The sequence below is a fragment of the Lepus europaeus genome, chromosome 3 (genome assembly GCF_033115175.1).
Source record: "Lepus europaeus isolate LE1 chromosome 3, mLepTim1.pri, whole genome shotgun sequence".
NCBI lineage: Eukaryota > Metazoa > Chordata > Mammalia > Lagomorpha > Leporidae > Lepus > Lepus europaeus.
This window is the reverse complement of record NC_084829.1, coordinates 152,387,420-152,496,503: the sequence shown is the minus strand read 5'-3', so window position 1 is coordinate 152,496,503 and position 109,084 is coordinate 152,387,420. Positions and strand designations below refer to the sequence as shown.

The 109,084-nt window shown below is 44.6% G+C and overlaps 3 protein-coding genes and 1 pseudogene across 12 annotated transcripts; 2 read left to right on the top strand and 2 right to left on the bottom strand.

The window, feature by feature from the left end:
• Positions 1-3,806: 3,806 nt before the first annotated feature.
• Positions 3,807-23,212, bottom strand: ARMT1 (acidic residue methyltransferase 1). Of its 3 annotated transcripts, none has more exons than XM_062186939.1 (5): positions 22,994-23,212; positions 18,256-18,361; positions 17,636-17,880; positions 10,306-10,471; positions 3,807-5,485 (listed from the first exon to the last, which is right to left on the bottom strand). In XM_062186939.1, exons 1-5 carry the CDS (start codon positions 23,032-23,034, stop codon positions 4,718-4,720), a joined length of 1,326 nt encoding a protein of 441 aa, XP_062042923.1. In that variant the 5' UTR covers positions 23,035-23,212; the 3' UTR covers positions 3,807-4,717. The 3 variants fall into 3 exon arrangements, with proteins under 3 accessions (XP_062042923.1, XP_062042924.1, XP_062042925.1); XM_062186940.1 differs by lacking the exon at positions 22,994-23,212 and adding an exon at positions 22,517-22,681; XM_062186941.1 differs by lacking the exon at positions 18,256-18,361 and having other exon boundaries at positions 22,994-23,209.
• On the bottom strand, positions 5,493-9,062 carry LOC133756263 (bifunctional phosphoribosylaminoimidazole carboxylase/phosphoribosylaminoimidazole succinocarboxamide synthetase-like; annotated as a pseudogene).
• A 214-nt stretch (positions 23,213-23,426) lies between the features above and the next one.
• RMND1 (required for meiotic nuclear division 1 homolog) lies at positions 23,427-68,812 on the top strand. 6 transcript variants are annotated; one of them, XM_062186937.1, is made up of 12 exons: positions 23,427-23,549; positions 27,759-27,844; positions 40,185-40,293; positions 44,455-44,530; positions 45,160-45,199; positions 47,191-47,291; positions 48,921-49,027; positions 49,854-49,918; positions 52,037-52,113; positions 54,618-54,738; positions 68,107-68,223; positions 68,609-68,812. In XM_062186937.1, the coding sequence occupies exons 3-12, from the start codon at positions 40,191-40,193 to the stop codon at positions 68,639-68,641; spliced, it is 840 nt and encodes a 279-aa protein (XP_062042921.1). In that variant the 5' UTR covers positions 23,427-23,549; positions 27,759-27,844; positions 40,185-40,190; the 3' UTR covers positions 68,642-68,812. The 6 variants fall into 6 exon arrangements, with proteins under 6 accessions (XP_062042921.1, XP_062042917.1, XP_062042922.1 ...); XM_062186933.1 differs by having other exon boundaries at positions 27,327-27,844; XM_062186934.1 differs by lacking the exon at positions 23,427-23,549 and adding an exon at positions 23,696-24,233 and having other exon boundaries at positions 27,327-27,844.
• Positions 68,813-84,018: 15,206 nt separating this feature from the next.
• Positions 84,019-105,226, top strand: ZBTB2 (zinc finger and BTB domain containing 2). Of its 3 annotated transcripts, none has more exons than XM_062186930.1 (3): positions 84,019-84,092; positions 97,722-97,906; positions 102,551-105,226. In XM_062186930.1, the coding sequence occupies exons 2-3, from the start codon at positions 97,734-97,736 to the stop codon at positions 103,920-103,922; spliced, it is 1,545 nt and encodes a 514-aa protein (XP_062042914.1). In that variant the 5' UTR covers positions 84,019-84,092; positions 97,722-97,733; the 3' UTR covers positions 103,923-105,226. The 3 variants fall into 3 exon arrangements, with proteins under 3 accessions (XP_062042914.1, XP_062042913.1, XP_062042915.1); XM_062186929.1 differs by lacking the exon at positions 84,019-84,092 and adding an exon at positions 84,577-84,656; XM_062186931.1 differs by lacking the exon at positions 84,019-84,092 and adding an exon at positions 99,929-100,139 and having other exon boundaries at positions 97,819-97,906.
• Positions 105,227-109,084: the final 3,858 nt, after the last annotated feature.

Here is a 109,084-nt window from a genome sequence, read left to right as displayed (position 1 = left end):
TGTTTTTTTCCCTTCTGGTTTATCTGTTTTCTACAAATTCAAGATATCATTTATTGCTTACCCTAAGTGTCAGGCCTTACATTAGCACTTTATCTAGGATATGACAGGCATGTTTAGAAGTGTTCAAAGTCTTCCCCACCCCTAATCTAGAAGGAGAAGGGGGAGGGGTAACGGGGAGTGGAGAGGAAGAGAGGGGAGAAGAAAAGTGTCATGGCAGGGAATATTCTGGAACAAAACAAACAAAAGTTTGTACAAAGAGAGCTGTATTAGAAGGGTGAACCTATGGCAAAAAGACCTTTCTCTCTGTCTCTCTCTCTCTCACTATCCACTCTGCCTGTCAAAAGAAAAAAGAAAAAGAAAAAGAAAAGAAAAATCAAATGTGTGGGAGAGGGAATGTTAAGCAGTACTGCTTTGGGGATAGGCTTTTTGCATAGCAGTTTAGTTGTGCTTGGGATGCCTGCATCCCCTAATCAGAGTGCCTGGGTTCTAGTCCTGCCTCCATTTTTGATTCTAGCTTCCTGCTGAGGCATACATACCCTGGAAGGCAGCAGGTGATGGCTCAATTCCTCGAGTCCCTGAAATCCATATGGGAGACCAGATTGAGTTCTGGTCTCCTGGCTTCCATTTGGTACAGCCCTAGCTGTTGGGTGGCATTTGAGCAGTGAATCAGTGGATGGATGATCTCTGTGTCTCTGAAGTAAATACAAAATAAATAAATAAATTTTTTCAATTATCACTCTGAATTGTATTTTCAGTCCACCCTGGGGTTTTCTTAAAAATGCAAGTAAAATTTGAACTATGTTGATGTTGTGTCTTGTGTGAATTTCTTTTATAAAAACAAACCCTGAGATTGAACAATGGCCAACTGTGGCTTTAGAAAGATTCAGAAACATCATCGCATTTTGCCAAACGCCAAGCATTGCCTCAAATCAGAGAGAAAAGCTGGATCATGCCCATAAATCTTGTCTGTTGCTGTTGAGTAAAATCCACCATCTTCTGCCTGTTTGCCTGCCCTTCACCCATGTTTCCATCCTAAGGAATCTGGGAAACTGAATCTCTGCCTTGATAAAAATCTATTGCATGAGATTTACAAGCTGCATTTACTTCATACCTAACTGTGTGTGTGGAATTATCAGTAATTGAAACAAGTTAATATGTTATTTTGGGAAAGTTTCTCAAGACCTCTCAGCTCCTCAGAGGAAAACCTGCCCACGTCTGATTCCAGAGCTCCAGCTCCCAGCCTGCCACCCATGCTACTCTGCACCTGTGCCAAACAAGCTAGTTCGTAGGCCACACTTGCTCACATGGAAAGGCCAGCGGGGAGCTGTAGGCAGAGCCCTGGCCATTGGGTTTCTTGGCCCCTCCCTTCGGCGGCCCTTTTAGAGATTTTTAGAAAGCATTTCAAACACCAGTTTTATAACAAAAGAAAAAATAAAGAGGACTTGTAAACATCACTCGACATGCCCATACCTCATAACCCAGTGACTGGGTTTCAGCTCCCACATCCCAGCCCCCAGTGCTCTGCTTCTGATCTCACTTCCTGCAAAGGCACACCCTGGGAGACAACAGCTGATGGCCCAAGTACTTAGGTCCCTGCCACCCACATGGCAGACCCAGATGGAGTTTCCAGGTTTGTGACTTTGGCCTGGCCCAACCTTGGTTGTTGTGGACATGTGGGGAATGAATCAGCAGATGGAAGGTCTCTGGTCTTCCCCTGTCTCTCTATTTTTCAAATAAAGTGAAAAATAAAAGTGATTCAATTAAAAAAAAAAAATGAAGACAGTGCGGTGAATGAGAGAAAATACTTGAAATTACCTATGTGGTAAGAGGTTTATGGACATGTTTTGAAGATCTTACAATAAAAACATATTTTAATTTTAAATGGGTAGAGAAGACATTTCCCCCAAAAAATATACAAATGGCAGGCCGGCGCCGCGGCTCACTAGGCTAATCCTCCGCCTTGCAGCGCCGGCACACCAGGTTCTAGTCCCGGTCGGGGCACCGATCCTGTCCCGGTTGCCCCTCTTCCAGGCCAGCTCTCTGCTGTGGCCAGGGAGTGCAGTGGAGGATGGCCCAAGTCCTTGGGCCCTGCACCCCATGGGAGACCAGGAGAAGCACCTGGCTCCTGCCATCGGATCAGCGCGGTGCGCCGGCCACAGCGCGCCTACCGCGGCGGCCATTGGAGGGTGAACCAACGGCAAAAGGAAGACCTTTCTCTCTATCTCTCTCTCACTGTCCACTCTGCCTGTCAAAAAAAATATATATATATATACAAATGGCAATGAGCACATGAAATTATGCTTGACATCACTATTCACTAGGGAAATGCAAATAATAACCACAAGGCAACACTTTCTATCCAGCAGCACAGCTACAATAAAAAAATCCAAAGACAGAAGGCAGATTAGTGACTACCAAGTGCTAAGGAAATGAAGAACAGGCAATGACTGCTAAGGGGTTTGGGGCTTCTTTTAGGGGTGAGAAAAAACGTTCTCAAACTGGCTTGTGGTAATGGTTGCACAGCCTTGTGAATATAAGAATTATATCAATAAAGTTGTTCTAACAACTCAACTCATGGGGTGGACATTTAGCCTAGCAGTTAAGATGGTGGCATCCCACATCAGAGTTCAATACCTTGCTCCAAGTCCTGACTCCAGCTTCCTGCTAATGCAGACCCTGGGAGGCAACAGGTGATGGCTCAAGTAAATGGATCCCTGCACTCAAATGGGAGACCTGAATTGACTTCTCAGCTTCTGGCTATGGCCCAGCTCAGTCATGGCCATTGCAGGCATTTGGGGAATGAACCAGCAAACGGAAGCTCTATCTCTGTCTCCCAATCAAAAACAAACATATAAATATATATATACACACACATTAAAATATACATATATATACATACATATATATATATACACACACACTAAAAATATATATATACATGTATATATATTATTTTAGTGTGTGTGTGTATATATATATATATTCAGGGACCCTGTTCCTCCTAATATTTTTTTAAAAATCCTCTCCCCCCTTTCTAAAGATTTACTTATTTATTTTAAATGCAGAGTTAGAGACAGACCTTCCATCTGCAGGTTCATTTCCCAAATGGCCACAATGGCGGGAGCTGGACCAGGCTGAAGCCAGGAACTTCTTCCAGGTCTCCTATGTGGATGCAGGGGCCCAAGCACTTGGGCAATCCTCTGCTGCTTTTCCCAGGCCATTAGCAGGGAGCTGAAAGTGGAGCAGCCAGAACCTGAACCAGTGACCATATTCATGCCAGTGTCACAAGTAGTAACTTAGCTCGCTACACCACGACACCAGCCCCTAAAACTCCCATCCTGAGTGGCATTGCCACCTTCCTTCCTCTTTCTTGGGAGATGGTGGTGAGTGACCTCCTAATATACTCACACACTAAAATGTCATGCTCTTAATAAACATAAGGGAAAAAACTGTACTCTGGGAAATGTAATATTACACAATAGCTCATGCTGTGACTATGGAAGTCAATCATTATTCAATTGTGTTCTAAATTATGTCAGTAGTAATTCTAATGGGATAGATGTTTTTAGTAAGTGTTTAAAACATGAACACTTGCAAATAAGGAAACAGAGTAAATTAAAAATGTGCACCTATATAAATAAAAAAAAATTAAGCATTTAGCTATCACCTCATTTGCTAGTCACATTATTTAGGAACTGTTTTTGGCAACATCTATGGTACACATTAAAGGTTCCTTTAGTATACAGATCTCATTATTATTATTTTCTTGATTTTTTTTTCCCATCGGAAAATAAAAAACAATGAGATTCTTAGTACAATTCACTTTATTATTCCAGTGCAAGAAAACATATCCAGGTTATTTTCCAATTTCAGTTTCAAAACAAATTGAAGATTTTTAGTCTTTAATATCTGCAATGATAACTAATAATAACATGTTTAAGGATATAAAAAAGAATTGATTCATTGTTGTTAATACTCCAAATGCGTAACAATCTTCTAAAATAGCAAACTAAAAAAATCTGTTCACTTATAACACTTATGGGGTAAAATAATAATTTTGATTGCTTACAGATATCATAAATAGAATGTAAAATATATTACATTTCTTCAAAAACCATCTGTTTCATTGTCCAATTTTGTGGTTTCCTAACACTTGTTCCACAGGTCAATAAACATTCATATACATGCGAATAAAATGGGCTAACTGAAATGAAATAGAATCCCAGAAGAACAAAGTTAGAATTAATTTATGAGGTAAGTTTTGCTTTTATGTGTTCAAACATGACAATGTAAGAAAAGCCTTGCTTTACAAAGAATCAAGTCAAATAAAATTCCATGCTTTTTAGAATATTAAACACAATGCAGTATATCATTTAAGAAAAAAAACGTTAACTTAAAAAGCAGAATACATTTCTGTTTTGCTTTCTACCCAATAAAGCTCATTAAAGCTACCTGAAATTATGCATTTAACTTGAAATGCCACTACAATTCCAACATATATGTAAAATCGGTAGTGAGCCTAAATCATCCAGCCCCAGACCAGTGAGGCGGGCCAAGACATCCCCAAGAAACACTACCGAGAGAGCATGGAAGGCGCACCCAGAAGCTAAGCTTCCCAGGGCTACTGCAGAGCAGCCAGGTGACTAAGTTCACTGCTTTTCTGGGGTGAAAAAGTGCTTGCCACATCTTCTACACAGCTGAGGGTTCCTTGACCACGTCAAAGTGGACCATCGAACTGAAATACGCCATACTTCCCACTGGTCAGCCAGCTGGGCTCAGCAGCTGTGAGCTGCTCCCCTTGCCCAGGCTGCAGACCGACCTGGATCTCAGCTTTTAACGTTCGGATGCTGCACAGAGGAGCAGGATGGAAGCCATTCAGAGCCTGATGGAACGGAACGGTGAACTCCCATTTTCTGTCGCCTGTCAGCTTCCTGTAATTCAAATCACCCTTGAATAAAATCAAATGTGCCTTTTGTAGTTCAGTATATAGGTCAGGAGCGACCTGAGCCATTGCACAGTATTCGTGGGGCAGAGTCCAAAATATATGATCGTGGTAAATCCATCTACCCATTTTAAGGTACTTTCCCCAGTCAGCCCCACACTTGGACATCCATTTATGGTTACAAGACTTGACCTGCTCAATCAGCCAATTGAAATCACGTATGGTAGTGTCAGAAACAAACCACGGAATAGTCTTTCCATGGAAATGAATCTCAGTGGCCAGCTTAGAGGACAAGAAGAAGTCGGCTAGCACTAAATCAGTGACGAGTTCAAACCCAGAATTGTCCAGAACAATGTCCACTCTAACGAGGGGGGTGGTTCCTCCTGCTTTCTTGTATTTGCTAAGCAGTGACCAAAGCTGTTCCAAGTCATTCACTAAAATGAAAGGTTTCAGGTCTTCCAAAGAATTTAACACGTCGGTCTTCTGAGAACTACTTTCCCCACCCGAGATAGAGAGATCACATTTATTTCCCCACAGCGAAACCTGCAAAAGAAAAGTACAAAGCATTCATCTGAAAGAACCAACCAAAACTCAGTTATGTAAGATGTGAGGGGAGGGTCACTAAGCATATTCATAAAATTTATTTCTGCAGAACTCTTAAAATGTTCATCAGGGTGGCGCTGTGGCACAGTAGGTTAATCCTCCACTTGTGGCGCCAGCACCCCATATGGGCGCCAGTTCTAGTCCCGGCTGCACCTCTTCTGATCCAGCTCTCTGCTATGGCCTGGGAAAGCAGTAGAAGACAGCCTAAGCACTTGGGCCCCTGTACCCACGTGGGAAGCCCGGAAGAAGATCTTGGATCCTGGCTTTGGATCAGCCCAGCTCCAGCCATTTGTGGTGTGAATCAGTGGATGGAAGACCTTTTTCTATGTCTCTCCCTCTCACTGTCTATAACTCTACCTCTCAAATAAATAAATAAAATCTTTAAAAATAAATAAACAGTCCATCAAGTATTTTCTCTAATAATGCAAAGACTGTGTTTACATGATGCTATATGAAGTAAAACAGTGACATTTTAAAGTAGTATATACATAAAACATTTTTTAAAAACTGGCTTGAATGACTTAAGAATCCACACTGTTGGGGCCAGTGCTGTGGTGCAGCAGGTTAATGCCCTGGCCTGAAGTGCCGGCATCCCATATGGGCACCGGTTTGAGACCTGGCTGCTCCACTTCCAATCCAGCTCTTGGCCATGGCCCGGGAAAGCAGTAGAAGACGGCCCAAGTCCTTGGGCCCCTGCATCCACGTGGAGACCTGGAAGAAGCTCCTGGCTCCTGGCTTCAGATCAGTGCAGCTCTGGCTGTTGCAGCCAATTGGAGACTGAACCAGTGGATGGGAAGACCTCTCTCTCTCTTTGCCTCTCCTCTCTCTGTGTAACTCTGACTTTCAAATAAATAAATAAATCTTTAAAAAAAAAAAAAAAGAATCCACACTGTTTATTCAGAATGAAAATGTATGCACCTTGGAGATATCAGGACATCATCAGACACTATGCAGAGGGAGGCTCAGTGAAACAGAGAAACAAAACTGTTCTTTCTTCCTTCTCAAACCTCCACTAAAACTGCCTGGTTTCTTCTTCTAATTGTAATTGTAGGAATAAAACTTTAGGCCGCCTCTCTGAGATTTAGTGCTCTCATGTGTAAAATAAACAAATGGGACAAGATGATGTCTAAAGACCCAATTCTTCAGATAAGGTGATGCCAGTTAAAGAACTACTGTAATCAATGATCTATTATTTGGCTTATATTAAAGTAATACTCAAATAGCATGTAGCCCTGTTTTTTTAAGCTATACAATTACATATTCAGGACTGCAGACTTCAGAGACACACCTGGGTTAAAATCCTATCATGGTCAACTAAGATCTCTAAGGCTCAGATTCTGCAACTGAAAAATGAGACACTACTTACCCCAGAGAATTAACTGACATAATACATGCCAATAATAAACCAAATATCCTGGATATATAAGTATTCAGTAAATATTGGGCAATACAGAGTCAACTCATTTGTGATTTAAGGTGAGAAAAATTCATGTTCTAAACAAGAATATTATTTTAAAAAAGAAAGAAAAGAACACATTTTTAAAATGCATAAGGCTTGGCCAGCGCCGTGGCTTAACAGGCTAATCCTCCACCTTGCGGTGCCGGCACACAGGGTTCTGGTCCCGGTTGGGGCGCCGGATTCTATCCCAGTTGCCCCTCTTCCAGGCCAGCTCTCTGCTATGGCCCGGGAGGGCATTGGAGGATGGCCCAAGTTCTTCAGCCCTGCACCCGCATGGGAGACCAGGAGAAGCACCTGGCTCCTGGCTTCGGATCAGCGAGATGTGCCGGCCGCAGCGGCCATTGGAGGGTGAACCAACGGCAAAAAGGAAGCCCTTTCTCTCTGTCTCTCTCTCTCACTATCCACTCTGTCAAAAAAAAAAAAAAAAAATGCATAAGGCTTAAACAATAACTGAAGTGTCTAACTAAGGCTGCACTTTTGTATGATCTGTTGGGGAAACACACACCATGGCACCACTAGCTAAACTAAGGTTGTCTGCTGGCCTCCTGCACTTTTCCTTCACACCATCTCCCAGTTTGTAATCACACAGCTATCTGAGCCAATACTGAACGGTCTGTATTCCCTCAAGATTACAAATTCTATGACAGCAAAGGATCTGCTGGGTTTGGTTTTTTTTTTTTTTTTTCCCTAATCCATGAATCTAAAGAAGCATTTATTCACTAGTAAATTTTGTGTTTTTTTTTTTTTCCAGCTAAACTAGAAATATATAGTTTTTCTCCTAAAAAATGCAGTGGTGTCCTTTCTTATGAATAAATTCTCTGATTTTCTTGTCAGCCTGCTTCAAGGAAATGCACGGGTTGAATATGCTTGCTTGCATTTTGGCCCATAAATGGTTATTTAATCCAATTCTGAGCAGCAAACTGAGCTGATCCTTCCAGACAAAGAATGTTTGAACAGATGACAGCACTGGGTAATAGAAGAGAAGACCACTCATCCCGGGTCCCCAGTCTGAGGTGAGCAGGACACAGCCAAGAACTGGAAACACAGTCTTACCAGACACTACTGGGCCCAAACCATTGTTCTGCCCACCACTGCCACGAACACAGCAGGAATGCCAGCCCTTCTTCCTACTGAGCTTTTATCCTCAGGGCTTCATCCGGTCCTTTATGGGCAGATGTTACCGGAGTTCTCATGGGATTCCAAAAGCTTCACAAGCCTTCTTGATTTGTGCACAGTGATTGAGATCGGAAGTCGAGCCCATCAACACTACAACCCTGCCTTCACTTTCTGATTTCAGAAGCAACTCCACTCTCTCTGCAACCCACTCAAAGTTTTTCTTTATCATCTGGAGCCCTTCGGGAGTCACTTCTTTGAGGTCGCTGTTAAGACTGTTGTTTCTGATGGCTTCTATCTGATGGCCAGAATCTCCAGGAATCATTATCAGTAACAATGACAAGAACAAGTCCTTTGGTGGTTACATCAACACCAAACTCAGTCTTTTTATCCACCAGTGTAAGTTCTGGGTGGACCGGGACTTCTCCAGTATTTGGAAAACAGCCTGCATGGTGTGACTCATCACGTCCACCCAGTCTGACCCGTAAGGCCAGCAAAGCACAACCCGGCAGTGACGATCTGCTCCTCAGACCACTGTGGATCCTTATTGGCATCAACCTTGACAAACATCTCCACTCTAGGAGGGTAAAACCTGATCCTTCCTGGACACAAAGATTTCTTCTGAGAAAACAGCCAGTTGCTATCCCTCTGCAAACCCACTCAGTGGGCATCATTTCACACTGGGCTGCGATGAAAGCCATCTCCCCATATTTTCTGGTGAAAGCAGTTCTGATACCTTCTTGTAATAACTGAAAAATACAACTGGCAATTATATCGAGACCAAAGCTTTTCCTTCCAGATAGAGGATTGTTTCTGACCACATTTCCTGCTGTAATGTGGTCCGTGGACTGCAGAACTTTTCCCGGATTACCTATCAACTCAGGCTTCTTTTGTGTTGTCCTTGTAGAGTTTCCGACCAGTCTTCAGTACCTCAGCTGTCGCCATTATCCCAAGTGCGATCTGCTTGCTCTTTCCACTGCCACCTGCCCAAGGCCTAGAACAACGTTAGACCCAACAGGCCCGTAAATACTCCTCTGCACAGCTGTAGGTGCGATGAGCTCTGGGAACGATCATTGCTCCCTGCATACTAAATGTCTTCAGGCTTCTCTTGGGATGTTACCATGAGACTCACTGCACACTCACTCACAAAAGAAAGGCAACTTTTGCGTTTACTTGGGAGCATGGGCAGTGTGGACCAGGAGGCCAAACTGCATGGCAGAAAATAGATGAGCAGTCATTGTTCTTCACAACTTATTACACTGATGGGATAAAGAATACATTCTAGGGGCCAGCATTGTGACGTAGCGGGTAAAGCCACCTGCTGTGACACTGGCAGCCCATACGGGCACCAGTTCGTGTCCCAGCTGCTTTACTTCCAATCCAGCTCTCTCTCTGCTAATGCACCTGAGAAAGCAGCAGAATATGGCTGGGTGCCTGGGCCCCTGACACCCACACAGGAGACCGAGATGAAGCTCCTGGCTCCTGGCTTCTGCCTAGCCTAACACCATCATCTGGGAATTGAACTAGCAGATGGAAGATCTCCCTCTGTCTCCCCCTCTCTCTAACTCTTTCAAAATACATAAATCCTTTTTTTTAAATATTTTATTTATTTATTTGAGAGGTAGAGTTACAGACAGTGAGAGGGAGAGGCAGAGAAAAAGGACTTCCTTCCATTGGTTTACTCCCCAAGAATGGCCGCAACGGCCGGAGCTGTGCCGATCCAAAGCCAGGAGCCAGGAGCTTCTTCCCAGTCTCCCATGTGGGTGCAGGGGCTCATGGCCTTGGGCCATCTTCTACTGCTTTCTCAGGCCATAGTGGAGAGCTGGATTGGAAGAGGGGCAGCCAGGACTAGAACCAGTGCCCATATGGGATGCCGGCACTGCAGGCGGAGGATTAACCTACTGTACCTCAGAACTGGCCCCTACATAAATCTTTATAAAAAATAAAAAATGAAACATGGCAGTATCAAATCTATTAAAAAAAAAAAAAAGAAAGAAAATATTCAAAGCAAACTAATCCCTGAATGTATGGGCTACCCAGGAACCAAGAGCTGGCATGCTAGGTTTTTTTCCTTTTCAGTTCCAAGCTAAGCCTAAAGCATAATTCAGAGAAAAAACAAAAACAAATCTAGGTTTAAGAAACTGGTAATAGGCTTCACAGAACTGAATACAAAAGATACTCATATTACCTGCAGAAGTTTAAAAAACTCATTTTTCAGCTGATTTTCTTCTAGGTCATCAATACTTCTTGTCAACTGTTGCAGGTGAGTACATAAAGCAATAACAGATTCCCGTGACTCGAAAAAATTCTGGTCTTTGGATTCTTTAAATACATCAAAGTCATCAATTGGTGGACTAAAGAAGGAGGAAAACATAAGAGATCCATTTATATAAGTTTCTATTTTTAGAAAAATATTTTTGGTAATTTTAAAACAAAGAGAACAGCACCACTGAGTCTCAATAATGAGTGGTAACAGATACTATACCCCATGTTGACAACAAAGTTACACAAAAGTAGATACTCCACACTCATTTTAAGTAACTATTAAAAGTTTCCAGATCAACTTTCTTAGCAGAAGTATTATTAAATAATTATAATTTACTAGCAGGAATTCCAAGGTAAAAGAAGAAGAAAAATAAAATATCAAGATAATTGCTTTACTTCAACAAAACCTTTTTGAATACCCAACGTAGCAGGATCCAAGTAACAATTACACAGTTACAAACAGAGTATGTGAATACAAATGTAGCTATCACAGAGTCAAATGCAGAATAATGTGACACACAATGTAAACGTGAGACAAATCAGACTTCATACCACTGTAAATCTCACTAGAATAAATCACTTATAAATAGATATTTACTGATCAACTTTTATGCCCAGGTTGATTTCTACCAAAGGTGATGTATGTGCCACGGCTGTTTCGTCATGCCATCCTATGAAAGACACCTAACTAAGACACAACCTGTACAGGGTGAATATCCTTTATCTGAAATGCTTGGGAACAGAAATATTTCAGATGTCAGTGTTTTCATAGTTTGGAATATTTGCATGGACTTTTTGATTAAGTATCCTTAGCTTGAAAATCTGAAATCCAAAATGCTCCAAAATCTAAAACTTTTGAGCATCAATATGATGCTAGTGTTTGTTCCATAGGTTATGATGCAGCTTGGAATCCACGCATCCCATACCACAGCACTTGGTTTGAATACCAGCTCTGCTTCTGATCAAGCTTCCTGATAAAGTGCACCCTGGGAGGTAACAAGTGAAGGTTCAAGTACTAGGAGCCTACTGCATGGGAGATCCAGATGGAGTTCCAGGCTCCTGGTTTCGGCTTCACCCTGGCCTAGCTCCAGCTGTTGAAGGTATCTGGGGAATAAGCCAGTGAATGGAAGATCTCTCTCCCTCCCGCTCTCTGCCTTTCAAGTAAAGTGAAGATAAATAAATGTTTTAAAAGATGCGATTTTTTTTTAAAAAGTTTCTACTTTGGAGCATTTCAGATTTTCAGATTAAAGATCCTCAAACTATAACAGTTTTATAGAATTGAGCAGAAAAGACACTCATATTATCTGATCTAAATTAGCTACTTTTCTTGTGAGCCATTCATAGTAGAGTAAAAACAATTTAAGACCGACATAAGGGGATTGATTTCTTAAAACAACATACCAGGCTTTATACACCAAATGCTGGCTGGCTCCTCCTGGCCAGAGGTAACCTATGCCAAGGATGCTGCCACTGCTCAAAGTACTTCTGGAATTCCTCTTTGGGGATTTTCTGTATCAATTTTTAAACATCTTGTCAATCACCACACGGCTTCATCTTTTGCACTCCATTTGTTTTTGGAAATAGCCAAAAGTCACTCAGAGCCATTTAAGGAGAATGAGGTATAGAATCAAATTGAATACAAACATTTTTGGTTAGAAAAGAGGAGTAACTGGGGCCGGCGCCATGGCTCACTTGGTTAATCCTCTGCCTGTGGTGCTGGCATCCCATATGGGTGCCAGGTTCTGGTCCCAGTTGCTTCTCTTCTAGTCCAGCTCTCTGCTGTGGCCCGAGAGTGAAGTGGAGGATGGCCCAGGTGCTTGGGCCCCTGCACCTGCATGGGAGACCAGGAGGAGGCACCTGGCTCCTGGCTTAGGATAGGCACAGTGCCGGCCATGATGGCCATTTGGGGAGTGAACCAATGGAGGGAGGACCTTTCTCTCTGTCTCTCTCTCTCATTGTCTACAACTCTACCTGTCAAATAAAAAAAAAAATTAAAAAAAAAATTAGAAAAGAGGAATAACTAAAAAATAATGAGTTTTCTTTTTGAGGCTTTTAAACTGGCACTGAAGAGCTTCCACAGAATTCAAAGATGTTTGTAGCAATGGCAGCATTAATGGGATCAGTCTCTATAGGGGCCTTGCAGGGATAAAAACTATTTAACAGATGCATAGGTTGAAAGGTAGGGGTCCTTACACCAGAGCTCACAGACCCAATTTGCCCTACTACCTGATCTGTAGGATACAAGCTAAGGATGGTTCTCATATTTCTGAATGGTTGAAAACAATGCAAAAATAAAATATTTTGTGACACATGAAATTCAAATTTCAAGGTCACAAATAAAAGTTTTACTGGTACACCAGCCAACCTTGTTCACTTACTCCTTGTCTATGGCACTTCCACACAATGGCAGAGCTGAACAGCTGCAACAGAGAATACAGATCCACAAAGCCAAAATACTACTGGCCCTTCATAGGAAAAAATTGCCCATCTATGTTCCAATGTTTTACTGACAAATAATTCATTAGTTTCAAGTCACAACTCATGTTAAGAATGAGCCCTGTGTCTTATATTTAAGAGTATAAACTCACATATACATAATTGGTTTTAAAATGTTTGCTATTTTAATAAGACTACTAAAGCTGTACATGTGCATATACTACAAGCCAGTAATAAAATCCTAGATATATATCCAACAGAAAATCACACATATGTTCATCAAGAACAGAGTGGCTGGTGCTGTGGTGTAGAAGGTAAAGCCTTCATCTGCAGTGCCAGCATCCTATATGGGTGCCAGTTCAAGTCCTGGCTGCTCCACTTCCAATCCAGCTCCCTGCTAATGGCCTGGGGAAGCAGTAGAAGATGGCCGAAACTCACTTGGCACTCACGTTACAGTTAAGACTCTCAGGGCCAGGCCGGCGCCGCGGCTCACTAGGCTAATCCTCCGCCTTGCAGCGCTGGCACACCGGGTTCTAGTCCCGGTCGGGGCACCGATCCTGTCCCGGTTGCCCCTCTTCCAGGCCAGCTCTCTGCTGTGGCCAGGGAGTGCAGTGGAGGATGGCCCACGTGCTTGGGCCCTGCACCCCCTGGGAGAGCAGGATAAGCACCTGGCTCCTACCATCGGATCAGCGCGGTGTGCCGGCCGCAGCGTGCCTACCGCGGCGGCCATTGGAGGGTGAACCAACGGCAAAAGGAAGACCTTTCTCTCTGTCTCTCTCTCACTGTCCACTCTGCCTGTAAAAAATAAAAAATAAATAAAAATTAAAAAAATTTAAAAAAAAGACTCTCAGGGCCAACTCTGACCCTTGGAATATGGAAGTCAGTGGACAAATGCTTTTCTCTGGCTCTACAGACTGTTGATTATACAGTCCCTCCACTTCTTCTCCTTTGAGACACCTCAGCGATTAAGAAATCTGCTTGCTGCTAAGCTCACTAAAGCACTTCTTTATATAACCTAAAAAAAAAAAAGAAGAAGGAAGAAGAGGAGGAGGAGGAAGGAGAAGAGGAGGAGGAGGAAGAAGGAGAAGAAGAGGAGGAGGAGGAAGGAGAAGAAGAGGAGGAGGAAGGAGAAGAAGAGGAGGAGGAGGAAGAAGGAGAAGAGGAGGAGGAGGAAAAAGGAGAAGAGGAGGAGGAGGAGGAGGAGGAAGAAGGAGAAGAAGAAAGCTCAAGTGCTTAGGCCTCTGGGAGACCTAGAAGAAGCTCCTGGCAACCAGATTCAGATTGGCCCAGTTCTGGCCGTTGTGCCCATCTGGGGAGTGAACCAGCGGACAGAAGATCTCTCTCTGTGTCTGAAACTCTGCTTCTCAAATAAATAAATCTTAAAAAGAAAAAAAAAATTGTCATAATGTTTACAGCACCATTCTTCATAATAATGCCAAACTGGAAACTACTCAAACTACTACGCAATACAATAATAGATTATAACACACTCATATAGTGCTCACATGATGGAATCCTATACAGAAATGAGAATGCACAACAATATGGATGAATCCCACCTACATCATCATGAGTGAAAGGAGCCAGGCACAAAACCATATACAATATAATTTCTTCAAACTCAAGATTATAAACAGGCTAAATTGGGGCAGGCACTGTAGTACAGCAGGTTGTTACCACATTCTGAGTGCTTGTCTAGTCCCAGCTACTTTGCTTCTAATCCAGCCTCCTGTTAATGTACCTGAGAGGGAGCAGACGACAGCTCAACAGCTTGGGTCCTGGCCACATGGGAGCCCTGGGTGGAGTTCCTGGCTCCTGTGTTTGGCCTTGCCCAGCCCTGGCTGTTGCAGTCATTTGGGGGAGTGAACAAGAAGATGGAAGATCTTTCTCTTTCTCTGTCTCCCTCTCTTTCTCTCTGTTGCATTGCCTTTCAAGAAGATGAAAATAATGAGTAAACAGTTTTTTGAAAACAGGCAAAATTAACACAGGCCAGGAAAATGGTTATCCACTACAGGTGATGCTGGCAGTGACCGGCTCCTGAGGGACTAGCAAGGGTCTGTCTGCCTCTTGATGTGTGCACTGGGTGCATGGACATATTCCAGAGTATTTAACGCATGTACATTTCTCTATATGTACATTATACCTTAATAAAAAGTATTAAAATGTCAATTTTCTCTGTACTTTCATGTTTCTATATCTGATGTACATTTGCTTAATATTCTTACATTTCACATATGGCCAAAACATTGAATCTTGGGGCTGGTGCTGAGGCATACTGGGTAAAGCAATGGCTTACAGTACTGGCATCCCATATGGACCCCAGTTCAAGACCTGGCTGTTCTCTTCCGATCCAGCTCTCTGCTCTGGCCTGGGAAAGCAGAGGAAGATGACCCAAGTGCTTGGGCCCTGCACCCACGTGGGAGACCAGAAAGAAGCTCCTGGCTCCTGGCTTCAGGTCAGCCCAGCTCCGGCCTTTGCAGCCATTTGGGGAGTGAACCAGTGGATGGAAGATCTCTCTGTCTCTGTCTCTGCTTCTGCCTCTCTCTAACTCTGCCTTTCAAATAAATATATTTAAAAAAAAAATTAAATCTTAATTCAGACTTGCAGGCTATTTGATAAAAACCAAACATTTTGGGGGCCAGCACTGTGGTACAGTAGGCTAAGCCTCTGCCTGTGGCGTCAGCATCCCATATGGGCACCTGTTCATTTCCTGGCTGCTCCTCTTCTGATCCAGCTCTCTGCTATGGCCTGGGAAAGCAGTGAAAGATGGTCCAAGTGCTCGGGTCCCTGCACCCATGTGGGAGACCCAAAGGAAGCTCCTGGATCTTGGCTTCAGGTCAGCCCAGCTATGGCCATTGCAGCCATATGGAGAGTGAACCAGCGGATAGAAGATCTCTTGCTCGCTCGCTCGCTCGTTCTCTCTCTCTCTCTCTCTCTGTCTCTCCCTCTCTGTTACTCTCCCTCTCAAATAAATAAAATCTTAAAAAAAATTTTTTTTAAATCAAATATTTTGGCAAAGAAAACTACAAGTATGTTTCAGGATGAAGGAGAAAACCAACATAAACACGCTGTGAAATGACTGTGTGCTTTAGGATCCTGCAAAAATCACCTTGGAGTTGCCACTGACACAGACAGCAGTCCCCCTACAAGAACCTCACAGACTGGACATTTAGGAACCACTTCAGAGGTGGACAGCTCTTTGTCACACTGTCTCAATGTCGAGTTCCTGCACAAAATAACATGGATCCCCAGGCCTTCAAACACCTGCCATAAAAGCCACTTTGAGGGAGCTCCATACCCAAGGTTAATATTCCAGTTTCCTGAACTTAAAGCAAAATCCTCCCTCCATCCTTTTTACAGGATGTCTACTGGACTGGTGCCAGAAACCCCATATCCCTGACAGGCCCCCAGAAAAGCAGACACCCAGACCCCACCTCAGAAAAATTAAACCATCAGCGTTAATGGCTTAAAAATCTGCTTTTTTTAAAACTACTTTTCTTTTCCCCAATTGGGTTGTGCATGTGCAGCCAGGTCTGGCAAAGCCTGCCCTAGATGTTTGTTCTCCAACCCTGACCCCCTGCTAAATCACACACAGAAACGAAATTCTTTTTGCTTCCAACTCTACTAACCCTGCTCACACACCATCTAGTCTTTCAACACTTTGTCCCCTTTGGCTCACAGCACAGATATTTTCAAAATTAGGAAACCATCACCCGCAATTTCGGACTAACCTTAGTCCTCATCAGGCAATCAAACCTACTACCTGGAAAAGACGGTCTGATGAGGCGGCTCATCTAGTTTATGCCCACTGGGCTCCACCTCTGGCCCTTCCCCTCACTGACCAGGTAACCTGGAGGAAGTTAAACCGCTCTGCGCCTCAGCTTCCACACCTGTAAAATGGAAACCATAACAGCTGCACTTCACTGGGTTGCACAGTGACCGGCACGTAGCTAGGGTTCCACGTGTGACAGCACCTGTTGGGGGACCTTGTGTTCACTAGGCAATGTGGCAGAAATTTAATCTTGCATTTTGCTTTCAGAGCAGTTTTAAACATACCTATTCAGCACAAATAAACTGTGATTTTGTAACATCATTTATAAAGGACAGAAAAACTAACGAATACTAAGCAGTATGTTTCCCAAAATAATTTTATTTTACAAGTTGTGCTGGTTGGTCAGCTGCTTTAAATCTTCCTATGATTTAGGAACAGAAACTAAAAGAGTCCTCTTACTCAGCAAACCTCTATTTTTGGAACTTGTAAACTAAGAGGGGCAATCTACGCTACCTCTTTTGCACTATAAAACAATTCTGTATCAGAATTTTCCTAAGGGAAATGAAAAAGTATAAATAAGCCTACAAAAGTTATTTTGAAATGTGTTTCAAAGTGTGTAAAACAATAGTGACTTAACACTATGATGGCACCTTACACTACAAAAGTTCTGACATACTATTTTTGTGAAGAAAATACATGTTTACTTTGTCCCATCTTGATCTGTCATCATACATATGATTACAAATTAACATATTTTGCTCAATAAGCATTATTTGTTTAATTCTAGGAGAAGTCTTTCTGAGAATATTATTTAGTTCATACTTCACATTTTCAATCTTAACTGTAGGCAAGTGGGTTCCAATATCCAAGAATATATTTAATCAGTATCACTTGTGGAAACGTCCACCGGTAAGTACCATTAACATTTGCTGAGCTCAGCTGAATACAAGCTTCCACAGGTGTTTATTTCCAAACTTACCCTCTTACAACTTCAAGAGAAGCACAAAGTATCTAAACGTTTGCTATTTGATGGTTATGTACTTACCTCTGGATAATTGCTTCATGAATTCTGCGGTACATGTAGCATTCTACAAACAACCACGGCGAGTGGAACCAGCTTGGTTTCCCATTACTTTCATTTAGAAGACTCTGCTGATATTCTAGGTACTGATTCCATATGTCGGTATCAGCAAATTTCTCAACAAAGGGGACAATTGGTTTATCTGTTTGCAATTCATTCCGTAACTTAGAAAGAAGAGAAATAGCTTTCTTCTCAGCTTCCATACCTTCCTGTGCGGGAAAAAAAGAAATTTAATGTATTTCTGTGTGTGTGTAATTCCTTCTAGAGTAATACATTTCTATGGATCTAAACTTAAGGAAAGGAAAAATACCAAATTTCCAAACTACATTTTGTCTTTCATAAACTACTGTAAATATTCAAATTTAGAATGCTTTTAAGCTGAAAAATCAAAGACTACACATAGATATCACACCAACATAATTATGCCTTACCTGTCCTACCTTTTTCTTCTTAAAGTTCTGGCCTTGATTCTATTTCACATGTATGAAAACCAGATACACCTTTACATTTTACATGAAAACTGAAACTTTCAATACCTGCTAGTGTTCCTGTTAACTAGAAATTAAAGTTAAAACAATTCTTACCTCCCCATGTTTCTCAAAAAATTCACTTTTATGTCGATGCAATGTATCAATGACCTTTGTTAATATCTGTGGTATTCTATCCTTAATTGTAAGGTACGCAAATGATCTAGAAGAGAGTCACATACAAAATATTACTCAGTAGCACTGACACTAGAAGGTTGGCCATCTTCTAGTTTCTGTAACACTTCCTTTAAATTAAACCTCCAGGGCCGATGCTGTGGTATAGCAGGTAAAGCTTCCACCTGCAGCCCTGGCATCTCATATAGGCATCGGTTGGAGTCCCAGCTGCTCCACTTTTGATCCAGCCCCCTGCTAATATGCCTGGGAAACCAGTAGAAGACAGCCCAAATGCTTGGCCCCTGCACCCTGTAGAAGACCCGGAAGAAGCTCCTGGCTTCTGCCTTCGGAACAGCCCAGCTCTGGCCATCGTGGCCATTTGGGGAGTGAACCAGCAGATGGAAGACCTCTTTCTCTGCCTCTCAAATAAATCTTTAAAAAAGAAATTAAAATTCCTTTTCACACAACTATTAGAAGGTAAACCAGAGAGAGTCATTATTTTCTTAGAATTGTATCTTACGAACTATGGTGAATCTACTAAAAGTTAAAAATAAATTAATTACAAAGAAGGTATAGAAATGGTCTTTCTGAAGTGCTGCAAAAAAAGACTTCCAACTGAGAATTGTATATTATGCAAATATTATACCAATGAAAGTGGGGTTTAAGGTGAGAAATAAAATAAGACTTACGAAGAATATTTCATTATGATAAAAGTGTCAGCTCAACAAGCTATTACAATTCTAATTTCATTAAGTGTCATGGCAGGTCCAAAACTATAATGGCCTTTTTTCTTGGATAAATCCATAGTTACCAAAATTCCAATCAATTGAATTTATACTACACTAGTGTGAATAAATGAATATACCAAAAGGGAGGGGGAGGTAAACTAGTATTGTCTATTATATTGATACAGGAATGTTTTTGGGAAAAGTGTGACATGGAAGCTAAGTAGTTTGGTGCTTTAAATGCTGGGGTCTCTCTGAAGTCTGTCTATTCTTCTCATTTTCCTGAATCAGAAATTAGTTTAACAGTGTAAAATATCTGTGTTTCCAAGAAAAAAAATTGGATATTTGTGTATATACATATATAAAAGTCTACATATGAAGTAAATGTGGCAAACTGCTAAAATTTGTTAATTTGTTAAAGATTTATTGATTTATTTGAAAGTCAGAGCTACAGAGAGAGAGGGAGAGACACAGAGGGAGAGATCTTCCATCCACTGGTTCATGCCCCAGATGGCTACAATGGCCAGGGCTGGGTCAGGCCAAAGCCAGGAGCTTCATCCAGGTCTCCCACGTGTGTGGCAGTGCCCCAAGCACTTGCACTATCTTCCACCTCTTTTCCCAGGCCATTAACAGAGAGCTGGATCAGAATTGGAACAGCTGGACATGAACTGGCATCACAGGCAGTGGCTTTACCTGCTGTGTCACAATGCCAGCCCCTGAAATTCAAATTCTTTTTTTTTTTTCTTTTTTTTTTCTTTTTTTTTTTTTATTTTTGACAGGCAGAGTGGACAGTGAGAGAGAGAGACAGAGAGAAAGGTCTTCCTTTGCCGTTGGTTCACCCTCTAATGGCCGCCGCGGTAGCGCGCTGCGGCCGGCGCACCGCGCTGTTCCGAGGGCAGGAGCCAGGTGCTTATCCTGGTCTCCCATGGGGTGCAGAGCCCAAACACTTGGGCCATCCTCCACTGCACTCCCTGGCCACAGCAGAGAGCTGGCCTGGAAGAGGGGCAACCGGGACAGGATCGGTGCCCCGACCGGGACTAGAACCCTGAAATTCAAATTCTAAAACTTAAAAATAAACTTATTTTTAAAACTGTGACAGGACAGGAAAAGATGACTCTAGAAATCTGTAAGGCTAATCTCCCAATTCTTCACATGGTTAGAAAGATGAATGAGGTAACTGATATAAAATTATCTTTGCCTTAAAACCCTTAAATATGCTTGAAGAACACAGAAAACTAAAGATATTTAAGAACCCAATTCTCTCTCTTCTCTGTCTATATTTTTAGCCATTCTAATCCTTTTCAAAGCTCTCCCTTCCTGCACAGTAGACTCTTCTATGCAGATCTGCTCCTAAAACAATTAAGGCACCCTACTGTCTTGTTCTCCCAGGCAAAAATCTAAGAGATTTTCTCAAAGTGTCCAAGAATGAAGTTGGAGGTAAAAAGATACTTGCATTGAAAAATCAAAAGGGAGGAGCCAGCAATGTGGCGCAGTGGGTTAAAGCCCTGGCCTGAACCACTGGCATCCCATATGGGCGCCGGTTCTAGTCCCAGCTGCTCCTCTTCCCATCCAGCTCTCTGCTGTGGCCCAAATTCTTGGGCCCCTGCACCCAGGTGGGAGACCTGGAAGAAGCTCCTGGCTCCTGGCTTCGCATCGGCACAACTCCGGCTGCTACGGCCACCTGGGGAGTGAACCAGCGGATGGAAGACCTCTCTGTCTCTACGTCTCTCTCTAATGCTTTCAAATAAATAAAAGTAAAATCTTTTTTTAAAAAAATCAAAAGAGGCCAGCATTGTGGCTTACTCGGTAAAGCTACCACCTGCAAAGCTGGCATTCCACATGGGAGCCAGTTTTGAGTTCTGACTGTTCCACTTCTGACCCAGCTCCCTGCTAATGGCATGGGAAAGGCAGAGGAAGATCGTCCAAGTGCTTGGAACCCTGCCACCCAGCTGGGAGACCTAGGATTTGTAACTTCAGGTCATCAGAGACAAAGTAACAATAAAAATGTTCACAAGATACTCTTTAAAAAAAAAAATAAAAACAACAACAACAACAAAAAGTCAGGGCCAGCACTGTGAAGTAGTGGGTAAAGCCGCCACCTACAGTGCCAGCATCCCATATGGGCGCTGGTTCAAGTCCCGGCTGCTCCACTTCCAATCCAGCTCTCTGCTATGGTCTGGAAAAGCAGTAGAAGATGGCCCAAGTCCTTGGGCCTGTGCACCTGTGTGGGAAGACCCGGAAGAAGCTCCTGGCTCCTGGCTTCTAGGTTCAGATCGGCACAGATCCGGCCATTGCAGCCAGTTGGGGAATGAACTAGCAGATAGAAGACCTCTCTCAGCCTCTCCTTCTCTCTCTGTGTAACTCTGACTTTCAAATAAGTAAATAAATCTAAAAAAAAAAAAAAAGTCTCTACCCAAATCATCTATTTACAAGTTCAATCTGAGATCATCACACTTCTGAAAACTCATTTATTTCAATTTTAAAATTGTTTGTGCTTTCCTCAAAAGGATTCCTGAAAAGACAACTATAAAACTTGAAGAAAGGCCGGCTCAATAGGCTAATCCTCCGCCTTGCGGCGCCGGCACACCGGGTTCTAGTCCCGGTCGGGGCACTGGATTCTGTCCCGGTTGCCCCTCTTCCAGTCCAGCTCTCTGCTGTGGCCAGGGAGTGCAGTGGAGGATGGCCCAAGTGCTTGGGCCCTGTACCCCATGGGGGTCCAGGAGAAGCACCTGGCTCCTGCCATCGGATTAGCGCGGTGCGCTGGCCGCAGGGCACCGGCAGCGGCAGCAGCAGCCATTGGAGGGTGAACCAACGGCAAAGGAAGACCTTTCTCTCTCTCTGTCACTGTCCACTCTGCCTGTCAAAAAAAAAAAAAAACCACTTGAAGAAAAAAAAATTGCCAAAACAAGCATATTCTCGTTCTGTGGTGCTCTGAGTATCCTAAACTGGTAACTGGGTTTAGCATGCATAGTAATTACTCTGATTGGAACTTGTTTTGTAAATCACTAATACTTTGGAGAGAAGCAACATTTCCTTAAGCCAGGTGACACTGGAATAACCCAAGAGGGTAGGGACAAAAACAGACATCCTCCCTTGAGATCTCACTTCAGTGGTGAACAATCAGCGCTCTCCTGCTTACCCCTTCCTCAGACACAGGCCAGCACCAGGGGGCGGCCAGCGGCACCCAGGAAGGCACTCACACCGCCCGCAGGGTCCTGGGGGTGACAGGCAGCTCCCCTCCCGGCCAGGCAGGCTGTGTCGGCCGCAGTACTCTGAGGGACCTATTTCAAACATGGACCGGGCCGTTCCGTCCACGCACACAGACCTGCCACTCGTCTGCCTTCGTCCATGGTTCTGTCTAGAATCTGTAAGGCCACGCGCCCGAAAAAGTCGGAAACTACAGCAGCCCCTCCCGCCCCGCTGTCCTTGGACTGCGGTCTAAAAAATACCAATCGGAAAATTCCAAAAGTAAGCCGTACACCTAGGTCTTCATTCAATAGCGTTCCCACCGCACGCTGCGCCCCACGCGCATCGATTGGTAGCCTCTTCCTGAGCCTGAGCGTCACCCGGGTCTGTAGGATCCACAGGGTCTCCTCGGCTTCGGCCACCCACTGGGGCCGCGGGACGTTTACGGGGTGCGGGGGTACGGACATTTCTGTGAGGTTAAGATCAGCTTTTCCACGGACCTGGGAGTCCAGATTTCCCCCGGAAAATTCTAACGCCCCCACCCCACCCCGCCAAGCCGAGTTCACCAAAACGGACGGAAGCCGCCGCCACGGAAGGGCCCGCAGAGCCCGGTCCGAGGCCCGCAGGGCGCCCCGCGGCCGCCGGCGAAAGCCAAGCAGGCGCCCCGGGGAAGCGGAGCCGGCGGCGGGCGCCCACCGCTGGTCCCCCACAGGCTCCCCTCGAGGCCGGCTTAGCCCCGCAGAAGTGAGGCGAACGAAAAGGTGACGAACCCCACGTCCTGGCCGGAGAGAGACGCCGGAGGTCCCGCCATCACGTCCCACGACACCGGCGGCAGGGGCAGCAGAGCCGCGACCGCCGCAAAGGAACCCAGAAAGAGAGCGAGGTGGCTTTAAAAAAAAAAAAGTGATTTTGAATGGAGAAACTTTATTGGTGGCCGTACAAACAAGCAGCGGGTGACTCTCGGACAGGGAAATCTTCCGGGGACGAAGGCGGGACAACGGGAGGAGACGTGAGGAGCGGAATAGGAAGCGGGCGGAAGGCGGAAGCAGGCAAGGACCGGGAGGGACCAGGAACCAGGGACCGGAAGAAGCCGGCGCCGCGCGGGTCACGTGGTGGGGCAGTCACGTGGCGCCGGCAGCTCGCGCTGCCCGGGCCTGGAGTTCTCTGCGCCTGCGCGGTGCCGGGCGCTGGGAGGGTGTTCCCTACAGGGAGGGGGTTGGCTGTGGGAACCGGAGCTGAGTGGCCGCCGCGTGGGCGCTCTTCCAGTGCAGTGCATCCGCGGAGCTCTGCGCCCCAGGCGCTTCCTTCTTCCTTGGCGGCGGAGAGGTTAGTGCGCCGCCTGCCCCTCGCAGCCTGTGTGGTCCCGCGCAGAGGCAGGGCCTCGGCTTCCGCGCCCCGCCCCCCTCTGGCTTTGCAGGTTTCGCGGGCGCCGTGAGCGAGCTTTGGCCTACCTGGCTGGCCGTGGAGGGCGCTCAGCCAGTGCACGTTGGCTAAGCTCCGTTTTAGATGAGTCGGGTACTTGGGAGCTGCAGGAACCGGGAGGCAGGCTGCAAAGCTGAGCGCCGCTTCTCCGTTGAATGGCGGCGGAGCTGGAGTCGTTGTCCTGGTTGCTGTCGTGGCTCTCAGAAAGCTGAGATGTGCCCAAGAGCTGAGTAGCTGTCTTGTGTTTAAAAAAAAAAAATCAGTTTATGCCAATGCACTGGGCGCTAATGTCCCAGAAATACGGTGTGATCATATACAGAACTCTCCCTCTGGGAGGCGCTCACGTTCTAGAAGGGAGAGAGGAAAATCTGTCCTCCCACTGCTATTTTGTTTCGTCCGCATTGTCCCTGATGCGTGATTTGCCACGCTTACTGTCTGCAACTCCCAATGTAAGCCCAAGATCAACAAATAGGAAGTTTTGGTCCATTTTCTTTAAAGCTGCATTATCAGCGAACTAGCACCGTGCCCTGCACGTGGTAAGAGCCCAGTCCCTGCCTGTTGAATGAATTGGCAAGCTGAAAATTAAAGGTATGCAGGTGATGTTAAGTGTAATGGGGAAATAGGAAGCGGAGGAAGATAGAGAACGGGTGCTGGTTGTGCCTGTTAAGCGCTTGGGTTAAGCCTCATTGAGTCAGAGCCGTGAGAGCAAAGATTGAGAGAAGGGGTGGAGTACACCAGGTGGGCCCCTGGGAGGAGAGCACAGGGAGAGGGAGTACAAAGATCAGAGGCCAGAGTGATTGGGGCAGAATGAGCAAAGGAGAGAGCTGTGGGCGATGTCAAACATTTTAGGGCCACACACGCCATTTCAAGGGCTTTGGCTTTTATTGTAAGCGAAGTGTGAGGCCCTCTTCAAATTTTGCTCCAAGGAAAAAGAACATCCAACGTAAGTTTTCAGAGGGTGGCTTTGGATGCTGTGTTGAGAAGAACCTATTGAAGACAGAGAAGCGGGGAGAGCAGTGAAGAGGCAGCTGGAAGAACCCATGGGGAAGACAGGCACTGATTGTGAGAACGGTACCGAATAAGGCGTGTCATGGGGAATGAAGGCACGAGCCGAGGTGGACTCCAGGGTTTTGGCCTTAGCAAATATGAGTGTGATTGTTATTTATGGGGAGATTTCAGAAATGCAGTTTTGAGCTCGTTGCATCATTGATGCTTCTCGGATGGGTTTAGAGATAAGTGTTTGATATTCGTCAACATATATCAGTGTTCTGTAAAAACAGAAGAAGCAGAGCAGCTGGGACTCTAACCATTGCTCAGATATCGGGCGCTGGTGTCACAAGTGGTGAGACCCTGCTGTGTGACAATACCAGTCCTAAAAGTTCTTATAATTACGTTCTTGAAAACCCACGTTTGGGGCCAGCACAGTGGTATAGCAGGTTAAGCCACACCGCCTGCAATGCCAGCATCCCGTATAGGCACTGGTTCAAGTCCCGGCTACTCCACTTCCAATCCAGCTCCCTGCTAATGCACCTGGGAAAGCAGCAAAAGATGGCCCTAGTGCTTGGGCCCCTGCACCCACGTGGGAGACACGGAAGAATCCCTGGCTCCAGTCTGGCCTAGCCTTGGCCATTGCAATCATTTAAGGAGTGAACCAGCAGATGGAAGATCCCTCTCTCAGTATCTCCCTTTCCTCTAACTCTACCTTTCAAATAAATTAAATCTTAATTTAAAAAAATAAATAACCCACTGGTTCAAGTGATGAGGCATAGTACTAATTAGAGATGAACTACAAGCACTAATTGAACTAAGACAGAACACCAGCTTCTGAAGATAATTGTGAAAGCGGCCTGGAGCATGTTCTACTTAAATTCACCATGACTCATATTTTTCCTTACCCTTGAAAACAAAAAGTATATTTATTTAAACATCAGAGTGACAGTTTCCAACCACTGGTTAACTTCCAACGGCTGCAGCAGCTAGGGCTGGGCTGGACCAAAGCCAGGAGCCTGGAACTCTGTTTGAGTTTCCCACATGGGTGGCAGGAGTCCAAGGACTTGGGCCATCACCTGCTGCTTTTCCGGGCTTATCAGCAGTGAGCTGGATTTGAAGTGGAGCAGCCTGGACTTGAACTGGCACTCAGATATGAGACGCAGGCAGTCCAGCTGACAACTACAATACTTGCCCTATGCTTGTCCTTTCTTAAAAGATTGTTTGAAAGGCAGAGTTACAGAGAAAGAATCTTCATCTGCTAGTTCGCTCCCCAAATGGCCACAGCAGCCAGGGCTGGGCCACATCAGAATGGGGATCTGAACTCCATCCTAGTCTCCCACATGGCTGGCAGGGACCCAAGTACTTGAACCATCCTCTGCTGCTTTCTCAGGTGCATTGGCAGACAGCAGGATCAGAAGAGCAATGAGGACTTGAACCATTGCTCATATAGGATGCCAGTTTGCCGTGGCCTAACCTGATCGGCCACAATGCTGGTTCCAGGGCTTAGTTAACATCTGTCTTACCCTGTAAATTTTTGGGGGTGGTATGCCTCTGTGACTTGCCCCAGCCTGAAAAGCATTTCCCCTTAAAGAAACAGTGTGGTCTTTCCGGTACTTTCCGCCTCTCCTGTAGAGTCAGGTACATTTCCTGTGTTTCCTCAGCCTCATTCCTGTTTTAGCTGTCTTCAGTCGAAGTATAGCGCGCAGATGCAAATGCGGTCTCCTTAAGGAGGTCTTCGTGCCACGGTAGCAGGGAAGCCTGCCCTGCCTTCAGCTGCTGCTTAGCTCGTTGTAAAAGCTGGATCAGTAGACTCAGTATGGGAAAAGCACAGATTTGATAAAGGTCGATATGCTGACGAAGGAAATGAAGGGTCCCACTTCATGTCAGTGGCTTTACAGTCTTGTCCTCCAGGAAGAAGGCCAGAACTGCATGAAAAGTGCTGTATTTTTAAGATGTATTTTATTTATTTGAAAGAGTCACAGAGAAAGGTAGAGACAGAGAGGTCTTCCATCCGCTGGTTCACTCCCCAGATGACCACAACGACCGGAGCTGCGCCGATCCAAAGCCAGGAGCCAGGAGCTTCTCCTGGGTCTCCCACATGGATGCAGGGGCCCAAGGACTTGGGCCATCTTCTACTGCCTTCCCAGGCCATAGCAGAGAGCTGGATGGGAAGAGGAGCAGCCAGGACTAGAACCCGGCACCCATATGGGATGCTGGCACCGCAGACGGAGGATTAACCAAGTGAGCCACAGCACTGGTCCCATATATTTATTTTTTTAACCTTGTTCTTTTACTAGAATTAGGTGAAGATGTATCTGTTCTACAAAAATTTTTAAGAGAAATATGCCTTTATCTGGGGAAATACAAATATATGTATATATATTTTAAAGGCTGGTGGTGTTTGACGCTGTTGTTAAGGTGCCACTTGGGACCCCTGCATGCTGTACCAAAGTGCCTGGGTTCAAGTCCCAGCTCTGCTTCTGATTCTGTAGTGTGCACCCTGGCAGGCCCGTAGGTGCTTGAGTTCCTGCCATCCACGTGGGAGACCCAGGTTCAGTTACCAGCTTCCATCTTGGAGTGAACCAGTGGATGCGAGAGCTCTCTGTGTGTCCTTGGCTGCCTTTCAGATAAGTGAAAATCAAAATCAACAAAACCAAAAACTCTTCGAACTTTGAATTGTTTTTCTTTTAGCTTGGGATGTAGTGATGCCTGCCAGACTTCTCCGAGCCCTGGCCGGATCTCACAGTCTATTACCCAAAGTGCATCAGTGCCGAAGACCAACGCATTGGATGCTAAATCCACTTAAGGAACTTGAAACTACAACATGCAACACCCTGACAATACGTCAAAACTTGGATTTGTTCTTTCCTGATGCATCAACTGGTGGTTTGAATAAGTTTCAGATGCTGGGAATGAATGAGAAAATATTAAATACAAGCCTGTTCTCTCCACTAAATATTGCACATTGCCAGGGTGGAAGAGTGCAGCTTCCAACCCTGAAGTCATTGGATACTTGCAGAAAAGTGACCCACAAACCAAACTTCTTGGGTTCTAAGTGGTTTATAAAAATATTAAGGAGGAATTACTCATCTGTATCAACTGAAACCTTTGTTCCCAAACAAGACGTTCCGCAAATCAAGAGACCACTGAAGGCTTCCAGGACCAGGCAACCATCCAGGACCAACCTCCCAGTGCTGTCTGTGAATGAGGTAAGGTGGGTGCATTAGTGATTGTCACTCACACTGTGAACTAGTGTGCTTGTGCCACGGCCTCACTGCTAACCTAAGAGAGCTAGCAACCCACTCAGTGTTTGTCATCAAGGTCTTTGAGTCAGTCCTAACATATCCAAGAGGAATCAGAATGTTAATTTTTGAGAATAGATGAGAGCTGGCGTGGCACAGCAGGTTAAGCCTCTGCTTGTGATACCTGCATATTGGAGCACTGGTTTGAGGCCTGGCTACTCTGTTTCTGATCCAGCTTCCCACTAACGCACCTGGGAAGGCAGCGGATGATGGCCCAAGTGCTTGGGTCCCTCATACCAATGAGGGAAACCCAGATGGAGTTCTTGCCTCCTGGCTTTGGCATGGCCTGGTCCCAGCTGTTGCAGCCATTTGTGGGGGGAGCCATTGGATGAAAGAGCTCTCTATCTCTCTTTCTGTCTCTCCTTCCTCTCCCTCTGATTCTGTGCCTTTCAAATAAATAAATCTTCTTTTTTTTTCTTTTTCTTTTTTGACAGGCAGAGTGGACAGTGAGAGAGAGAGAGAGAGAAAGGTCTTCCTTTACTGTTGGTTCACCCTCCAATGGCCGCTGTGGACGGCGCACTGCGCTGATCTGAAGCCAGGAGCCAGGTGCTTCTCCTGGTCTCCCATGCAGGTGCAGGGCCCAAGGACTTGCACCATCCTCCACTGCACTCCTGGGTCACAGCAGAGAGCTGGCCTAGAAGAGAGGCAACTAGAACAGAATCCGGTGCCCTGACCGGGACTAGAACCTGGGGTGCCGGCGCCGCAGTCGGAGGATTAGCCTATTGAGCCGCGGTGCCGGCCAATAAATCTTAAAAGAAGAATATGTGAAACATTAAAGCAAAATATAAGCAATAAGATATATAAAAGTACAGTTTATGAAATATTGGCCAAAAGTAGCTGAAGAAAGAGGATTGTATTAAGTCCAATCTAGGAATGGAGCTGCAAGAAAAAAAAAACGTTTTTAGAAAATCAAGCTAGAAGGCTTGCATCGTGGCTCAACAGGCTTATCTTCCGCCTTGCGGCGCCAGCACACCGGGTTCTAGTCCCAGTTGGGGCACCAGATTCTATCCCAGTTCCCCTTCTTCCAGGCCAGCTCTCTGCTATGGCCCGGAAAGGCAGTGGAGGATGGCCCAAGTCCTTGGGCCCTGCACCCGCATGGGAGACCAGGAGAAGCACCTGGCTCCTGGCTTCAGATCAGTGAGATGCACCAGCCGCAGCGGCCATTGGAGGGTGAACCAACGGCAAAAAGGAAGACCTTTCTCACCTTCCTCTCTGTCTCTCTCTCTCTCACTATCCACTCTGCCTGTCAAAAAAAAAAAAAAGAAAGAAAGAAAGAAAGAAAGAAAGAAAGAAAGAAAGAAAGAAAGAAAGAAAGAAAATCAAGCTAGAAATTCTTCATCAAATTAAAAAACTAGCCATGCAAACAGGCAGCATTCATTAGCTGCTCACTGTGCGCTGGTGGCAAGTTGACTTGGCAAGGTAGAATCAAAAATCGGCAACAAGGTGTTTGTGTTTTCATCCTCTTTAGCTCCAGGGGGGGTAGTTTTTACTCACCAGTAAGAGGCTTTCAGGAATTTTTAGCTACAGTTTGGCACTTCTCTCATAAGAGATGAGCTAATTAAGGGTCGAGATCAAGCCCTTGTTATCCTTTGTGTCCTGTAGGATGCCTAGAATTGTGCCTTATAGCTAATAAATGCTTATTACATTGGGAAGGTTGGAAAAGAGGCAAAGGGATCTTTAGTGTCTGTCGTCACCAGTACCCAGTATTAGAAACAGGAGCGCAGATATCTAAAACTTGACTAGGCCTTCTGAGGAAGCCAGAATAATGCCTTCCTTTGCATCTCGATTTTTTTTAGGTTTTTTTTTTTTTTTTTTAAATTTATTTGAGAGGTAGAATTACAGAGAGAGGGAGAGACAGAGAAAGGCCTGTTCATCTGTTGCTTCACTCTCCAAATGGCCACAATGGCTGGAGCTGAGCTGATCTGAAGCCAGGAGCCTCTTCCAGGTCTCCCACATGGGTGCAGGGGCCCAAGCACTTGGGCCATCTTCCGCTGCTTTCCCAGGCCATGGCAGAGAGCTGGATCAGGAGAGCAGCAGCCAGGATAGAACTGGCACCACAGGTGATGCCGGCACCACAGGCAGAGGCTTAGCCTACCGCACTACAGTGCTGGCCCTGCATCTTGATTCTGAGAAGCAGAACTGAGCATGTCTGGTTTTGGTTGTTTGTTTTCCTGTGAGGACAACAGCCTTTGATCAAGTCCACAACTTATTACCGATCCTCAGGTTGTGAAATCAGGGGTCAACGAATGCTTGTTATGAAGTCTCACGTTTTGCCTGGATTTTCTGCACTCAGACGTAAGGGGTGGCAGTGCTGGTGTGGGTGCTGCGCTCATGACTGCCTCTTTCCAGGAGCCTGGTTCCCAGGGCCTTGGGTAGGCTGGGAAATTTTCTGTTAAGCAGAAAAAACTGCCTTGGAGGCAGATCTGGAAAAGAGAAGGATCAGCTTGTTTTTTCCTTTGTTAAATCTAGCAGCACAGTGTGTCAAGTTTCTTAGGGAGGAGGTGATACAAAGAAGATACTTTTTTTTATAGTTATTAAGTGAGAGCTATCTAAAGAAACTTTGCGTTATTTCTTTGGGGTGGCCCTAAACTTGGAGGCAATTCTCCTGAGTTCGATTTTCATTAGGATTTTTTTTTCTGCTTGCTTTTAGGAGAGAATTTGAAATAGATTTTTAAAATTCAATGAGGTTCCATGTGAAATAATAAAGTCATTTAAATTTAGCAGAGCAAACAGTTGATGTGAACAGAGAAAGAATTGTTATCATGTACCTGGTGTGAGTAATCTAGTTGAACACAGAGTATTAAGAAGCTTAGTATTTAAAGGAAGGAAGAAAGGGAATCTCCACGGGTTATGTGTCTCTTGTCTGGGTGGGATGTGGGGAGTGTCAGAGAAAAACATAAAAAATGTCTTTTTAGAAAACAGTTTGTTTCATTTATTAGAAAGGAGCAGACAGAAAGATCTTGCATCTCTAGCTTACTTCCCAAATGCCCTCCGCAGGTGGGATTAAGCCAGACTTAGTCCAGCCACATGGCTGCAGGGACTCATCTACCTGAGCCCCTGTCTGCTGCCTCCCAGGGTGCACATTAGCAGCAAGCTGGATTGGAACCAGAGCCAGGCCTCAGACCCAGGCACTCTGATGGGGGTACAGGCATCCGAAGTGGCATCTCAACTCCTGCACCCCATAAAAATTGTCTTAAGGGAGTTGACTTTCTCCGGCACTGAAGTTAAGAAGTCATTTATTTTATTTCATGAGTCCTTTTATTATAGGAGTTAGTAACAGACAATGACTGCAGCTGCAGTTTTGGGAAAACAAGAGATGTTATCCTCCAAAAAGCACCAAAAAATAGTGGGAAATCTTACTTCTCTGAAGTAATCTGAGGTGATATAATTTCAGAACGATGTTTTCTGAAGGTTTTACTCTTCATGGGAGAAATCAGTCCTGACATGTGGCTGTGTAGGTGCTTCAAAAAGTTTGTGGAATGAAATGAAAAGATGAGCTTACCTTGGTGCTGAGAGTTTTGAAATCCATGCATAACTTTTTCATAATACACTTCTCCCATGAACTCTTTGAAGACCCCTCGTAGTTTCCCAGGACTGAAGACAGACTTCTCTCTGTCCCCAACAGAGGGTCACTCCACTTTCATGTGGGTGTGGTAGGGCTGGGAATCCTTGTAACCAGATGATCCTTTTTACCACCCTTGAATGGGACAAGGGAGGGCCTCTGCTTAAGGGCTGTTGTTTGTCCTTTCCCACTCCTGCTCCTGAGCCAGCATTGGAAATTGAGTGGGTTTCACTCATCCTGCTTTGGAATTAACCCTTTACCTGGTCACATTCGCAGAGACCATAACCTACTGATGTATTCGCTCCCCCATCCCATGGGCATGAGAGCAATGGTAGTGCTCCTTGTTGTTCATGTCCCACACTTTAGAAGAATGCTGGAGGATGAAAATCCTCTGAGCAGCAGGGAGCCCAGCAGCAGGAGTGAGAGGATGCCCATTAGTGATTTCCAGTCTTAGCGTCACAGTGTGCTGTAACAGTAGCTACTGAGCGGTCAGTCTTTAAAAAAATAGATAATATCTAAGTGCACTGCTCCTAATGAAGCTAATGACTTATATATGGCTTATATATGGCAGTCACTGGTGTGTGTGCATAGATGGGTGTGCAACATGACTTCTCATCATAGGGTGTAGTCAATAAAGCCTACAGGCAAAGCATTATACAGTAGTCCTCCTTTATCCATGGGGAATCCGTCCCAAGATACCACTCCCTGCTCCATGGATGCATGAAACTGCAGATGCCTTTTCCATCTTTTAAAAAAATATTTCTGGGGCCGGCGCTGTGGTACAGTGGGTTAAAGCCCCAGCCTGCAGTGCCAGCATCCCATGTGAGTCTCGGCTGCTCCTCTTCCTATCCAGCTCTCTGCTATGGCCTGGGAAAGCAGTGGAAGATGGCCCAAGTGCTTGGGCCCCTGCACCCACATGGGAGACTGGAAGAAGCTCCTGGCGTCTGTCTTCAGATCAGCACAACTTCGGCTGTTGCGGCCAATTGGGAAGTGAACAAGTGGAAAGAAGACCTTTCTCTCTGTCTCTCCCTCTCACTGTTTGTAACTCTGCCTCTCAAATAAATAAAATCTTTTAAAATATTTCTTTTAAATATCTATTTATATTATTTGAAGGTAGAGAGAGAGGGCTTCCATCTACTGGTTTACTCCCTAAATGGCTGCAATGGCTGGAGCTGGGCCAGTCTGGAGCCATGAGCTTCTTTCAGGTCTCCCACATGGGTGCAGGGGCCCAGATACTTGGACCATAGTCCACTACTTACCCTGTCACATTAGCAGGGACCTGGATCAGAAGTGGAGCAGCTGGGATGTGAATTGGCACCCATTTGGGATGCTGGTGGCACATTGTGGTGCCACAGCACCAACCCCTCCCCCAAAAATTATTTCTTTTTATTTTGGAAAGACACACACACACACAAATTTCCATCCACTGGTTTACTCTCCAAATGCCTGCAACAGTGAGGGCTCAGCCAGGCAGAAACCAGGAGCCCAGAATTCAGTCTGGGTCTCCCATAAAGGTAGCAGAGACCCAAGCACTTGAACCATCACTGTGGCCTTCCAGAGTGCACATTAGCGGGAAGTTGGAGTCGGAAGTGGAACCAGGTCTTGAACCAGGCAATCTGACATGGGATCCCAAGTAGTGTGTTAACAGATGTGCCACATATCTGCCCTGCCTTTTCCATTTTAACTATGTGCATAGGATAGGCACTGTGGCTATAACTTTGGTGGTTTGAGGTGTCTCAGCAAAACTAGCACAGATTCTTGTCCCTCCTTCACAATTTCAAAAATAGAAGATTGATTCTGGGGCTGGCATCCCATACCACAGTGCCAGTTCAAGTCCCAACTGCTCCACTTCTGATCCAGCTCCCTGCCAATGTACCTGGGAAAGTGGTGGAAGATATCCCAAGTACTTCAGCCCTTATTCCAAATGTGGGAGAGCTGGGTAGAATTCCTGGTTCTGGCTTTGGCTTGGCCCAGTTGAGGCCATTTGAGGAGTGAACCAGCAGATGGAAGATCTCTCTCTCTGGCTCTCCCTGTCTCTCTGTAACTCTGCCTTTTAAATAAATAAATTTTAAAAAACGATTCGTTCTTATTGTAGACCTTAGCAACTTCAGCATGATTTTTTTTTTCTTTTAGTTGGGAACTTTCACTTTTTCATTTAAAGGAAGCACATTATAGCTCTTCTTTGTTGTATCCAAATTGCCAGCCTCACTAGTCATGCACTTTGGGGCCACTGTTAAGTAAAATAAGGATAGTTTGAACATGAGCACTGCACCACTTCAACAGTCGATCAGATAACCAAGACAGCTTCTAAATGACTAACAGGCAGTGTATGCTACGTGCCTGTGCTGAACAGAGGGATGAGTCATGTCCCAGGCATGGTGGAGTAGGATGGTGCGAGATTGCATTGGTCACTCAGATTGGTACATAATTAAAAACTTAGAAATTTGTTATTTAAAAATATTTATTAGGCCGGTGTCACGGCTCAATAGGCTAATCCTCCGCCTTGTGGAGCCGGCACACTGGATTCTAGTCCTGGTTGGGGCGCCGGATTCTGTCCCAGTTGCTCCCTCTTCCAGGCCAGCTCTCCGCTGTGGGCAGGGAGTGCAGTGGAGGATGGCCCAAGTGCTTGGGCCCTGCACCCCATGGGAGACCAGGAGAAGCACCTAGCTCCTGCCTTTGGATCAGCACAGTGCGCCGGCCGTGGCAGCCATTGGAGGATGAACCAACGGCAAAAGGAAGACCTTTCTCTCTGTCTCTCTCTCTCTCTCACTATCCACTCTGCCTGTCAAAAAGAAAAAAAAATAAAATAAAAAGATTTATTTATTTGAGAGTTAGAGTTATAGACAATGGGAGAGACATAGAGTTCTTTGATCTGCCGGTTCACACCCCAGATGGCTGCAACAGCTGGAGCTGAGCTGAGCTGACTGGAAGACAGGATTCAGGAGCTTCTTCTGGGTCTCCCACATAGGTGCAGGGGCCCAAACACTTGGGTCATGTTCCACTGCTTTCCCAGGCCATAGCAGAGAGCTGGATGGGAAAAGGAGCAGCTGGGACACAAACCAGCACCCATATGGGATGCCAGTGCCACAGACAGAGGCCTAGCCTACCTACTACACCACAGTACCAACCCCCTGGAATTTTTTTTTTTTTTAAAGATTTATTTATTTGAAAGGCAGAGAGAGGGAGAGGTCTTCCATCTGCTGGTTCACTCCCCAAATGGCTACAACGGCCAGAGTTGCACTAATCCAAAGCCAGGAGCCAGGAGCTTCTTCCGGGTCTCCCATGCAGGTGCAGGGATCCAAGCACTTGGTCCATCCTCTGCTGCTTTCCCAGGCCACAGCAGAGAGTTGGATCAGAAGTGGATTAACCGCCATTCAAACCGGCACCCATAAGGGATGCCAGCACTGCAGATAGCGGCCTTACCCACTAAGCCACAGCACCAGCCCCTGGAATTTTTAGCATTTCAGATTGACCATGGGTAAGTAAAACCATGGTTTCAGGGCTGGGGGAGGGGGAAGTAGGGACTATCATCCCAGTAATGTAAAATGTATCCATGTTTTATAACTTCCATCTTCAATCAGTGTATAGCAGAAAAGTAGGCATCTTCCTTTTGGTAAGTACAACCTGTTTCTACTCACTGTACTCTTGACAGATGTGGAGTTTTCTCAACCCCCTCACCAACCTCTTGTCCACCTCTCCAGCAACAGCTCAGTGCAGTTCTGACAGTGACTAAAGAGTTAGTTTGGACACTGCAGGATACTTTCAGGTCCACGAGACTACCCCTCACATCAGACACGCGATTCAAGTTCCAGGTTGACTCCTTTACCATGTACTACTACTACTACTACTACTACTACTACTTTTTTTTTTTTCTTTTAAGATTTGTGTATATATTTTTTAAAGGCACAGTTAGAGGGAGAGACACAGAAAACAAGAGATCTTCCCTCCGCTTGTTCACTCTCCAAATAGCCACAGTGGCCAGGGCTGGGCCAGACTAAACCCTGGAGCTTCTTTCAGGTCTCCCATGTGGGTACGGGGCCCAACCACTTGGGCCATCCTTTGCTGCTCTCCCAGGTGCATTAGCAGGGAGCTGGATCAGAAGTGGAACAGCCAGGACTCGAACCAGTGCCCAGATGGGATTCCAGCATTGAAGGCAGCAGCTTTACCTATTACGCCACAACACCTTCCCTACCCTGTACTTCTAACAACCAGCTGTCATTCGGGGTCTCTGTAATGCCATCCTCTGGTTTGATGATTTGCTAGAATGGTTCACAGAGCTCAGGGAAACATTTACTGGTTTCTATAAATGTGATTATAAAGGATAGAGATGAGCAGCCAGAGTCAGAGGCATATCAGGCAAAGTCTAGAAGTGCCCAGGACACAGAGCCTGTGTTCCTGGGGGGTTGGGGTTTGCCCCCCACCCTCTACACAGAGGCACATTCTCCGATATGGACCAAACTTCTTGAGGTGTTTACATCACATAGACATGGTCAACTGTGGGCTCAATGCAGCCCTTCTCCCTTTCCCAGGGATGGGCTGGGGGCTGAAAGTTCCAGGGTTCTCATCAAAGGCTGGTGTTCTGGCAGGTGGCCCCTATCCTGCCGCCTTCCAGGAGCCCAGCAAGAGTGACCTTGCTTGAACAGACATTCCTGGTGCTCATGGAGTGACCAGGGTGTTGGAGCTCTGTGCCAAAAACCACGGACAAAACCCAAACATAAACTCACTGTTAGAACATGGCCATGTAACAGCAACATGGCCATAATATACTAATTTTCTTCAAGAAAATTAGCAATGCTACTAGAACACAAATTGTACATTGATTTATGGCCCCATCTGCTGGAGCTTTGTCTTCTATACCAGAAAAACAAAACACAACCGAAATAAAGTGGTTTGGGCTGCTTTTGTATTTTAAAACTGGAAGTCCTAAGTTTAGGCCCTAAATGCAGTGACTATTTTAGGTTGGTTGGTTGTTGATCTCCATCCTGAAACCTGAAATTTGTTTTACCTATATGTGCAATTAGTGCTAAATATAAATTCGCTATAAAAACCCAGAAAAACCATTTCTGAAAATGAAAGCTTTTCACAGAGTGACAGCATCCTTGGTTCATGGGGGTAAGTGGAAAGAAAAGACATTCTGTGGTGCTCTGTCCCTTCACTCATCAGACCTTAATAAAAACTTAAAAAGCACAGGAAACAAGATGACAAAAAAGCCAATTATTAAAACGTGTGAATTTTTTAATAATAGAACAAGCCCACAACTTAAACAGAGACTCATATCCAAGAAGTTGAAAGAATTCAGGGAGAGCAGGGTGGCAGCCATGTCAGCAATGCCACTGGGTAGAAATTCGAGCCAAATGAATCCGAGATACTGCAGGAAGGTAATAAGGTAACAGTCTTCAAAAAATGGAACAGGGATCCTCGGAACAGTTGAATGAAGACAAGTTGTTTTTATTTTATTTACTTATTACATTTTAGGCTTTTATTCAGTGAGAGAAATCATAGGGATGTGAGAGCTTTATCTAAGAGAGGTAAATCTGGGTTCATACCAAGCACCAGGAACCAGCCACATGGAGGAGCATCTAGGCCAGGAAGCCTAGGGCAGGTGGCCCAAAGGCCATGTGCCCTGGAGGTGCAGGGCTACAGCAAGCCCCCTCCTGGCAAGAGGCCAGGGAAAGGAAGAGAGGCGCAGGACACACCGTGTCCCAGGCTTTTAACCCACTTTCAAAGGGGAGTGGTTAATTAAACAAGTTGTTTTTAAAGATGTATTTGTCATCTATTTGGACCTAAGAATCTATTTTCTCATAAACATGGTGATTGAATACTTCACCTTGTCTCATCCTTGAGAGCTCAGAATTATGTGTATTATAGCATGGGTGGACCTGGCCAGTAACAAACTATAGTGAAACCAGCAAGAGACAACGGGGAGGAAGGGGCTGCGTGGGCTGGAGACCTTGTGCCGCCTACTCTAGTTCCACTGGGTCAGAAGATGGTGGGAATCCAGATTTTATGCACAGTGTCTCCACTTGTTGTTGACAATTAGCTCAAACTTTAGAAATGCTATGTAGGTCAACTCTTGCGTCAGATGTTTCTTTGAGCTGCAGGTTTACAACCCTGATTCTAAAGACACAGGCTCCACAATTTTCAGTACAGTTATGGGAAAATAGCTCCACTGGACCCACTCTTGACCTTTTTAATCCCCTGTCCTCCTCTGGTGCCTCCTACTTCTCCCACTTCAGCCCAGACGGAGTGCGTCAGCTGCAGCAGTCACGGAAGTAATTCTGAGGTCCACCCTCATAGTCTGCAGTTTTGCCTAGCGAGGGTCAGTCTGTTAGTTGTCACAGGCAGGCTCTGCCTGCGCTGGCCGTACCAGATGCCTTTTAACAGGACTCCTCCATTCCGCCAGCTTAATCGCTGGGCTCACATCACATCTGCTCTTTTCACTGCTCAGGGCCATGAAAAAATAGCCAGCACTCGTAACCCTTCAGCACCCATGTGGTTCCCAGACTCCCGTCACCACGACTTCTTCCGCTCTCTTCCACGATCCACGTGTATGTGACTGTGTCCATGTGCTCCTCCCTTCCTACACAACCCTGGAAACTAACCCATCCATTCTCTGTGAAAACAGGGCAGTACGTCCATGCGTGCCCACTTATCTAGAGACAGAGTTCGTCTGACTTTGCAGTTTTTCTGATTGAGCTGCACTGATCTTGTTCCTGAGAGGGTATGGTATTGAGTTTAGACTTTCCCATTTGTGTGGATCCTCAGACCCGCTATGTTCATTCATCTCCTTTTGAGTGTAGACAGATTGAGGACAGAGCAAAGCAGGGTTAGGCAGCAAGAGAATGAGAGGACCATGGACTAGGTCTCTAAAATCTTACCCTGGGAATGCACCAGAGCAGCCAGGGATCTAGAAGCAAGAAGGGTAGGTCCTGAGAATAACTCAGAGCTTTTTTTAAAAGATTGACTTATTTTTTGGAAGTCAGAGTTACATAGAGAAGGAGAGGCAGAGAGAGAGGTCTTCCATCCGCTGGTTCACTCCCCAATTGGCCACAATGGCCCGAGCTGCACCAATCCAGAGCCAGGAGCTTCCTCAGGGTCTTTCCATGAGGGTGCAGGGTCCCAAAGACTTGGGCCATCTTTTTTTTTTTTTTTTTTTTAAGATTTTTATGTGCTTATTTGACAGGTAGAGTTATAGAGAGAAAGGTCTTCCTTCCGTTGGTTCACCACCGAAATGGTTGCTACGGCTGGCGTGCTGCGCCGATCCAAGCCAGGAGCCAGGTGCTTCCTCCTGGTCTCCCATGGGGTGCAGGGCCCAAGCACTTGGGCCATCCTCCACTGCCTTCCCGGGCCACAGCAGAGAGCTCACTGGAAGAGGAGCAACCAGGACCACAACCCAGTGTGCCAGCACCACAGGCAGAGGATTAGCCAAGTGAGCCGCGGCGCTAGCCTCCTTTTTGCTTTTTAAAGCTGACTTAAACCAACTAAATTGATAACAGAAATCACTAATGGAGTGTGTCCTGCAGTTTGAAAAAACATAGCCATGGGCCATATTGCTTACTGTGTGTGTTACTGGTTGTGAAGGGGAGGACGGTTTCCGGAGCAAGTCTCATGGACTCTCTTCCTCAGCTTAGTATTGAAATAAAGAGCCAGGAAACAATTTGCAAAGAGGCAGAAACTTTTCAGTTGGCAAGTGATAGGGAAAGCGTCTGGTCTGAGAGGAGACCAGGCGGGGTGCTCAAGTGGAACACTGGCTTTGAGGAAGTGTCCAGGTTTTTAAGTCATTATTGTTTTTTTTCAGTGGGTCATTCTGTGGGAGCGCCCACTGGATGGGGGTTTTACATAGGTATGTTGATTGGCTTGGGGCTTGGAGATGGGGGGAGGGCAGGTCTCCTGGAGACTGTCTCCTCAGGGGCTCAGCCCCCTCCTCTGCTAGCTCTAGGTGGAAGATTGCAACTAACTTGAAGAAATGGTTTAAAACTGCGAGGTCACACAAGATAGCCAGGGCCTCTTGGAGCCAGTCTAACTCTCCCCAGGTGCTCAGCCCCTTCCCCTGCCAGCTCTGAGTGAAAGATTGCACCCACCCTGAAGGTGTGATTTAAAGCCACAAGGTCACCATGCAGCACAAGAAGCTATTGTGGGGGAGATGCCAGTTGGCCTGGAGACAGGCTTTCCAGCCACAGCGGGCAGCCTTCTCGTGAAGGACATTCTACATAGGTCTGAAGAGGCCCACAGACTCCCAGCCCCACTGGCTGGCCTCAGTATGTATGCCGTACAGACACACACAACATGATAACTGTATGAAAGCACAGTACAGGAACCAAAGCCCTAACCAAACGAGGTGGCATTTCCAGTTTTACAGGCAAAAATTTTGAAATCCCTGCATAGTTTTTTCATAACATTTTTGCATTTTTGGAGCTTCCTCATTTGATGAGGAGTTGTATCTTTCATTCCATCTTTTTTTGGCTTGCAGGGGCAAGATCTTTGGTAGTAGAATGAGCTGAAATTTGTCTCCAGGCCCCTGACTCTTCATCCTTGTCACATCCTTTGTGTGAAACCTTTGAGGTTTCTGAATACAGTTCTGCAGCACCACCTTTGCAGCTGGAGTCCCGTAAGGTGACACAGCTGCTGTCACACAGGTGTGTCAGCCTCTTGGTGAACTGTGTTGTGCTCCTCTCTCTGCAACAGGACCTGATGCACTGCACAGCATTCGCAACAGCAGACGAGTACCACCTGGGAAGTCTGTCCCAAGAGCTCACCTCCCACGGATACGTTGAAGTAACAAGCTTGCCTAGAGGTACTTCTGCTTGAACCTGGGGCCAAGTATGTTAAAATGCATTAGAAAATCATTTTCCTGTTATGTTGTCTGTTTGCCCTTCATTGTCTATTGAAAGGATTTATCATTAAAGTGGCATTGAATCTCTTTATACAAATAACATATAAAGAAAAGAAATTGTATTTACAGAGAACTTAGTTCTCAGATTAAAGTCAGTATGTTTTTATTAAGCTTCATTTTAGGATCACTCTTCCTTGAGATGATCAAAAGCCAAACAACTTCCTGTCAGGTCAGGAAGTTATTTTACTACTGTAGAATGCTAAAATTGCTACAAATAGGAAGAGCTTTTTTAAAAAATCACAAAATAGACAATAAACACAATGAATATAAGAAGAAATCTTTTGAGGATTTTAGGTTAGTCTCAGGAAGGATTCTCGAGAAAGTAGTGATTTAATTAAAAAAATAGAGAACTTAGGACATTTTGATGGAAGAAGATTTTATAGTGAAACTCAGATATCTCCATAGCAACAAAATTTATGAATTTAGCCCATAGTAGCAAAAATAGCAGGTTGGAAATCTCCCTGCTAGAGGAAAATCCTTTTTTTTTTTTTTTTTTTTTTTTTTTTTGACAGAGTTAGACAGTGATAGAGAGAGGTCTTCCTTCCATTGGTTCACCCCCCAAAACGGCCACTACGGCCAGCGCGCTGCACCAATCCGAAGCCAGGAGCAGGTGCTTCCTCCTGGTCTCCCATGTGGGTGCAGGGCCCAAGCGCTTGGGCCATCCACCACTGCCTTCCCAGGCCACTGCAGAGAGCTGGACTGGAAGTGGAGCAACCAGGACAGAACTGGCACCCCAACCGGGACTAGAACCCGGTGTGCCAGCACTGCAAGCGGGGGATTAGCCAAGTGAGCCATGGCATGGGCCCCACAGAGGAAAATCTTAAAGAGAGTCATTGAGCCCATATAAAAACAGCTATGGGGGCCGGCGCCATGGCTCACTTGGTTAATCCTCTACCCGCAGCGCTGGCATCCCATATGGGTGCTGGGTTCTAGTCCCGGTTGCTCCTCTTCCAATCCAGCTCTTTGCTGTGGCCCAGGAGGGCAGTGGAGGATGGCCCAAGTGTTTGGGCTCCTGCATCCACATGGGAGACCAGGAGGAAGCACCTGGCTCCTGGCTTCAGATCAGCGCAGCACTGGCCGTGGCGGCCATTTGGAGAGTGAACCAGTGGAAGGAGGACCTTTCTCTCTCTCCCTCTCTCACTGTCTATAACTCTACCTGTCAAATTAAAAAAAAGGAAAACAGCTATGATGTCCTTGTGTTTTTTTCCAACCTTGACCATTTGAACAGATGATCTGTTCCATTTGATAACAAAAACAAGTTGTAGCTAATTTAGAAAACCAGCTGTAGAGGCCAGTGCTATGGCATACTGGGTAAAAGCCAATGCCTGCAGTGCCGGCATCCCATATGGGCGTCGCTGGTTCGAGACCCAGCTGCTCCATTTCTGGTCCAACTCTCTGCTATGTTCTGGGCAAGCAGTGGAAGATGGTCCAAGTCTTGGGCTCTTGCACCCATGTGGGAGACCCGCAAGAAGCTCCTGGCTTCAGATCAGCTCAGCTCTGGCCATTGCAGCCATCTGGGGAATGAACCAACAGATGGAAAACCTGTTTCTCTGCCTCTCTCTCTGTAACTCTGTCTTTCAAATAAATAAATAAACCTAAAAAAAAATCTGTCCAGAGCCCCTAAGATGAAAACTTGCCCAGGTACATCCCTGGCTAACCCCAAAAGGTGCCAGCAGCATGGCTCAGTGCCTTGCAGCCTGGGGGTCTCCATGCCTGGGTCTCTTCTGTTTAATTTGTGTTGCTCTGGCTACATAGAAAACCTCTGACCTGTACAGGATGTAGTTCCATGGGAAGTTAGAGTTCATCAAAAGAGGTGCTGTAAGACTTGGGCTCTGTCTGAAGAACCTATCCCCTAACTTCATCCAGGAATTCTGAAATTTTGAAGACAGTAATTTATATTTAGAAATATATGTTTTGCAAGTTAATATATTTTTGGTATGCTAACATGTATAATGTGCATTATAGACTATGTGTGTATAATAAATATTATTACCTTAATATGCAAAGCAACTACTCTTGATAAATTTTGGTGTACTAATCTGTTTAATAATACTGATTATTTGAATGTGAAAATTTAAAAATAACTACAGATGATTTTAATGGTAGCTTTCATAATTAACTTTGAAATCAGATATGTTTAGAAATGTTCAGTATCGGCCGGCGCCGTGGCTCAACAGGCTAATCCTCCGCCTTGCGGCGCCGGCACACCGGGTTCTAGTCCTGGTTGGGGCACCGATCCTGTCCCGATTGCCCCTCTTCCAGGCCAGCTCTCTGCTGTGGCCAGGGAGTGCAGTGGAGGATGGCCCAAGTGCTTGGGCCCTGCACCCCATGGGAGACCAGGATAAGCACCTGGTTCCTGCCATCGGAACAGCGCGGTGCGCCGGCCGCAGCGCACTACCGCGGCGGCCATTGGAGGGTGAACCAACGGCAAAAGGAAGATCTTTCTCTCTGTCTCTCTCTCACTGTCCACTCTGCCTGTCAAAAAAAAAAAAAAAAAAGAAATGTTCAGTATCGGCTGGCATCTCGGCTCACTAGGCTAATTCTCCGCCTGAGGCACTAGCACCCTGGGTTCTAGTCCCGGTTGGGGCACCGGATTCTGTCCCGGTTGCTCCTCTTCTAGTCCAGTTCTCTGCTGTGGCCTGGGAGTGCAGTGGAGGATGGCCCAAGTACTTGGGTCCCTGTGCCCGCATGGGAGAATAGGAGGAAACACCTGGCTCCTGGCTTCGGATCGGCATGGTGCGCCGGCCGCAGTGCACTGGCCGTAGTGGCCGTTTGGGGGGTGAACCAACAGAAGCAGACCTCTCTCTCTCTCTCTCTCTCTCTCTCTATCACTGTCTAACGCTGTCAAAAAGAAAAGAAAAAGAAAAGAAATGTTCAGTATCTTTTATTTCTGTATATTTTCTGTTGGGCCACACTTCATACAACAGAATTTAAAAATCATCAGAGCCTGGGAAGAGTGTGGGGAAGGGAAGGATGGAAGGAGGATGGTTAATGGGTTGCAGGGCTGCAGTTCAGTAGGAGGGATAACATTTAATGTTTTGTAGCTCGGTACGGTGAATGCAATTGACAATAATTAATTGGATATTTCAAATAGCTAGTAGAGAAGATTTTGAATGTTGCCAACATAAAGATATGATACATGTTTGGGATGTTAAAAATGCCAGTTACGCTGAAGCAGTCATCACACACCGTATACATGCATTGAAATGTCATACCGTACCCCATAGATATGGTATAATTATGTGTCAATTAAAAATAAAAAGATAATTGTTAAGTTCAGCAGAATGATTAATTTGAGAATATTCAAATTACATTATTGATGAAATGGTATTTAAAGGAAGAGTTTATATTAATACTTCAGATTTTAGTTTAATTTCATAAAAAGCTTAATTTTTTAAAGATTTATTTATTTTACTTGAAAGGCAGAGTTACAGAGAGGCAGAGAAAGAGAGAGATCTTCCATCCTCTGGTTCAGTCCCCAAATGGCCAGGACAGCTGAAGTTGGGCTGGTCCAAAGCCAGGAGCCAGGAGCTTCTTCCTGGTCTCCCACATGAGTGGAGGGGCCCAAGCACTTGAGCCGTCTTCTACTGCTTTCACAGGCCACAGCAGAGAGCTGGATCGGAAGAGGAGCAGCCGGGACTTAAACCAGTGTCTATCTGAAATGCAGTGCTGTAAACCCACTATACCACAGCGCCAGCCCTGAAGCTTAATTCTTGAACCTTAGTTGTATTGAACCTAGCACTTTAATAATTGGTAGTTGGACTGATTACTTAATCAAAAAGGGTGTGGGTGAGCAGTTTTAAAATGTATTAACAATAATAGCAAAGTAATTTAATATGAAAATAGTTTATTTCAAAATAATATGGGAGTCATTTCTAACAGTCTTTTTATTTAATATATTAAAGCCTATCAAACTTTAGTAGAAAGAGAGATTGAGTTATGGGCATATCATGGTAGATAAAGAAATGATCTTAAGTACTTTATGAAAATATTGATAAGTGACTCTTAAACTTTATGTCACCCTGTGAAATAGCTTTTCATTCACTGATTTTTAAACCACAGATGCAGCAAATATTTTGGTGATGGGTGTGGGAAGTTCTGCAAAAGAAGGTGATCCTGGAACAGTGTTCTTCTTCAGGTGAGACAGGAAAGAAACCTCAGTGGGAAACGGGGCCATGGGCAGGGAATGGTGGCCTCCTAAGGTGCAGGTATACTTCTTTAACAAAGATCTGTTCAAAAATGTGTATGTGATTGAAAATCAGCATTTGGTTCTTGTTTTAGCTCGGACAGTTCATCAGTGTTAGGAATCCTCTGATAAATCCTGTTTTAAAATAGAGTTTTGAAACTAGTAATCTTCCCCTGCTTTGTCTGTAAATGTGGGTTTTCATTGACTGCTGATGTAGACACCACTCCCGTTGTATTCAGTGCTGTCAGCCTTGGCCCGTGCCCTGTTTCCTGCTGTCTTTACGTCCTCGCCATTCTCTTTCTGCCCTGCTGTAGTTTCTCAGCTAAAGTTTTAACCCATCTTACTTCTCCAGAGACTTCAGCTGGTGACACCTCATGTGCGAGTACACCTTAAACTCTCTCCAGGCTCTTATGTTAGCAGGTCTGTCTAGGGACTATATTGTCAAATCAGTAAGTGAATCATATTTTTTAAAAATTTCATTCTGGAAACATTCTAGAAGTTACCTGAACATGGCCTTATTATGACCCTAAAGAATGTGTTCTACCTTTAACTTAGTTGACTACTTTGTTCTTTTAAATCAGGGAAGGAGCTGCTGTGTTTTGGAACGTGAAAGACAAGACTGTAAGTATAAGTAAAATAAAGAAGTATAAAAAGCCTCTAAGAGTACAAATCTTTAATTAACCCTCACTAATTTAAAATATTGGATGGAAAGTCAGAACCATCCTAGCTACACAACAGACAGAAGTGTCATTAGCATAATGTATAATGTATAAAATGTATAAAATGAATAATGTATATAGTTACTTGCAAGTAATACATTTTCTAAGCTATATCATTCATGGGAAATGATTTCTTCAGTAGCCAAATCGGGATTTGTTTAGTATGTACACAGCCTTTTTAGAAGCAGTTTGGTGGCCAGGGTGAGTTAAGCCACAGCCTGCAGCGCTAGAATCTGATCTAGGCACTGGTTCAAGTCTCAACTGCTCCATTTCCTATCCAGCTCCCTGCTAATGCACCTTGGAAAGCAGTGGTGCGTACCCTAGTGCTTGGGCCCCTGCTCCCATGTAGGAGACCTGGAAGAATCTGCTTCTAACTTTTCCCTGGCCCAGCCCTGACTGCTGCGCCATTTGTTGAATGAACCAGCAGATGGAAGACTCCCCTTCTCTGTCAAATAAATAAAGCTTTACCCCCCCCCCCAAAAAAAAAGCAGCCACAGTTTGGTAATAAACATCAAGGTTTTATATTTAACTCAGTAGTTTTATACTCAAGAAGTTATCCAGAGGAAATAATCACAGTTAATGCATGATGAATTATGAACAGAAATTTTCATCAAAGCATTATTTATAATAGCAAATATTAGAAATAGATAAAATATGCAATAATGGGAAGCTTGTTAGATATCCATAGGATGAAATATACTACAACTCTGAAGAATCATATTCCTAGGAAACTGCCTAGGTATATGGTATAGTTAAACTCAGCGAGCAGATTACAAAATATAACCAACATAATATCAGATCTTATTTAGAAATAAGCTTCATAGAATCACAGTTTAGGAAATATACCCTCATGTGATAGGGAGAGGGAAGATAGTCAATAAATAGGCATTTGTATAAAAATACAAATGTTTGAGTTCTAAAATTGGAAAAGCCGTTTTGGACAGCAGTTTAGCAATATTTATCAGATTTATAAGTGTGTATGTCTTTTGAGCTAATAGTTCCTAAAGAAATACTACCACAAGGCCATGAAGATAGATGCATAAATAAAGATGGTGTCTTGAGGCATTATCAGAGTAAGGAGTAAAAATAATCTCCCGACCAGCGCCGCGGCTCAATAGGCTAATCCTCCGCCTTGCGGCGCCGGCACACCGGGTTCTAGTCCCAGTCGGGGCACCAATCCTGTCCCAGTTGCCCCTCTTCTAGGCCAGCTCTCTGCTGTGGCCAGGGAGTGCAGTGGAGGATAGCCCAAGTCCTTGGGCCCTGCACCCCATGGGAGACCAGGATAAGCACCTGGTTCCTGCCATCGGATCAGCGCGGTGCGCCAGCCGCAGCACGCCTACCGCGGCGGCCATTGGAGGGTGAACCAATGGCAAAAGGAAGACCTTTCTCTCTGTCTCTCTCTCACTGTTCACTCTGCCTGTCAAAAAATTTAAAAAAAAAAAATTCTTATAAAAATAGTAAAATGAATAAAAAGTATGGGAGGAAATTCAACATGTCTAATCATGATTGCCTCTAGGGACTAGGATTTCACACCAGAGAAAGTCGTTCACTTTCTACTTTTCGAAGATTAGATTTTACAAGTATGTTGGCCTTTGCTTTTTCTTTAGAGATTTACCAAACTGTGTTACTGCTGGTTTCCTTTGGGTTGTGGGATATTGACAATTTTTTTTACTCCTTTATGCTTACTTGTTTTTCCCAAACGTTAAAAAGAAAAAAAAAGGTCAACGTGATTGGTATAATGTCACAGTGAACTTGCCTTTTCCTTAAAAACTAAGCAATAGAAAACACACTGTTAAATGTAATGGGAAAAAAATGTTATAATCATTAACATTGTGACATTCGCACTGCGGGAATCAGTTTTTAATTTCAGTTTTAACCTTCCTTTTCTTCTAGCGGAAACATGTGATGCAAGTTCTAGAAAAACATGAAATTCAGCCCTATGAAATTGCATTGGTACACTGGGAAAATGAAGAGCTTAACTACATAAAAGTAGAGTAAGTAATTTTAATCAAACTTATTAAAAGGACGCTTGAAATAAACCAGGTGAAACAGTGGAGGAGATAAACATGAATATGGGAGACTTAAAGTTTTGTAGGCAGCCTACGTCAATAAAATTGTATACCTTCATCAGAATGAACTGATCATGTTATTTCAGAAGAGTTTTCTCTCTAGTAAATCCACATCGTTTTGCTGATTTGGGATATGTAAAGGAAGTGTAATGAGGGCTGGGTATGAGAACCCTTGGAGAATGTGAGCCTGCGGGGCCGTTCCCAGGTCGGGTGAGTGGATGTCGTTGGGCCAGCGGATTTCCTTCTCAGCTAGGTGGGGTAGGTGGAGAGAGCAGTGAGGGCGGCAGAAGGCAATGTGCAAGAGACAGAAAGGTCTTTTTCCTTGTGGAGCTGCTGTCCAGTGAAATAGGAGAAATCGTTGCTGTGGATTAAGAAAGGAAGTGTAGAAAGCAGAGCTTGGAACATTCCAGAGACTCAGCAGCTACAGAAAGACCATGAGAGAAGACAGCCGATGACAAGAATTACAGTTTCCAAGCGTTCTTCCGTGTCATCTCCAGTCTGACAAACCCCTACCATGACAGTTACCTGGCTTTCAGATGGGGCTCAGTGAGGCTCCTGCCTACGGCTCCTGACTGGTGACTGAGGACCTAGGCCCAGGGGGCTGCCGGGAACTGAGGGTGTGAACCTAAGAGACAACAAATGAAGAGCTGATGGGATTGTATTAATTACTAAACCCTTGGCCCTGTGGCCAGGGTTCCATGCATTCTCCTCCTTCACTCTACTTCTAGATCACACTGTTGCTTGCTGGGCACTCAGTTGTGCAAGCATGTGCATGTACACGCATGCACACACACACGCACACTGTGTTACAGGTGCTGGAGGAGCGAAACCTTCTGCCCTGCTCTTTGGATCCCAGGTTCCTGCTGGCTCCAGTAAAGCATCTTGTCAGCTCTGCTCTAGGTCTTCATTCCCTTCCGTCCGGTGTTGTCAGGGCAGACTCTGCCTCTGGCGGGCCCTGTGTCCACCTCCCTGGTCTCGGCTTCCTGGGTGGACGTTTACCTGTCCCCTTCATATTACTCATGATGTTCATGCTCACCAGTTCCTTCCCCCACTGTCCCAAGTCCCTACCGGAGCCCTTCAGGCACTCCCTGAGTTCTCACAACTCCCCTGTTTCACTCCCTTCCCGGCCAGGTCGGTGTGATTTTTAGATTGCACTGTGTGTATAGTTTTATATTCGGAATCATTACCATAGCAATTTATTGTGAATGTTTTCCCTGTCTATTAAATATACTTCTAAATACACTTCTTAATTTTTGTTCTTAGAAAGTTAACTATTGTTGAAGCATTGTCCTACTGAATATTTAGTTTCTTTTATAATTTTTTACTGTTTTTTACTTTTTACTTTTAGACATAAAAAGGTATATTCACAAAGTGTTCTTTGCATCTTCGAATGTTTTCCTAGGATAAATTCCTAGAAGTGGAATTATTTGTATCAAAGCATATGAGAACATTTATAAGACTGATAGAAACTGTCAAGATGACCTCTAGAAAAGTGGCTTTTTCCAAAGAAAACTGAAAGTGTTTTCACATTTAGATCCCCTTTTCTTTGTGCAGGGGGCAGTCAAAACTTCACAGAGGGGAAATCAAGTTAAACTCAGAGCTGGATTTAGACGATGCCATTCTGGAGAAATTCGCTTTCTCCAATGCTCTTTGCCTTTCAGGTGAGTGAGTGCTGTTGACTGTTGCCACTTTATCAAGGGAAGATTAGACCTTTAGTAAAAATTCTGACTTGTTTTCAAAGAACATTCAACAAAACCTTAGCATTCCTTTTCCTCCCTCGATAGTAGTTACTATCAAAGACAGTATCTAGCATCTGTGTTGATCAAGCCTACCATCTCCAGAAGTATTTTAGCCGTGCTTTTTACTGCCTTTGTTTTCCTCTGCTTGTGTCGCTGTGTGACTGTTACACTTAGGTAGCGCGTAACCCACACTGAGAGCCCAGGCCTGTGTGTGGAAAACCACCCTCTGGTGTTTTCACAAGAAAGGGGCAGAGTGTCACAGCAGCTCTGAGTGCTGTGGAAGATCCGTGCTCCTGAGTAAACTGTCTCAGTGCCCTGAGCCCGGCTTTGGCTGCTGCTGCAGCGTATCTGTACCTTCCTGGGAAGTTCAGAGCTTTCTAAGCTTCATGGAGAGCTCCCACAAGTGTCCCTCCTTCCCCATCTGCAAAGCTGCCATAGCGTCAGGGTGTCCTTTACCCCACCTGGGTTTCCGAGGATGTAGAATCAGAAATTAGAAAGTCGGGAATTGACATATGCACCTGTGTTCTGCAAACAGGGCTTGGAAACCTGTTCAGTTTCCTGGATCTTGTTCCACTTCAGTTCTGTCCTCTACAGTAATAACTATTCTTAAATTTCACTGTCAGATTTTAACTCATTTGCTTCTTAAACTGTCATTGAAATGACAGCAAAGGTACTGTGTAATTATGCATTTCGTGTACACATGAATATGATGATAAAGAAATGTTCCATTGTTAATTTTTTTTCCCAGTGAAACTGGCTATTTGGGAAGCAACACTGGATAAGTTTATTGAGTCTATTCAGTCAATTCCAGAGGTAATTATATCAATTTTATGCTTGCTTTCAAGGATTGAATTCTAGTTAGAGAAAATATAAAATTCCCCAGTACAACAACACATGTTAACAACAACAAAAATAGTCACAACAATGATAAAGCTATACTGAATTTTAGCACAAAAAAAAGCTTCCCAGTTACATATAAAATGAGGAAATACATTTTATATTGATTATTTTCAACTTTTTAAAACTTGAAATTGCTTTCTTGTGACAAAGCAATTTTTTTTGATAAATTTTATTTTTTTAAGAGGCAGAGAGAAGGAGCAAACTCCCATCTGTTTCACTCACCAAACGGTTGCAATGGCTGGAGCTGGGGCCCCAAAGGTGGGGGCTGAGAACTTAATCCATGACACCCACGTGGGTAGCAGAAACTCAATAACTTGGCCGGCGCCGCGGCTCACTAGGCTAATCCTCCGCCTTGTGGCGCCGGCACACTGGGTTCTAGTCCCAGTCGGGGCACCGATCCTGTCCCGGTTGCCCCTCTTCCAGGCCAGCTCTCTGCTGTGGCCAGGGAGTGCAGTGGAGGATGGCCCAAGTCCTTGGGCCCTGCACCCCATGGGAGACCAGGATAAGCACCTGGCTCCTGCCGTCGGATCAGCGCGGTGTGCCGGCCGCAGCACGCCTACCGCGGCGGCCATTGGAGGGTGAACCAACGGCAAAAAAAGGAAGACCTTTCTCTCTGTCTCTCTCTCACTGTCCACTCTGCCTGTCAAAAAAAAAAAAAAGAAAGAAAGAAACTCAATAACTTGAGCCATCTTGACTGCCAGGTTCTACGTCAGCAGGAAACTGGAGTCAGGAGCCGGTGCTGGGTATCAGACACGGGTACTCCAGTGTGGATGCAAGCAGGCATCTGAACTGCCAGGCTACATGCCCACTCGTTGAAATATTTTTAATGCAACTGAATTAAAGTACAAGAAAATAAATCTTTCTTAAGAAAGAAGACTGTTACCACTTGTTCTTGATGAAAAAAATATTTAGCTAAATTATGAAAGAAATAATGTCATGAATAATAATTACAGTCAAATATTTTAGTATGTAGTTATAGATATATTGTAATATTAAATTTTCAATATGTTAAAATTATTTTTTATAATTAATTTTGTTCTTACTGGAACAGGTTAAGGTAATTATACTTAGGAAAAGAGACCCTGCCTTTCCAATAAGAGTTTAGGACTGTATAAAGATATGGAAATGCTGCTGAGGGAGGAAACTTAAATATAAAATATAAAGCTTCTACTTAATAAGATTGGGGGAAGGTGACCTTGTGACACAGCAAATTAAGCTGCCACTTGCAACCCCAGCACGCCATATTGGCATGCCTGTTTGAGTTCCAGCTACCCTGCTTCCGATCCAGCTCCCTACTAATGTACTAGGAAAGCAGCGGAAGGTGGTCCAAATGGTTGGGCCCCTGCCACCCACAGGGGAAACCCAGATGGGGTTCCTGGCATCTGGCTTCTGGTCAGCCCTGGGTGTTGCAGCTATCTGGGGAGTGAACCAGCAGATGGAAGATCTCTTTCTCTCTCTCATTCTGCCTTTCAAATGAAAATAAATCATTTCCCAAAAAAAAAAAAGTTGGATATATTTCAGGATGAATTAAAACATGCATCTGGGAGACAGTCATCCACAAGATGTTTGTATAGTATCAGAATGATGCTTCTTCACAGTTTGCTTTATGGACCTAATACTTATCAAAAATATATACGTGTGTGTGTGTGTGTCTGTATACACACATATGTACATACATACAGTCATGTCTCAGAATATGTAGGGGATTAGACCCCCTAAGGACACCAGAATCTGTGGATGCTCAAGTCTCTTGTAGAAAATGTTGTAGTATTTACATATAACCTATGCATATCCTGTTGTATGCTGTGAGTCATCTCTAGGTAATTTTTAGCAGTACAATGTGTGCACCTTATAAAAGTTGTTACATTGTGTTGTCTAGGGTATAATGACAAGAAAAAGAAATCTATACAATACAGATGCCTTTTTGTTTTTTTAATTTTCTACCCAGGTTGATTGAATCCATGGATGCAGAACCTCTGGATACAAGGGGCTGGCTATTTATGTGGGCTTTTTTCCTTCTCTCCCAAACAGGCTTTAAAAGCTGGGAAGAAAGTGAAACTATCTCACAAAGAAGTTATGCAGAAAATGGGTGAACTATTTTCCCTAAGGTAAAATTTGTGTTGTAAATAATATACTTCATACATTTCACAATCTCAAGAAAACATTCTAATAATTCTGGAAGGATAGTAAAGAGCAAACATTTATACCTTTATAGGAATTACAGCTATTTTCATTTCATTGATTATAAGCAGGAAAACCATTACCCATGAGAAGCAGTTGAACTGTGTTAGGAATACACTGGAAGAAATTTTGCATGTGCAGGAAATCATAATTTACATGAAACCCATCTTAAAGAGCATAGTAGCTATACTTTGAGGGAAGAAACATTCTGGAGTTTTGGTTAATGGGAATTTTCAATACAAATATATCACTGCATCGTGTATGCTAAATAGACATAATTTGCTACAAGAAAGTTTATGTATTATATTTTATTGAATCTGAGACATGATACAATGTCACAGGCCATGCAAAATGCTACTAGTTAAACTATGATGGTGTGTTTTATCACAGAATTTAAATCTTAGACTTACTGAAATGGCATCTTACTTGGATATAGATTCTGTCACATTCCCTCTTGGGCATACCTTAAAAGGAAAGCATAAAGGAAGTGTTTATTTCATTTATTTTTTTGAAAGGCAGAGTTACAGAGAAAGAGAAGAAAGGAGGGATATCTTCATGCACTGACTCTCCCCAAATGTTTGCCAGCACTGGGCCTGGCCAAAGCCAGGAGCCAGGAACTCCATCCTCGTCTTTCACATGAGTAGCAGGGCCCCAGTTACCTGACCCGTCATCTGCTGATTATGGTTCCTTGGTACATTAGTAAAAAGCTGGATCAGAAGTAGAGGCAGGACTTGATCCCATGCACTCCAGAATGGGATGCAGGTATCCCAAGTGGTAGAAAGTTAGGATTAAATATACTGAGGTTTGTGAATAGTTTCTATAATGGCTTACTTTTTTTTTACCCCCAGTTTTCTTATCTTTACAATAAAAGTGCTATATGTAGTTAGAAGGAATGTAATATATCTGTGAAAACAAATCTAGAAAGTTAGGTGAAAAATTCAGTCACAGATCATTTAATGGTACTTCAAAAAACTCATGAGAATTGCACATTAATTCAATTTTCTCGAACTTTATTTTTAAAGATTGATATATTTATTGAAAAGCAGTTACAGAGAAAGAGAAATCATTGATCTTCTGTTTGCTGGTTCACTACCTTAATGGCTGCCAACAGCCAAGGCTAGACCAAGCTGAAGCTAGAAGCCAAGAACTCTGTCAGGGTTTCCTCTGTGGGTGGAAGGGGTCCAAGCACTTCCAGTGCTTTCCCGGGTACATGGGAAAGGAACAGGGAGCTGGATCAGAAGTGGAGCAGCTGGGATTCAAAGCAACACCTCAGTCAACTGTGCTACAGTACCAGCCCTTTTCATGAACTCTGAAATACCGTTATATATGGTATCCCCTTTGTGTCAGCAAACAAAAATACATTTCATATTTATCTTGATATATATATATATATATATATATATGTACACACGTGTGCTTGCGCATACTCCTATGCGTGGAAGAACAAGAAGACCTCATTACAATGTTTGGAGGATCTGTCCATGGAAAAGAAAGGGTTTGAGTTTGTAGTTGGGTGGTAAGAGGAACTACCACTGTTTTTCTCAATTCTTCAAGGGTATTTTTATACCTGAGAACTATTTATACCTTACTTTTACATCTTAAATTTTCATTTAATTAAAAAATTTAAAGTAAGCTTAGATCTCTTGTTTAAAAAGGATAGGGTAGGTGTGGGCACAGCAATTCAGTCACTGCTTGGGATGCCCGCATCCCATATTCAAGTCCCTGGGTGAATTCCTAGCTCCTCAGATCCAGTGTCCTGGTAATGTGCACCCTAGGAGGCAGCACATAATGGCCCAGGAACTTAGGTCCCTGCCACCCACATGGGAAACCTGGATTGAGTTCCAGGTTCCTGGCTTTGGCCTTATCTAATCCTGGCTGTTAAGAGCATTTAGGGAATGAGCTAGCAGACAGAATGTCTGTATGTATCTCTCAAATAAAATGACAGTAAAATTATTTTTTTAAAAAATTGCTTAAATGGTAGAAAAAAGAGAGAGTGTATATATGTTTGTATATATGTATTTGCTTATCCAGCGTTTCCATGTACATGGAGGGGTACTGAGGAAACTGACAGTTACCCACAGGGAGTCGGGGAAGAGGGAAGATGTGTATTTTTGATGTTTGAGCTATGTCCCAAAAAAGTGTGTGTATATTGTAACTTTCCTAATGAAATAAAACAAGCTTAGAAATTGAAAACAAAATGAGAGATTTCTTTCTCTCTATCCACTTCGTAAGTAATATTGGTATTAAAGATTAGATTAATTTGGGTGAAAATTTTGAAATTCTTAAGTGTTTTAGCTTGCATGTTTCTCAGAAGTATTTTGCAAATGTCAGCATTAAAAATTTTTTCTTGACGCATCATGTAAATATGGAATTCATAGAAACAATGATTTTTACAAAATAGCTTTAAAAATTATAATTTCCCTTTTTTAAGGCATCGTATAAACTTAAGTTCAGACTTCTTGATCACTCCTGACTTCTACTGGGACAGAGAAAACCTGGAAGAGCTCTATGATAAAACCTGTCAATTCCTTAGCATTGCTCGAAGAGTTAAGGTATGTGTTTTATACTTTCACTGAGAGACACACATAATTTGCCCATAATTTATGTGATTGTGTGAAAAGAAATTTTAAACTAAATAAGTTTGACTCCTTGCTGACAAATATTTTGTTTGATTTCTTTAGGTCTCTTAGATTTCCCCTTCTTCTTGTCCTCTGCACAGTCACTTTTGAACTTTTTGTGTCAAAAGATCTTCTGGTATTTGCTCTGTAAGCTAGATAAGACCTGGGAGCTTGTAGCCTCTGTTAAGTTTCAAGCAAGAGTTTATGAGGTCCTGAACTATAATGGTAACATTGTGAACAGAATGGATTTAAGAAAGGATCTTGTAAGACAGATGGCGTGACAGCCAGCTATTGAACTATGCTATCACATAAAGATCTCCTTCATGCTGTCCCTTTATCATCACACCTGCTCTCTTCCCTCCACCACCCTGAACCCTGTCAGAGAGTAATATATCCCCATCTCTTTACTGAGAATGTTCTATAGAATCATATAGACTGTGACTTTTAAAAACTGGCTCTTTTCACTGAGTGTAATGCTCTTGAATCCATCTGAGCTGTTGGGTCTATCAATTCCTGCCTTCCTGGGGTTACCTGAACATCTTGTGGAACCCCATTATGATTTAGGTATATTATTTTTGAGGTTATCTGTTTGCACAAATAGGTAGTGGTTGCGGTAGTGGTTGCTGTAGGCATTACATTATACATGAATAAGTTACAATAGTCTCCTGGTTTCAACACCTTATTATATCAAATCATGCATAGAAACTATTTTTTTCCATTACCCTCCATATTTTTAACTGTTACTTAACTATTCTTCTGCAGACACACTGTATCAGATAATGCTAGAATTTTTGCTTCAATCACCAAATAGAATTTAGAAAAGAGGGGAAGGAAAATCTGTTCTAATTACCCATATCTTTATTGTTAATGTGTTTCTTGTTTCCTTCTGATGTTCAACAGCTTCTTTTATTGTTTCCTTTCTGTTCAGGAGCTTTGTTTGGCTTTTCTTAGCTAAGTCTGCTGAGACAGATTTTCAGTGTTCCTCCATTGGGGAATTTCTTGATTTCCCCTTTCATGCCTGAAGGGTACTTCCACTAACTGTGGGGTTCCTGGGCTGGCAGGTTTTTTTCTTTCAGCACCTGAAAAATGCTATGCTACTTCTGACTTCCTGGTTCCTGGTAGCAAATCTCTGTCTTCTAATGACATGGGACATCTGACCATGATTGCATTCATACAAGTCTTTGAAGCACTGTTCATTTTTTTTTTCCCACCAGCATCTTTTCTCTGTACTGTTCAGATTGGGCAATTTCCATTATTCCATCTTCAGTCACCTTCATCATACTACCCAGGATAAAAGAAAATTAGGCCTAGAAGGTGTAAAAGAGGAGTATTACAAGCTTCACAGTGATGAGTTACTGCCTGTGGTTGGATTAATTAGCTGTTGCTATGTAGCAAATTACCCCAAAAGTTAGTGCCGTAAAATACTTTTTATTGAATGCCTTCTCTGCAGCTACTGAGATAATCATATGGGTTTTGTTCTTCAATTTGTTAATATGATGTATCATATTGATTGATTTGCGAATGTTGAACCATCCTTGCATACCAGGGATAAATCCCACTTGGTCAGGGTGAATGATCTTTCTGGTGTGTTGTTGGATTCAAAGGCTAGTATTTTGTTGAGGATTTTGCATCTGTGTTCATCAGGGATATTGGTCTGTAGTTCTTTTTCTATGTTATATGTTTTTCAGGTTTAGGAATTAATGTGATGCTGGCTTCATAGATGGAATTTGGGGAGATTTCCTGCCTTCCAGGTGCTTTGAATAGCTAGAGAAGAATTGGAGTTAGTTCTCTGAATGTCTGGTAGAATTCAGCAGTAAAGCCATCTAGTCCTGGGCTTTTCTTTGTGAGGAGGGTCTTTATTACTGATTCTATTTCTGTCTTGCTTGTTGGTCCGTTTAGGTTTTCTGTGCCTTCATGACTCAGTTTTAGGTAGTTTGTTTGTGTCCAGGAATCTGTCCATTTCTTCTAGATTTCCCAGTTTGTTGGCATACAGCACTTTGTAGTAATTTCTGATGATAATTTTTATTTCTACGGTGTCTGTTGTTACATTTCCTTTGTCATCCCTAATTTTATTGATTTGTATCTTCTTCTTCCTTTTCTTGATTAGTTGGGCCAGTGGTGTGTCAATTTTATTTATTTACTTATTTTTCAAAAAACCAGCTCTTCATTTCACTGATCTTTCATATTTTTTTGTTTCAGTTTTGTTGATTTCTTCTCTAATTTTAATTATTTCTTTACTCCTACTAGTTTTGGGTTTGGTTTGCTGTTGTTTTTCTAGGTCCTTGAGATGCATGGATAGCTCATTTATTTCTGCCTTTCCAAAGTCTTGATGTAGGCACCAACTACTATAAACTTTCCTCTTAACACTGCTTTTTCTGTATCCCATAAGTTTTGATGTGTTGCATTGTCATCTTCATTTGTTTCCAGAAATTTTTTGATTTCTCTTTTGATTTCTTCTGTCACCTACTGTTCATTCAGGAGAACATTGTTCAGTATCCATGTGTTTGCATATGTTCTAGAGATTCTTGAGTTGTTGATTTCCAGCTTCATTCCATTGTGGTCAGAGACGATACATGGTATGATTTCAATTTTTTGAATTTGCTGAGACTTGCTTTATGGCCTGGCCTGTGGTCTATCTTAGAAAAAGTTCCATGCACTGGTGAAAAGAGTGTGTATTCTGGAACTGTAGGATGAAAAATCCTGTAGATATGTTAGTTCCATTTGGTCTGTAGTGTCAATTAAATCTGTTGTTTGCTGATTTTCTGTCTTCTTGATCTGTCCATTGCTGAAAGTGGGGTAATGAAGTCCCCTGTTACTATTGTATTGGAGTCTATGTCTCCCTTTAGATCCATTAACATTTCTTTTAAATAGCCAGGTTCCCTGTAATCAGGTGCATATATGTTTATAATAGTCACATCTTCCTGAAAACAGCGCTTGTTATCTCATGGTTCTGCTGGCCAGGCATCTGAGTGCAGCTTCGCTGGATCCCGTGGCTCTGCATCTATCACACAGCTGCAGTCATCTCAGACTGGCCGGGAAGGACTCACCTCCTTGTTTACTCATGTGGTTGTTGACAAGATTCAGTTCCTCTCAGACTGTGAGGTTGAGGCTTCAGTTCCTCGTGAGGTTTTGGCCAGGGACATCCCCCCAGTTCCTTGCCAGAGCTTCCTCCATAGAGCCTCTGAAACACAGCAGCTGGTGGTGTCAGAGCGAGCACCTACAGGATCCAGAAAGACTGTCCACTAGAGAGAGCGCTGGCAAGAGAGGAGGCACAATCCTTGTAATGCCATCACGGCAGTGATGTTCCAACACTGTTGTATTCTGTTTGCTAAAGACAACTCAGTAGACCCAGCCCACACCCCAGTAAACACACACACATACACACCCGAGAACAACAGGAGGTGGAGAATCTTTGCTGGCATCTTAGATATCTGCCTACCAAAGGGTTTTGAAAAAGATGGAGGAAATTTTAGAGGTCTGCTTTGTGAACACTGAGCCACGTCATCCTCACACTGCCAGTTAACTTTGATAATGATAGGCCACCTAAGACGCTGGACCACTGCTTATCTTGTGTTCAGAACCACGTGACACTGCATAGACTAGAAAGTTGATGCCAAAAGCAGTGATGTTCTAGTTTTTGGCCTTGGTGGAAATTTTTAAAGATAAGAAAGACCTGTGCCCTAAAAACTGCAAAATATGGCTGAGAAACTAAAGTTCTGAATGAATGAAATGTACTTATATGTGTATCATGTTTGTGACATAGATGTTACTTCTGCCAAGTGATTTGTAGATTGAATTCAATTCCAATCCAACAGGCATGCACTTTTTTTTAGAACTTGTAGGCTGATTTTATTTTATTTTTAAAATTTTTATCTGCTTATTTATTTTTATTTGAAAAGTAGAGAGAGAAAAAGAGAAAGATCTTCATCTACTGCTTCATTCCCCAAATGCCCAAAGCAGCTGGGGCTGTGCCAGGCCAAAGCCAGGGGCTGAGAACTCAGTTTGGGTATCCCATGTGAATGAGAGACACAGCTACTGCCTCTCAGAGTGCACATTAGTGGGAAGCTGAAATGAAGAATGGGGCACAGCTCAAACCCAGGCAACTCTGAAATGCGATGTGAGTGTCCCGAGTGGTAGCTTTTCCATTCTACAGATGCCTGTACCTCAAAACTGTTTTCCACCAAAATAAACTTGACCTTTTAATTCCATTTTCACAAACATTTTGAAGTAGCAACATATAAAATTTTTTATCTACATCCATTTATTTATTTAAAGATTTATTCATTTGAATGACAAAGTTACAGAGGAAGAGAGAGAAAGATACCTTCCATCCTCTGGTTTACTCCCCAAATGGCTGTAACAGGCCAGGCTGGGCCAGGCTGGAGCCAGGAGCCAGCAGCGTCTTCAGGCTCTCCCATATGAGTAGCAGGGGCTCAAGCACTTGGGCCATCTTCCACTGCTTTCCCAGGCTGTCAGCAGGGAGATGGATTGGAAATGGAGCAGCTAGGACAGGAACCAGTGCCCAAATGGGATGCCGGCATCATGAGAGGTGGCTTTGCTCGCTATACCACAATGCCAGCCCCTTCTCTATTTTTTTGTTTTGTTTTGTTTTGTTTTTTCATTTATTTTAGAGAGTTCCCATCCACTGATTTAAGTCCCTAAATGCTTGCCAACACCAGGGGTTGGGCCAGGGTGGAAGAAGGCAGCCAGAAACACCCTCCGGGGTTCTCTGGGTGGCAGGAGCCCAATTACTTGAGCCATCACAACTTCCTCCAAGGATCTGTATTAGGAGGAAGCTGGATTCAGGAGCCAGAGCTGAGTATCAATCCCAGGTATTTGTTTAACCCATGTCTTAACCATTTAACACACACCTGCAAGCTAATTTTGAAATGAAAATGCCAAGGGCCTGGAGGCCTAGACTGGCTAAAGCAATTTTATAAAAAGGACAAAGCTGAAGAATTTTATTGCCTGATTTATAAAACTCACTTCAAAGCTACAGTAACCAAAAACAGTTAAATACTGGCATAAGACTAGACATACATATCGGTGGAACAGAAGAGAGTCCAGAAATAGACCCAAACACTTATGAGCAGTTATTTTTAACAAAGATGGCAAGTTCAATAGCAAAGGGATAGTCTTCTCAACAAATGATGCTAGAACAACATGTAAAAAATAAACATATCCCATACTTGATACTGTTTTGAATTTGATCAGAACTAAATATAAAATTATGAAACTTCAGTAGAAAAATAGAGAGGCCGGCACCGTGGCTTAACAGGCTAATCCTCCGCCTTGCGGCTCCGGCACACCAGGTTCTAGTCCCGGTTGGGGCGCCGGACTCTATCCCAGTTGCCCCTCTTCCAGACCAGCTCTCTGCTATGGCCCGGAAAGGCAGTGGAGGATGGCCCAAGTCCTTGGGCCCTGCACCCGCATGCGAGACCAGGAGAAGCACCTGGCTCCTGGCTTCGGATCAGCGAGATGCGCCGGCTGCAGAGGCCATTGGAGGGTGAACCAACGGCAAAGGAAGACCTTTCCTCCCTGTTTCTCTCTCTCTCACTATCCACTCTGCCTGTAAAAAAAAAAAAAAAAATAGAAGAGAAAAACCTCATGATCTTCAAACAAGATCTCTTAGGATTGATTGATTAAAAAAAAAAAAAAAGCACAAGCCATGAGAAGGAAAAAAACTTGAAAGTTGAACTTTATAAGAATTAAAAACTTCTCTTTAAAAGACTAAGACTATGAAAAGGCAAGCCACAGACTCAAAAGAAACATTCTCAATAAATAACATGACAACAGACTTGTTCAGAACATACAAAGCACTGTTTCTACATAAAGACAGCCCAGTTATTTAAATGGAAATGAAGATTTGAACAGACTGCAAAAAGATATACAAATGACCATATTAAAAGATGTTCCAAGTCATTATTTGTCAGTGATTCAAATTAAACCTCAGAGACTTTTTAACCCATTAAAGCTGCTAAAATTTATTTTAATTTGAGAGGCAGAGTGCTATCGTCCACTGGTTCACTCCCCAAATGCCCACAGTGGTTGAGGCTGGGCGAGGCCAAAGCTGGGAGCCAGAAGCTCAATCCAGATCTCCCTAGTGGTAGCAGGGAGCCAATTACTTGAGTCATAACCACTGCGTCCCAGGATATGCACTAGCAGGAAGTGGAATCTGGATCAGAGCCTGGACTTGAACCCAGGCACTCGGACATGGCATTAAGAGTGCCCCAGTCAGTATCTTAAGTGCTAGGTCAAACTTCTAGTCCAAAATGGCCAAAACTTTAAAAACTGACAACACTGAGTGTTGGTGAGGATGTAGAGTGATTGAACTTTCATGCATTACTTGTACAATACAATTTGGTACAACCACTTTGCAAAAGAAGTTGGCAGTTTCTCATAAAGTTAATTATAAACTTACCATATGACCCAGCAATTCCATTCTGTTTACTCATGAGAAATTAAAACATGTCCTCACACAGATTTGTACCTGTGTATAGGAGCATTATTTATAATAGTCAAAAGCTACAAACAGGAATGCATTATCAAGAATCCCCAAGTCGTAGATCTAGAATGGGTACATTTTATTGTATGTAAATTATGTCTCAAGAAAATTAATTTGAAAATACAGTCTTCTGTGAGAATTCTTTAGAGACAGCTATATCACATGATTGGAAGTATTTGGCACTAAATGTTCCTGAGTATCTCTCCTTTTTCTCTGGGGATAGACACTTCTGGAGGAGTCATCATGAGATACAGGATCATTGCCACCAAGCAGATGCAGACCTCTCTCCCTCTTCTGATAACCAGCCTGCTCTGCTTAATTAAGGCAGTAAAAGTGACTGAGCAATAGCCAAGCTGCTTGGAGAGGTTGAGCTCAGGCACCCTGGGGCCTCCTCAGATCCCAGTACTGTTTGACATTGGTGCCTCTGGGATAATTCACGCGTGCCTCCAGGACAGAAGTATAGGAAAGAGAACACAATGACAGTCCCCAGTCATGGTTTGAGTAGAGGAGATACTGAATACATGCCTAGACAAAAGAGAAGTATAAAGATAAAGATATCTTTCTAGAACTTACTCAAATCCCTTAGGTTCACCATGGCAGCCACAGTAAAAGATAAGAAATGTCAAAAGGTCAATGAAAAGGAAAGTGCGTGAATAAGCAACAAGTTGGGTAAAAATTAAACTTCCAAGAAGGAGAAAACCTGGAGAAAGTACCACTGCCTTGTTGCCCTGTTAACCCAGATGCCAGGAAGGGTACCCTGGACTTGTCTGGGGACAGACTTGTCTGAATGTAAGGGCTCCTCTGTACCACTGGGCAGTCTCCCAAGCAGCCCAGAAAGCAGGTAGAGCAGGTATCATTCAGTCCAGCTGGAAGGTTCTTTTGACAGCTCAATTCTCTGGCAGAGATTTCTTTTTTTAAAGATTCATTTATGTATTTTGAAAGAGTTACAGAGGGAGAAACAGATCTTCCATCCACTGGTTCACGCCCCAGATGGAAGACTTCATGATACTCTTCAGGCTCAGCAAGTCACAGATGACATATGGCAGTAATTTCATGACTATCTCTAGGACTGTCTTCCTGGGGAAGTCCTGTGTCTTTAGGGTCTCCAGGATATCCGAGCACACAGCAGGCTTCATGCATGAATGAAAGCTTCTGTGAAAAGCTTCAGCCAAAGAATAGGAACATAGAGAAAAATGCTTTCCCTTCCTGTTTCTCAGAGGTCTCTACCAGCAGAGGTCTCAGACGTCTCAGGCAGCTGAAATGCCTATTTTATTATCTCCACCACTCGCATGCCAATTGTTCTTTTTTTCCTTCAGCGGTCTTACTCTGAGACATAGCTTTGGTGTTAAGACATGTTTTATTTGAAAGGCAGAGAGAGAGAGAGATCTACTCATTCTACTAGTTCACTGCCTGAATGGCCACAGTGGCCTGCACTGGACCAGACCAAAGCAAAGCCAGGAGACAGGAACTCCGTGTCTCCTACATGGATGGCAGGGGCTGAAGTCTTCTATTGCCTTCCCAGGCCCGTTAGTAGGAAGCTGGATTGGAAGCAAGATAACTGGGACTAGAACCAGTGTTCCCATATGGGGTGCAGGCATCACAAATGCAGCTTAACCCATTGTGCCACAACACAGCCCCCACATGAGTTATGAGGCACACCTAAATTTTCTCAAACTGTATCTCTCAGAGTACCTTCCTGGTGTCCCAAATGCAGTTAAGACTAGTTGGCTTATGTGATGATTATTCAGAGGGGATCAGTTTACCCTCCCTCATTGTGGTTAATGTGGTGTTGGCAGGATGGGTTCTAAAAGGTAAGCCCTAGCACTGACCTTCAGCAAGCAAGCATGGAGGTAGTGTGAGGAGAAAGTCATTCTATGTTCTTTCCTCAAAAGATAGAGCAGGGGCGGGCACTGTGGGGTAACTGATGAGGCCGCTGCTTGCAGTGCTGGCATCCTATTATGGGTGCCGGTTCGAGTCCCTCTTCCAATCCAGCTCTCTGCTATGGCCTGGGGAAGCAGTAGAAGATGGCCCAAGTCCCTGGGCCCCTGCACCTGTGTGGGAGATCCAGAAGAGGCTCCTGGCTCCTGGCTTTGGATCTGCACAGTTCTAGCCATTGCAGCCATCTGGGAGTGAACCAGCAGATGAAAGATTGATCTCTCTCTCTCTCTCTTCCTCTTCCTTTCTTTCTCTGCCTCACTGTAACTCTGCCTTTCAAACAAATAAATCTTAAAAAAAAAAAAAAAAGCAAGGAGTTTTGGGAAAATAGGAGTGATTGGGCATAGGCCATGCTGAAAAGAAGCCAAAGGTAAAATCATTTTTATTTGGTAATTATGTCATGGGAAAACATTAAGATAGCAGTTACAGAAGTGTTGAAAGGAAAGCAGCCAGTTTGTGCCACATTTTCTCAAGCTGGTTCCCCGAGGTTGTCACTGATTCTTTTTTTTTTTTTAAGATTCATTTTGTTATTTGAAAGAGTTACAGAGAGAGAATCTTCAGTCTACTGGTTCACTCTCCAAATGGCCGCAATGGCCAGGGCTGGGCCAGACCAAAGCCAGGAGCCAGGAGCATCATCTGGGTCTCCAATGTAGGTGGCAGGGCCCCAAACACTTGGGCCATGTTCTGCTGCTTTTCCCAGGGCATTAGCAGGGAGCTTGGTTGGAAGTGGAGCAGCAATGAGACATGAACTGGTGCCCATCGGGGATGCCAGTGATGCAGGTGGCAGCTTCGCCCACCACACCACACTAGTCCCCACTGGTTCTAACTCATGCATTTGTTCTCATGAGTCCTCCCTTTTCTTCCTTGTAGTTTTCGGATGTGTGCCTTGAGCCCCAAATATTTCATAGATCTTCCACATTTAGGTATGGCTTCTTTTTTAGAATTATGTGATTCCTCACTAGAATGTAAGCTTTATGAGATCAAGATCAGAGACCATGATTATATTTTTTCATTAAGAATATAATAACATAGGGAGCCTGGAACACCCACATCCCAAATTAGAGTACTGGGGTTCTATCTTTGGCTCTGGCCCCTTACCCCAACTCCCTGCTAATGTGCACCCTGGAAGGCAGGAGCTGATGGCTCAAGTAGTTTTTGATGGCTCAAGTAGTTTCCCTGCCACTTACATGGTAGACCTAGACTGAGTTCCTAGCTCACAGCTTTGGTCTGGATCAGCCCTGGCCACTGCAGATATTTGGGGGACTGAACCAGCAATGAAAAAAATTAAAAGAATACTCTTGGCAAAGACTTTACATACAGTATCTACTTGAAAAGTATTTATATGGTTAATCAGTGATTAAGATTTCACAATGGGGGTCCAGCATTGTACAGCAGGTTAAGCCACCGCCTATGACACCAGCATCACATATGAACATAGGTTCAAGTCCCAACTGCTCCGCCTCTGACCCAGCTCCCCACTAATACACCTAGGAAAGCAGTGGAAGTTGGCCCAAGGAATCAGGCCCCTGCCACCCATGTGAGAGATCCAGATTAAGTTTCAGATTCCTATAATTGGCCTGTCCCAGCCCCAGGTGTTGGGACCATTTGAGAAGTGGCCAGGCAGATGGAAACTTTCTTTCCCTCTCTGTAACACTACCTTAAAATTTTTTAAATGTGGAGCCTTCTCTGTTGTTTCAGCTAATGGCAGGACCACCTAGCCTCATCTGTGTAGTTGGTCATCCACAGACTTAAGTCACCTGGGTGTCCTCTCAGCCACATCCAGTCGTTTTCATTTTATCCATTCCTATATTGATTTCTCTCAAAATATCATTCACTCGTTGGCAAATATTTGTGGCAAGTTTGTGCAGTAGACCCTGGGCTGGTGAGTGGTGCCATACTGACCCCTGCCTTCAAGCTTGCAGGCAGGCAGTATGAGTGTGCACCCCCTGGCACTCACCTGGACTGGCCACATACCCACTTCCCTGCCTCCAAGGCTCCCCACAGGCCCTTTCCAGGCTGTCTGCATCTGCTGACCTGAAGGCAAAGAGGTGGTATCTTACCTATTGGTCAATCTCCTCTGCCCAGGGTTGAACAAAGGACCTGCAGAGTAAATTCAGACCCTAGAGCACTGCATATTTGTTTTCTATTGCTGCTATAAAAAGTTGCAAGCCTAGCAGCTGAACACAAATGTGTCATCTCACAGTTCTGGAGGTCACAAGTCAGCACTGGGTGTTACTAGGACAAAAATCAAACTGTTCCCCAGGCTGCATTTTTTGTAGGCTGGAGCCACTTCCTTGCCTTTTCTGGCTCCTAGGGGTCACCCACATTCCTTGGTTTGAAGCCCCTTCCTCCATCTAGCACAGGTTAGTTGGGCCCTCACCGCATCATTCTGAATTCTGCCTCCTACTTCCAGTCCTATTACGTTGTACTCTCCTGGATAACCTAGGGATTTTGCAATCTTTTTACAGTCTCCTTTGCCATATTTTACTCATAGGCACATCCTAACTCCTGGAATCTATATGGGGTAGGAGGAGCTTTATTTCTGCCTGTGCTACATGGGGTATGCAACACCTCAGTTTGGTACTTACCTCCTTAACCTCACTTCCACGTGCTTCTTTCCACGTTGTCTAGGTCTGGTTGTGTTTGAAAAGCTTCCCTTCTTCCCCCACCTCTACACTTGGCTTCCTAGGAACTGCCTACTTACAGCCTGACCCAACCTGAGCGTGTCTGTGATGGTTTTTCCTGCTTCCTCTTCCACATGCAAGTAGGATGCATGCCTAGCTAGCTAGCTGAAAGAGGAAGCACATAGTAGCAGCAGGGACTCGTGTGGACCCATTGCACTGTATAGTCCAATGCTTGGGTTAACTGAACACTGGAACTAATAAAAGTTATCAGATTTAATAATTAGGAGTTTCAAGGTTTTGGTAATAATACAAATAATACAAATTGCAAAAGATAGGAAGAGGAAGAAAAGGTTCTTTGGTCAGAGTTAAAGTTAAATGGAAGAAGACTGGGTCAGTAGTTTGAGAAGAGAAGCAAATGCACACCATGGTCAAGCAGCTCCTAGAAATGAAAAAAGATGAAAGAGATGGGGGAGGAATATTCTGAACATTTACTCAGATTAGAAACCACAGGACCCTATGAGTCCCTAATAAGAGCAAATCATCTCAGAGTGTCAATATGTTAACTCATTAGTAAAGGCAGTTTCATGTTGTGTAAGAATCATAAAAATGAGTAGAATACACTATCAATACCTGCACTTGCAGTAATGGTGACTGGTCTCCTGATTTTCACTTACCAAACCTGCACCCTCCCCAAACCCCATGAGACTACTAAATAGTCCTTTTTCTTTTTTTGGACTTATTTATTTTACTTGAAAGTCATAGTTACAGAGAGAGAGGAGAGGCAGAGAGAGAGGTCGGTCTTCCGTCCGCTGGTTCACTCCCCCAGATGGCTGCAACGGCCAGAGCTATGCCGATCCAAAGCCAGAAGCCAAGAGCTTCTTCTGGGTCTCCCACGCCAGTGCAGGGGCCTAAGGAATTGGGCCATCTTCTACTGCTTTCCCAGGCCATAGCAGAGAGCTGGATCAGAAGTAGAGCAGCCAGGACTTGAACCAGCACCCACATGGGATGCTAGGACTGCAGGCAGAGGATTAACCTACTGTGCCACAGCACCAGCCCCAAATAGTCTTAAAAAGTTTATTAGCAGACTTCTCAATTGCCATAGGAAAGTGAGAAATATTGAGTAGGGGGCCCAGCACTGGCGTAGCAGGTAAAGCTGCCGCCCATGGTACTGGCATCCCATGTGGGTGCCGGTTCGAGTCTGGCTGCACCACTTCTGATTCAGCTCTCTGCTATGGCCTGGACAAGCATTGCAAGATGGCTCAAGTCCTTGGGCCCCTGTGCCCATATGGGAGACCTGGAAGAAGCTCCTGGCTCTGGATCGGCATGTTGTGGCTATTTGAGGAGTGAGCCAGTGGATGGAAGACACCTTTCCCTCTCCTGCTCTCTCTCCCTCTCTGTAACTCTGCCTTTCAAATAAATATTTTTTAAAAAACTGAGTAGGTATATAGGTTGCCAAGTCAAGTTCAGGCCTAAAAATCAAGGTTTATTTTCTGTGAGCTGCAATATGTTAATGAAGCATCCTAAAACAGAACCTTTGCATTTCAAAGTAGTGCCATCTGGTGGTGAGTGTGCAGCAGGTCAGGTGTTAAGTATTTGGGGTTTTTCAGATGATAATCGCTGTTTTTGTGACCTTTAGGCCATGCTAGTTTCAAGGCTGCTTTGTTTAAAATTTGAGAGGCTTCTGCTGGTTCACTTCCCAAATGCCTGCAACAACCAGTGCCAGGCTGGAGTGAAGTCAGCTCCTGCATGGGTGGCAGGACTCCAATTACTTGAGCCATCACTACTGCCTCCAAGGTTTGCATTACCAGGAAGCTGGAGTCAAGAACAGAAGATAGGCATCAAAACCATCTACTCTAATAATGGGATAAGGATGCCTTACCTAGCATTTTAACTGCTACACCAAATACCTGCCCCAAGGATGCCTTTTTAAATTGCTAAATATCTAAGATCAGCTACCAAAACTAGGACTTTTCAGAAACATTCTTAGGTCTTTTACCAGTATCTCACAAATAGAGAAGTTTTGGTATGCAAAGTATTTCTTGCAGTTGTCTGCTTACAGGATGTCTCCCAGATGGAATCAACAAGAAACAGGTAACAATGGCTGGCTGTCCTTGGCTGGGTGACTGGGGACCAACAGTGGAAGGGATGATTTCCACAGTGTACCTGCAGAATTCTGCAGCACAAAACCAAAATAATTTTCCTAAACTTGAACTCTTGACTATACTTTTAAAAATACAGGTCATGAATGAAAAACTTCAGCACTGCATGGAACTGACAGATCTGATGCGGAACCACCTTAACGAAAAGAGGGCCCTGCGACTTGAATGGATGATTGTTATCCTCATCACCATAGAGGTGAGCAGAGCCCTCCTGGCCCACACCCACCATCTCTGCACAAAGACAGGGCTAAGAAAGAATTATAGCATGAAAGAGGAATGGCCTTGTTCTAATTACTGATTCTACTTAGAAGTGAGGCAAGTTCTCAGTGATTGTAGTATTTTGCAGCTGCATTCAATGTAATATTTTGAAGATTCCACATTTGTGAAGGTAGCATCTGGGAAAAGTTGTAGCTGCTTCAAACAACCCAACACCAGGAATCCGTCTCTCACTGGCAGCTTGCCCTGTAAGGAAGGCAAATATTCACTCTAACATTTTTAATTAATCAGTCTTGGAAAAGTCATTTTGGTTTGCTCTGATAATTTACCTACCAGGAAGTAATTTTTACTTTTTTCATCCTAAGGTAATGTTTGAGCTGGGACGAGTATTTTTCTGATCAAGTGTAACCAAAGTGTCATTGCCAAGATGCTTAAGTTCTACAATCAAAAGTGAAGTTCAACATTGGGTGATCTCATTTAATAGGTTATTTTTAAAAATAAAATCGTAATAATGGGCTGTTTTCGCTCCCAAATACATTGCTGCTTGAATAAAAATTATGAAGAACTGGTATGTGGCTCTCTATCACTAGCAGTTCAAAAAGGAAAAGTTTATTTCACCTTAAAGAACTTTGAGAACTCTTAAAAAAAACCTAGAAGATTCTTGTCAGTTTTAACATTTGGAATCATTCCTTAACCTGTCCCTGAATCCCAGTCATTGTAATGAGAGCCACAGAACTCACGAGTGTTGAAATCAGTGTATGCAACAAAATAGGCCTTGGATGGCAGAAATGGATTTTGTACAACTACCTCAGTGATGTAATTTGTGTTACTATTCACTGGCACTTCAACCTTGTATTAATACTTTGTCTTTTTACCACTCAAAAGAGTTTTAAAGATTATATATTTGAAAAGCGGATAGAAATTGGGCCTCTGGATGGTGGGTGATAGACTATGAATCTTGCATCTGCTAGTCTGGTCTCCAAATGGCTGCAACAGCCAGGGCCAAGCCAGGCTGAAGCCAGGAGCCCAGAACTTCATCCACGTCTCCCACCTGGGTGGCAGGGGGCCAAGTTCTGGGGACCTCATCATCTGCTGCTCTCCCAGGCACATCAGCACTGAGCTGGTTTAGAAGCAGAGGAGCAGGCACTCCACACAGTGCTCCAAAATGGGATGCTGACATAACTTGCTTTTCTGCAACACTGGCCCAGTCACGTCTGGGTTCCCAGAGACCTTTAACTTTGCATATACTTTGGCAAAATTAAAAGATACTGAGCACAATTAACAACCTGAGTTGATTTTTTTTTTTTTTTAAATCTTCAGTAACGTATTTTTACACACAATCCCACGGGATTAAATTTTTCTTTTAAGATTTGAAAGAGTAATATACTGGTTCACTTCCCAAATGGCAACTGACTGGGGCTAGACCAAGAACTCCATCCAGGTCTACATAGGTGGCAGAGGCCCAAGCACTTGAGCCATCTGCTGCCTTCCTAGGCACAATAGCAGGGACCTGGATCTAAAGTGGAGCAGCCCTAACTCAAACTGGCACTCACATGAAATGTCTGTGTCACAGGCAGTGGTTTAACAATGCAGACCCTACTGGGTGAATTTAATGTTCCCTTTATCTTATGCACAATGGTTAAGTTAGTAAGACAAGCCCACAATTTTTTAATTACCACTAACTTTTTAAAGACCCCTCCTATGCATTTCCATGATCAGTCATTTTGCAACTTAATTGCTTCAGTGCCCCATCAACATAAGACATTCATCACCTTATTAGTGGCCATTTACTTGCCAAGTGCCAGAGTGAACATCTGGTGGCATTTTGAGGTGTGCATATCCCAAAGGTATCCAATAACTTTCCAAAGGGATGTAGGCTTGGATAGTTGGAAGAGAATTTTCTTTAAACCAAATTACAGCATGGCTCTAAAAACTCAACATGCCTATGTACACATCTGCAATCAATGTACCAAGCCTATTCTTTCCCATCTTCTCTTCTAACAGAAGGAGCTTTCTCCCATCCTGAATTATCTGGCCCTTTATACTTAAAATCTTGACATCTATTTACCCTATTTGTTAAAACCTTTGTGAAGCTGCAAGACAAAAATATCAAAGACTTGTCAATAAAACTCTTTTATTTCCCCTATCTATGAAGAGGTACACTTCCAGTAATATTTCACTCTCAAGTATCAATGTGTACAACTTGCTGTTTGTGTTAATCAATTATAACAACTTTATATTTTAAAGATTTATTTATTTGAAAGGCAGAGTTACACAGAGAGAAAGGTCTTCCATCCGCTGGTTCACTCCCTAATTGGCTGCAACAACCAGAGGGAGCTGTGCTGATCCAAAGCCAGGAGCCAGTAGCTTCTGGGTCTCCCACATGGATGATATGGGCCATCTTCTACTGCTTTCCCAAGCTATAGCAGAGAGCTGGTTCGGAAGTGGAGCAGCCGGGTCTCGAAGTGGCGGCCACATGAGATGCTGGCACTGCAGGCAGCTGCCCCAATTATAACAACTCAATAAGCCAGAAAAATCATCAACATTTGGTGCCTTTTAGTCAGAGCATACTGAAATTTAACAATTTGTCAGAGTAAAAGGATAAACCAAAAACTTTCATAAACATTAAAATAATGTGGGGGAAATGCAACACATACAGTATTAAGAAAAATAGAACAGTATTAAATTTGAATAAAACACTTGTGTAAATGGATCATGGTAGAAATCAATTCAGTTATGGTAATATATCCCACTAAATATAGTCTTTAAAAGGTGCTGTAATAGCTTTATTTTGAAATGTCAATATTTGATACTTTAAAAATAATCTTTTTCAACTATTTAAATTTTATCTGAAAGGCACAGTTAGAGAAGAGAAAGGGAAGGAAAGAGTATCCCAAAGGTATCCAATTTTGGATACTTCCATCCACTAGTTCACTCTGCAAATGGCCAAAATGGCTGGGGCTATGCCAGCAAAGCCACGAGCCTAGAACTCCTGCCATCCCATGTGGATGGTAGGGGCCTGGAAATCCTTGGGCCATCTTCCCCTGCTTTCCCAGGCCCGTTAGCGGGGAGTGGAGCAGCCAGAACGCAAATCAGCACATCACAGGCAGCAGCTTCACCTCCTGAGTCACAATGCTGTCTCCTAACTTTAATGATGACTAAAAACTTCAACTTAAGTTGCAGAAGAGTTCTGAAAATCTGTTACAACACAACAAAAGAAAATGACCAAACAAAAACTATACCTGAATTGAGGGCATAAAGGAAGTATATTCACCATCAGCTTTCGGCACAGTTCTCAAGTGGTATGGGATTTCTACCACCACTGTGGGTTTGGTCTGAAAGGCTGAGTTAGCAAGAGAGGGAGAAAGGTATCTTCCACCCACTGATCACTCCCCAGATGGCCTCAAGTCAGGGCTGGGTCAGGCTAAAGTCAAGAGCTCCATCTGGGGCTCCCACATGGGTGCAGGGGCCGAAGGACTTAGATCATTTTCAGCTGTTTTCCCAAGCGCATTATCGGGGAGCTGGATCAAAGTGGAGCAGCCAGGATGCCAGCATCACAGGCAGCAGCGTGACTCACTGCCGCAAGAGTACCCCCGGATTTGAATTCTTGCTTCATCACTACTTACTGCCTATTTAAGAGTGTGTCACCCTGGCGCAGTGCAACTCCTAATGCTGGCATCTCCTATCAGCGCTGGAACAAGTCACAGCTGCTCAACTTCCAATCCACCTTCCTGCTAATGCACCTGGGAAGTAAGTGCAAGGATGCTTCAGGTGCTTGGATCCCTGCAGCCCACATGGGAGACCCAGAAGGGCTCCCTGGCTGATTTTTGGTTTGCCCCAGCCCTGGCTGTTGTCATCTTTTGGGGAGTAAGCCAGCAGATGCAACTCACTCTTCCTTCGGCACTTTTTTCTTAACTTATTTGACAGAGTTATAGACAGAGAGACAGTGAGAAAGGTCTGCCTTCTGTCGGTTCACTCCCCAAATGGCTGCTATGGCCAGCACTGCACTGATCCGAAGCCAGGAGCCAGGTGCTTCTTCCAGGTCTCCCATGCCGGTGCAGGGGCCCAAATACTTGGGCCATCCTCCACTGCCCTCCCAGGCCATAGCAGAGAGGTGGACTGGAAGAAGAGCAACCAGAACTAGAACCCGGCACCCATATGCGATGCCAGCACCGCAGAGGATTAGCCAAGTGAGCCACGGTGCCAGCCCCTCCCCGGCACTCTTTCAAATAACTAAATCTTAAAAAAAAAAAAAAAAGTGTATCACTTTGGGCAACTCATCATCTCTTTGGGCCCCCTTTCCTCATCTTTCAGTTGGTTTTAACAGTACTATCTGGTTGGGGTGCTGTGAGGATTAATGGACTATATATGAAGCAGTGACATAGTTAATTATTACAGTCATCTTATGTGTGCATACTTCAAAAAGTTTGTGGAAAATGGAATTGAAAGATGTTTATTTTGGTGCAAAAAAGATTTTGAGCAGACAGTGTGTCAGAGTGCCCAAGTTCAAGTTCCAACTCCATTCTCCATTCCAGCTTCCTGCTAATGTGCGCTGGAAGCGAGAAGGTGATGGCTTCACTAGTTGGGGTCCCCACCACCCAAATGGAAGACTCAAGCTTAAGTTCTCAGCTCCTGGCTTTGATGTGGCCCAGCTCTGGCTATTGCAAACATTTGGGGGGTCAACCAGCAGACAGGAGACCACTGTTTCTATCTTAAATTAAAACAAAAAAATCCTTTGGAATGCATGCATTTGAGGGGCCTTCAAGAAGTTCATGAGATGTATATTATGAAAAAGTACACATGAATTTTCCCACATATGGTTCCAAAAGTAAATGGAGGCCAAATGAGAATTTCCAGGGTTTCCTCTGAATCTTTATGTTTTGAGATTTAAAGGAGAGATGTTACTGAATTCTGCCTGAGAATGGAGTGGCTCACCTAAACAGTATTCCCACTGTTTAAAATGGGCTGGCTCTTCAATACAAGTCCAAACAATCTTTTTTAGATTCTACACATTTTGCATAAACCAGGTGGCTGCCAACAAATAGTCTGGGGCACTTTCTTGAATAGCCACAGCAGTTAGCAGCAAAGATTTTTTAAATATACAAAAATCAATATTTCCAGTTTCATAATTTAACTACACCACAAGTACCTATTTTAAATTACTGTGCACCACTTAAAGCATTTTCCAAAATACTGTCCTCACACAAAATGCATCAGTACACCACCAAGCTGTCCCGCAACGTTACAGATGTCTCAGTGCCACACCACAGTTACTAAACAAGAACCTCTGGGATTGCAGCCAGGAAATGAGTTTCCTACAACTCCCTGCAACATTCTTATGTTCACTAAACTCTGAGAACCATTAACTTAGGAGCTATCTATTGATATGTACCAAGGTTATATAGATTTAAATAATTCATTAGCACTCATGCTTACTAAGTACCAAATCCCAAGTGACTTAGTTTTCTTTCCCCAACCTAACCTCATATCCCACTCTTGCTGCTGTTAAAAAAATGTGCACGTTGGAAAGTGATGATGAGTAGAAAATTTTCAAATTCCATCAATCCAAATCCATTTACACTTTCCCCACAGGTTCTGAATTACTATTTTTAAAGCTTTAAGGTCATTATTCTAAATTCCCTTTCCCTAGAGCATTAACAACAAAAATTTAAGAACACATTTTCACTACCCCTGTACAACCTGAAATAAAACATAGATTTAAATGATTCTTCAGTCCATACAGCAGACTCATAGAATGACAATCACTTTAAGTAGACTCTGACCTCAGAGTCAGCCCTTAAGGCATTCTGGTCTGGCATGGAAAGCCAAGATACTGTGGCAAAAAATGTCCTACATGAAGAAGGACCTCAGTGGGTGAGACCCCAGTGCAAAAGAGGTACTTTTCTCTGAAGGGAAGCGAGAACTTCCACTTTGCTTGTGGCCTTGTCTAAATACTGACTTGTGAACTTGTGCATTCAAAAAGATTTCATAGACTAGGCAGCTCATGTCAAGAACCTTGGGTGATCACTGACGTCATATGTAAGAGTGTTAATTGTTAAATTAACAACAGGAGTCACTGTGCACTAACTTCCCATGCAGTATCTCCTCAAAGATTTATGAGTTAACAATAAAACTTGTTCTCAAAAATTTGTTTCAAAATTTTAGTCTATTAAGTGAAGGTTATTCTTATGTCTCATAAGCTATAGTTATGTCTAGTGCTCGCAAAAGATGGATCATTATTGGCTGCTGCTTTAAGGTCAAGTTTCTCAAAAAAAAAAAAGTGAAATTAACTTTGAGATGCAATGACTATGAACAGCCCTTATCTCGACTGTTGAGGAACAATTTTATTTTTTCCATGCAAACTGTTGAATTCTTTACTTTGTACAGAATTGATCCTCTGTGTATAAAGTTAACTGAAAATGAATCTTAGTAGAGAATGGAACTGGGAATGGGAGAGGGAGGAGGTGGGGTGGGAGTGGGGGTGGGAGGGCAGGTATGGTGGGAAGAATCACTATATTCCTAAAGTTGTATGAAGTTTGTATTTTTTAAATAGGTCTCTGAAAAAAAGTAAATAAATATATTAGAAAATTAATTTAAAAATAAATAAATGCTTCCTTAAAAACAAAATGCTTCAACATCCCCTACCCTATTGTAATAAAATAATCTGGAAAGCATGCAGCATTGTAAAGCCTATTCATTGACACAGGCATTGCAGCACAGGGGGTTAAAGTCACTGTCTATGATGCTGGCATCCCATATGGGCACTGGTTCAAGTCTCAGCTGCTGCACTTCTACTACTACTACTTCTTCTTCTTCTTCTTCTTCTTCTTCTTTTTTTTTTTTTTTTTTGACAGGCAGAGTTAGTGAGAGAAAGGTCTTCCTTCCACTGGTTCACCCCCCAAATGGCCAACACAGCCGCTGCGCCAATCCAAAGCCAGGAGCCAGGTGCTTCCTCCTAGTCTCCCATCTGGGTGCAGGGCCCAAGCACTTGGGCCATCCTCCACTGCCTTCCCGGGCCACAGCAGAGAGCTGGACTGGAAGAGGAGCAACCGGGACAGAACCAGCGCCCCAACCGGGACTAGAACCCAGGGTGCCGGTGTCACAGGCAGAGGATTAGCCTAGTGAGTGGCAGCTATGACCAACTTCTGATCAGTTCCCTGCTAATGTACCTGGGAAAGCAGTGGAGGAGGGCCCAAGTCTTTAGGCCCCTGCCACCCATGTAGGGGTAAACCAGCAGATGGGAAAATCTCTGTATGTGTAACTTTTTCAAATAAAATAAATAAATCTTTAAAAAAAAAAAAAAACTACTTATTGCTAATCATCCTTTCAACCAATTCACTAAATATCAGAAATTGCAATGTGCTAGTGTAGGCTCCAAGAACAGTGGTAACCATGACAGATCATGGCTCTTGCTTTCATAAAGATTACATTCTAAAGAAGTCAGCAGAAAACAAGCAAATGACAGTAATCTTCTTACAGACACTCTATAAAAAAGTCTATAGAAGACGTACAGGGGTGGTATGAAAAGTCAGGAAAGGGAACAGACTAAACTAAAGAACTTAAAATTTATTTGAGGTTTTAAACATCACCATCTGAATTTTAAAACTCAACTCTGGTTAAGTATAAACTCTACTCTATACATGAACCTTGGGGATCTGCTTACCATAACAATTTTTCAAAATACTGCTGGTATAAAAAGATGAGTACCTCTGGAACTCACCAAATGAAGACGTACAAAAGGCAGAAAACTAACAAAAATTAATGATGTTACTTCCAATCAAATCTACATCTCTAGCCACCTTAAATTCAAGGCATTGATCTTAAAAGTCTCATGTGGCATGGATTCTGGTTACCTGAGATTAATTTTGATTAAGGACCTTGATTGCAATTAATTAGTTGAAATGCATGTACATGGTTCATTGTTGAAACCTGATGAACTGGAATCCTTTAATTTTCTTTCCATCTCCCTTTTTAGGTGGAGTGACCAACCATCCTGGGTTTTCTGGAACACAGGGGTTTCCTGGGAGCAGCGAGACTTTCAGTGCTAAGATAGCAAGTCCTAAACAAACGAGGACTGGTTACCAGACCTTCAGAGCACATTATAGAAATGAATGAGGTTTAAATAGCCATGCTTTTTCAATTCAGGACTTTGCTGCAACTCTATAGATCTCTAATGTGGATCAACTACTAAAAATAAGGACCTTCATACCAATGATCAATCATTTTCATAAAAATGTGCTGATACCATACACAGGCCCACAATTACTCATCAAGGAAATCAAGATGCTCCTCAACTCATGATGGGGTCACACCCGAATGAATCTCTGGTGTGAATGCCCTTAATGCTCCTAACTACACACAGCACACTGCAGGGCTGACTGGGAGTTGTGGCTGCTCTAGGAAGATCCAAACTCAAAATTCAAAGTACAGTTGCTCCCATACCTGTAACCTTCGCACTACTGCAATAAATAAATAAATAATTTTTTAAAAATCTTAAACTGAACCACTAAGTCAGGGGCTATATGCAGCAACTCTTCCCTCTGAATTTCATTATTTACCTCATTTTTAAACATGAAAAACTCAAGTCAAACAACCTGAAGTCTGTAAGAATTCAGATCCACTGAATTTAAAAATGAGGTATGAATTACTGATGCTTGTAACAACTTGGAAGAATCTCTCAATTTGGCCAGTCTGAAAAGGCTGTATATGCATAATCCCACTTACATAACATGCTAGAACAGACAAAACTGGGGAAGGAGAACAGATCTGTGACCACTGGGGTCAGGAGTGGGAGAAGGCTAACCCTATAAAATAGCAACAGGGAATTTTCTGCAGACAGACCTGCCCTGTATCCTGGTAGTGGTGCAGATGTACACAACGTTGGAATTCACAGAACTATACAACTAAAGGAAAAAAGTCAATTGTACTGTATAAAATCTATTTTTTTTAAAAAAGTGGTTACTTTGAAACAGAATTAATTTACTGAGGTACTGTGCTAAGACCCTTTACATAGGTAATTTAGACTCACAAACCTCTGACATAAATATGTATTATCCCTGCTTAAGTAAAACAAAAAACTGGCTAGGAAGTAAACATCCAAAGCCAAAAAGCTTGTAAGGGATGGAGAATGACTCCAACCCAGATCTGACCCTAAAGCCTATATTCACAGCCTCTGCAACATACTATACCCACTTCCCTCCACTCATAAATACCAACCACTGTCTCTCCGAATGATACAGTCAGTAGGACATTAAGTTTATTCTATTCTGAACAAAACACACTATATACACACAGTGAAAAAACAATTCTATAACCCCATTGTCCAGAACTTCCTGCAACAGTAAAGTTCTACAAACCACACCGTCCAGTACAGTAGCCTCTAGCCACATGTGACTGTTGAGCACATGGCTAGTGTGTCATTAATTTGTAAGCCACATGTATCTAAGTAGCTACTGAACTGGACAGCACAGTTTTAGAGAAATGACACACAAATGGGGGCCAGTGTGGTGCATCAGGTTAACCCTTGGCTTGAGACAATGTTATCCCATACTGGAGTGCTAGTTTGAGTCTCAACTGCTGTTTCTGACTCAGCACCCAGCTAATATACCTGGGAAGGCAGAAGAGGGCCCAGCCACTTGCACTCCTGCTGCCCACATGGGAGACCAGGATGAAGTTCCTGGGCCCTGGTGTTGGCCTGGTGCAGACCTGGCCATTTGAGGAGTTTGAGGCCATTTGAGGAGTGAATCATCAGGTGGAAGATCTCCCTCCCTCTCTCTCTCTTGACACTTTGCCTTTCAAATCATTAATCAATTTTTTAAAATAAAGAAGGATATACATGCCACAGAATGAAGAAACTTGTTAAATTATGATGGTAACTCGCCAACAATAAGAGGAAAACAATTCAAGTTACATGTAACAAATGCATTATGCGCAAACACATCACAAAAGCATGTCTACCTTTTGAACACCTGCTTACCACTTCAAGATTCAGCTTAAATACCAACTGTATCTGCACTACCACAGCACTGGGTACCTCTGCAGAGCAGAACAAACTGTACATTAAGTGTCTGAGTGTTTCTCCCCACCCACTGAGCGTGTGAGCACATTCAGCAGGAACAGTTGTTCACATATATCCCACCAGCACCTACCAACTATACCCAGAGGTTCTCCGTAGCAATAAACACTTTTTCACTCAGTTCTAGTGGGAGAAATGATCAGCTTAGGTCCTGGAGTTTTTGAGAACCAGCAGTATACATAAAAGGAAGCCCCTGCCCTCAAGGCACTTACAGTGGGGGGTGAGGGGATAGAAGTGGAAAGACAGTAGACAAATAACAAGAATAATTAAAATAAGTGTGTACAGAGCTATAAATCAGAACAGGAACTGTCAGAAACCAAGATGGGAAGAGAAACTGGAAAATGGTTTAAGAAAAAAGGTAGCCAGTATCCTGCTGTGTGTTTAGCAAAAGCATAATGTAACTTAACTGTATTATCTCCAGTACTACTCAGAAAAACCTAATGAATTAAAAAAGAAACAAAACCAGGGATGGCCTCAAAGTTTATCCTGGTTTCATCCACACTACCATCATCAAAGTCTCATCCTATTCTTTGTACCACTAAACCAAAACCAATCTTAGGGCCAGCGCCAGGGCTCAACAGGCTAATCCTCTGCCTTACGGCATCGGCACACCGGGTTCTAGTCCCGGTCAGGGCACCGGATTCTGTCCCGGTTGCCCCTCTTCCAGGCCAGCTCTCTGCTATGGCCAGGGAGTGCAGTGGAGGATGGCCCAAGTCCTTGGGCCCTGTACCACATGGGAGACCAGGAGAAGCACCTGGCTCCTGCCATCGGATCAGCGCAGTGCGCCAGCTGCAACGCGCCAGCCGCGGTGGCCATTGGAGGGTGAACCAACAGCAAAGGAAGACCTTTCTGTCTCTCTCACTGTCCACTCTGCCTGTAAAAAAAAATAAATAAATAAAAAATAAAGACAAAACCAGTCTTAGAACAAAAGATTCTATGAAGATTTCATAGCATAAAGAAGCAGTGAAGTAACTGTTTTTACACTTGTCTTGATACTAACTCAAGATAGTTTGAATTCACTTAATGTATTTTCCGTTTCCTTTAAAAGTTAATAGGGTGAGAGGAGTATTAACATGAGGAACTGACAAATCCAGATACATGGAATCTGTAGTTTAAATATCACATAGGAACCTGCAAGCTGGAACAGAGGACTAGAACAGTTCTAACACTATAACTTTTTTCAAAAAGACTTCTAAAGTTTACCAGCCAAATTTCTCATTTTTATCAGCCCACAGATTGTTCATGACAAAGGTCAGAGAAAATTTGTTAAGTTTTCCTAGACTTAATGGCCTTGGGCAACTTAATTACTTAACTTCTTGGAGTTGCTGCCTTAAAATTGAGAATGGAGTCAGACTAGATGCCCTCAGAGACAAAAATGACTTCATTAAAATAATTACTTACAGACTGACTTCAGCAAGGTTTTTGGTTGAATCCTAACTTATCCATAAACTGGAAAAATATAGAACTGCAGCAGTTATTAAATCATGTTCATGAACTCTTTGTATTCCTTAAAAAGGAGGAGCTTAATTCTCCCCCTTAAATTCAGGCTGGACTTAGCGACTTGTTGCTGATAGAATATGGCAGAAGTGATGATATGTGGCTTCCTCTTGCTCTTGCTCGGATCAGCTGCTGCAGGGACAGCCAACCACTACCATGTTGTAAGCATACTCAAACAGCGCAATGGAGAAGACCTCAGACCTGCTGCAGTCAGCCAGCACTAACTTGCCAGAGCATGAGACACTCTGAAAGCAATTCCTCCAGCCCCTGTCAACAACGGGACTGTAAACTCATGGCAGACTGACCCAGGACCACCTACCTTAGCTACTCCGAGATTTCTGACTCACAGAAACTGTATGAGATAAAAACATGCTTATTGTTCTAAGCCACTAAATTTTGAGTTAATTTATAACAAGAGAACTAATACACCAGCAGTGTTTTTCAGACTATGGGACCTGCCCCATTTGTGGTTGATGAAATCAATTTAGTGCAGCACAATTAATTTTTTTTAATGAAATCGAAGATAGCAAAGTTCATCACCCATAACAGTAAGTAGTATTCCCGAAAATCTTCAGTTTTACATGTATGTGTGCACTAAGTAGCAACTTAAAATGTATTTCTTACAATAACAGTTGAAAACACTGACACCCACAGGTCTACACCAGTCAGTTTAAAACAAACAGCTCCCTAAAGCATTAGGGAATTCCTTAAGGAAATACTGTCAACAACAGCCAACTATAAAACAAGCACTTCTTATAAACTTTATGACCAAACCAACGATATGTAAGAAACTTAAAATACATCTTATTTGTTAAGCTTGATATAAAACAGGATATAGTATATACCCTAGACTTAACATTCTAACACGTAAAAGCATCTCATTTCCCTAACTTAAAAAGCTACTCAACAGGATATCCTTTATAAAATTATTTAATGAAAACAGTGCTTGGGGCCCTAAATACATTTATTTCCTCCTACTATTTCTTCTATTATCAATGTTAAAGGAAATTCTACCTTCAACTTGAGCAAAACTAAGCACATATAAATTGTTTTCTGCCCACTGTCCAAGTCTCACTGGAGTTTTCTTCAGAACAACCAAGTACATTTTTATGGTTGGGCCTCAGCAGAACACATACCAAAACTTTCAGTAACACAGAACTTTGCAGAATATTTGTGTGTAACTTCTAATGAATGTGTGAAAACTATTTTTGAACTCCTAATTTGCCACATTTCCAAAATACCAAAAATAACTTGGTACATAGACTCAACAGTGATTTAGCATCTTATTTTTCTTATTACTTAAAGCATTCGTGGTTCTACAACAAAGACTTATTAAACAACCAACAGTTTCTCTTGGACTTACCCTGATACACACTAACTAGCCCCTCTCTGCAAAGGTTACTACTGTTTTCCATCCAGTCTTTGCAAAGGGATAAATGTTGCTATTTCAATGAGGAGGAGCTAGCAGTCTGATTAGCTTTCTTTAGGATACTATTATTTGATAATGGTGACTAAAAATCAAAACAACCTGCATACTTGGCAAAATTTAAGTTTGTCTCCCTATGCTTTAGTAGCCAAATTCTGAAGTCAAGAGCAGCAGCTCTTGACAGAATTATCTCTAGGAAGGATGCCCAGTTTCAGGGCTTACCCCGGAATTTTTTTTTAAGATATATTTATTTATTTATTTGAAAGTCAAGAGCTACAGAGAGGCAGAAAGACAGAAGTCTTCCATCCACTGATTCACTCCCCAAATGGCTTCAACAGCCAAACTGGATGGATCCAAAGACAGGAGCTTCCTCTGAGTCTCCCATGTGGGTACAGGGGCCCAAGGAATTATCCTTTACTGCTTTCCCAGGCCACAGCAGAGAGCTAGATCAGAAGTGGAACAGCTGGTTCAAGCCAATGCCCATATGACACCGGCACTGCGGGCTGCGGCTTTACCTGCTATGCCACAGCACCGGCCCCTGGATTTACTTTTATAAACCTATACGGGAGCATAATACTGGGAAACCAGTCACTGGCCTTAAAAACATAGTTTTCTGACTTAAGGCCAATTCTAACCACATAGCCAAGTTTCTGCTCAAGGGCCTTTACCACTGGGGCCGGCATGGGTCTGTAGTTTATGACATGGACTGGGATGTGGGATGACAGCATCCATTCTGTAGTGTCTGTGTTCCCACAGGCTCTGCCCCCGATTCCAGCTTCCTGCTAAGGAGAACCCTGAGAAGCAGCAGGTGATGGCCCAAGTGGTTGGGTCCCTGCCACCCATGTGAGAGACCCAGACTGAGTTCCCTGCTCCCAGCTTCAGCCTGGCCAGGCGCTGACTGTTGCAGGCATTTGGGGAGTGAACCAGCAGACAAGAGCTCTCTCCCCTTCTCAAATAAAGTAATTAAAATTTTTTTTAAAATCTTTAGAATCAGTTTTGCTCACTTTTTTCTATCAGTTTCTCTTAAGTCAGCTTACTGTTCACCTGGGTACTCCATCAACTTGAACGTTTTCAGAGTCAGGGTCTGGAAGAATCAAGACCTTAATCTCTCTGTAAGTCTCTGTGAAACAATCAAAATCACTTCAGCTTCCTGTTAAGATGAATCAGATCTGGATTCTAGAGCCAGTCCAGGGAACCGCCTACCAGTCAGAAGGGCAACTCTGACGATCCAGTGCTGGTGCGCTAGAACAATCGGGGTCAGAACTCAGTTTTGGGGGCAGATAGTCAAGCACCCAACAATCCCTTATCTAGTTGATCAAGGAACAACCAAGTTCAAGGCAGGTATACACTCAATTACTCATTTGGGGGCCATCAAAGTTACAGTTGCTTACTTTGCCTTCAAAGAAGAAATTAGTCATCAGCAATGTGTGTATAACTGGATTGCTAAATCAAACTCAAGTTTTTTTAAAAGGGACACTGTATATTAAATTGTCGTTGTTATTGAGCTTGCATAAAGTCTTATAAACTACGTACCAGGCATTGTGCTAGGCAGACCAGCTGTATAATCAAAATGGGTTAGACACCAGTCAAATCAAGATACTTACAAATAGGATGGCTTAGACACCAATCAAATCAAGGTTCTTCCAAACAGGTCAAGATTCAAAGCCAAAGAGATCCTGTAAACTGCTGCCTCCTTCTCCTTACCAATCAAGTCTTACACTCTCTACACTCTAGACATGTGCAACAAGCCAATCATTAAATTCCGGTCATCAAGACTCAACCCTACTTCCAAAGATTTAGCAAAACAGCAACACCACAAAGTGAATTACAAAACGTTAAGAACGACCATCAAGGAATCCTAACTACCCTGCCCTGTGGCCATGTTTTGGAGATCTCCCTGGTGAACGTTTTCAGACCTCCAAATCGAACAGAATTGCCAACTCTGGGATCCACTCTATCAGCACCTCAGAAACCAAAACTTACCAGGAAAGTAAACCATTCTCAAACCACAAACATGCCCTGCAGACTCTGGTTTTTTGAACCAAAGCTTCATGAACTAAAATCCAACTCCTAGGATGAGCGTCCACTCCTACCCAGCCAGGCCCGTCTCACATCGCACCTCCAGCCCTCTGCACTTCAGCTCCACTTCCCATCACTACGGGTGACAGAAAGGCACTGGTGATTTACAGTATCTCCACGGCTCTCAAGTCCAAGCTCACACGGGGAGTCAAGGGGACAAAGGTACAGGCCAAGAGGTGTCAAGCACAGGCGGAGCGGCACTTCTCCATCCCTGCCCCGAGCGTCGGCAGGATCCGTCCGACCCAAACACTCTCTGTCAGCAAGGGGGCCGCGCGCCGGGCCGCAGCCCCAGTCGCTGGAGAGAAGTTTCCTCGCCTCGGCTGCACATGGTCTGCAGAAGTTTGGCTGGAGCAGGGCGCCGAGCCTGGTGGGAGCGGCTGCGTGGTGAGTGCTGCAGGCGGCGGCGGCGGCGGCGGCGGCGGCGGAGCAGCAGGAGGCGGAGGCGGGCGGGGGGAGGGGAGCGGCTGGGGGGCGGAGGGGGCTCTTGCCGCCACTGCTCTCTCGCCGCCTCTCCCCCCCGGCGGGAGCCGCTCGCAGCCTCTTTGCACTAGTCGCTCCGCTCTCTCGGTCATGTGACCTTAACGTAACCGGACAGGAAAAGCCCCGCCGCCGCCGCCGCCGCCGCGCCGGAGACACCGACCGCGGCGGCAGCAGCAGCAGCAGCAGCAGCGGCGGCGGCGAGCAGCAGAGGCGACGGCGGCGGGGACAGCGCGGCCGACGCTGCCCAGCGGTGGCTCCTCCACACCCCCCGCCGCAGCGGCACCGGCGACAGGTAAGCGCGCACCGCCGCCGCCTCCCGGGGCCGGTGCCCACGTGCCGCCCCCCGGCCCGGGCTCCGGGGAGACCGCGGTGGGGGGCGGGGGCCACCGGAGCCCGCAAACGGTTCCGGCTGAGGCGGTGGCAACAAAGACGGCGAATGACCGCCCCGTCCCGGGGCTCCGGGTGAAGGCAGGCGGAGGGCCCGGGCCACTCGGGGCCCCGGTTCTGGGAAAGCGAGGGCAGGGGCGCCCCGCGGGGGCGGCGGCGGCGGCGGCGCCTGGCGCCGGGTCTCTGGCCGCCTGACAAAACCATCCCCCGGAGCCAGGCGGCGGCGAGTCGGCGGCGGCTCCATCCGGGGCCTTGCGGGAGGGGGAGGGGACGGAAGCCGAGAGGGCGGGCGGCGGAGCGGAGGAGGAGGAGGGAGGGAGGGAGGGAGGGAGGAAGGGGAGGGGGGCGACTCGCGTTCCGTTCCCCGCCGCCGGTGCCTCCCTTCCCGCCGCCACCGCGAAGTGCGTCCGAGCGGCGGCGGCGGCCGGCGAGCGTCCCGCGTGGGAGCCCCGAGAGGCGGGCCCGTCAGGTGCGTAATCCTCCCGCCGCCTCGCCGTCGCCTCCTGCTGCTGCCGCCGCTGCTGCTTCGGCGGCCAGGCCGCGAGCTGCGGAAGTGGGTTTGGGGGAGGGGAGCGAGCAGGGAGGGGGAGGGGAGGGATCCGGTCGGACCGGAGCAGGCCCGGCCTCTCTGGCGCTTCTCCCAGCTGCAGCGGCTCCTACAGCTGCTGCCGCTCCTGCTGCGGCTCCGCCTCCCCGCTCGCGGGCGGGGGCGCGCACGCGCGCTTCCGGCCTGCTCGGGTCTCGCGCTGTCTCCGGCTCTCGCGCGCGCTCAGCCCCTCTCCCAGGCCGGGCCCCCCCCGCCCCCGGCGCCGGGGCCGCTGCGCCGGCCCGGGCGTCGCGCACGGCGTAGGCGTCGGCTTTGTGCTAAACTCCGCGGGACTTGGGGCGGGCGAGCGAGCGAGCGCGCGCGCGCACGCGGGGCTGAGGCGAGCGGCGAGGCGTGCGGCGCGGCCGGAGTGCGTCGCCCCTCCCCTCCGCTCGCCTCAGCCCTCGGGGGCGAGGCGGGGCGGGCGGGACCGGCGCGGCCCGCGGGCGGCCTGGGGGCGGCCTGGGGCGGCCTGGGGCCCCGGCTCCGCCCCCGGCCTGGCGCCCGCCCCCTGGGGTGGGGTGGGGCCGGCGCTCGGCGGGCAGGGCCGCCCGGGCCTCTCAGGGCGCCGGCGGCGCGGAGCTGCGGCGCGGAGCTTCCGCCTCGTGGGCGATCTGCGCCTGCGATGAAGCCCCGGGGGCCTGCGGCGGCGCTGCGCTGTCTGCTGCCCGCCTGGAGCCTGGGGCCGCCGCGGTCGGGCTCCGAGGGGCGGAGGTGGGGGCGGCGGAGCCGCCCCCCGGGGCCGGAGTAGGCTTTTTTTTTTTTCTTTTTTCTTGGTTGTTTTTTTTTTTTTTTTTTTGCGCTGCAGCGAAGCCCCGCGACCATGCATTTTTTTTAAAGGAAGGCCGCGTTTACGACTGTTAAGTCTCGTTATCGCTTGCGGCCGGGAGGAAAGAAGCGACTGGACGGTGTTGCAGGAGCTCGAACCTTTGGCTCCAGCCCTGACCGCGCCTGAGGGGACGGCCCGCGCCCCGCCCGTCCGCACCCTCGGTTTGCTCTTTAGCAGACAATGGGCCCGCTTGGTGTGAGAGCCTGGGCGCGATTCTTATCCGGGGGTTATTGTTTTAGTAAACGCGGCCTGAGGAGGTCGGAATTGCAGCTCACGCAGCTCCGGGGGGTCAGGGATGCCCTGACCTCCGGGGTCGACTCTGAGGGAGTGCCACAGCAAGGTGTGGCCTGAGAGGACCGACCTGTTCACGTGAAATCAGATCCTGATTTGTCACAAGCCAAAATTCATTGGTCAATTCTGTTTTGCGTTCTGAGTAACCTTGGTGTATGTGCAGGACCTTCTGAAAAAGGTAAAAGGTAGTTTTCGGAAAGGAAGTACCCCACCTAACAACGCATCGCTTTACACTAGGCGGTTCTCGTGTCAACCTCGTGGTTTATACATGGTTTCCGAGCCAAAGAATTAGCCTGTTACTGACACCGGAATATCTGAACTACAGGCAGTGATGCCGGTGTGAAGTGCCACCAGCAGTCCGTAGTACAGCAGCCCATGAATGAACTGAGATACAGCCCAGCTGCTTCCTCGCCACTCTCTCTTCCAGGGAGGTCTAAGTAGATTGATGCTCTGCTCGCTCTTCCCCCAGAACAGTCTCAAAGCAGGGGGACGGGGAAAAAAAAAAAACTGCAATGGTAGCACACTTTTTTTTTGTCTTAAAGAACTCTGCCTTTTTATAAACCCCCTGCGGACATGCACCTTGTAATGCTGTGATTCCCATAGCAGGTCTCCGAGTAACTGGATGTGCTTTCCCCAGCTTGAGAATTACCTAAATACCAGGGGACTTGGACAAGTTGGTGGGAAGGAGAATTAAAAGATGATAAGTTTCTTTTGGTGTAAATTAATTTTGAAGTCTGTGCATGGTTTTTTCACAAGGCACATTTTCCATAAACTTTCTGAAGAAGTCTGTGTGGATTTCAGGTTTTTTGTGTGTGCCAAAAATCTTTTCATTCCAGTTTTCACAGCCTTTTTGAGGTGCCCTCAGGGGGTAGGAAGTGAAGGAAACATCTGAGGCTGCCCTGTGGCGCTGCCTTGGGATCAGCTTCTTTGCAGCTGGTGACGCTCCTGCGGTCTGTTGCTGTCTCTTAGAGCTTTGTCCCTAGGCCCACTCACCTTTCCCCATAGGAACTGAAAAGTGGGGCAAGCAGGGGTGGTGCCAGGCTGTCATAGGAAAAGAAGGTTGAAAGAACTGATCTGGAGGTTTTTACCATAAATTTCAAAATGCATTTTCCTATTTCTCTGTGCTCTTTTGGGTATCCAGCCATGATTCTGAAAAAGGGAATTGAATTTTTATTTTGCTGAAGGGGAAAAAATAAACTGCAAACATTCTAAGCCTTAGATGGAGGTTTTTTGTTTTGAGAAGTAATGAGAGGCTGCTTCCATGCTTGTCCACTCACCCAAAAGGCCACAGTGGCTTGGGGTGCTGAAGCCAGGAACCAGCAACTCCATCTAAGCCTCCCACTGGGGTGGCAGGGTCCCAGCCACTTCTGCCATCACCACTGTCTCCTAGGGTAAGCATCAGCAGGAAACTAGGATTAGAACAGGGATCAAACTCAGGTTCTCTGGAGGTGGGACAAAGGCAACCTAACCAGGGTCTTAACCACCAAGCCAAACACCTACTGCTGGAGAATATTTTCAAGACCTTTTTATGCTCACGTAGATTATAACTTTTATTAGCAAATCGAGGCTGGTGTTGTGGCATAGTGGACTAAGCCACACCTTGGGACACAGGCATCCCATATCAAGTGCTGGTTTGGGTCCCAGCTGCTCTGCTTCCAGTCCAGCTCCCTGTTAGCATGCCTGGGAAAACAGCAGATGATGATGGCCTAAATGCTTGGGCTGCTGCCACCCACATGGGAGGCCCAGTTGGAGCTCCAGGCTCCTGGTTTCTGCCTGGCCCTTGGGACCATTTGAAGAATGAGCCAACAGATGGAAAATATATATTTCTGTCTGTTTTCTCCTCTCTCTCATTCTGCCTTTCAAATAAATAAAATATTTTTAGAAGATAAATTCTACTTTGATTATTAGAAGCAGATTATGGTTTAATTTGTATGATCTTAACATAAATTTCCTTATAGCACAATGTCTTTAGAATTAATCACTTTAATATGAATGCTTTATTACCCATAAATATCTGACCTAGTTTCTACTTGACACCTAAAGTGTCCCTGAACTGCCTACTTTTGACTGGAACTTAAATTTTGAAACTAGTTTTTAATGTAAACATAAGCAAAATATAATTGAAAAGACAGATCTTTTACCCATGCAATACTTCCCAATGTGAAAATAAAACTATTAGCTAATTTATGCACTTCCTTTTTCCAGTTACTCTGAAAGAAGGTTGACTAAAGAAATGTTAAGCATACCAATCTGTCATCACAACTAAATAAGACGCATTTCCTATCTTTGAAGTACAGGGTTTTTTGTTTGTTCGGTTTTAAGATTTATTTATTTATTTGAAAGGCAGTGTTACAGAGAGGCAGAGACAGAGAGAGAGGTCTTCCATCCGCTGGTTCACTCCTCAGATGACTGCAAAGCCAGAGCTGTGCCGATCCAAAGCCAGGATCCAGGAGCTTCTTCTGGGTCTCCCATGCAGGTGCAGGGGCCCAAGGACTTGGGCCATCTACTGCTTTCCCAAGCCAAAGCAGAGAGCTGGATCAGAAGTGGAGCAGCCGGGACTCGAACTGGCACCCATATGGGATGCCGGCTCTGCAGGCAGAGGCTGTACCCACTGAACCACAGTGCTGGCCCCTGAAGTAGTTTTAAAATATATTGAAATTCAAGTGATCAGCCTCATTCAACTTTACTTCATGTACACTGCAATATTAATTATTAATAATACTAATTGGAAAAGCAGTTTTTCTTCCTGGTAAGTGGTCTGAGCTACTTGGAAGAATCTGTCTGACTTGTGGGTAATGCTTCTCCTGTTAGTGAAGTGCCCTGTGCATTACCGTATTCATTTATGCTTCACTTAAATAAAATCAAGGACTTCAAAGGACCCTTTTAGTGCACTTGACTCGGGTAGTCTAAGTGGTATTTAGTGTCTCTGAAAAGCTATTATCTTTAAAAAGTGAATTCATCAATTCCCAAAAGCTGTTTTGATCTCCTGTTCCTATAGTGAAAGTAAAGGAGGAATTTAGATGGTCAAAATATAACTTGATTGCGGGTTTCCTCTGCGCATTTGAAGATGAATAACTGAGATGGGCATTTGTCACAGCAATTAAGATAGTACTTGGGAATCTCATATCCCGTGTCAGAGTGTCTGGGCTCCCACTCTGGCCCTGCTCCTGATTTCAGATTCCTGCAAAACACACCCTGGGAGGAGCAGATGATGGCCCAAGTACTTGGGTCCTCTGCCACCCATTTAGGAAACCTAAGTTGAGTGCTCCCTCCTGGCTTTGGCCTCACCCATTTCCGGCTGTTGCAGGCATTTAGGGACTGAACCAGCAGGTGGGAGAGCTTTCTGTTTCTCTCTGTCCCTCTGCCTTTCAAATAAAATAAAAAAGAAGAAGAAGAAGAAGAAGAAGAAGAAGAAGAAGAAGAACTTTAAAACTCAAAACCAAAACCAGGTTACTAGCTAAAGGATCAGCCACACATGGTGTGTGGCAGAGACTGAAAGCCTTGACCACAGATGGTCAGCATCCTTCCATCCAAGTGGGATGGAAACCACAGCACCACATAGCCTAAGTGATCATTGATTTTCGACTTTGGAAACTGCTTTTTTGGTTTCTAAAGCTTCAACATGACTACTCATATGTCTTTTTAAGATTTTATTTTATTTTATTTATTTTAAAGACAGAGAGAGGTAGAGACAGAGGGAGAAGTCTTCCATCCACTGATTCACTCCCCAGATGGGCAGAGTTGTGCCGATCCAAAGCCAGGATCCAGGAGCTTCTTCCGGGTCTCCCACGTGGGTGCAGGGGTCCAAGGACCTGGGCCATCTCCTACTGCCTTCCCAGGCCACAGCAGAGAGCTGGATCGGAAAAGGAGCAGCTGGGACTAGAACCAGTGCCCATATAGGATGCCGGCTCTTCAGGCCAGGGCATTAACCCACTGCGCCACAGTGCCGGCCCCATCATATGTCTTGCAGTCCTTGAATTTACTTAAGAAAGAGACTACCTGTGGTAGTTTTCCATAATTTTCTGAAAATCCCCTCCTCTTTACTTGAATTTCAAAAATTTTTTGCACCAAAATAAACTTAGCTTTTAAATCCATTTTTCCATGAACTTTCAAAGTTCCCTCCTACAGGAAGACGACATTCCATAAAAACCCACTTGGAAGCATTGCCTCCCCTCTCCGTCTCTCTTTTTCTTCAGTTCCTCTCTGCTCACTATTCAAATTTAGGAACAGCTTGATAGTTCTCGTTTAGTTGACGTCTTTAAAAAATTCCACTTCTCGGGGTTGGCATTGTGGTCTAGCAGGTGAAGCCACCACCAGCAACACCAGCACTTCATGTGGGTGCCGGTTCGGGTCCTGGCTGCTCCACTTCCAGTCCAGCTCTCTGTTGGTGTGCCTGGGAGGGCATTAGAGGGTGTCCCCAGTGCTTATGCCCCTGTACCCACGTAGGAGATCTGGAGGAAACTCCTGTTCCTGGGCTTATCCTGGCCATTGCAGCCATTTGGGGAGTGAACCAATGGATGGAAGATCTCTCTCTCTCTCTCTCTCTTTATATATATATATATGTATATATATATATACATATATATATAAAATTATAAATATTATGTGTGTGTGTGTGTATATATATATATATATATATATACTGCCTTTCAATTAAATCTTTAAAAGACAATTCCATTTATCAGTGTTACATGGTTGGAGATTTTGTACAGGTCTTTAGTTTCATGTCTGATTGTCAGCCTTTTGTGAGTAGGATCAGTAAGAACTTTCAGGAGTGCTCTGTGGAGCAAGGCAACGTAGAGGAAAGTGGTGTTCAATCTTAACTCTTTATTGGCAGTTTTAGCCTCTCAGACCCTGAGTAGTGATTTAAGAACATGGCTTCAGGAGTTGGGTACAGCTGGCTTCTCTGAGGACTCTCCGAGATAAATCACAGGACTTCTCACCTCCAAACCGATACAACCACACATATTAAACGTCTCTGCTTGGGGGTCTCCAAAGCATCTCAAACCCAAGATACCTGAACCTAACCTCAGACTCTTCCACACCAAACTGGGTCCTTGCCCTGTGTTCTGCCCCAATAGAGAACACAAGGATCCACCAGGATCCATCCATCCAGTTACACAAATAAGTCTGGGAATCCTCTTAGTCGCTTTGATCTTCCCTATCCTCCTCCATCTCTACCTGATCCACCCACCAACCAGTTCTGTTGGTTTTCAATCTCCTAAATATCTCCTGAATCCTGCCTGTGTCCTCCCATCCTCAGCATCACCACCTCAGCTGTCATCTCTTTTTTAGGCTACTAGACCATCTGCCCTGAAAGTCACTTTTTAGCACATCTCCCCTCACCACGTTTTACTCCCCAGTTTCGTGAGTTCTGCCGTGGTAACCACCTGACTGCACAGGTCAGGATGGCCTTCATAATTGTGGCTATCTTATTGTGTCACCAGGCTAAAAATCCCCTTCCAGAACATCTCATTTTTAAGATAAGGACCACAGTCTATAAGGAGACCTGTGTCTCCAGCCTGGGTCTCTGGTCTCATTCTTCTGAGGCACTTTATCCTACAGGGTAATCACAAAGTAATAAAGCACTATTCAGAAAAAACAGAAGGTCCCTTTTTTTTTTAAGGGTTTTTTTGTTGTTTTGTTCATTTTTGTTTGCTTGGTTTTTTGGTGGGAGGCAGAGAGACAGCTCCCATTCACTGGGTCACTCTCCAGATACCCACAGCAGGTGGGCCTGGACCAGGCTGAAGTTGGGAGCTGGTCACCCAATCTAGGTCTCCCACATAGGAGACAGGAATCCCAAAGTAAGCATTAGCAGGATGAGATCACCTAAGAGAGGCTATAGAATGAGAAGGGGACTGTGGCCCAGACATTGAAGGACTCTAGCAAGTGGAATAGCCAGAGGGCAGACAAAAACCAGAGAGTCTTGTCTTGGAAGCAGAGATTCATCACAGCAAGAGAATGGGCACGAAACTCCACAGAGAAGTCAAGTGAGCTGCTAGTCCATACAGCCCTGGCTGACCCTGGTGAGCCTGTTCTGGTGAGGAGCGGGCAGGAGCCCAACCAAAGCCGGTGAGCCAGTGACGAGCTGGAAGGACTGCCAGCCATTTCCATGAAGGAGGGGTAGCCTGGACCAGAGCCATCTGTGCCGGTGCTGTGTCCTTGGCACGTGCAGCACTTCATGCATGTAAAGCCTCATGGAGCCCAGTGCGGGGGGACAGTGATGAGGAAGGAGAGAAAAATCTGAAGATGTTGGCTGGGTGGGCCAAGAGCTGCTTGTGATGCACTTCTGGATAGAATCCACCACCCTCTCGCCCCATTTTCTCAGGCTAATTCTCACATGGAAGAGTCTAGGGATTCCATTCTTCTCCTTGAGAAAGGCTTTCTTGGTCTCCAAAGTAAGATTTTTAAAAGTTGATCTGTGAGTTTTCTCTCCGCTGTGAAATTTAAGCATGTGACTTGTTCTCTTTTTTTCTTTCTTTTCATTTGGCTTTTCTGCTTCTCTGGAGTCACACGGGCAGGGGCATTCTTACTTCTGTTTTCAATACCTAAGTCCTTTGGGCTTCCTAGTTGCCAAATTGGGGACCTAAAATAACTCAAACTCCCTTGAAAAAGAAACATCAAACATTTTTATCATGGCTTCATTCTTAGGGTCTAAGTAGAATACATGTATATTAGTTTGCTTATGGAAAGAAAGAGAACCATGCATTTTGATTTATTGAAGGAGATAATATACATCCATTAATGTAAAAGCCAAAATCCTGTTTAAAATATTCATTAATTTGGCTGGCGCCGCGGCTCAGTAGGCTAATCCTCCACCTTGCGGTGCCGTCACACCGGGTTCTAGTCCCGGTCGGGGCACCGATCCTGTCCCGGTTACCCCTCTTCCAGGCCAGCTCTCTGCTGTGGCCAGGGAGTGCAGTGGAGGATGGCCCAGGTCCTTGGGCTCTGCACCCCATGGGAGACCAGGATAAGCACCTGGCTCCTGCCATCGGATCAGCGCGGTACGCCGGCCGCAGCGCACCTACCGCGGCGGCCATTGGAGGGTGAACCAACGGCAAAAAGAAAGACCTTTCTGTCTGTCTCTCTCTCACTGTCCACTCTGCCTGTCAAAAAATTAAAAAAAAAAAATTCATTAATTTGATGACAAGGGCTGGCATTGTGACATAGCAAGTAAAGCCACTGCCTGAGACACCGGCATCCCATAAAGGCACCAGTTTGTGTCCTGGATGCTCCATTTCCCATCCAGCTCCCTGTTAATGGCCTGGGAAAAGCAGTAGAAGATGGCCCAAATGTTTGGGCCCCTGCAACCCACGTGGGAGACCTAAAAGAAACTCCTGGATCCTGGCTTCTGCCTGATGCCGCACTGGCCATTGCAGCCATTTGGGGAGTGAACCAGCAGATGGAAGATATTCTCTCCCCCCACACACACACTTCTCTCTCTGTAACTCTTTCAAATAAATTCATTAACTAAAAAAAAATTTTTTTTGATGATGTTAAAGCAAAATTATGTGTGCCAGAAATCTCTATGGGGGCAAGCATTTGGTGCAGTGGTTAAGGCCTCACTTGGAATCCCCACATACCGTATTGGAGTACCTGGGTTCATAACCCAGTTCAACTTACAATTCCAGCTTCCTGCTAATGTGCACCCTGGGAGATAACAGGTGATGACTTAAGTCCTTGGGTCCTTGCCACCCACATGGGAGACTCAAGTTGAGTTACCTGTTCCCAGCTTCAGCCTGTCCCAGCCCTGGCTATTGTGGGCAGTTGGACAGCCAGTCAGCTAATAGGAGATCTCTCCCTGTTTCTCAAATAAAAATTAATCAATTAATTTTATAAAAATATAAAATCTCTATAAGCAGAAGAAAATGAGGAGGCCAGTATTGTTTAACAGCCTGTTAAGCCTCTGCTTATAACACTCGCATCCCATATTGGAGAGCAGCTTCAAGAGTCCCAGCTGCTCCCACTTCCAGTCTATCTTCCTTGCTAATGATGCCTGGGAAAGCAGTGGATGCTTACTCAAGTACTGGGATCCCTATCTTCTCTGTGGAAGACCTAGATGCCATTCCCTGCTCCTGGAACATTTTTTTGAAGCACCAGAGTCCATTGAGCTTTTATTTGTATGCATGTGTTGCATCCCTACAAAAAGAATCCCAGGATTTTCCCTCCTGTGTGTTTCCATCTTCTTCATGGTCCAAGATGCCAGCTGAGGTTGTCAGTACAATGAAACCAAAGTAGTGGGATGCAAGCAGATTATTCTGCCATTTTTCTAGATCTTTAAACTGCATGTCAACTCAGACGCTGATCACTCCACGCTTGCTTAACCTGCACGCAAGATTCACAACAATTTTCCCGGCTCTGTGATCATCAGTGATTTCAAATTCGCCAGTGTAACCATGCTTCATCGTCACAGTTAGAAACTTGATGACGACTTTGGAGCACAGCCCAATAAGAACCTGGCACTTGCCTCTTTTTTCAGCATCGTTGATGCTCTCGAGAGCAAAGGCCAGGACATACGTGCCCACCATGATGGCTGCACAGAAAGATGGCAGGAAAGAGCTAAATCTCATTTCTTCATTATATTGCTTCTATAATCTTGGGCAAGCTACCTACCTACACTCTCTAAGCCTGTTCCCACATTTATAAAAATGTAGGTACCAGTGCCTTGAATATTTCACTTATGTTAGTGTGAAGTTAAATGAAGCAGCATATGGAAATGAGTGATTGATGGTAGCACTCCATAAATAACAACGAGTCCATCATTATCCTTAAGAGAGAAATAGGAATGTGGTGTTAACACTTGAAGCTACCATGATGACGCCTAAAGCTGGACACACAGGTGAACCTGATCGGAATCAGATGCAGGGTTGTGCATCACGGTCTTTGGAGAAAAGCAAGTTAGTAAGGTGGAAAAGGAAATACTATGACACAGAGAAGAGCCATAAAGACAAGCTTCCAAGTTGCCTCCTGGTGGAGGGCATGTTCCTCTGAAATCCCAGCATCATATCCGGCTCTCATCCTGATCCCCTGCCTTTCATGCATCCCCCGATCCCTAATCTGTGTAGTTGTGCCTTCTCTACATGGAGTGGTCTCATAGGTCCTGTACTTGGTTTCCCCTGGTGGAAACATCATGCAAAACTGTAATACGCAGCCAGGATACTGACATGGACACAACTGAACTGCAGAAGAAGGCTTTATCCCTACAAGCATCGCTCCTATTGCTCTTCTGTAGCCAACCCACTAGGAATCTCTTCTCCATGTTTTATTCCTTAGCCCACCGCTAGGAACCTATTCGCCGTGTCTATAACTTTCAAGAATATTATTATTATATCAAAAGAGTCATGTAGTCTGTAACCTTTTAGGATTGGCATTTTTCACTAAGCCTCAGGAGTTCTTTTTTCTATGGTTGAGTGGCTATTCAGCTATTGAAAGACCTCTTGATTGTTTATAGTTTTTTACTGTTAGGAATAAAGCTGTTAGGACATTTGTGTACAAGTGTTTTATGTGAACTTAAGTTTTCATTTTTCTAGGATAGATGCCTGGGAGTGCAGTTGCTAATCATATGGTATTTGCGTGTTTAGTTTTTTAAGAAAATCCTAACTTTCCAGAATAACCTCACTTTTCACATTCCTACCGGCAGTGCATGAGTAATCTAGTTTCTTCACCTCCTTGCCAGCATTTGGTAATGTGACTGTTTGTTGGCCGTCCTGATAGGTGTGTGGTGATTGTGTTTTTAATGTGTATTTCCCTGGTGGCTAATGACATTGAATATTTTCATGTGTTTATTTGTCATCTGTATATCTTCCTAGGTGAATTGTGTCTCCAAATCTATTACAGGTGTTTTACTGATGAGTCTAGAGAGTTCTCTATATATTGCAGATAATAGTCATTTGTCAAAGGAATAGTTGGCAAAGATTTTAAAACATTTTCTTCCAGTCTTCAGCTTATCTTTTCATCTTTTTACAGAGCAAAAGTTTTTAATTCTGAAGACCACTCTAACAGTTTCTCCTTTTAAGAATTCTGCTTTTGATGTCAAGTATAAAAATTCTTTGCCTAGATTTAGAGCCCTACAATTTTCTTTTTTCAAAAAGTTTTATAGCTTTGTATTTTATACTGAAGCCCATGATCCCTTTTTGAGTTTATTTTTATATAAGGTACAAGACTAGGGTTGTTTCTTTTCTCTTCTTTTTATTTTTTGCTCATGGAAATTCTATTGACCCAACACCATTTGTTCAGAAAATTTCTCTCCTGAATTGCTTTGGCACCTTTGTCAGCAGTCAGTTGTGTATGTTTCGTGGGCCTGTCTCTGGGTTCTAGCTTCTCTTTCATTGACTTGCATGTCTACCTAGTCTTGAATGCTAAAGCTGTGTGACACATCTTGAAACTGGATGGCTGATTCTTCCCACTCCATTATTACATCCGAAAAATGGTTTCAGCTATTCCAGTTCCTTTGCCTCGAGGTAAACATTTTGGAGTAGTCTTCCCTATATCTACAAAAAAAAAAAAAATTGCTGAGATTTTGATAAGAATTGTGTCAAACTATATATCAATTTGGGGAAAAATGAAACCCTCTGTATGTGGAGCCTTCGTAAACATAGTATGTCTATCCATTTATTTAGATCCTCTTTGATTTCTTTCATCATTATTTTGTAGTTTTCAACATGGAAGTCTTATACACATGTTTTGTTAGATTTATACCTGCTATTTTGTTTTTTGAATTACTGTAAATGGAATGATATTGTTAAGTTCAATGTCCACATGGCCATTGCTAGTGTATACAGTCACAACTGATTTTGGTTTTTTTTGCATGGTTATGACCTTATGAGATACATATGTTAGTTCTGGGAGTTTCTTGTAGATTCCTTGAGATTTTCTATGTTACAATTATGTTATCTGCCAGACAGGACAGTTTTCTTTCTTTCTTTCCCATCCGTTTGCTCTTTATTTCCTTTCTTGCTTTATTGTACTAGTTTGTTCTTCCATTACTTGTTGAGTAGTGAGAGCTGGCATCTTCGTCCCAGTCTTAGGGGGAAGGCATTCACTCTTTCTCCCTATCAAACATAATGTTTAGTATAATGCTGATCTATGTACAGTAAGCTTTTATAAATGCTGCTTGTGGAAAAAGGAGCAGTCTAGTGACTAGAGTGGTTCAGGCCAGAGCGCTTTCCTAGAGTCAAGTGTGAGCAAAGACAGAGAATTTAGAGTCCATATTTGTATTTAAACTTTGACTTCCCTACACTCTAGCTAGAAGGCCTGGAGCAAATTGCCTGTATGTATTAAAGACCATTTTCTTCTCTACAACAAAGGGAGCAGAGCACCAACCCTGCGTCCCTCACTCTTTTGAAGTGTTAACAGCAAGGGGATAACAGATGTGTCCACCATTACATATCCCTGGAAGGTGCATACTGTCGGAACAAGAAAATTGCCTTAAACTTAGTAACATTTTCATCCTACTTCACGATGACCCCAGCCCACAACCCCAATTTGTCTCTGTGGAAGCTTTGACAAATTCTGATGCATCAATAGCATTACTGTTTGGGGTCTTAAATGACTGACTAGCCCAGGAGTAGTTGCTGTGTCAAGCACTTGAAAGCACACCACTGCTTTCAAGTTTCCTGGCTTCTCTGACCCACCCTCTCTGACATCATCAGTAAACTAGGAGTAATGACAGAACCACCGCAGGGGGCTGTTGTGAATTCTAAATGAGTTAAGTTATAGACCGTGGTTAGTGGCGCCTGACAGCTATGATAATTACTGTTGGTGACTTTAAAGGACACATTCTTATTTGTGAATCACCTTTCTTAAAAATAAAATTGTTTGCTTTGCAGATTTTTTAAAAAATGGATTTGGCCAACCATGGACTTATTCTACTGCAGCAGTTAAACGCTCAGCGAGAGTTTGGTTTCCTGTGTGACTGCACGGTTGCAATCGGCGATGTGTACTTCAAGGCACACAAATCAGTTCTTGCTTCATTCTCCAATTACTTTAAGATGTTGTTTGTCCATCAGACCAGGTAACTAAAGTGGTTGATGATAATCTAATGACTGTAGCCTTCCTCACTGCCCGGCCCCTCTTCCCACGGAGCCTGCTCTTTGCCCACATCACACCACGGGCTCTGCCTCTCCTGGGCTTCCAGGTGCCCAGATCCCTTGTGGTTACCAGTGCGTGCTTTCAGGAGCACTTGAGGATGCCCACCGCACCTGCTAGCTCCACGCAGCCCCCGCCTGCACAGTCAGGCTGGGCAGGGTCCGTCACGGAGCCCGCCTGCGAGAGACCTCAGGGGACCCCTCTGTCGGGAAGCTTTGTGGACTCTGTATCTGAGGCCTTTCTCTCACTCCTCCAGCCCCGATGCCGTCAGCATCCCCCTGACTTCCAACACTCGTTCTTGTTCCCTACTCTCAGGAGGCACTTGAGACTGTGAATTTCTCCAGGGTCCCTCTTGTCTGCCTTAAGACCTCTCTATATCTTGGCCCAGTACTCTCTTTCCCATCACTCCTTCTGAGAGAAAAAGGCCTGTTAGTGTCCGAGGAAAGCCGTCGTCCTCCCTGCCTACGTTCCGAGGTCTTGCCCCCTGCCATTGCCGTCATCCTGTGAGTTGTGCATTGACAGTCTCCATCCTCCCCGCCTGCCGACTGTGGGGAGCAGGATGCCTCAGGCCCTGCTGTCTACCTGAGTTACTCCTGGATTTTACTGTGGAAGTTAAGAGGCTCATCTATGTCTTTGTGTGTGCTTTCCCCATCCTACACTCTTCCTGTCCATGTGCACTGTGGTTCCCACCCCATCGCTCTGCTGAAATCATTTCCCAAAGGTCACCCCCTCACCAAAACCACTGTCCTCCGCAGCCTGCGCTGTTGTTTCCTCATTCTTCAGCTGCATCCTTACACCCACTGTCGGTGGTCTTAGCTTCTTCATGCTGTGCCCTGGGTGTGGGTCTTGAGCCCTCCCGCCTCTCTCCTGCTACTCTTCTAGGAGTGCTTATTTTTCCCCTGTATCTTGCCTCTTCTGCTAACTTGGAATTTATAGCTCTGGCCAGGATCTGTCTGTCTCCAGAACTTTGTTCCAAGGCCCCAGGCTGCCTCTTGGGCATTTAGGATTGAATCTCCTCTTTTTATCTCAGGGAGCACATATGAAAGTACATCAGATCTCTTCCCGGAAGCCCCTCCTGACTCGCCTGTGTTCTTATCTTCGAGTAACCCAAGCTGAAAATCTCTCAAACCACGTCGGAAGGGTCCCAAATCATATTTTCTCCAAAATGCCTTTCACCAGTTTCCTTCCCTTCCCTTTCTCACTTCTGTTTTCTGGCCATTCATTTCCTCCGTTATTCTCAGACTGATATTCCTAAGCCCTGCTCTGACTGTGGTGTGCACCTCTGAGTAGTGTTCCTCCTTAGATCAGCAACCACAAGGATACCTGTTGCATATCAGATAACACGCAGTCTCCTTATTCTGTCACTCAAGGTCAGGCAAGGCTCAGAACCTGTCTTTCCAGCCTCATCAGCTGGGCCCTCTGGGACATCCCCACCCTTCATCTTCACCACCCCCACCCGGCCATCATTTTTGGTTTTTGTTGTTGTTGTTGTTGTTATTGTCGTGTTTTTGGTGCCACTTTACAACAGCTACACTGTTTGCCTAAATTGATGCTTCTATACTTAACCCCCTTCCTTTTACGTAAGTTTCCTGAGGGCAGAGATTGGGCTTTACAAGTCTTGGGGCCACCACAGAGTGTAGCTGAAATGCCTGGAGGAGGAAGGGACCCGGACAGAATAACAGGCGCAAAGGCGAGGGCAGTGGCGGAGGAGGCGCCCCTTGAGCTTCACTGTGTCAGACACTTCGTGGCTCATGAGGGCTTTGTAGTTAACATTCTCACCACACTGATTTCAACTGTCTTGCAAAGGGGGGCGGGGGGGGGGACTATTTTGAGGAGGAAAGATACACTGTAGTAGATTTTCATTAGATGCAAGGGGCGCTTATCTCAGGTAGAGGGCAGCATGGGAATGCCTTTCTAACCAGGAAATGTGATATTTGTGTAATTGAAGTCCCAGGTTTAAGCAGTAGTGGGTGTTCCTGCAGCAGATGTGACACATGCCGTTTGGGCTGCTGCCTGGTGGCCGGCCGTGCCCACCTCCGCGTGCAGAATTCGAGCTCACTGAGGCACCCACGGGACGGAGACCAGGGGCTGCTTTTACACGTCACTTCCTGAGCCAGGCGCTGTGGCCTAGGCCTGACTGCTCACTCAGATGTCTTCAGGTTAGTTTAGTGCACAGTTTATGTCCTATACTTGCCACTAGGGGTCTCTGTCTTCTGTGCGCTACACTGAGTTTAAATCACATAAGGCTACAGACTGAGCTGGCAAAAATAAACTAACCAAGAGGGACTGGCCTTGCTAACCACAGTGCTTAACATCACTTTTAAATCCTTATATTAAAATCCTAGTGAAGGAAAATATGAAAGTGGAAATTACTGTGAACGTGTATGCAGACTAAAACTGTACTAAAACTATATAAAAGGTTCATGTCAAACACATCTGCAAACTAAGCCTCGCAGATATATATCATTATATTGCGGAGGGCAGGGAGATGAGCCAGGGCTGCCCACAGCGAGCAAGTGATTAAGAGAGAAGTATAGGCGGCCTGCCGGGCAGGAAAAGCCATCAAGGATGGCGAGGACTGAAATATGACTTAGGAACCTTGACAGACTCCACCTGTTCTTCCAAGTGTGTGTGTGTATGTGTGCACATGTGTTTCTGCTTAAAAAAACATTTCTTAAAGTAAACAAATCAAAATAAATTGGTGTCTGGAGACATCCGCGGGCCCTAGGGCTCCTGGCTGTAACCCAGAGACTGACTGCATCCTCCTGACACTCAACAGCCCGACAGGCCTTGGGAGCCCCTTCTCCCTCCAGGCCTGGCTGTGGCATGGGCTGTGTGCTCCCCAGCTCTGTCCTTTCCCTGCCAGCAGGGACTGCACAAAGTTCTTTACCCTTTGAGAGGTTTGCTGTCGGGTTGACCATTCACAGGCAATAGACAGGACAATCTAGCAATAAATGAGAGAAAAAAATTGTAAAACTTGCACCAGAGCTTATGTGGGAAGGGGCTCTGCTCAGTAGAGCCTCACACGGATGCTACAATGCAAGTCTTCTTTGGCTTTCCACCCTTTCTCCTTCGGCGGGGGTACAGGGAGGTAGGAGTAGTAGTCCACCCAGAGCCCCCAACTCTGTCCCCTCCTCCCCTGAAGAACCCTACAGTCCTTGCGCAAGGAAAGGAGCCATCAATCTGGGGTAATCCACGCCTCTGAAGGCGGAAGGATTTCCTCATTCCTTCGGCCTCTGCCTGATCCTGGGGAGGCCCCCAGTTTCTTCTTCACCTGAGTTATTTTATCACTGAAGTCTTCTTTACCACACACAGTCCCTGAAGCTTTATTTTAAATACTGAATTTCCCCAGAGCACTTAACTATGGTGTGCCTTGCATACAGTACTGTTGGAACGTATCTTGTGCTTAAAGGAATATTCTGAAACGCCAAATAAAGATATGAACGATCTGTGTGTCTTTTTTAAAAGAAAAGAGAACTAAAGTCACACATACTCATAGTCTTCTCTTCATACTGTCAAAGGGGTACTAGTTTAATGCTTGATTTTTTTCCTTTGGCTTATACATTTTGTAGTCAAACATTTTTCATGCGACTGTATGTAGTCTCTTAAATCTACACATTGGTAGCAATACCATATATATTCAAATCTGTCAAAATTGCTGTTAAAGTCACTTTTTTCTTTTTTAAATTGAATAAAATAAATTTAGAAGTGAAGGGTATGTTGTTAATATTTTAATGTACTGAAAACTAATGAACATAATTGCTCAAAGGGCCAACAAGAGTTATAATAACAAAAAGTCATAAAATCAAAACTAATAACCCTAATGGCATTCAAGGAAGCTGTCTTTGAGGCTAAAAACGCCTTGGCTCCAGGTAGATTCACTTAGTAGATGATCATCTGTACCTTGTGATCTGTAGATATTTATGTACCACTGAGTTTTAGGATGCAAGAGAATTTCTGTCATTACTGATTGTTTGGAAAGAGATCCTGGGGACTCCTCATTATTGCCGCTTCATCAGAGTGATGTTTCTAAAGTGATATACACAGTAGAATTTGAGCTAGAAAATGAGCAGTCCCACCAACTGCTGGTGACACCTCAAATAAATCCCTCAACTTTGGGAGTTTCGGTTTCCGTGGCTGGCAATGGGAATAACCAAGTCCACCCTGTGTGCCACACAGCACCACTTTAACAGTCAGAGGACCTTGGTGAGGCAGCTTTAGAATTGGATGCAGATTCAAAGCCCAGCCCCAGCACTCTCTTCTTCCATGACAGCAGAGCCTCCAAACCATTACCTGTCAAGTGGGTGCTGAGGACTGCACTTGATAAGGTTCACCTGTAGCTCCCCTGTGATATTTCGAATCACACAGATCATCTCTCTGACTCATCTTAAAAGACCTGCTGTGCTCTGAATTGCATCAGTGCAAAACCCCAGACTTTGACCTAAAAGATCTGCCAGGGTCAGTGCTTCTAACAGTCGGGAATGGGCAGTGTTTTGTTCTTGGAGCTCTATGTTATCATTTGAAACATCTCTTGACATCTACCTAACAGGCTTTTTCTTGTTTCTTTCAGTGAGTGTGTCCGTTTGAAGCCCACAGACATTCAGCCCGATATTTTCAGCTATCTCCTGCACCTGATGTACACCGGAAAGATGGCACCCCAGCTTATTGACCCTGTCCGCCTAGAGCAGGGAATCAAGTTCCTGCACGCCTACCCGCTGATCCAGGAAGCGAGCCTCGCCAGCCAAGGAGCCTTCTCGCACCCCGATCAGGTTTTCCCGCTGGCTTCTTCCTTGTATGGCATCCAGATTGCCGATCACCAGCTGAGACAAGCCACTAAGATGGCTGCGGCCCCTGAGAAACTTGGCCGAGACCCAAGGCCTCAGAACCCTAGGATGAGCCAGGAGCCAGTGCCGGAGGCGTCCCAGCTCTCCCAGCTGACGTCCAACCTGGCCCCGGTGAATCGGACAAACATGACCCCTTCGGACCCGCTGCAGACCTCGCTATCTCCAGAACTGGTTTCCACTCCCGTGCCTCCCCCTCCCCCCGGAGAGGAGACCAATCTGGAAGCCTCCTCCTCTGACGAGCAGCCCGCGACCCTCACGATTGCCCACGTCAAGCCGAGCATCATGAAGAGGAACGGAAGCTTCCCGAAGTACTACGCCTGCCACCTGTGCGGCCGGCGCTTCACCCTCCGGAGCAGCCTGCGAGAGCACCTCCAGATTCACACCGGAGTACCTTTCCCGTCCAGCCAGCAGGGCGAGAGCCGCGTGCCCCTGTCTCTCTGTAGCAATGCGGCCGACCTTGGCAAAGACGCCATGGAAGTGCCTGAGGCTGGCATGATAAGTGACAGTGAGCTACAGCACATCTCCGATTCCCCGGTCATTGACGGACAGCAGCAGTCGGAAACACCACCCCCCTCCGACATCGCCGACATTGACAACTTGGAGCAGGCCGACCAGGAGCGGGAGGTGAAGAGGCGGAAGTACGAGTGCACCATCTGTGGACGCAAATTCATCCAGAAAAGCCACTGGCGGGAGCACATGTACATACACACCGGGAAGCCTTTCAAATGTAGCACTTGCGACAAGAGTTTTTGCAGAGCCAACCAGGCTGCCCGCCACGTGTGCCTCAACCAGAGCATCGACACCTACACCATGGTGGACAAACAGACCCTGGAACTGTGCACGTTCGAGGAGGGCAGTCAGATGGACAACATGCTGGTGCAGACCAACAAGCCCTACAAATGCAACCTGTGTGACAAAACGTTCTCAACTCCCAACGAGGTTGTTAAACACTCCTGCCAAAACCAGAACTCGGACGTGTTTGCCCTGGATGAGGGGCGGTCCATTCTCCTGGGCAGTGGAGACTCAGAGGTCACAGAACCTGACCACCCAGTGTTAGCTTCCATCAAAAAGGAACAGGAAACTGTATTGTTGGACTGAATGTTACTTACCTTTTTAAAAAAAAAAAAATACAGAAACTGTTGTTTTTACAAAGACTATCTTCCTTCCCTTCCCCCCAGTTCAGAGCTGAAGTTCTCCATGGCATGATACGAACAGGTCCCTGTTCCCCTCTCTTCCCCTTCTCCCCTGCCCCCGCCCCACCCCTGTGAAGGCTTTGTGCATTATAAACCTGGAATATATTTACTTAAATTCAGGGGATTTTGAAAGGATAATGGTCCATAGTACTTATAAACTCAAATAGATTTGGAGACGTTTTAGATTACTTGAAAGCATACTTGGAACTAATGAAGGGTATATAACAAACCAAAACAACCTGAATGCAATTTGGTAAACTAAAATTATGACTTTCCCTGGGTAATAAGTCTTCCTTCTGAGAAAGTGTCAGAAAATGCAGCGTTCTCCCTGAGGTAAAGCTGGGCTCTGTACTATGCAAAATCTAGAAGGTGTGGGGGAGGCTTCCACCCCCAAGAGAATGCTCGTAGTGTTTACCCTCCAGGTGTCTTACTTCAGAATGCTTCCTTTGAGATTATGTCCCGTTCAGAAAAATCACTAGTTAAGAAATCTACCTTTACAAAACACGAAAGAAAAAGTAATAATGTGATGGCAATCTTAATTTGTGGATAAAACATGACAAGCTGTGAGTGTGTGTGTTTGTAAGAGGAAACGTGTGGGTACTTGCTATAAACAGGTGAATTAATGCACATGCCTTATCTAACTGCTGGCTTCTTTCCAAGTTGAACAACAACAAAATGCTGTATTTTAGTTTTTGGCAAATTTATTGTTTCAAAAATCAGATTTGAAAGTACTGTTCTATAGATTGTCTCTCTGTATACAAACCGATATGCCATTTCCTAGCAGTTGCCAGTGGTAAATTCATTTTAGGACCAACCATCTGTCTGTACTACAGGGAAAATCAGAGTGTATACTCTAGGGAAAAGGACATAGGAATGTGTGCCTCTCATAGGGAAAGTGGCGAGCAGATATAGTAACTATATTGACTTTACCAGTCAACACTGATAGTTTAGTGGCAGCATTCATGAAGCATCAAAAATGGCAAAGAGAAATCAGGACCAAAAAAACAAAAACAAAAAATCTAGTTGCTGTTTGGGGAAAATAAAAAACTTGATTTTGAAGTTTATTCTCCAACTTTTTAAATGTCTAAAATTTTCTCCATTGGCCTGAAAGCCGTGAAATTTGTCCATTGCTCTTCCCTTAGGCCAATAAGAGAATAGTCCCTCAAGACAAAGTAGGAGCCAGAAATAAGGACCGAAGGGGAGAGGGACGGGGGGGCGGGGGGGGGGGGGTTGTTAGCTATACTGTATGCGTATGTTAAAAACTGAATATCCCACCATCCTATCCTATGTATAGTTGAGTTCTCAGATTTGTAAGTTTTTATACATCCTTTCATTGAATAAACCTTTAATTAAATGGCTGCATGACTCTCTCTGTGTATTTGTCTACCCAAAGAGATGCAGGAAGTGTGCAGAGCCTGGCGCCCTGCATTGTTCTCGCTGCATCTGCTGCGTGCAGGGCTTTGAACAGTTCCCCTACCCTGGGTGCCGTTTTCCATCTTTGTGAGATGTTAACTGTTCGGTGCAAAGGATTAGACGCTCCATGAAGATGCTCTAACGGTCAGAATTGGCCCGGAATTGGGCCCAGAGGTTCCTCTTACCCAACACTTACAAGATGAAAAAAGGAGACCACAAGGAGTTTGCCTCAAGATGACACAGATTCAAAGTGCGGTATAATCCTAGATTAAATATCAACTGGTTTCCACCGATTTTATTTATTTCTTTTTGAGAGAGCTCCTATCTGCTGGTTCACTCCCCGAATGCCCACAGTCACCCCCCAGCCTGGAGACAAGAACTCAATCTATGTCTCCCATGTAGATGTCAGGAACCCAATTACATGAGCCATCACTGATGCCTCCCAGGGTCTGCGTTAGCAGGAAGCTGAGCTGGGCTTCAAACCCAGGTATTCTGATACAGGACACAGGCATCGCAACAAATGTCTTAACTGCTAGGCTAAATGTCCACCCCTATCTTTTTTTTTTTTTTTTAACCATATTCACATTGCCTAACTTAAATGAGAGCCTTGTACCAAGTTAATTTTTTGAATGTCTATGGAAAAGTAAATCAGGGTATGCCTCATGCGCCCCCATGCAGCTTTGAAGGAAAAGGAGACACAGCCTGCAAGGTGTCCGGTGCGTAACAAATCTTCCCAGGCAGACGAATCAATTCACAGGCTTTTATTGGGGTTCCGGTCCGGGGCGAGGTTCTGCGGTCCCAACAGAGCGGGGGCCGGGGAAGTTGCACGTCAGAGGTTGGGAGGGCTCCTTTTATAGATTCAGGGCATGGGGGTTAAAGGTTGAGACAGGTCTGATCCTCATTGGTTGACCTTTAGGCACCCACAGGGACCTTGACAAGGACTTTTCTTCCCTGGAAGTACAGGTAGGGACTTCTCCATTCCCGAAAGTGTAGGCCTTCCTTCCATGCGGATCCCAAAGCTACCACAGCCAAAGGGCAGGGTCTGAGACCCCAGGAAGTTGTGGGAACCACGAAGCACATTGAAGGGTGAAGACAAGATGCCAGCCGGTGGGGTGGTATGGTACAGTGGGTTAAGCAGCCGATTGCAACACCAGCATCTTGTATCAGAGGGCTGGTTCAAGTTCCCACTATTCCACTCCCCCAATCCAGCTTCCTGCTAATGTGTCTGGGAAGGTATTGGGCCCCTGACACCCGTGTATCAGTTCCTGGCTCCTGGCCCAGACCTGGCTGTTGCAGCCATTTAGGAGTGAACCAGAAGATGGATGACCTCTCTCTGTCTCTCCCTCTGTCTCTGTCACTCTTTCAAATAGATCAATAAATGGAAAAAAAAAGGAGCAATAGAAAGAAAAAGAAGAAAGGAAAAAGAGAAAAGAAATCGACAGCTGGCCCCAGTTCAGCTTTCAAAGTTGGTGGTGGGGGATGAGCAGCATTGTGTTCCTCTAATTATGTTTGGGATGCAGTGACTTTAGCAATAATTCATGGCCACCGCTTCCACCTGGCAGACCTCAGTCCACCTTCCAAAATAAAGAAAAGCTAGGTATCAACACTGAAGCCCACCCACCCCACCCTGCAAAACTTAGAGCCTGCTAGCATGTTCTCTTATGACCAACAGGTCAAAAGCAGCAATTCTAAGTCTTTGATGGTATCCATTTAAACAAGCTTTGGAGATCTGAGTATGCAGGCTTCACAGTTCCTGTGGACTGTCACTCTATCCCTTGTTAATACCATTGCTGCTATTGCCTAAGGAAAACAAGTGACTCCATTCATTCATTCGTTCATCATCTGTTGCTTAAAGATAGATCTCGTTAAGTGCTATACGGTTTTGCCATAAGAAATCAGTCTTTGGTGGGAAGAAAGCATTGTCATTAAAAGGGGCCAGTATTGGAGCCGGGCGCTGTGGTATAGCAGGTAAAGATGCTGTTTGCAAATTTCAGTTCACAATTGATGACTCTGATAGGTCTAAGAGTCAAAGGGATCACACAAACAAGACTAGTGTCTGCTAATACTAACTGATAGAAGCAAAAAGGGAGAGAAGGATCCAACATGGGAAGCGGGATACACAGCAGACTCAAAGAATGGCAGATGTCCTAAATAGCACTCTGGCCTCAGAATCAGCCCTTAAGGCATTCAGATCTGGCTGAAGAGCCCATGAGAGTATTGTAGGCATGGAAAGCCAAGACACCCTGGGGGAAAAAAAAAAAAAAAGAAGACCTAAATGAAAGATCTCTGCAAGTGAGATCCCAGTGGAAAGAACGAGGCCATCAAAGAAGGAGGTACCTTTCTCTGAAGGGAGGAGAGAACTTCCACTTTGACTATGACCCTATTGGAATAAGATCAAAGTCGGCGAACCCTAAAGGCTTCCATAGCCTTGGCAACTCATGACTAGAGCCTAGGGAGATTACTGACGCCATAAACAGGAGTGTCAAATTGTTAAGTCAACAACAGGAGTCACTGTGTACTTACATCTCATGTGGGATCTGTCCTTAATGTGTTGTCTAATGTGCAGTGATGCTATAACTAGTACTAAAACAGTATTTTTACACTTTGTGTTTCTGTGTGGGTGCAAACTGATGAAATCTTTACTTAGTATATACTGAATCAATCTTCTGTATATAAAGAGAATTGAAAATGAAAAAAAAAAAACCTGGTGATAAATTGGAAATTGCATAGAAAATTAATTAATTTTTTAAAAATATCATGTAGGGTCTCTGTCTTTAATGTGCTGTACACTGTTATTTAATGCTATAACTAGTACTCCAACAGTATTTTTTCACTTTGTGTTGCTATGTGGGGGCAAACTGTTGAAATCTTTACTTAATATATACTAAACTGATCTTCTGTATATAAAGAGAATTGAAAATGAATCTTGATATGAATGGAAGGGGAGAGGGAGCGGGAAAGGGGAAGGTTGCGGGTGGGAGGGAAGTTATGGGGGGAGAAGCCATTGTAATCCATAAGCTGTACTTTGGAAATTTATATTCATTAAATAAAAGTTTAAAAAAATTTAAAAAAAAAAGATGCTGTTTGCAGTGCCAGCATCCCATATGGACGTTGGTTCAAGTCCCAGCTGCTCCACTTCTGATCTAGCTCTCTGCTATGGTCTGGGAAAGCAGTAGAAGATGGGCCAAGTCCTTGGGCTCCTGTACACCTGAGTGGGAGACTTGGAAGAAGCTCCTGGCTCCTGGCTTCAGATCAACGCAGCTCCGGCCATTATGGGGGAGTGAACCAGCAGATGGAAGATCTTTCACTCACTCGCTCTCTCTTGCTTTCTCTCTCTCTGCCTCTCCTCTCTCTGTGTAACTCTGACTTTCAAATAAATAAATAAAATCTTAAAAAAAAAAAAAGTAGGGGGCAGTGTTTTGGCTCAGTGGGTTAAGCCACCTCCTGCAAGGCCTACATTGTCTATGAGCATCCATTGAAGTCCGAGCTGCTTTGCTTCTGATCCGGCTTCTTGCTGGTGTGCCAGGGAAGGTAGCAGAAGATGGTTCAAGTACTTGGGCCCCTTCCACCTACATGGGAGACTTAGATGGAGTACCAGGCTCCTGGCTTCAGCCTGGCCCAGCCTTGGCTGTTGGTGGCCATTTGGAAAGAGAA

What these genes read in the sequence shown, in the direction of transcription:
- ARMT1 (XM_062186939.1), bottom strand. Translation starts at nt 23,034, where the DNA reads ATGGCGGGACCTCCGGCGTCTCTCTCCGGCCAGGACGTGGG. An exon ending in CATGAAGCAATTATCCAGAG is followed by an intron (nt 10,472 to 17,635) that starts GTAAGTACATAA and finishes CTCCTTCTTTAG; the next exon opens with TCCACCAATTGATGACTTTG. An exon ending in AGTTTTTTAAACTTCTGCAG is followed by an intron (nt 5,486 to 10,305) that starts GTAATATGAGTA and finishes TTTCTTTTGCAG; the next exon opens with GTTTCGCTGTGGGGAAATAA.
- ZBTB2 (XM_062186930.1), top strand. Translation starts at nt 97,734, where the DNA reads ATGGATTTGGCCAACCATGGACTTATTCTACTGCAGCAGTTAAACGCT. An exon ending in TTGTTTGTCCATCAGACCAG is followed by an intron (nt 97,907 to 102,550) that starts GTAACTAAAGTG and finishes TGTTTCTTTCAG; the next exon opens with TGAGTGTGTCCGTTTGAAGC.
- RMND1 (XM_062186933.1), top strand. Translation starts at nt 27,341, where the DNA reads ATGCCTGCCAGACTTCTCCGAGCCCTGGCCGGATCTCACAGTCTATTA. An exon ending in CAATGCTCTTTGCCTTTCAG is followed by an intron (nt 49,028 to 49,853) that starts GTGAGTGAGTGC and finishes TTTTTTTCCCAG; the next exon opens with TGAAACTGGCTATTTGGGAA. An exon ending in TTATCCTCATCACCATAGAG is followed by an intron (nt 68,224 to 68,608) that starts GTGAGCAGAGCC and finishes TTTCATCCTAAG; the next exon opens with GTAATGTTTGAGCTGGGACG.